General features: G+C 38.9%; 4 protein-coding genes across 13 annotated transcripts; all 4 read right to left on the bottom strand.

Moving 5' to 3' along the window:
- Positions 1 to 17,087: 17,087 nt before the first annotated feature.
- Positions 17,088 to 27,752, bottom strand: pde9ac (phosphodiesterase 9ac). Of its 3 annotated transcripts, none has more exons than XM_058413059.1 (19): positions 27,471 to 27,752; positions 24,747 to 24,817; positions 23,486 to 23,563; positions 23,344 to 23,387; positions 23,129 to 23,183; positions 22,945 to 23,015; positions 22,757 to 22,844; positions 22,602 to 22,683; positions 22,444 to 22,518; positions 22,240 to 22,326; positions 22,045 to 22,149; positions 21,849 to 21,931; positions 21,606 to 21,762; positions 21,387 to 21,500; positions 20,528 to 20,632; positions 20,309 to 20,437; positions 19,443 to 19,538; positions 18,350 to 18,421; positions 17,088 to 17,902 (listed from the first exon to the last, which is right to left on the bottom strand). In XM_058413059.1, exons 1-18 carry the CDS (start codon positions 27,537 to 27,539, stop codon positions 18,377 to 18,379), a joined length of 1,554 nt encoding a protein of 517 aa, XP_058269042.1. In that variant the 5' UTR covers positions 27,540 to 27,752; the 3' UTR covers positions 17,088 to 17,902; positions 18,350 to 18,376. The 3 variants fall into 3 exon arrangements, with proteins under 3 accessions (XP_058269042.1, XP_058269041.1, XP_058269043.1); XM_058413058.1 differs by having other exon boundaries at positions 18,350 to 18,427; XM_058413060.1 differs by lacking the exon at positions 18,350 to 18,421.
- A 4,114-nt stretch (positions 27,753 to 31,866) lies between these two features.
- Positions 31,867 to 43,811, bottom strand: hepacama (hepatic and glial cell adhesion molecule a). The gene is made up of 7 exons (XM_058412992.1): positions 43,542 to 43,811; positions 40,244 to 40,582; positions 39,146 to 39,427; positions 37,196 to 37,289; positions 36,145 to 36,209; positions 34,378 to 34,454; positions 31,867 to 34,272 (listed from the first exon to the last, which is right to left on the bottom strand). The coding sequence occupies exons 1-7, from the start codon at positions 43,627 to 43,629 to the stop codon at positions 33,970 to 33,972; spliced, it is 1,248 nt and encodes a 415-aa protein (XP_058268975.1). The 5' UTR covers positions 43,630 to 43,811; the 3' UTR covers positions 31,867 to 33,969.
- A 6,349-nt stretch (positions 43,812 to 50,160) lies between these two features.
- spa17 (sperm autoantigenic protein 17) lies at positions 50,161 to 64,979 on the bottom strand. 8 transcript variants are annotated; one of them, XM_058414610.1, is made up of 8 exons: positions 64,948 to 64,979; positions 64,380 to 64,545; positions 62,846 to 62,916; positions 62,695 to 62,753; positions 60,314 to 61,757; positions 54,993 to 55,145; positions 54,625 to 54,688; positions 50,161 to 51,067 (listed from the first exon to the last, which is right to left on the bottom strand). In XM_058414610.1, exons 2-7 carry the CDS (start codon positions 64,531 to 64,533, stop codon positions 54,632 to 54,634), a joined length of 1,938 nt encoding a protein of 645 aa, XP_058270593.1. In that variant the 5' UTR covers positions 64,534 to 64,545; positions 64,948 to 64,979; the 3' UTR covers positions 50,161 to 51,067; positions 54,625 to 54,631. The 8 variants fall into 8 exon arrangements, with proteins under 8 accessions (XP_058270593.1, XP_058270592.1, XP_058270591.1 ...); XM_058414609.1 differs by having other exon boundaries at positions 50,161 to 51,070; XM_058414608.1 differs by having other exon boundaries at positions 54,947 to 55,145.
- Positions 64,980 to 65,903: 924 nt separating this feature from the next.
- LOC131367678 (uncharacterized) lies at positions 65,904 to 70,734 on the bottom strand. Its single transcript, XM_058413112.1, has 8 exons — positions 70,606 to 70,734; positions 70,202 to 70,522; positions 69,606 to 69,635; positions 69,233 to 69,514; positions 69,012 to 69,156; positions 67,077 to 67,123; positions 66,877 to 66,989; positions 65,904 to 66,769 (listed from the first exon to the last, which is right to left on the bottom strand). Exons 1-8 carry the CDS (start codon positions 70,658 to 70,660, stop codon positions 66,620 to 66,622), a joined length of 1,143 nt encoding a protein of 380 aa, XP_058269095.1. The 5' UTR covers positions 70,661 to 70,734; the 3' UTR covers positions 65,904 to 66,619.
- Positions 70,735 to 113,259: the final 42,525 nt, after the last annotated feature.

The following is a 113,259-nucleotide window of genomic DNA, read 5'->3' on the forward strand; positions in this document are numbered from 1 at the left end:
TGCTTTATTTACAAATGTAAAAAAAAAAGAAAAAAATGAAAAAGAGAAGAATAAAAAGCTTGTTTACTTTTTAAATAATAGCTGTTTAAAAAAAAAAAAGTTTGCATCATGGGGAAGTCCAGCCACAACGGGAAAATCTATCAAATATTCATATCCATGTCGGGAAGTTTGGTGCCCATCAAGATATAAAAAACATGCCTTCAAACACACACATACACACACACACACACGTTAGTCTACAGCCTCAAGCCATCTTTCTTATATAGCAGCAGAGTGTTTAAACCACTAAAACACTTCCATAGCCATAAAAGAGTCAAGTTATTGGTCTGTGGTGGAACTAAAATAGTGGCCTACTGACACCATCTGTGTGCCAGAGCTGTCTCTCTCTGTTGCAGTTGCTAGGCAAATAAACGTAAGCTTTTCTACTTCATGGTCCATTCTTTTACTTTTATATCGTTACATCTCGTAAGTCGTTTCAGATAGTGTCACTCACACTGCGTACCATTTGTTTTGCATTTTCTCCTGATATCCAACATGCTTGTTCTTGACACTGTTATGAAGCTATTAACTCATTCCTGAGGTTATTTTATATTTATACAGGTTAACTCTGACTTCAATTTTTTCTATTGCTTCAACTGAAAGCTACACTATATTGCCAAAAGTTTTGGGACGTCTGCCTTTACATGCACATGAATGTAATATGGAGTTGTCCCGCCCTTTCCAGCTATAACAACTTCAACTCTTCTGGGAAGGCTTTCCACAAGGTTTAGGAGTGTGTTTATGGGAATTTTTGACCATTCCTCTAGAAGCACATTTGTGAGGTCAGGCACTGATGTTGGACGAGAAGGCCTGGCTCACAGTCTCCGCTCTAATTGATCCCAAAGGTGTTCTATCAGGTTGAGGTCAAGACTCTGTGCAGGCCAGTCAAGTTCCTCCACACCAAACTCACTCATCCATGTCTTTATGGACCTTGCTTTGTGCACTGGTGTGCAGTCATGTTGGAACAGGAAGGGGTCATCCCCAAACTGTTCCCACAAAGTTGGGAGCGTGAAATCATCCAAAATGTCTTGGTATGCTGAAGCATTAAGAGTTCCTTTCACTGGAACCCTTTCAAGGGGCCGAGCCCAACCCCTGAAAAACAACACATGAATTCAATGATTTGGAGGGGTGTCCCAAAACTTTTGGCAATATAGTGTAGATAAAACTAGACAGATGAGGTTTTCCATACTGCTGCACATTACAAAACAAATAAATAATAAAATAAAATAAAATGTTCTGGTAATATCAGACGTTCCAGTATGTAATACTGCAAAAAGTGGGGTGAATACGTATAAAAGACATAAGCCATATTCTTTTACTGATGTTTCCAGATGTAATAAAATGTTCAGTATTTCTTCAAGTCATTTTGAATGATTTTTGAAGAGATCATTTTCCTGAGGAAGTAACACAGTCCAAAGTGCTCATCATTTCCAGAAAGACTAACAGCTGCATGCTGTTCTTTTTTCATGCCATTATTTTCATGTAGCCTGGTAAAGTAAGTCATGAATGTTTGTTGTAAGCAAATTGCGAGTTTGAAGTATAATGTTGTCAATATTTTAAGTGGGACATGCGCTGACAAGTCCTGTCCCCATTCCCTCGCTGTTTCCGTTCTATAATAATCATCAGGAAATCGTAAGTGCTTGTGGGGCTTCAGTTTCATTGAAAAAGGTGGCAGTGTAACAGCTTTATAAAAGCTCTTTTCTATAACTCTGGCAGCTCAACATGTTTGGCAGTGCTTCCAAAAAGGGCTGAGTCTCTTTTCAAAAGCAGCAGAGAATATCGATTTGATGTGATGAATATGACTTTAAGAATTTTTGCTCATCTTTTGGGAGAAGCTCTGCTAACATAGCTAACAAAAGAATCTTCAGCCCTTATCATGGTGAAGTACTTGACCAAACTGTGAAGGGAGTGAGAGGCTTAACATGTGACAGAGACCATCCTGGGAGGGTGAAGTTATCACATGCTTCCTCCAAGACATGTGAAGCCATTCATAGCATCTTCTCAGACTTCTACTTGTGCTCTTACTGCAACTAAAGGTGAGTATTTCCAAGTAAGAAAAAAAGGAAATACCTCCTCAATGTGGTACTCACTGATGAACCCCAAACTCAACAAGTGACATCAACTCAACATGGTTCCTCATTGCATCAGCAGGAACTTCGCTTGTTCAATATATAACATTTATATCATAACAAACAGTTTGTTGATACGCTATATTGCCAAAAGTTTTGGGACATCTGCCTTTACATGCACATGACGGTAACATGGAGCTGTCCCGCCCTTTGCAGCTACAGTATAACAGCTTCAACTCTTCTGGGAAGGCTTTCCACAAGGTTTAGGAGTGTGTTTATGGGAAAAATAGCAGGAAGGAGTTAATCCCCAAACTGTTCCCACAGAGCATGAAATTGTCCAAAATGTCTTGGTATACTAAAGCATTAAGAGTTCCTTTCATTGGAACTAAGGGGCCGAGCCCAACCCCTGATAAACAACACCTGAATTCAGTGATTTGGAAGGTGCCCGAATACTTCTGGCAACATAGTGTATGACGAGCAAAATATACACCACTTATCCCAGTTAGCTGGACATTTTATTTATTTTTTCTCTCTATGTTTCTATACTTCTGTAAAGCTGCTTAAATATACTCCTAAACCTTGTGGAAAGCCTTCCCAGAAGATACGAAGTTGTTATAGCTGCAAAGGGCGGGCCAAATCCATATTACATTCATGTGCATGTAAAGGCAGACGTCCCAAAACTTTTGGCAATATAGTGTACATCTTACAGTAACAACAGGGCTCTAAACAGATCCTTGAGCTTAAAGAAATTAATAGCAACATTTCAGCAGGCGGTTGTAATTTACTGCTAGATTAAGGGCTGATTTAAAGTTCTCTAAACATGTCAGGACATAATGCTTGTACATTTACATAGGATGAAGTTTTTGTACTTGAACCGTAATGTAGTTCAGTAAAGGCACAGTGTCAAATGAACTGCATCAGAGGAGACAAGAAGAAAGCCTGGGAAGCCAAAAACAAATCAGAGTTCTGTGTGTTTCTCTGTAGGAATAGTTATTAGAACACAACCTGGCTATGGCTTTGTTTTGTAAAGTGCAGAGCGAGAAAAAGACAACTTGTGTGATCAACCAAGTTCTCACTAAAAACATTTCTGAACTGTTTCACTCATTAAACAGGATCAAGCTGTTCTCACACTGAACTTCTCGATTTAATTTGTGTTCAAATCCACAGATCTGGCACAATGATGGATGATTTAAACTTGCATTTTTTTTTTATCTATCTTCTGTCTTTTTTAGGAAAGTTAGATTAAAAGTAAAGTCCTGCAGGACTAGACTGACCATTATAATGAGTTACAGCTGGTATAAAGCTTTGCAGTCTCTTATAACACAATACCACCATTGCAGTTGTCGGTAAATAAATCCATTATGAAACATTGCGATCATATCACCATGTGTGATGCAACAGGAAACATTAGGGGGAAATAACCTGAGTTACTTGTCCCTGCAGATGATTTATATCTGTCCATGGAGTTTTATCACAGAGGAGAGATTTGATTTAAGACACCAGCTTGGGAAAGTAAGAGTTAATCCATCTGAACCTTTTCCATCAGTTTCACTGTTTTATGAGATTTGTAATGGTTTATAGATTCAAAAAGTGCTATGTGGCACATACAGTGGCCGAGAAGTGCCACCTACCAGTATATCCAAAATCACACCATATGAACGTCCTTCCTCAAAGTAGTGCTAAAAGAATTCCAGTTTCTTATAAATACTGTATATATGTTTGTTATTTCCTTTAAAAGATTTAAAGTTTCGAGGAAAACATGTTTAAAGTGAAGGCAGAACGTGACGCATATACAAGAAATAATTTAGATACACAATTTCCTACTTCCTGTATATCCTGAGTGACAGATGTCTCGTCCAGTCAGAGGTAAGAAGTCTATTCGCAAACTATACCTACATTTCCCGCTTTGTCCGAATCGCCAAATCTTGTGTTTTCGGATTCGTTATTTTGTTTTCTGATTTGTTCTTTTGTTTTCTGATTTGTTCTTTTGTTTTAGACTTCTTGGCCACTGTAGGCGCAGTAGCACAGACAAGAATGCGAAGAAAATGTGTGATACAAAAAGGGACAATTTTGTTTTTAAACTTTATTGTTCGCTTCAGAAGAACATTACTTGGAAATCTTTCAATGTTTCACAATGTTTCCTGGTACACAACCAAACACTAATCACCATTTGCCTGGAATCCTGCTGACAACACCAATACCACCACCGTAGATATGCATGAAAAGCATCTGTCGCAACAAAAATATGCAAATACACATTAATGCAGAAGTATAAACCACGCCTAAATGCTGACCCATAGGCTCTTTAAATTTAATAAAAGCTCATGAAGGCAAATTTGATCACTGAAATGAAAAATTAGTTTAATGACACAGAAGATTGGAGGAGATGTAGCCCTGGGAATATCATTGTAGTGTCAGTGGGAAGACTTTTATTAGGCACTTCTTAACAACAGGCCTGTGTGCCTCTCCCAGGACAGAGTAAACTAACCAGATGTACAGAAGAAGCGTTTACACAGTACACAATTCCACATGTCCTTTATCAGTGAGAAGGAGACACATGGCTCATGCTTCTAAATCAACACCGTGACGGCATGTTGACGAATCGGGTTTTGTCTTAAGCAACTTCCCATTGAAGAGCTGACTGGAAAAATCATTCCTCTACACCATGTGCCGGAAGAATGATTTAGCTTAAACGTCATGAGGCTTATTTCTTACTTCAAACAATGTGCTCTGTAGGCAAGAGCTTTAATCACTCTTCCAGAAAGAAGAGGGAAAGAGAAAACAATGTGAGAGTAGGAGTGCAATATTTAGATAAAAAACCGGATCCAAGCTTGTGCTGTATAAGTAATGGAAATATCTGTAGCGTGAGTGCAGAGAGGCTGCCCAAGTCTGCGGTATCCAGCGAGGCAGGAAGAACATCATCTTACACGTGTGTTTGAGCACTTCAGACCACTTCACCCAGTTGGAGCACAGGCACAAATGGAGGACAGGATTCAGAGATGACTACACAATGAAGCATTAAAACCACATCCTGATATTTCCTCTATTACAACTTCACACATACGTAAATAGACACACATTTAACTATTTAAAATGATCTTTGACAACTATCTCACAACATATTCTTAGTTAACAGTGTGTGTACTTTGCTCTTAAATGAGTGTTAAAAATAATAAATAGAATTAACAAATACACAAAATGCAGTTAATTAATATAATGGCATGAGGATATTAAAACATCCAACTTGCTCTGAACATACACTATATTGCTAAAACTAAAAAACTAAAGTTTTGGGACACCCCTTCAAATCAATGAATTCAGGTGTTGTTTTTCAGGGGTTGGGCTTGGCCCCTTAGTTCCAGTGAAAGGAACTCTTAATGCTTCAGCTTCATACCAAGACATTTTGGACAATTTCATGCTCCCAACTTTGTAGGAACAGTTTGGGGATGACCCCTTCCTGTTCCAACATGACTGTACACCAGTGCACAAAGCAAGGTCCATAAAGACATGGATGAGTGAGTTTGGTGTGGAGGAACTTGACTGTCCTACACAGAGTCCTGACCTCAACCTGATAGAGCTCCTTTGGGATGAATTAGAGCGGAGACTGTGAGCCAGGCCATCTTGTCCAACTTCAGTGCCTGACCTCTCAAATGCGCTTCTAGAGGAATGGTCCAAAATTCCCAAAAAACACTCCTAAACCTTGTGGAAAGTCTTCCCAGAAGAGTTGAAGCTGTTATAGTCACAAAGGGCGGGACAACTCCATATTACATTCATGTGCATATAAAGGCAGATGTCCCAAAACATTTGGCAATATAGTGTATTGTTCTTATATGGTTTTGACTCCAGAGTCTTTTTTCCTGAATAACTTGTCCGAGCTGGCAAGGTCTATACAGCAGAACACTTTAAGCTGTTTTCACAGCTGCAAAAAAAAAAAAAAAGTTAGTTAGCCGCTGAAATTCTCCACACATAATGAGTAGACATGTATGGGCCTTATCTATACTGGATATCATTTCTTTGGAGCTATCATCAGCTCATATACACAGGGCAAGATCAAAGGCATTAGAGACTTAGTGTGGCTTGTCAAAATTGTCAAATCATTTGTTTCTTTATTTTTCTGAAATTCTCAAAATATAATGTCTTACAGCTCCTCATTACTGTAATAGTCTAAGTGTGTGTGTGTGTGTGTTCAGTATCACATTTGTACTAAACTAATTATGAAATAAAAACAGTTCACAAATTTCTTTTTACTATAATATGAGTAACAATATTCCATGTTGAAAGTGGCCTAGCCTCAATATCATCAATGTCTCAATATCATAAAAATAATGAAAAAAGAACAAGCTTTTCTTTTCCCCATGTTGAATGGGTTCGAGTGAATGGTTCGAATGCGTTTTTCGTAAACATGGACAAGGATGATTCAAGTGCATGATGTTAAATGAATGCGAAAATGGATTTTAATTCAAAGTATTTTTAATGAATTTATGGTATTTCAAGGTAAAGTGGAGTTCTAAAGGGCAAAAGAAAATGCTGTTTTCTTGGAGTGTAGATATTTCCCTGAAATATGCACACAAGTTTATTGCGAAGGGCATTTTCCCAATGTTTAAAGTGTCTTTTTTAAACTATTGCTTTTATTTATTTTATTAATATGGAAAGGTAACATCAATGGAGCACAAATGACTCTCATTGTACTTAAAAAAAATGTAGACTGGCTCCACACTAACTGTTATTATAACCTTGATTGAAAAAATTCTACTTAAACCCAGGCAAGTCCGGTGTCGCTTCATTTTCTGTCTCAACCACACAAGAACATCTGCACTGCACATGTACAGTACATTCCTTGTTGCAGTTAACCATAACGACTACATTAGACCTCACATTCGTTTTCAGCGCTTATTGTTCTTAGGGGGAATTTTTTATGAAACAAAGAAGGAAGAAAGATCAAGAATGGATCAACAGCTCTCATTTACTGTATGGCAAAAAAGAAAGGTTGTTGAAACCATCACTGTATTAGCTTTGCAGCTTTCGCTCTGCTTCTTATTTACCCACCGACTTCTTCAAGCGACTTCCAGATGGGACTGCTCCAGCTCTAAAGGCTGTGTTTAAAGAGGAGCCATATGAAATAGCGCTAATTTAACTCATCTGTTACCACGGGATGCCTACGAGATATCCAGTCGAGCTCCTGAACCTTTTCCCTGTGGAAATTCCCATTGTCGGGAGTGGGGAACGAAAAAAAACAAAAAGAAACCCAGGTATTTTAGATTACAAAAATAAACAAACATGTTTGGGCATATCCTGGGAAAGTGCTTAGCCCCTCACAAGCAGCTCTAATGTCATACCTTAAATGTAAGATGAAAGAAAATCCGCGTTTACCCACTACTGGCAGACGTATCATTTATCACACTATTATGCAAGGTCAAAGCACTTAGAACATAATGGCTGTTGCTCCCTTTTTAGTCTGTCTTTAAGGTGCCATGCGCAAGACGGCATCTTTTCATAATTATAGTACTGGAGCCAAGCTTTCATAAGCCTTGCACGTACGTATATCTTGAGGCTGCTTGATCCGATCTCCTGACAGGACAGTCTGGAGCAAATGAAGCTAAATGAGCACTAGCATGGTTTTTCATGTGAAGCCCTAGCTGCAGGCATGAATTTGCAGTTTTGTGACACGTTTGTAGATAGATAGATAGATAGATAGATAGATAGATAGATAGATAGATAGATAGATAGATAGATAGATAGATAGATAGATAGATAAATAGATAGACTAGGTGTAATCTATGAATTAACAATATGTACATTATAATGATATTATACTGAGAAGATGTAGCAGAATGTACAGAGTGGAGCAAAACTGAAAGTGTAGTGAGACATGAGTGTCCTAGCAGTGTAGTGTAGAGGTCAGCAGATTTATGGCAGTGTGGTTGGGATGGCAGAGGGTTGCTAGAAACTACAAACAGTCAGCTGATAAAGTCAGATAGTCTTTGAGACATAATTAGTGGCCATGTGCTGTTAATGGGATCAGGAACCACCGCTTTTGGTCAACGTCCATGGAAAAAGTTACAAAGACTGGTTCTCCTCCTCTGCTCCTCTAAGTAGCAATAATCCTAGCAAATCCACCCATGGAGACATAAACAGTGCCGAATGATTTGACAATTTTCACAAACAAACACACAGAGTTCTCTTTCCGTGCTCATATTATTTCAATGTGCACATAATTACACCTTCCAGCCCTCTTTGTGTCCCCTATTTTATGAGGGCGCTATAAAGAACAGACTCCAGTAGAAATAAACTCCTGCAGACTTTTCTGTGCAGCAGTGTCTGGCAGGAAGCGGAGGATCTCTGGTGCACTCACTCAGATAACCTGCAGGCAGTGGGAGTTACCCAGACCAGATTTGGAGTTTCGAGAGCGAGATTTTTTTCTCATTTCTCATAAACCCCTGTTCTCAAAGACAAATGCCATCTCAGAGGTTGACAAGGCTGACAGAGACAATGCTGATCTTCTGCCAAAGCACAATAAAAATGCTCAGAGGACATCAGCATCAATCAAACACATCTATCTGACTTTCACTGGAAAATTTTATCAAACTGCGAGAGGTTTTATAGCAGATCAGATACTCAGACTTCCATCCATTCATTTTATGAACCATTAGTTCAGAAGCCTGGAGCTTATCCCAGAGAACCTAGGATACAAGGACACCATCACAGGACACAATCACACACTACAGACAATTTGGAGATGCCAATCAGCCTACGGTACATCTTTGCACTGGAGGAGGAAACCAGGGTACCTGGAGGAAACCCCGAATCAAGGGTGGGGCAGAGGCGGGAACCGAGTTATAAAAAAGATTGATAAAAATACATGTGCAATTAAATGTGTGAGCTTCTCTTATAATGCTGTAGAATTGTATATTTTTGTCTTGCAAAATAGACTAATATTTTGCAATATTTTAGTTAATGACAATAAGTAATTTTTGGTACAGTGTATGTAACACCAAGGACAATTAGCTTCATGCAATATGCAACACACAAGTAAGCACTACAACATAGTAAGGCATGCTGTTATAGGAAAATAATCAACAATGGGGGCGCAGTTATTGCCATATTTAAGCATATTTAAATGAACTTTATGTAAAAAAATGAAACATCATACTGTATATTTAACTACTTTAAAGTTACAACTGCAACACAATTTTCGATCTGTTTATCATTTACTTTATAGCTTTATAGTTCCTCTCTTTATTCTCTCTTTTGGAAAAAGAAAACAAAAACACACACAAAGCTTTTCATATCACATACAAACGTTGTCCTGAAGATTGGGAAAACGTCCTGACACTGGAGACTCCTTCCATAGCAGCTTATTACAGAAAACATTACCATTTCAGTGATTACAATTAGCCTTTGTTGTTTATTTTTACATTAGCCTTTGTTGACTGTTAGCCTTTGATTATTGTAGAGCGTCCATCATACAGGTGATTATTATAGAAACGACAACATTATTACTACATGTAACCAATACCTTCAGACCAATCAGATTTGAGAATTCATCAACTCCAGGGTGTAACATGCAACATGATACACTCTTTCATCACAAGTTTCATCTAACCTTCTAAAAGGTTTTTTTTTTGTTTTGCCCCACTGGGGAAAACATTTAAAGGTTCCATGTAGAACAGAGGGATTCTCTTTCAAAGAGTTTTCTCTAAGGATTCTTCAGATGGTTATGGGCTAGCATTAAAAAAGAAAAAGAAAAAAACACTGGGATCAGTTTTTATTAGGAACCTCCCAGTAAGATCTCTTAGGAAGGAAGGGACTTACTTAACAACACAATACAGTCTAATGAGGAGCAAAAAAAAATGTACGAGTAAACTGCAAGCAGAGGAAATAAGCTAAATATCTGAGGTTATTTACGAGGAAGATATAAGCTTTCCTCTCATAAATCAGGTCTGAGAGATGTTTGGCTAGCATGCGGGATGTTATGACAAGTTGCAGACTACAGGGTCATACTCTGTCTACATGAGAAGACACAGTGGGACAAGGTCTTCTGAGGTCAGACGTGGAACTTTTGGCCCCCTCAGTGGAGTGCTTAGACATTTGTTCCAAATTTCAACAGACTGTCTAGATTTTCTGGATCTTTGCCGTTAGAGTTTTGATCAGGACGGGTTCACTTACTTGTGCAAATGCTCAGAAGGAAGTCTGTCACAGGTGTTCCTCTGTTCAGGATGTGAGACAAACCTATCTTATAAAAAGTCTCATTTTACTTTCTCATGAAAAGAAAAAAAAACCCCACTCTGTGTGAGTATTTATTTGCTCCTTAAGATGAGCAGGCCGTGCATGTGAGCGCAAAGTTCCCGCTATTAGCAAGCTTTTGTTCCCAGATCTCTAAATAAAGAGGAACTCTTTCAAGGCAATCCCACCCCAGATGATGCCACTGACACTGACACGCAAAGAACCTTTTGTGTTTAATGAAAAAGTACTAAAGGGAAGGTCAGGGTCATTACCGTTAAAGCAGAAATCGTTTGCCATGTCCCTGCTGGAAATAATAAATAAGAACATGCAAAATGAAAACGTTTTAGAGATTAGTTGTCATTCATGAAGGGAAATTAAAGAGGGATGTTAAGTTTGAAGAGATGAGTCATCCAGCCGGGGAGGGCCGAGAATCTAGGGAGAAGTGAAGCAGGGTTCGTCCCACGCAATGACCCAAAGTTTTGACCTGCTCTTAGAAAACACTTTGTCAAGAAGAAGATTGGGGAAGTTCTGGCAACATTATTAGGGTGAAGAATATCATTCAAACCACATTTTATTGTGGAGGAAAAAGTTCAATAAATACATTTTTAGGACTTTGTTTTTTTCTCTACAAACAAACTAAATCATTGGGAAAGTTCCTAATTAAAGAAGGAAAAAACATCCCAGGGTGTGGTGTTAAAGGAAAATAGTCTATGAGGGCATGGTGTAACATGGCCCAAGACGAAATAAAGGATTTTTTCCTATTGCCAATGATAACATGTTATTCAGAAATGACATGTCATGCTTTTTAACTATTTATAGTTATATTTAAATGGCGTGGAACTTCCATGAGACACGGCCTGTCATCACTCAACAGTCATATCTTCACCGCTCTCTTGTTTGTCCCTTTTTTTCTCAAAGTTAATAAGACAAAAAATGAAAATCATCATGTTACCAGAGAGTCTTGAAGGACTTTCATGATGGAAATCCTACTTCCTGTTACAAAGCACTGACAGTGAAGACTCCTTCCATCAAATAAGTCATAAATTAAAGAAAAAAGAATTCTCTTTAGAGAATGCTTCATCTTTTTGTTTTGTTGTTACTAAGTTTTTACTATTGTTAAGTAACAATGCATATTTCTACTTCACTTTATGTATTATCGTCCAACATGCAAGTCTCTGTGAGTTAGCTGTTCGACACCATGTTAGATCTAGAGTGTAAATAAAAGGAAAATAAGAGTAAAATCATTTGAATTGAACGCGTCGAAGCTATGTTTGAATTGAAGCAGTCAGTGCTCTGGTAGACGTGGTAGACATTTTGCTGCTAAAAATAATGCAAAGCAAATCCTCATGGTTTTTTTTTTTTTTGTTAGGCAGTTCCACTTCTGCTTTGCACTACAGTGAGATTCTACAGATTTCGACTTATATTCCAGTGAACTTTCACAGGCAAGACATAGGTCTGATAAGCAGTGATAAGAAACTAGGGAAAGGTTTAAGCAGGATCAGATTACCAAGCGGCCCATATGTCCCACATGCTGTGGTTAGGACCTGCTACTATTATAAGACACACGTTAATTGATACCTTCGGTGAGTCAAATTCAAACAAGATCTCAATTGATCTGTGGTTTTCTGCATTGTCCTAAATGATTTTCAAAACAAATATGATGGTTCTTAATGTGGCAAAGCTATCGAATGGGGGTGGGGGGTGGGGGGTGTATTGGGATATAACAGACACTATGAGTAGGTGATCAAAACTTGTTAATAAGAACAATAACTCTGATTAATATAAATCTTTGTCATATTGGCCATGTGTGGTGGCTGTAGAGAAATGTTGCCACCCTGTGGAACATAACAATACAGTGCAAGCCTTAACTCTACTTGTAATTCTGTTCATCTGTTAAACTTGTTTAATGAACTTATTTACTCCTGTCACTCTTCATTGTGTTCCCATTACGTAGTGGTAATATTCCTTCTGTCCCAGCTGTAAGGTTTTCTATTCTCATCACCTCATATCTCATATACAACCACTATGTTACACAGTGCAAGCTATTTGTCAGCTGAACATGCCTTCAGGTTCTGGCAGTGCATCTTGGCACACAGCTAAAGACTGTGGTGGTTGGGCTGATCAAAATAACAGCTTAGCCAAAATAGAATCACAACTACCTCATTCCTCATTCCTCTGACATTTTTCCTTATAATACGTGATGCAATGGGTTGCGGTGGTTTATGTGATTATAAATGGACTCATAAGCAGTTTATCATAAATTATAGACAAATTGATCTTTCTCTCTCTCTCTCTCTCTCTCTCTCTCTCTCGCTCTCTCTCTCTCGCTCTCTCTGTAGAGCTTCCCATGCTCCCCCTGAGATACCAGTGAACCTGACCTCTTCTGCTCTTCAGACCTGCTTGATCTATCCTACTTCTGACTGGAGTTCTCTTCCCCTTGAAACCACTCACTGCTGCTGAGGATGGTCCACACGGACAGTAGATGGCTTTGGACTGCATTTGATACTAACACTTTTGCGACTTTGCCTAAGGATTACGATTGCTATGATACACTATATTGCCAAAAGTTTTGGGACACCCCTCCAAATCATTTTATTCACATGATGTTTATCAGGGGTTGGGCTCGGCACCTTACTTCCAGTGAAAGTAACTCTTAATGCTTTAGCATACCAAGACATTTTGGACGACTTCAGGCTCCCAACTTTGTGGGAACAGTTTGGGGATGACCCCTTCCTGTTCCAACATGACTGCACACCAGTGCACAAAGCAAGGTCCATCAAGACATGGATGAGTGAGTTTGGTGGGGAGGAACTTGACTGGCCTGTACAGAGTCCTGACCTCAACCCCATAGAACACCTTTGGGATGACGTTATAGCTGCAAAGAGCAGGCCAAATCCATATTACATTCATGTGCATGTAACGGCAGACATCCCAAAATGCTTAGCAATATAGTGTAGATTGAGGGTAAGTTGCCATGAAGACTCACATCTCAATCAGTGAAGTGTTGATAACTTCAACAAAAAACACTTTGTTTTTAAAAACTAGAAAAATTTTCCTGGTTACATAATCACAATTTCTGATCATATAGTACACAGATATAGGATAAGGAAAGTATTTATAAACAAGCTATCCAGTATCCAGTCTATCTTTTGAGCCTGGTTCCTCTCAAGATTTCCTCCTCATAACTTCTAATGAGTTTTTCCTTGCCATAATCACATCTGGCTTGCTCATTAGGGATAAATGTATCAATTTAAAATTTATGTCCTGAATTTATATATTTCTTTAAAGCTGCTTTGTGACAATGTCCATATACAAAAACAAGAGGATTTTATTTAATTGAATAGTTCACTTTGTAGCCATCATGGCATTCCTGTGTAGTTATTACAAGCGTATATGTTTATAAGAACCCACTTGTTTACCGTTTTTGGTGCTATTCGACCCTATATTTTGTATTTTGTGTATGTGTCCTGTACTGTTTTGTTTTGTATTGTCTGTTTGCACAAGGTTGCACACGTTGCACTTTATGTAGCTAGGACAACTACTTTCAGCCATAACATTGTGAGCAGTGAGAGGTGAAGTGAATAAGATAATGATCTCCTCATCATGGCACCTGTTAGTGGGTGGGATATATCAGGCAGCAAGTCAACATTTTGTCCTCAATGTTGATGTGTTGACAGTGGTGAACCAGCAACAGGGTCATGGGCGGCCAAGGCTCACTAATGCACATTGTTGAGCGATAGCTGGCCCGTGTGATCCGATCCAACAGACAAGCTACTGTTGGTTCTGATAGAAAGGTGTCAGAATACACAGTGCTTGATGGGTCAGAGGTGCAGCAAAAGGGGGACCAACACAATATTAGGCAGGTGGTCATAATGTTATGCCTGGTAAGTGTGTGCTTGAAATGACAGCTTCTTGATTTCAAAGTCCCTCATATTTTGAATCAGCCATATTTAGTGTAAATCTGCTTCCCTGACAATGAATTCTACTTTTTGTGTCTAGACAAGTGTGTACAATTGTATATAGATAATACTGGAACTAGATTTAATAGCAGCGGTTCCCACTTTTGAAGCTACATAGAGCAGTATGTGAGATGTAAGATTGCAAAACATCTACAGAGGCTTTTTTCTATCAAATAGCAACATTTATTTTTACAATCAAATGAGGTAATAGATATTTCAATGAATTTAATAAGTATGCGGCAGTGAATTATTTTCAAATGCTATGATGATGATCTGATATATATGAGGCACCTTTGGATGAGTCACAACAGATTGAACCTCAATTCCTTATACATGTAAAACCCACAGTACTTGGCAATAAAGCTGATTCTGATTCTCCTGCACATGCACTTTTCTCCATAACAAACAGGGCAAAGGCTTCACAATGCTGGGTTTATTCATGGCTGTTTCTGTGGTAATGGTTGCTGCTTTTAGAATAAGGAGAAAACTTAAGAAGTGTGTGTGATGAAAAGTGTCAGAGCCACAGCAGTGTACACATGTCTGATCTTTTTTCTCATCACACCTTTAATCAAGGTAACCTTTTAACCGTTTTATTTTGTATAAAAGAGCAGGAAGTACATTGTTGTACAGGTTAAGCATTACACTCTGCCCCATTCGTGCTTCAAGCAGTGGCCTGTCCTTACTTTTTAAAGTCTCTAGTAATAACACAGAAAGATCCACATGATGCCAATAAAACATCTTTCACTGCAACGCTAATTCACTCCAGTAATTGCTACCCTCCGTATGGCACCATGTTGGCTAAGATGCACTTTTCATCAGGTAAGATGCACATTTCACCAGTTCACACAGCCTAAAGCTACAGGAATACTTTGAAAAATGGAAAGGAAACGAAAAACTGCCTTATGCCCCCTTAGACGGTATGAGGAAGAAACCTTGAGAGGAACCAGACTCAAAAGGGAACCCATTCTTATTTGGGTGACACCAGAGAGTGTGATTATTAATGATTATAAACACCAAAGAGTGTGATTATGAACAATGTCCTTTCTACAGTTATGTACAGTTAGTTATGTACAGTCAGTCAGTATATGCAGATACAGCATATGTAGAATCTTATTGTGTGTATTAATTAGGAGGTTGTTGTCATCCTCAAAGTCCACACAGGGTTGGCATCGTTGCTTTGAATACCCAAATCCTGACAGCGGGGAAAACATAAAACTCCCAAAGATCTGTGTTATATGCTAGGCTTTGTGCTAGCATTGCTGACAGGTGTATATTAAGTAGAACAGTCAGTTCTCAAAGTTGATGTGATGGAAGCAGAAAAAATGGGCAAGCAGAAGGATCTGAGCAGTGGAAGGTTCGTGGTGCTGTCCAGATGTGGTCCAAAGAACCAACGTCAGGGTCATGGGCACCCAAGGCTCACTGATATGCTTGGAGAGTGAAAGATAGAACATATGGATCCATTCCATGGAAGAGCTACACATTGCTGAAAATGTTAATGTTGGCTATGATAGTCCGGGGTCAGAACACACATTGCACACAGCTTCGTAACTGCATATGAGGATGCAGAGCTACAAACCAGCCTGAGTGACTATGCTGAGCCTTGTCCAGTGCCAAAAAATTGATGTTTTGATGTGGTTAAGGCTCTGGGTTGTTGATTGGAAGATCGGGGTTCACTGCCAAGCTGCCACTATTGAGCAAGGCCCTTAACCCTTCACACTCCAGGGCCGTTGTATGTCCAGGGACGCTGAAACTCCAGGGGCACTGTATGTAATGTCTGTGCTGTAATGTCTATGTGGCAATAATAAAGGCCTCTTCTTCTTCTTCTTCTTGATGGCACATGGAGGACCTACACAATATTAAGCATGTGGTTTTAATGTTATGGCCAATTGGTGTGTATATGCACTTATATTTTTCAGGCATAACATTATTAACCTTCCTAATATTGTGTTGGTCCCCCCTTTGCTGCCAAAACAGCCCTGACCCATCAAGGCATGGACTCCACTAGATCCCTGAAGGTGTGCTGTGGTATCTGGCACCAAGATGTTAGCAGCAGATCCTTTAATCCCTGTAAGTTGTGATGTGGGGCCTCCATACTTACAGGACTTAAAGGATACGTTTGATAGATACTGACCACTGCAGACCGGGAACACCCCACAAGAGCTGCAATTTTGGAGATGCTCTGATCCAGTCGTCTAGCGATCACAATTTGGCCCTTGCCATATCCTTATGCTTGTCCATTTTTCCTGCTTCTAACACATCAACTTTGAGGACAAAATGTTCACTTGCTGCCTAATATATCCCACCCACTAACAGGTGCCATGATGAGGAGATCATCAGTCTTATTCACTTCACCTCTCACTGCTCAGAATGTTATACCTGATCGGTATAATGGAAATGGAATGAATATGTTAATTTTGTCTGAAAAGTCTGGAATTATTTTCAGTTGTATTTAATATTTGTTGTGCATTACTGTGAAGTTTTGTAGTAACTGCATTTAATTTAATGGGGTATTTGGGCGGGTAGGATGAATAGAGACAGGAGAAAGTGGCTGAGATCAACCTTGGTGAATGATAGACTGAATAAATGCAGCCTGCATAAAGTTTGTGCACCTCATAGATTATCAGCAGGAACTCTATAGGGAGTTAGATCTAAGGAGTTAGGGTGAACACTGTAGAGGCTGAGCGTGTTAGTGAATAAGTGAACAGTCGAAAATCATTGCAGGGCCTTCTCCTGGAACGTCATATACTCATAAGTGTTTATTTGAACAAAAAAATCCACAGCCTTACTCAAGCAGAACTGAAGGAAGGACTCATTTTGGAGATTTTATTGTGCTATCAGGTAGGAGTCATTTTTAAAAAAAACAATCAATATGACATCAGTAAGAAAAAAATATGTATGTGTTGAATACAGATTACTATTTTGGACACAAAATATGTGCAATACAATCTAAACGTAAATCTCACATTTCAAACCCATATAATCATAACGAGTGCATCACTCAATGCCTTTTTGTTGATTTTTTTTTATTCTCACGCTCACTGATCATTTATACTTAACACCGTTATGGATTCTATTCTGCAATCACTGTTCAAACTAAGTCAAAATACGGAAGAAATCCAGACATCTTGTTAGGTGTTATTACACTGCTCCATGGTTTCAGTACATGAAACATTATATTGTTCTCAATTTTGCAGCTATTAAGAAGCACTTTTCATTATGTGTACATCATGTTTGTGCCTTCAGTCTGGCCTCGTTTGTAACATTAATCTGCAACGACATCATACAATATGAGAAACGCTATTCGTAACCTCTAACAGATGTCCCAGTGTAACACTGCAATACTAAAAAGCTTACTAATACTAATACTAAAAATGGAAGAAGAGGAAAAAAACCTAGCAGACCAACAGGCTACCGGTCTATCTGTTTGCAGCTATGTTGAGAGAACCCTTGTCCCGGTTCCGCAGGCCTGAGTAGGTCAGATGTCTCTTTGGATTCAGCACAGGGAGAACCCATCTTGAACACCACTTCAGCTTCAGGGAAGACCGATGAATGGAGCATCTTATCAAAGCGTTAGACCGGCGCTCTGTGGAAGCGGGCCAGAAAATGAGATCCCTGGCAGGAAAAAAAAGAAAAATATTTATATGTATATACAGTACAACAACCTGACATGAATTTCAGCTCTGCAAAGTGCTCTGACAGTCCTCAGGAAAAAAGAGGCAAGCTTGGTAGAGTGTTAGTGAAGCTGAAGCAGAGAAGTGGAACCGGCTAGTTCAGAGTATGTGGAGAAAAAAAGTAATTCAGGAACATAAACAGAGTAGACCAGCTTGCTCACTTTGTCACAGCAGGAAGTTGCTTAATATTAAATGTATTTAAAGTATACATACTTTATCCTGCTAGCATTACAAATATATATATATATATTGCATCCAAAAGCAGTATGCTGTCACAAGGTGAAGCTTGATGTAGTAGAATACAGAATGCCGAGCGTCTTGTTTGCTGCTTGTCTGAGAGCTTGGCTAGAGAGGAAGTGGAAAGCACTCAGCACACAAAGCTACTTACACAGTGTCACTAAGCTCGCCCCAATGCTTATTTCTTCTTTCCTCCTAATGACATATTTTCTGTTTTTTTCTTCTGTGCCTCATTGAACAAAAAACACACTTTTATATTAACACTTGCTGACCAACATGGCACCAGGCAGCTAACCAGCACTTTCTAGAGAGGACCAGCTACAAACTCAAGGCAATGTTAGCAAACATTAGATATAACATATGTTTTCAGAGCAACCCTATCTTCACACTAGCAAACAGCAAGCTGCATATGACGCTATAATTAGCTATAAAGTCGCTTGTTGGCACTCTTTTTTTTAGTTAGGTGGTTCCTATAAGGATGAGTAGTAGCCGCTAAAGACAATTTAAATAATGTGACGATTTAAATATTGTGCTAATTAGTGTTAAAGTTGGTTGTTTGATTTGCATGTTGCATGTAGGCTCTGTATTAGCATTGTTAGCAGATTAGCAAAGCAAGCTAACTTTGCAACATATGTACATATACCAGATTTAAGCAGTAGTAGCTTCTAACGCTAAATTGTTAAACACAACTTAAATAATCTGCTAATTAGTGTTAAAGTTGGTTGTTTGCATGCTGCATACTAGGCTTTGTATTAGTATTACTGGCAGATTAGCAAAACTGTACAAGCTATGTACACGCAATAGAGGTATCAACAATGTCGGCTACTTCCTTCCAAGCTTTATTTATATGTTTTTTTTGCAACGTCTCAATATACATTTAATGAGAGGTTGAGAGCAATGTGGAACTAATTGAAGGAACGTTGGGAGGTCTGGTCCGAGAAAATGATTTGTAGTTGGTGTTTTAGCATGTCTTAATTAAAAAATAACATAAAATTGAGAAAATGGATGATCACTTGATGCTTTCTTGCTTGCTAGTGGGAACACAAGGTCAATGCTGTATGTGAACTATTCAAACGTAATAACATTTTCTTGGTTATCTTGTGAGATTAGATAGAAGGTTATTATTCAAAACAGAATTATTTTTAAAATGAAGACTGTAAATCATTATGTGTGTGCAGGTTAATAATAAACATACAAACTGAATGGATGTCATATATAAGTGGAGAGAGCAGTGGAGAGTCTACCTCAGTCATGGCGTCATCGATCTGCTTCAGCTCCTCGTAATGATCTCGGGAGTCTCTTAAAGGTTGGACCATGATCTCCTCGATCTGTGGGAAGAGCTGAACACACACGAGACTCAGAGTTAGTAGAGCTGCAGTGGTCATCATGAATGAGCTCAAATATCTTAAATATAGTCAAAATGATCAAGTAGATCCTATTAAAAGATTTCAAGAAATCAAGTCTAAGATTATTATATATATATATATTTATATATATATATATATATATATATATATATATATATATATATATATATATATATATATTTTATATATAAATATATATATATATATATATATATATATATATATATATATATATTTTATATATAAATATATATATATATATATATATATATATATATTTTTTTTTTTTTTTCTTTCTTTTTTTTATTTTACTATTTGTAAACTTCTTAGATTGTATGCAAAACATTTTGCTTTTTTTATTTTACTTATTTTTAATTGATTTTAATTATAATTTAATTGATTAAAATGATTTTTAAAAGATTTAAATATTCTAAATTTATTTAATATTTATTTAATTTTAAAATATTATTCATTTCTAAAAAAAAAAGGCCAATAATCCACCAATAGAATAAGAAAATGGAAAAAGTAAAATTTGCCCAAAAAAATAGGATTAAGAATTTTGTATTTGTTTTATTGTAACCTTGTAATAAAATTGACTAAAATAAAGATATTATTACTTGTTAGGATGTTTTTTTTTTTTGCAGATAAAGATAAAATCTTTTTATTTGTGCCATAATTATTGACTGTCACTTGAGTTCAACATACATCAGTTTAACATACACCTATAAGACACTAGTCCATACCTTCATGACTGTTTCAAACATGGGGATGAGGACAAACTTAATGAAGCCAATCTGAGCTGTGGGCTTGGTCACTTTGTCTCTGTCCATAAACGGAGCGACGGGTAAACCCTCAGACTTCTCTCTGTCACTCTGAACAGAAATATGCATATGTGTGACTCTGTGTGGAGCAACACAACTCTTAAAAGCCGTATAGAGTGCAGGAGAACACATTGTGCTGACCTGCATGAAGTACTCCTCCAGCAGACAGTCCACCCACGGCTCGGCGACTTCTGTGGGCCTGACTTCATTGGAAATGTCACAGCATTTGATGAGGACCATCTTCAGCTACACATACACACACACACACACACACACAAGCACACACACACACACACACAGATGAGAGAAACAAAGAGGACTTTTGTGGACTGGGTCATCAGATCTCTACCTTTCATCAGGTTCCGTGCAAGAAAGACAAAAAAGCCACTCATCACACTGGGCCATATTTGGAGTTGAGTGAAGCGTGAGAAACTTACTGAGATTATCTGCTCAGTTTTCAGCTTATTCAAAATGGTCTATTATCTAAACGCTTGCTTTTACAGTTGGAGAGAATTGGCGTGTCTCAGTCATTCTGTATTCAAACTTGAAGCACAAAATGTACTGAGGGTCTGATACTGGTCTTGAAGAGTTTGTATTTCTATCTACTTGGTGCAAAAAAAAAAGGGCTTTCTTACTTTACCTGCTTTTCCATTATTATTATTGTTGTTATTGTTATTAGGTTATTCTGCATACTACTGTAGTGCCTAGTTTTTCCATATGCTGGTGAACTGCAAGATTTCTAAATAAACATGACTATCATTAACTAGCCATGATCATCTACTATAACTTCAGTATGTTTTCTTTACATGGAACAGTACAATTAGAGTCACATTTATTTGAGTGTGTACTGTATCATACTGAATTACTCAAAACACCCTTTTTCTAGTCTCCTGCTTTAATGTTAAAGTCTTTTGTACCTAAGAGATGAATCTTTCGGGCCGACTTAAATCACTAACTCTGAATGTGGCCCGTCGCTCATGGCATGGAATTGAGTACCTACACAGGTTACATGTTCCTCATTGGTGAAGTCGAAATTGTCCACTTTGTGCTTGAAAGAGTCCAGGATCTCTCCATGCCTGGCCATATCAGTAGCTAAAATCAGTGTGATGATTGCCTATAGGTGAAAGGTTAAAGAGTTATACACCTTCTTATATGAAATCAATCACTCTCTTATAGAGTTTTAGATCGAGAGTTAGAAACTGCGCCTGCATGAACCAACCTGACGGATCTGTTTAAAAGCTTCAGAGTCCACGTTGGCAAAGATGTTACACTCGGGCAAAGCCAGGATCTGAAAGGCCACGGCGCAATGGTGGTTCTCCAGAGGAGAGATGTCATTGTAACGTACGGCTAGTTCGGTGCGTGCATTTATCTGATACCTGAAAGAAAATCAGATGGTTTAGACTCTATTCATATACACTATTATAGCAATTGTGAGGTTTCAATGACTTTTAGAGCTAAATACGTGTTATTGTAGCCAGGATGGTCCAAGTCGTGACATACTGCAGCAGTCATTAAAATGCCCAAATCTGTCAGGGTGAGCTTTTCCTGTCGACCAAAAACACCCATGCATACACACACACACACACACACAAAAACATGTTTATGTGCTTCTATCACAGTGCAGATGTCACGCCTTTAGTAAGCAACTCAGTTCTCACCTGAAGGTTGCAGAGGTGAATCATGCCATACATCATCTGGCTCACACAGAAGCAATGACGGAAGTTATGGAAAGGGTTGCTACGGTAATTTTCTTGAATAGCAAGCTGTGAAAATATGAACATAAACACAAACGTTTTTTCTCAACCCAACTCAATAACCAGAATTTTGAAACTGGTTAAAAATCTTCCTCTTACCAGCCAGCGTTTAAGAGTAATGGGGTTCATGTTGAACTCCTTTACCAAGCCTAAATCATGGTACATGTATTCCAAGCAACTGAGCATCTGAAGCACAAAACAAAAAAAATCACACCGGCTATCAAATCGCTAAACACAAAGATGCGTAGTCACAAAGAAATCTTGTCATATCTAAATACTTACGTTCCTCCGAAGCATACTTACTTCGTTATGCTCCCAGTGCCAGACATCAAAGGTTGGCTTCTTCAGAGCTTCGATGGTCTCCTGAGAGAGCGTGTACTGAGGAGAAAGAAAATAAATGGTGTGACGATGGATCGTTCCTTTTTCTTAAAAACCCATTTGACACATTTTGTTCAAAGCACCTTTGGATAGCTGGGCACATCACGCCGAGGAGTTAATTTCTTTCCATCGTCCGAGAAGTTGTACTTACACGGGCAATTTACTCTAATGAAGAAAAAGGTAGCGTTATGCAACATGTGGAATATTTTAGGTTGACTGAATGATTGCAAATCCTTACCTTCCTCCCCCTCTGGAAGTCATCTCATCTCTCAGCTTCTTCAGGTCGTTCTTGCACTTTTCAATCTCCACAACCTTCAGGCCCTCCACTAAATATGTTAAAAAGAAGCAAAATTAGATCATGAATATTACAATTGAACTACATCATTCTCTTAATTGCTCATACACAGAGAAAGATGGATCACATACGCTCCACTCGCTTCTCCAACATAGCCAGCCTATTGGTCACTTCAGTTTTCAGTTCATTGATCTTGAAAGCCCTAAAGACGAGAAACTCTTTTCAGACAAGCCGTCCAAGAATCTCTCAGCTCACTGCATTTGAAATGTAAAAGAATGCCTCTTCGGTCTCTGGGAAAACAAACACTGGCATTACCTGCTGAACTGCTCTGCCACCTGCGATAACACGTTCTGAAACATGTCTTCTTTCTCTGCGCGGGGAAGCATACAGACTGTAAATCACATGCTTACCTAAATTACCTGCAAAATATAGACTGAGGAAACAGTCATCCGTCATCATAAATGTCAGCGTTAAAGATGGAAAGAGTCATAACAGTGTTGGAAAGTACAATGTGTTTTATTGTTTGTTACCTCCCAGCTGACCGGTTGAGAGGGGAACGACTTTATAAAGGGAACTGGACGGGAAGAAATTATGCAAAATGATTAGTTATAAGAAGGAATTAGATGGTTTACAGTATATGGCGATGTATTAATGTGATAAATAATTGATTACTTGGGCGAGTTGGTGGGCATGGTGGGGTCAATAGATACCAGAGCTCCCTCAGGGTCCACCAGCATTATAGCTGTAGTCCTGTGGAAAGATATTCTGTTTCTAGTTATAAGTGGAGAAGTAGCCACTCAGCTACTATCCATTCTATCCATCCATCTATTTTCTATACCACCTGGAGTCTCTTAGTGCAGAAGGTGGGGGACACCCTGGACACGGACGGTCCTAACCCACCACAGGACACAATCACACACTCATACACCACAGACAATGCCAATCAACCCTACAACATATTTCTTTGGACTGGAGAGCCCAGAGGAAACCCCTAAAGCATGTGGAAAATGTAGAGGTACAACTCTGGAGGTGCATGCTGGAACATGAGAAGATTACACTACACCACCATGCCACCTCCATACAAATTCAGCTTTTAAAAGTAAATGTATAGGATTTCACTTACTTTACTCAACCATTAAGGCTCATTTTTTTCAGTTAAACCCCTACCGTTCTAGTATGCCTTAAACTTTTTTGTTTACAATAGTATACTAATACCTACATCGTAATTCATGGACAATATTCTGTAATATCTGTAATTTGTGCAGTCTAGTGTCTTACAAAATATATCTGTAACTAACCTTATAAACAATAATGAGGTCATTAGAATTCTTTTGCCTGCTTCCTGTTTTGGGGTCAGATCATTTAGTCCACATGTTTCGATTTGGCACAGGTTTTTACACCGGATGCCCTTCCTTCCAAGTTTATCTGGCCTTCGGGCCGGTACTGAGAGTTAACTCAATAGTTAAGCCTGAGAATTAAACCTGGGCCACGGCAAAGAGAGCGTGGGATCCTGCCGCTGGACCGCCAGGAGGCTAATAAGTTAATTATAATTAATGATCTAGAAAACATAAAAAAAAACTTCATTCAGTATATTATTTATGGTCAGTGAAGTTTGGCACCCACTGTGTTCCACAGGATGAGTTCTGGGTACCCTGTGACCCTTTGTAGGAAAAACGGTACAGATGGATGGAAGTGATTTTGACAATTTTAGTCTATCGTTAATGTTAATAATAATAAATCACTTTATGACCAATTTATGCAGATGAATTAGCGTTAGATAAAAGTTAAATACCTTATAAAGTAGATAAATATGAGGTATAAAGATACACACAGGCATGAATTTAAAGCTTAAACCATGAGATTCTGCTGTCGCTTAGACTTAAAACAGGTGTCTAAGTGTGATGTCAACTTGATAGTAACTCAATTGACTGACCTAGAGATGTTTGAAGAGGAGCACAAAAGCTCTTTAATGTCACATGGACTGCAGTGACGACTGAACAACACCTAGAGAAAAAAACAAGTCTGTGATGCAGCATTTACAGTGCTAAAACCTCCATCATACATATGAGCTTACATTATGTAGACGAAATAATTTAACAATTAAAATGCGCTCGATTAAGCTGATGCAATTGTGTGCAAGCATGTTGATAAATATATATCAGGGAAGATAAACAGGCTATTTCGTTTCGATTATTGTAGTCTTGGAGTAATGGCCTACAGGTGTACCAGACAGCTCACTCAGCTCCAGTCTCCAGCACTTCCTCATCTAGAGTGGACACATGTCATGTCCAGCTCCCACTTGGCCCTTGCATGCATTTCACCCAGTGAGCACATGATCATTTATATCAATTATATGAACAAGCGCTTCAGAGTGAGCAGAATGTGAACACAATTACACATGGCCATGTTTTAGTACCATGCGACACCTCTGCAGTACGCAATGCTGAGAGTGAGAAGTCCCCTTGGAATAGTAGTGTAAATTGTCCCCTCTCTTCATTATAATCATTTACTTCTCATAAGGTCATTCCTGAGGGAAATGTACCTGAGAAGTGCTGACAGCGGCGATGCAGGTTGAGCGTGTTAGTAGCAGGTGTCGCTGCAGCCTATTATGCCACTGACACCTGTGGATCAACTTTATTTTTAACCTCAACTCACTACTATTCCTGCACATGCTCTTGACTACTACTCCCTCCTCTCCTGGTACCTGATGATAAATCAGCTGCTTGCTGACCTATTTATTATAAACCATCATATCTGGGACACGCTGTTTAAACTGCACGTGATTCGATATCTAAACAGGACAAGCTGTTTTTGTATGTCACAAAATGTTATGAAAGATGCAAAGCATTTGATGACCAGCAATTATGTGGGGTAGATGAGGGTGAGATGCACCCAGGAAGTGGTGGGATATGAACTAACAACCCTTTTATCACTTGCACAATCAAAAAGTTCAACTCAATCGAATATTTTTTAACTTTTACCTATTGTGTGGACTAAAAAAGGTGTTTATTGCAGTTCTGACTATGTAGGACTAATAATCTCTTGCATCTATCATGGTGAATATTTTTAATAAAACAATTTTTAAATAAATAAATAAATAAAATATTTTTTATGATTTTATTTGTAAGGTCTATATTGATCATACCCTTTTCAAAGCTTTGTTTTTATTTATTTATTTTTATTTTTTTTGTTTTGTTCCAATTTTGCTATCCTATTTTGATTTTATTATACAACACTTCTGCTATGTGAATAAATGTGACTTGACCTAATGTTATTTATAGAGCGCTTTTTAACAATAGACATTGCCAGAAAGCAGCGTTCCACAGATCCGGATGTAGATGAATATCTCTAACGAGCAATCCAGATGTGATGGTTGTAAGAAAAAATCCTCTCTAAGACGGCATGAGGAAGAAATCTTCAGAGGAATGTCTGATTAAATAGAGAACTCATCCTCTCCTGGGGGACACCATGTACCTGGATACATCACCCAAATACTAAAGCATTAAAATGTCCAGTCTACACTTGAATAGAGTAATCCTTTATAACTGTCCATATAATAATCATGATAACAGTGGATACTTTGACTGGAAATATGTGAAATGTTGTAAATGCTTCATATGTCTCCTTTTTTTTGCTTGTCATGCCAAAGACCCATTTTCCATTAAAGAACTAAAAAGGGTGTGATAGTAAAAGTGAGTGAAACTTTGGAAGATCATACTGAAACTTTCTGATTCATCTTCAGTTTTATCAGCTGCTCTCAAATATGAATCAGCAACAAATTGCTGCAAAGTAAAAACAGTATAAGTTAAATATTTGTTTTAACATAAATAAAATATATATATATATATATATATATATATATAAAAAATGATAGTTATAAAATATATATATAAAATGATATAAAATGATAGTATAAAATACTGTTCTATCTATATATTTTATATATATATATATATATATATATATATATATATATATATATATATATATATATATATATATATATAAGTATATATATAATTTTGTACTCATTTATACATCTTAAAATTGCCTTATTCTATTTGCAAATAATTTTACATATGTTAATATCTACAAAGAATAAAAAGGAAACTGCCAACAGAATAAATAGGCTTAATGGACTTATATTTGCTGTATAATATAATCTTATAATAAAAAAAACATTCAATAATTTTCTTTTATGCATAAAATAAAAATTATGAATTAAATTATAAGTTAAATTTAATTTAATTTAATTTAATTTAACGTTTAATTATTATTGTTAATTTTTTTTCAGTGTCGGTATCTATAATAAATAGACTGGGTTTGTTCACTAACTAGTGTTAATCATACTATATCCTGATGTTTTAGTCTATATTTATTTTATAAGTCCCAGAGAGAAATATAAAAAATAATTAAAAGTCATGATAGTCCAATCAAATGACCTTGAGCTTATGCAAGACTGACACTTATAACATTTATATTGTAATATTTTTTTTTTCCTTTTGTACTTCAGTAGTAGTAAATTTAGTTTTATTTCAATTCTGTGCTGTCACTGGACACTTGTACTGTGTTTGTGTCCAGTAAAATGTGAATCTGAACACGCATGTCAGCATCAGTGGTCTCTGAGCTATAACATACACAGGAATGCACTACTGACCTTCTGTACTTTGCCGTCCACGTCCAGGTAGATGGTTTTGGGGGCGTAGGATGAAGAGCCTGATCCCATGCTGGCAGCGCAGGGTGCGTTCAAGCTGAGGCGTTCTCCCGAGGTGTATGCAGCCCCTCACTCTTCCAGGTGCTATGCATGGAGGGGAAAGTGAAACAGGGAGACGAAGAGGGATCGTAGGATTTTTAATGTAATTGCAGCTCTTCACCGTTGCCAGGGGACTGTTACTACACAGAGAAAGTGGGCTGCTCTTGTCTCGCTCTGATATCTTCAGCTGCTATTGTATTGGCTTTTTATACACATAACTGCGGATGATGTCAGCCAATTTGACAGTTTATCCTGGGCGGGTGTATTTTGGCTTGGGTGACAAAGCATTGACAGCTTTATGTATGAGTCAGGGCTGTGATAAACTGATGATGAAATCATTAAAATTAGGCAGTATGTCTATGGGATGACTTGAAAGCAATCTTAAGGATATTTTTGTGGTCTGCTATAAACTATTCTTCATCGTAATTTTTGATGTGTACACACAATTTTGCCTGATTCTTCTCATTCTACCCAGCATTAATCATATAAACACTATGTAATGCACTGAGCTGAGTCTCCAAGTTGGCTGAGAGTTTCTCAGAACCAGAACGGCAGATGTTTTTGTCAGATCTGAATAAGCAAGACAAGACCCTGTTACACCATTTCAGCTTCTTTAAAGCATCTTCTGTAATCGGAAATGCCTCTAAAAACAACAAATATAGGAAAATAAAGCTGTAAGTGCATGTGGCTGAATCATTAACACCCTTGTGAGAAGAGAATCAAACTGTCAGCATTGGAGGCAAGAGTGTGCCTGCTCAACAGCCCTGCTCTAATTAACCTCCTCCCCGGGGGTTACACACATCCTTCTCACCTCTCCATTCACCAAATCTACTTTGCTCCTCCCTAAACCATGCATGTATAGATCAGTCCGCTGTTCCAGAGCACAATGGGAGAGGAAAACAATAAGGTTACGCAGAGGGGACACCAGAAACCAACTTGGAGCCAAGCTTTATTAATCTTTCAATATAATATATCTCTTTTTGTAGCTCAACAGGGTTGCCAGTCTTTGCAGGATTACACAGAGGATGCAGGGTATTATAAAGAAGCAGGAAAAGCTTATGCAATCCTCCACATTAAACATTCACACTTTAGTTAATCAAGGATGCGAGATGCTGCAATTAATCAGGAGACAAAGGCGAGGCGTCCAGGCACATTTGAATGATAAGAGGTGTTCAGGTGGAGATCTGAGAGAAAGACATTGTCCTATTAATGGAGACTCAGCTACACTGACTGTGTGTGAATCAGATGAAGCCAGTAATATGGAAAACTCCTCTCATGGTCTCCTTTTATCTTCTCCTATCTCTGATCTATATCCCTATCCTTTTTCTTTTTTTAAATCTTCTACAAGTGTAGAGCTTGAAAGGCTTGCCTGAAGATTTACTGACTAAACCGTGGATCGTCAACAGACACGTCTTTGTGCTGTGAATGTTCGAGTGGTCTTATGATCACATTAGAAGAGGAAATTGCTTCTTAATTTACGTTGAAGTCAAGTTTAAAATAAACCTATAGATGCCTCACAAAAACAAAATCCTACAGACGTCACAGTCATAAATCATTCATTATTAGCACTTTAATAATAATAATAATAATAAAAAAGCCCACTTAATTAAGGCTATTTAAAAATAATCAGAAATCTATTCAGTAACATGAGTCACACGAACAGGCTGCATAACTGATAGGACTTGATTTGGCTCTATATTTATGCTGGAATACTCTGAGAAACACTGGATTTGACTAAATGATCTCATTTCCTTCCAGGGAGCCTGATTAGAGCTATTATCAACACTCTACAGCAGCATTTAGGGCTATGGAAAAACACTCAGTAAGCTTAACTACGCTCCTATGAAGAGTTCTTAACCCATAAATAACAACTTTTGGGACCCATCATTGTTAAATACAATCAAAGATGGCTGTAGTCCCAAAGTACACTGAAGAAAAGTATCGTTTCTCAGAACGAAGCATGTGCTTGATATATGTGAATGTTGTGGTCAAACGAATGAACAGGAGGATAAGTGAAGTAAATGGAACTGGATTAATTTATATGGACTACTAACCAATAAACCACACCACTATTGTAAATATCATTTCATGGTGCATGTATTATGATTATTTGAGATTAAATATTCACAGATTTGGGAAAAAACAAATCTTTTCCCAGTTTTACTAGAACATGTTAGATTTAATAATCACTCAAACCATGACAATACACCACTTTCCGGGATGAAAAGATTCCTGTGATTCCTTCACATCCTCAATGGTACAATCTATGTATGAGATTGATGGGTTTGATAAGATTAGTCTTTGCTTTAAAAGAAAGCCTTTGCTGGTTTAGATCGTCTCCCAGAATGGTCTAGTTTGAGTTAGACTGATCTGCTGGCCAGTTTGGTTCCCAGCATTGTTTAGCTGGATGGTTAATAGGATGGTTTCCCAGCCTGAGAAACTGGACTGGTCAACCCGAATAGCTGCAACAGACCTGACCACTTGGTACCAGTAAATGTTTTTTTTTAAAACGTCACTGAAACCAACGAATCTAATCAATTAGAGCGAGCTTTGGCGCCCTCTAGTGTTTAACATGAAAAAACACATAGCGTTCAGCTTGTATTCACTTCTGGTGAATCTATTTTGAGAGCAGTTGCTGTCTTTTTATATGAATTTTAAATGATATTCTTGAAATACATGAAAGTTCAACACAGATCTGTTTTTCAGTAATTTTTGCAAAGATTGACCATTTTAAAGAAAATGAGACAACTGAGTCTAGAAATATATAGTCTGATAAAAGTCTTTCATTTGTGTTTACTGTGATATGTGAACTAAGCCTTTAACATTAATAAACAATTTTAAGGTTTGTTTTAACTGTGTTTCCTCCAGAAAAAACATTTTCAATGTCATACACTATACTAGCAAAAGTTTTGGGACATCTGCCCATGCACATAAATGTAATATGGAGTTGTCCCGCCCTTTGCAGCTATAACAGCTTCAACTCTTCTGGGAAGGCTTTAGGGAATTTTTGACCATTCCACTAGAAGCACATTTCTGAGGTCAGGCACTGATGTTGGATGAGAAGGTCTGGCTCACAGTCTCCGCTTTAATTCATCCCAAAGGTGTTCTGTCAGGTTGAGGTCAGGACTCTGTGCAGGCCAGTCAAGTTCCTTCACATCAAACCCGCTCAATCATGTGTTTATGGACCTTGTTTTGTGCACTGGTGCGCAATCAGGTTGGAACAGGAAGGGGTCATCCCCAAACTGTTCCCACAAAGCATGAAATTATCCAAATGAAGCATTAAGAGTTCCTTTCACTGGAACTAAGGGGCCGAGCCCAACCCCTGAAAAACAACACTTGAATTCAATGATCTGGAGGGGTGTCCCAAAACCTTTGGCAAAATAGTTTATATGTCAAACACATTATTTTTATTGACTAAATATGCCACCAGTTATATTTACTACATCCAGTTATATTAGAGTCTCGTGATGTATCATCCATGCACCTTATTAAAAAAGTTTGGGAGACACTTAAAATAAATGCTAAGTCTACTGCTGTGAATAACATTTCCATTCATAACACTCTGTCGCCACCTACTGGTCAAAGTGTAATATTGTAGATAAGTTGTATATAATATAATACGAAGTAATGAACAGAAATAAACGTTGTAAATTAAATTAAATTAGTATATTTGTGAATTATTAGTTAGTACTGAAATGAAATTGAAATTAAACAAAATTCCATTGCATTTGTAGTTCCTATATTCCAAATAATACATCACACAAGCCTGCCTTCACTTAAAGATATCATATTGCGCTTAAAAATATCTTATTATTTAATCTGATAAGTTTATTGTGGTAATTTTCTCCGTAAGTCTGGCAGGAATTTACTTGCTAGTTCTACGAACACATTTACACAACTGTGCTCAGTGACTGATAAATGAGGCCCAGTATCGGATGTCGGTTCGGAAACAACATGATGATGATAAGTGAGAATTTGGCTGCCTTTTGTTTTCAGAGCAGCTATACAAACACTTTCTAGTGTGAAAATACACCACACTTCAGGAACATACTGTCAATGTGGAATTGCTGAGGGCAGAAACTGTGAAAAGTGAAACCCATCCAGATTCACGATGACTCACCAGACAATATTACTTTCCTTTACCAAGTTTGCAGCCATTATATAAGACTGGTTTTTACTTAAAGTATACTTTTAAAGCATGGAAAAGAAATATCAGTTAAAGCTCGTGGCTCGTTCAGGGATGGTCATCATTTCAATTGAGCGGTTAATACTGAATATTAAAGCAGAACACTTTATAAAATATCATAGACATAACATGTTTTATTTATTGAAAGACTGTCCAGTCCACTATTCAATGTTTATTGCTATGTTAGGTGTCTGATATTGCTTTAAGAATTGAAAAGTGCTCCATTTAACATTCTCTCAAGTAGAAACATAGCAATAAATGGACATGAAGTACAGGTATGTTGATTTTTGAACTTACATAAAGCCACTTCACAACATGACCCCCACATATATCTGGTACTTCTATATGTAATCTGACATGTTTGACTTCTGTCAGACATTTAATTTTATTACCAACGACAGTATACAGTATGTGTAGCAGCCTGGGAAATCCTGGGGCTGAATTTTGGACAAAAAATGTGCTTTACATTTTTTCACTACATTGGGTAAGAAGCTGATTTTTACAAACACAGCTATATAAACAGTCAGTCTGCATAACCATACTTGCTGGTATGATACACTCATTCATGTGACAAAAGTCCAAAGGTTATGAGGTGAACGTTATGCTTTCTTTTCTATATGTTGCATTAAGATTATACACTGATCAGGCACAACATTATGAGCACCTGCCTAATATTGTGTTGGTCCCCCTTTTGCTGCCAAAACAGCCACTGATATGAACGGACACACCGACTGCACCCCAGACCCTCCTCACCTGACATCAGTTCCTGACCTCTCTAATGCACAAATCCTCACAGTTAGACTCCAAAATCTAGTGGAGAGCCATCCGTGAAGAGTGGAGGTTATTATAACAGCAAAATTGGGACTAAATCTGTACGAAAAGCACATGAGTGTGATAGATTCATAGAGTGATAGGTTCATAGGGTTTATTTCACACTTTCAAGGTTGCCAGATTTATCTTGAGTAGAAGTGTCCAGGACTGGGTTTTTCAATAGTGTATTTTTTTAAAATGAAAGATGCAAAATAAAACATTTTGTGGATTTTAAAGAGATGACAGAATTATTTATGCACTTAATATTGGTCAACATTCTATAGTTTATTTACAGCCCAAGACATATGCTCCAGCATGACATATAGCGGTTTACATAAAAAAATCAGACAGTTATGTTGAATTTATTTCTCTCTTTATTACTATATGTCATGGAAGAAAAATGGGCTGAAGTCTGCATTAGTCAAACTCCACCCTTTATGCATAACTTATATTTGATTTCTTATATTTGAATGCTGGTTATTAGTACTAAAAATTAAAATCTTTGTCCTGTTGTGAACGTCCTAATTTTATCAAGTTGTTTGATAATTACATACTCTAGTGAAATAAGCATAAGCCTAATAAATTCAGATACACTATATTGCCAAAAGTTTTGGGACACCCCTCCAAATCACTGAATTCAGGTGTTGTTTTTCAGGAGTTGGGCTCAGCCACTTAGTTCCTGTGAAAGGAACTCTTAATGCTTCAGCATACCAAGACATTTTGGACAATTTCATGCTTTGGGGGAACAGTTTGGGGATGACCATTTCCTGTTCCAACATGACTGCACACCAGTGCACAAAGCAAGGTCCATGAGAGAGTTTGGTGTGGAGGAATTTGACTGGTCTGACCAGAGTCCTGACCTCAACCTGATAGAACACCTTTGGGATGAATTAGAGCGGAGACTGTAAGCCAGGCCTTCTCGTCCAACTAAAGTGCCTGACCTCACAAATGCTCTTCTAGAGGAATGGTCAAAAATTCCCATAAACACACTCCTATACCTTGTGGAAATTCTTCCCAGAAGAGTTGAAGCTATTATAGCTGCAAAGGGTGGACCAACTCCATATTACATTCATGTTCATGTAAAGGCAGATGTCCCAAAACTTTTGGCAATGTAGTGTATTTAACAGTAATCATTCTGAGAACTTATTTCAGCTTCCATAACAAGTTTTCAGCTTCCATAACAAGAATGTCTGCAGTGGAGTCAGAGTAGAATCATGAAATGAAATGTTCTCTTTTTCACTTCAGGGGATAAAAATGGTTTAAAATGCTAAAATTTTACTTTTAATAGAGATTCATATAAAAGAGAAATTCAGTGTAAGAACAGTTTTCCCAGACCTCTACACGTTAACATGTACACTCAAACATTTCCCTTTTCTTTGTCTCTAACAGTGTGCTTTGATTTGCTGGTTAAATGCGACTGTGAATGCTAGTCTCGTGTCCAGTCGACTGATCCTCTGTGTGTGAGGGAGCGGGGCTTGCAGCTGATGGGTGGGACTTTCGCGGTAAGCTTCGCAAGTGTGGTGAGGATGGCGCAGCCATGGCGGAGGTCGGGGTCAGGGGAGGAGAGGGGACAGGGGTGCGAGGGTATCTTCTTCCTGAGTAGGTATATGCTTCTGGAGAGGAGAATGTGCTAGGATAGCAAGGTGGACTGTGTGGATCTAAAGGGTGGATGTAGTTACATGTCTCCTCGTCCTGTTCTTCTCCAAAGTCCTGCAGTTATATAAGAAGAACACAAATCAACCAACCTAAAGGGAATCATACATTTACAATGTAAAGCAATTCTGCTTAATGATTCAGGAAGCCTTTTTTACTTACCGTCTCCTTCAGGACGTATAATCCACCCGGGCCTTTCCGATTATGGTAGCTTCTTCCTGGCACAATATCAACTGCAACTACAAAGTATGGATTTGTTTGTTAGTGCTTATTTACTAATAATGTCAGGATGACATAAAACCTGATTTAAGTAATACTGATTTACACAACCAGGCTGCCTTGCACTCACATGTCAGTGTTTTGGAGAGTTTTTACTCATTCAGTTAAAAAAGGGAGGAAAGGCATTAAAGTCTTTACTTAAGTAAAAAAAAATTTCTACAAAATGAATACTCGGGTACAGCTTCAAAATCGAGCAAAAGTAGAAAATTACAATCTCTGAAATTTCACAATGAAAGCAAAAGTACAAGAAAGTTTGGAAAAAGATCAAGAAGTCTGCTCTGAACCTGACATTTTAGTTGCTGATGGTAAATTAGTGCCTCTTTTAACAAGCAACCCAGTAACTTTATACTTAACATCTCAAACTGTAGCTAGCATGCTAGGAAATCTTTCCATACAAAGTAGTTAAATGCTAATAGCAAACTGTCACAAAGTGTAAACAGTAATATATTAGAGATATGGACACGAGTTCTCTTTCTCATTGGAACAGTTAGTGTTAGGAATTTAGATGGAAATGAAACTCAACTTGTCTAAAATAAAGCAGTAGACTACTCTGTTTACATTATACTTCTGGGTGTAGCTCGCTTCTAAGCTAACAGAGGTAATATTATGTAAACCTGAAATACTGTAAAGTGACAGTATCAGTAATAATAATACTGAATTATAATAAGGTCCTAAGACCTGAGCCTGCAGACTGAGTGCTGTAGCTATATTCAACCATGCTATTATTTATAATAACCATGTGCTTTTATGCATTTCTATGAATAAATAAATATGTTGTAAGTGATATTTCAGACACAGTATGGCTAAATGTTTATTGTTGCTCTCTTAGCAGAAATTGAACCCGAAGAAGCACACGTCGGCTAGCTAGCTAACACTGAATTGTATATTCTCGTTAAAGCTGCTTCCAGTAAAATTAGCATCCCTTTTTGAGTAACCAGTTCAAACTGGGAAGTGGAGTTTGATGTAGCGAAGACAGATGAGTGGATCTGTGATTTTAACAGTGAAATGTCTCCATGCGGTTATAGCAAATATTAGCACTCTAGGAGCACCGCTCGACCAATCAAATTAGCGGGCCATAACTAATCATTTTTGTAATAAGTTGTACTATTTAATTAATATTTATTACAGTGTAATGAATGAATGAATTATATTTTCATTGATGCTTTCAGTAAAATGTAATTTTATATATTTTAAAAGTGTAAATTTTATATTTTCTGTTATATAGGTGAGACATCAACAACAATGTCATTAAAAACGTAGTCATTTATCATGTAAATATGGAATCTCCAGGTTAAAATAAAAAATAAAATAAACCAGCTTATGACAGCACTTCATGATGAAATGCAAAATTTAGCAGCGCTCAAGCCTGTCAGAATGAGCCTTTATAATAGTTCTGGTTAACTATAGTAATAGTTATATAGCCTTTATAATAGGATTAGGGCAGCTGCCATGAAGGACCTATGTAGGGTACATGTAACTCTATAAACACTATTATTATAAAGTGTTCATTCTTCAAATGGATGAATATACAAATAAATGCATTGCTCTTGAAATTCTGTATTGTACCCTGCCATCGTAGGTGTAATATTTAGAATGTAAATTGTCTATGACATTAAATTCTTTAAAAAGATTGAAATCTTGAGATGTTACCTTCATGATTGCCATTGCTCTGCTCTATGTTCTGCCTGCTCTGCAGGACAGGCTGCTGCCTTTTTCTACAAAATCAGATCAACAGATGAGCTTTGTGAATAGCAAATAAACAAATGAATCACATGTCTGCTGCAGTGGTGAAATAAATAACAGTTTCAGCAGGTTTGCTGGCAAGATTTTACTAAAAGGTCCACACAAATAAGCCTCTATTAATACGCTAACACTTATGTTTTGGGGAATGCATATATAAAGGTTTAATTAAGGTCATGTTATTTGTGTAATAGAAATGTATTCAATGTATCTTAAAGTAGATATTTAAAAAAGTGATGGTCTGTTATCACTAACTCCATTATTATTTATGATAATGATGGAAAAATAATGTAAATTCATTATTATTAGACTTAAGTCTTTATATTAGATACACTGTGTTGCCAAAAGTTTTGGAACATCCCTCCAAATCATTGAATTCAGGTGTTGTTTTTCAGGGGTTGGGCTCGGCCCCTTAGTTCCAGTGAAAGGAACTCTTAATGCACCAGCTTCATACCAAGACATTTTGGACAATTTCATGCTCCCAACTTTGTTTGGGGTACCTAAACTGCCTTTCGGCAATATAGTGTATTTTGCAATATAGTGTATACTACGACTTTCAGTAAAAAAAAATATTGGCACAGGGTGTGTTTGAGGATAGTTTAAAAAAAGTATGTGGGGAGAATCTTGCAGGAGGTCGATCCATTTAAGCATAAAATCCTGTGAAATTTATAACAATATGTATTTTTTTAATGTGTACTTGTAATATACCCTTTATTTTGTTTTAGATTTCGAATTGGAGGGGTAGGAAAAAATATAAATGTCTCAAAGTGACTTAACACACATTTACATTCATTAACATTTCTTGTAATTAATTCCACACATAATGTCAATAATCTTTAATAATCCTGCGTAAGGATTTGTCGACCTACTGAAATGTATCTAAAGCTGTTCTTTTGCATATTGCTTATCTACACAACACACAAACGCCTCATTATTACATTATATATTTAACGTGAATTACTTTTTAGAAGGCTTCCAGCAGGCACACACCGTCACCAAGGTTATGAGCAAGAAAATTCCACCAGTGGAAAGGATGATATAGAGAGAGCTTCGTCCTGCAGAAAAAAATAAACCACCAGAAAGGGCAGTGTTGTCATGGTGCTGTTCTGTCATGCTGGAAAACATGTGCCACTGTTCGTCCATCTCTCTCTACCTACATGCATGCAGCACTACTTTCTTAGCTCTCAAATGAAACAAAGTGTGAACTCTTTAAATTCTGCTCCTAAGCAACAAGAGTGTAGCTTAGTCTCAGGCCTCAAACTGGGATGACAGACTGGGTTTTTTTTTTTACAGGTTTTGTTAGAGTGGGAATGAATAGTGATGCTAGTGGTTTTTTAAAGGGCAGTGGATAAGAGGGAATGCAGAACCCCCATTGGGTTGATGCTGTGTCTTAACTGTGTGGTTGTGTATAAAGAGGAGGAGGAGGGGGGGGAGGTGAAGGAGGGGAAAGTGGAGGAAAAGGAGGAGGAGGAAGAAGTGGAGAAGGAGAAGGAAGAGGAGGATGAAGAGGGGGAAGAGAAGGAGAAAAAGGAGGAGGAGGTAGAGAAAGAGGAGGAGGAGGAAAGGAGGGGGAGGAGGAAGAGGAGGAGGAAGAGGAGAAGGAAGGGGAGCAAAAGGAGGAAGAAGAGGAGTAGGAGGAGGAAGAGAAGGAAAAAGAGGAGGAGGAAGAGGAGGATTAAGAAGAGGAGGTAGAGGAGGAGGAGGACGAGGAAGAGGCACTAATAAGTAAACCACGCTTCACCTGCAAGGTGAGGATTGGGTTTTGAGGTTAAAAACACATGTTCTAGTGATAGTGATAGTCACAACTGTGAACATGTACAGTAATATATATGAATTTGATTTACTTTAAACTAAACTTTATCCATTCCATCATTAGTGTATGGACAATTATAGATAAATCTTCTGCTACAAGGTCTATCACTTGAACTATTACCTGACTTGTTACTTCATGCTCAGTTCTTGGACTTTTTATTATACAGGTTTAACTCACTGCTTCACTACACACCTTAAAATTCTGCTCATCATTAGTCACATCACTGAGTCTTTATGTTTCTGTTCACACCATTATGGTTTTGATTGAGTTTTGAATTTTTTTGTTGCTTTGTGTAGAGTAGTTTGTTGATCGCCTGAATACTGGCATGATTTTGATTTTTCTGGACTGTTAGAATTGTCTGCTTTCCATAAACATTTATTCAAAACAAATTTTCTCCCCATTTCCTTCCTAGTTCAGTCTTGGCCAATCCCAAACACTTTCCATTATTATAAAAGAAGCTAACAACTAGGGTTCATTACAGCTAACACCAGCCACTTAGGTTGCAATGTGCATTTTAAAGAAAATCTCATTATTTGCACCATGTTAAGCTCTGTATTTGTATAATTCTTGCTTTCAGGCTTCAAATTACCCTTTCAGAGCTGATCTTTTTGGTCATTCATAGTCACAGATCAAAACCAGAAGCACATGATATATAATATATATCATGTTATAAGTGAAATCATCATCATCATCATCATCATCTACAGTTGTGTTTAGATGCTCACTGTACAGATTTAAAAGCTAAGAAACTGTAAAACAAAACTGGCTAACCAGGCTAACTTGAACAAGAACAAGGCCAGCATACAGCTAATATTCTTGCCTCAAAATAATAATAGATGTTTTTTTAGACGTGTCCAAATAACCCGAAGAACTACAGCGTTATAAAGAACAGGGTTGATCAAGACATCTTAGAATCTTTATTTCAAAAGTTCAACAGCTCAACTTCCATTAAAGGTGAGTTTTAAGTTAGTATGTTTTCTTTCATTTGTTTGGTACATGGAAATGTGTCAGAGATATTCTCCTTGGCAAAAGAAACGAATTAGATAGAGATTAAATTGGGGAAAAATGATTAAGATGGTACAAGAAACCTGCACTTACTGTAGACTGTGAGTCTGACAGGTATGCTCTTCATACTGCTGATGGGATTCTCCACAGTGCAGGTGTAGATATCATCATCTGACATCACCACCCTGGAGATGGTCAGAACTTTCTGGTCATGTGACAGGAGCAGACGTGAGTCATTGGTCAGAGGCTTCCCACCCTTCAGCCATCCGTAAATAGGCTTTGTGCCTCTTTCATGAGTGCAGTTCAGTGTGAAGTGCTCAGTAAGCTCCAGCACAGAGGAAGCCACCAGATGGACAAATGGCCTGGACACAGGAACTAAAAAGGAAAGACATAAAAATAGCCAGAATGAATTTTTTTTGCTGTGGCTGTGTTACATAATGTTATACACTATTTTGCCAAAAGTTTTGGGACACACCTCTAAATCATTGAATTCAGATGTTGTTTTTCAGGGGTTGGGCTCGGACACTTAGTTCCAGTGAAAGGAACTCTTAATGCTTCAGCATACCAAGACATTTTGGACAATTTCATGCTTGGTGGGAACAGTTTGGGGATGACCCCTTCCTGTTCCAACATGACTGCACACCAGTGCACAAAGCAAGGTCCATGAAGACATGGATGAGTGAGTTTGGTTTGGAGGAACTGGTTTGGAGGCCTGCACAGAGTCCTGACCTCAACCTGATAGAACACCTTTGGGATGAACTAGAGAGGAGACTGCGAGCCAAGCCTTCTCATCCAAAATCAATGCCTGACCTCACGAATGCGCTTCTAGAGGAATGGTCAGAAATTTTTTACATAGTGTACACATGGGCAAGCTTTTGTTTTCTTTGTTTCTATATTTCAAAATTCTAAAACCTTGGGTTTATTTTAAAGTTTAAAAAAGATCCCAAATTTTGTGGTCTCAGACTTTTGTTTGCATCAAAACCACATTGGGTTTCTATTGTATTAGCCAAGAACAGGTATCTGAGACTAGAGTGGATGCAAACTCAATGAAATTTCCAATCTTCAGCTTCAAATTTCAATCTGTTAGACTGGAAATGGAATAAATCTCCAGAACTAGGCTCCAGGGTGTTTGTACTGGAGCTGTAAGTGGAAATCTACATGCTGAAAGGAAACCTTTCTTCCCATGCTTACCATCTACAGTGAGGTTCATATGTTTCTCCCCGGTAAAGGTGTCATCAGTGATGGAGATCTCTACTTCATAAGCACCCTCATCTGACAGCTGCAGGTAGTTGAGCAGCAGTGAGCCGTTTTCGAAGAGCATGATGCGGCCACGGTATTCGCTCCGCAAGTTCCCAATGATATCAGTGCCGATAGACTGAACCACAGTGACAGGTTTGTCCCTCTTCAGCTGCCACTTGATGACGGGTTTGTCAGAGCTGGTGCTGGTGTAGCTGACGGAGAGCAGGGCCGAGCCACCTAAGGTACCTCTTATGATAGAGGATGGGCAGGTGATGTTCACTCCACTGACCACTTAATGCAAACACAAAACAAGACACAAGGGTGACCTTAATGAATTTCCAGAAATGTATTTTGTCAAACAACTTCACCGATAGCTACTTAATTGTTTGTAGGACTTTTTGGTCTTGAAGTAAATTGAGCATGCTCTAAAATTGTCTTGCCAAGTCAATGCAAAGTTTTAACTCTCTAGCAAAACATTTTTATGATGCACACTTGAACAGCGTAAATAAAAAGAATGAAAGTAAAAAAAGGAAAATGATCAGAATAGGGGGAAAAATTGTTAATATTCACAGAGGTGTTGTCTAAAGGGTAAAAGGTACAGGTCCTGCTTCCTTTTTTTTGCCCATGATTGCAGCTATCAACAAACTAATGCAATGAAATGCATTAAAAAATTCAGCATTTAATTCTTTTGGAAAACAATACAACAAAGCTTTTAATCTCAGAATGGTACTTTGTGGTACTTTCTTTTCTTTTGGAAAACAATACAACAAAGCTTTTAATCTCAGTGTGGTACTTTGTGGTACTTTGTGCCTATGTTGTCATCCATACCCCAATCATCAATGATTTTGACCAAACTAAAAACTGACATGAGATAATGGACCATTTAGGTTTTACCTTTGCTTTTTTTTCACAAAGTCCCTGCCAAGTGACCACAGTGTCTAATCTATGGCAAAAACTCCACAGAACTTTACAGAGCTGCACGGTGCTCTCATAAAATGGTGCCCTAAACTTGAATAGTGCAGAAGTGCTAATGTTTTTGGTTTGGTGCAATACCTACAGCACAAGATGTTGGATCATCGTGGAAAATCATCGAACAAAACAAGCAAACAGATCAGAGACTCGAAAACAATTAACTGTAGGCGATGTAAAATGAGTAAATGAGTGATAGTTGCTATAGTGTTTTTGGATGGAAAGCTCTGATAAAGAATAGCTGAAGTTGTTTTCATCTGGATTGGTATCATATCTTATTAAATTGATCATTTCTGTTCTTTACTATGTCTATTGGCTCAAGAATAGTCTGCTTGTACTTTGACTATATCCTATATGTATTTATATCGAAGGTCTGTCAAATAATAAACCAACTCAATAAATCTTCAATCAGCAGTGATGCAATGTAGGTTTGTAAAAAAATTCTAAATTACAACATATCATTGTGATGTAAAGCTGTACAAGAAAGAACATTGATCTCCTTCAGTATTATGCAAAATTCACCACATTGCTTTCACAGAGAGATTAAATGTAACTGATTTAATAGTAATTCATATAGTGTAAATTAGCTATAGCAACAGTCAGGTCAGTTACAGTCTATCAAAACATGTCACTTGTATCTCAATAACACAGGAGGTGAAAGAGAAGCTCCAGTAAACTCAAGCAGCTAGGTGTCAGTATAGAGCTCCAACAACACTGTAATATACTGTTTCGTAATGTGAATAAGATAATCCGTACAGGAGAAGGTGTGGAGATAATCAGTCTTATTCACTTCATATATATGTATATATATATATATATATATATATATATATATATATATATATATACACATTTATATATATACACCATTAGCCCTATTACCTTAAGTGTATGTTCCACCAAATCATACTTATGCATGAGGTTTCCATGACATTAAATATATGGCTTCAGATACATAAATTGTGCCTGCAACTTTGGTGTCTAATGGCCACAACATAATAAGTCATGTCCAAAATATATGTACACCTAAATATTGTGTAGATCCCCCTTATGCCTCCAAAACACAAGATCTATCACGGTGTGATGTGGTGTCGGGTACCAAGTCCTGTAAGTTCCTCCATGGTTTGTCCAGCACATCCTATAGATGCTTGACTGGATTGAGATCTGTGGAATTTGGAGTCCAAGTCAACACCTTGAACTCTTTGTCATGGTCTTAAATCATTCCTGAGGAATTTTTTTTATCAATTTCTGTGCAACTTTCTCAGCCTGATGTTGCACAGCATTGCACTTTATTCCAAAAATATTCCAAGCTCCATCACAGCATCCACCTTTCATATTCTTTATGTCTGAACAAACAACCCTTGTCACCTTACTGGCTTTGTACAAATTGGACTGAATAAACAGAAAGAATTCTGGAGCAAATCTTAGGTCTGCCATGCTGGATAAATGCTCTCCAGGCTTCCAGAGCTGCTGAAACATTATTATTTCGTAGCAAAGCCATCTAAATGTTCCAGCAGGTTCAAAGGCTGTTCCGTTACTCCGTCATAGCAGGACTATGTAGCGCGAGTCAGCATGGCATGTCTTCATCGCCTTGGTAACAGGCCTCAACGTTCACGGCTTGCCAAGACGAGCTAACAAAGGCCAGGATTGTAGGCCTGTCCTCGTCCAGTGAGGGCCAGCTGGGTGAGAGCCATGCTCTTGTGTGATTGGTGGCTAGCAGACAGTGGCAGCTCAGTGATTTTGCTAATCAACACACAGCACAATGACACAAAAGTAGTGCTTGGAGCCAGGCTTCGACAGCTACATGTTCTCCTGCATGAAACAGCCTCCTTTTTCCTTAGTGTCTTTCTCCATCAGATCTTCAATACGCACCATCACCTACAGACTCATAGCATGAAACCAACCCTTACTTATAAGCATTTATTGTCTATAAATAAAGCTTCTGCAGCTTTAGATTTAATTATTTAGGAAATTATATAAATAGTTACATAACATTGTTTTGAAGCTAAGTGTTTTGGCTGAAGCACAAACTTCACAAACGTTTGTCCTGAAATGAGAAATTATTCAGCTAAGCCAAGGAAGCATATCAAATTCAGGACCGAAACGTTTTTATCTGTTAAGATGTTAAATTATCTGCATGTAAATAATTAAAAAAAAAAAAAAAACACAGCAACTACTGTACTACTACTGTAAAGGAACTTTTGATTTACTTTTTTTGTCTTTTCTCTGCTGACGTTTTGACCCTGGTCAGACAAGACACAGCAGGTTTTTCTGTACTTACCTGACAGGAAACAGGTGAGGATGCACAGTTTCTGGAAAAGTAAAAAAACTCCTGTCTCTCTGGAAGAAGCCTGCATCTCCGCCTTCATCTTGGGAGTAGCGCTGGGTTTCTCTCCCCCACACTCAGCATGGTTTGGCCACTCCAGGCACGTCTCCGAGAACACACAACACTTCCTGCCAGACTGGACGCTGCCTGCTCTGAACCCCACTCCAAGGACCCCTCACTGAACAGCTCTCTCTCTCTCTCTCTCTCTCTCTGTTTGCCTGAGTTTCTGCCCAGTGCACATCTATTTTCAGGGGGTGCCTCTCTGTGTGTCTTTATCCAGTGGTGTCTATTGTGTGTGGTGGTGTTTGTCTTTTCCCCGGTAGTCACTGTTCTGTCACAGGTTGAACTTTCACCACTCTCTAAATATCATTCCTGTTTTACTTTTCTTTCTTATTTTCTATTACAGACAATACAACTCATAGTCCTACTGATATAACTGATATAGTTTTTAATGTCTTGCAATAAATGACACAGAACTGATTTACAGTCTTTCTTGTAAATAAGGTCCTTAATGAGATTCTGCAGGGCAGGAACTTAGCTGCTCTTGCAGAACATAAAAGCCACATAAAAAAAAGCACTTGGGTTAACATGTGAGCTCGTCAGAACAAGAGCACAGAATGAATAGACCTGCTGTTGCTGAAAAACACTAGCCCTCCAACCGAGCCTCAGCCTCGCCAGTCTCCTGAAACACTGCATAAATCCTTTAAGGTTTCTTTTCCTTAATGAAAATTAAATGTCCAGCCCCTTGGATGTAAAGCTTGGGTAGATAAGATAAAGAATTCAATGAGACTGAATCATTTTAAAAGATTTCTTTTAGTGTTGTGGATAAAGCATAATGCTCTAATGTTGAAATGACAGAATGGTGTGCTTCTTTCCCCCTCCAACATGACATATGACTAACACTCCTAGTCTTAACAGAAAGATGATGTCATAGTGTTGAAATCATGGTCTCTGGAAATGCCTGAGTCTAAGAAATATTGTTTATTTAGAGTAGAATCGTTTGTATAACACCTCTGGATATTCGCAGCGTGTCATGTAATGAAATTTAGGCTCCTCTGCGAATACAAGGAGGTGTATATTAGAAAGAATGAGAGTTAGACAGACAAAGAGCAAAGCCAGAAAATCCCCCTTTTTCTGTTGCATGACTCCTCTGTTTGAGCTAATCAAAGCGTTTATGGGGATCTGAGAGCGCCCTTTAATACCCATACAGACAGGCTTTGGCTTTTGGAGCCTTTTCAGAAGGATAAAAGCCCCACTGGGATGCTCATCTTCTGAAGATCTCAATCAAGTACAATCATAAAAATGCATAAGGAAGAAGGTCAACAGAGCATGAGAAGAGTGTAGAGACTTCCTGGAGTTTATTTGTGGACAAATGACTTGTGGAAGTCATTTCATCTAACTTCTTTATTTTAACCAAAAGTCATATTGGACAGATTAATATATTTAACAGAAAATAAAAATCTTTCCTTTTGTAGTTTCTCCTTGAGATGAGTTTAAAAAAATAGAAAGAAAAATGAAGACACTCTAAAAGAGTCTTTGCAGCAGAGATAATAGGAACATTCAGGTGTACATGTCTTTTCACCACTTTGTTTATACACTTTTTTGTTGTTGTTGTTTTTTGCATGGTACTGGTAAGGTATGTTTAGGTAACATATTTTTTTTGTCACTGAATACAATACGACCAAATTTTGTCATAACATTCTGAGCAGTGAGAGGTGAAGTGAATAACATTCATTATCTCCTCATCATGGCACCTGTTAGTGGGTGGGATATATTAGGCAGCAAGTGAACATTTTGTCCTCAAAGTTGATGTGTTAGAAGCAGGAAAAATGGGCAAGCGTAAGGATTTGAGCGAGTTTGATGAAGGGCCAAATTGTGATGGCTAGACCGCTGGATCAGAGCATCTCCAAAACTGCAGCTCTTGTGGGGTGTTTCTGTTCTGCAGTGGTCAGTATCTATCAAAAGTGGTCCAAGGAAGGAACAGTGGTGAAACGGCCAAGGCTCATTGATGCACGTGGGGAGAGAAGGTAGTTCGACAGACGAGCTGCTGTTTCTCAAATTGAAGATCTTAATGCTGGTTCTGATAGAAAGGTGTCAGAATACACAGTACATCACAGTTTCTTGTGTATGGGGCTGCATAGCTGACCCCTGTGGACCATCAAAAGCGGCAACAATGGGCACGTTATCATCAGAACTGGACCACGGAGCAATGGAAGAAGGTGACCTGGTCTGATGAATCACATTTTCTCTTACATCATGTAGATGGCCGGGTACGTGTGCGTCTCTTACCTGGGGAAGACATGGCACCAGGATGCACTGTGGGAAGCCGGCAGAGACAAGGCCGAGTAAAATATTAGCTTACTTTAAATGTGGTAATGATCCATTTATGGTATAAAAAGCTTTAGATTATGCAGAAACGCTCAGGTCTACTTATTAATGGTCTGCACTAAATTATTCATTGTTGTTTTTTGTGGGAAGTTTAATAATTGAGTATAGAAAATGATCAGAATGACTGAGACTTGTAAATTGTACTTGTTGTCACTTTATTTTACTTTGCAGCACTTTAGCCATCACGTAAAGCGAAACTTGTATCAGTTAGCTAACTAAAAACTAAGAAATTCCTCCTCTGAACTTCAATCTAATAACTTTTAGGAGAAACATGTGATAAAGTTAATGCCTAAATTAAATGTAAGTGAAAACTGCAGTTCAAATCATCCGAGAACTTTAGAGTACTCTTAACTATAATGTCCACAAATAAACATAGATTTATACCTAAGAACCTCTCAGTCATATATAAATATAAATATATGTGTATATATATACACTATATTGCCAAAAGTATTTGCCCACCTGCCTTGACTCGCATATGAACTTAAGTGACATCCCATTCCTAATCCATAGGGTTCAATATGACGTCGGTCCACCCTTTGCAGCTATAACAGCTTCAACTCTTCTGGGAAGGCTGTCCACAAAGTTTAGGAGTGTGTTTATGGGAATTTTTGACCATTCTTCCAGAAGCGCATTTGTGAGGTCACACACTGATGTTGGACGAGAAGGCCTGGCTTTCAGTCTCTGCTCTAATTCATCCCAAAGGTGTTCTATCGGGTTGAGGTCAGGACTCTGTGCAGGCCAGTCAAGTTCATCCACACCAGACTCTGTCATCCATGTCTTTATGGACCTTGCTTTGTGCACTGGTGCACAGTCATGTTGGAAGAGGAAGGGGCCAGCTCCAAACTGTTCCCACAAAGTTGGGAGCATGGAATTGTCCAAAATGTCTTGGTATGCTGAAGCATTCAGAGTTCCTTTCACTGGAACTAAGGGGCCAAGCCCAGCTCCTGAAAAACAACCCCACACCATAATCCCCCCTCTACCAAACTTTACACTTGGCACAATGCAGTCAGACAAGTACCGTTCTCCTGGCAACCACCAAACCCAGACTCGTCCATCAGATTGCCAGATGGAGAAGCGCGATTCGTCACTCCAGAGAACGCGTCTCCACTGCTCTAGAGTCCAGTGGCAGCGTGTTTTACACCACTGCATCCGACGCTTTGCATTGCACTTGGTGATGTATGGCTTGGATGCAGCTGCTCGGCCATGGAAACCCATTCCATGAAGCTCTCTGCGCACTGTTCTTGAGCTAATCTGAAGGCCACATGAAGTTTGGAGGTCTGTAGCGATTGACTCTGCAGAAAGTTGGCGACCTCTTCGCACTATGTGCCTCAGCATCCGCTGACCCCGCTCCATCAGTTTACGTGGCCTACCACTTCGTGGCTGAGTTGCTGTCGTTCCCAAACACTTCCACGTTCTTATAATACAGCTGACAGTTGACTGTGGAATATTTAGGAGCGAGGAAATTTCACGACTGGATTTGTTGCACAGGTGGCATCAGGTGGCACAGGTGGCACCACGCTGGAATTCACTCAGCTCCTGAGAGCGACCCATTCTTTCACAAATGTTTGTAAAAACAGTCTGCATGCCTAGGTGCTTGAATTTATACACCTGTGGCCATGGAAGTGATTGGAACACCTGATTCTGATTATTTGGATGGGTGAGCGAATACTTTTGGCAATATAGTATATATATATATATATATATATATATATATATATATATATATATATATATATATATATATATATATATATATATATATATATATATATATATATATATATATATATATATATGTATATATATATATATATATATGTGTGATGATGATAATAATGATAAGTACATAATCATATCTTGCTATCTCAATCTGTTAATTAATATTCTGTGCGCTCTTGACTCATTTATCATTAAAGCATTACCTAAAGATCTTTATATGATTATACTTTATGTGGACCTTATAGTAAAGTGTTACCAAAGGTTATGGTAACACTTTACTATAAGGTCCAGAAAATTCTTTCAGTTTTCACATTTGAGCTGACGTTTTTTGTAAAAATCTTCAAAATCTAGACCACTTTGTGTAGAGTTTGCTAGTCCCACATAATGTCCACTAGATGGTGAAACACTAAATTAAAAGAAAAGGCCATGTTCTGAAATGACTCATGCAACACAGGCAAAGCTGAGCCAATACAATACATTTCAGTTAAAGTGTGATTGACTCTTCATTGCATTGCAGCCCATGATTGCTGTTCATCATGAATATTTTCTCTGCAGGGATTACATGTGATCTCAGCATCTATAAATACAATGTGTTGCTGAGCTGAACAGGTTCGGTGTCAGACAGAGGTGTCAACAGCAGTCTTGGGAGGCAGCGCAGTCCCCATAACAGCTTCAGAAGGAGTGTAAGAACAAGAGAAGAAAGAGCTGTCTTGCAGGCTTTGGGTTGCCATTGGCAACCTGCGATAATGCTGATGGCAGGCTCTAACTCCTGTAGCCGGTGACAGGATTCATTGTGAGGAGACGCTGCTATCTGCCTGGGCCCCATGAGTGTGGGAGGCAGTGTGGGCGGCCGGCTAGCTCCACTGCTCATTTCTGCACCTTGGGAAGAAGCCAGCTTTAGCCATAAACATGACAAACATGACAATTACTGTTAGGGTCTCTCATGGGCTGTCTTGAAAGAGAAATCTCGGGTTATTTGCTACCAGATGCTTTAAACTAGGGCATGATGTGAAAAATCTGCCACAGGATATAATTCAATAGCGCTATTGTGATATAAATAATTCAATTTATCACAGCGTCCTACTACACTGACGTACTTTTACACCCATACTGTAGGCTAGTTTGTACTATGAAGTTAAAACTGCACTCCAGAGTCAGACTGGATTCAGAAACAGCTCAGAATACCACACAGCAAGATTCATCGGTTCTGGAAGTGTGATTCAGATGAGCCTGGTGCAATGTGACAGGACTGCTGTTTACAGGTACACCCGCAGATCCATATTAGTCATTCGGAAATAATGAAATGGTAGCAGAAGAGGTTGCTGCTTTACTACCCAGGTTGCTGTCTGTGTTGAGTTTCTGAATATCTTCTCCATATGTCCATTCGGGTTTCCTGTCCAGTTTCCTCCCACCTTCCAAAAACATGCAGGTGGTCTGGTTGCTCTAAATCGCCTCAAGCAGTAAATCTTGTCCCCAGATGCACAGTTGGTTCCTGAGTTCATGGATACAGTGTCCTTTAGGTCTATAGTAGCAGCTCCAGGATAAAGCATCAGGTTGGAAGAAGTGAATCAATGCAGTTTATACCTTGATTTTATCTTGATACACTTAAGAGGTGTGAAAGCTTAATGATTCTCTTTGACTCTCAGTGACTTTCACCATGCCAAATGGGCCGAGTTAAATAGAAATCTCCTGGGATTTTTCATGCAGAACCGTCTCTGGGGAAAAAAGTTTACCATGTTTATGACATAGATTAGGAAAGAATTAGCATTGTAGTTTGGCCTAACAGGAAGGCTAGGTATCTCAAATAACCACTCTTTACACCTGTGGTGAGCAGAAATGCATCACAGAATGAACACCATGCTAAATTTTGAGGTTGAACTTCAATAATAGATCTACTCCTGTCAGACAAGAATAGGATTCTGAGGCTACAGAGGGCACAGGACCATGGAAATTGGAGAACAGAATATGCAAAAAAAACAAGATTGTTTTTTACAATCTTGAAATGTTCAGTGCCACATATAGCAACGCTGTACATTTCAAATAAATCATGATTGAATATTAAATATCCATAGCCACAGATTCCACTACACAAATGAAACTGTAAGTTCTTCAGGTCCCCCAAATGCCCAAAATGAGGAACCCGGTTTACATTGGCTGTATATACTTTGATGGAAGTAACACTCTCACGTTAGGAGGAAGGTTAATGAAATTACCTACTATTTCCTTCTGGGTAATGTTACATAAGAAGAAAAATTGAAGCCAGATGTTAAGGATCCATTTGGTAATAATAAATAATTAGCCAAGCTTATTGGATTAGATTCCTGAGAACCCGATGAGAGATCACGATGAGAGAGCAGTGTAGCTTAATATTTTACGCCTTATATACTGCCTTTTCATTCAGACAAAGCCATCAAAAGTCTAATGATCTTCTGCAAACAGCACAAAAATCATTTACACAGAAATCTACACTTCAGAGCTTTTTATTCGGTTTACTGTTGATGCTTCAATCCATTGTGTACATGCAATGATCTTTATAACCATTAATAAAACATACATTCCTAATAAAATCAAAATTCTTGAACTCCTTGAAATACAGCAATTTGATTATTAAAAAAAGAAAAAAGAAAAGGAGAAGAATGAACAGAAGGCCAGCCATGCTAACTGCTGTTTTGGAAGCTCTGATTTCTTTTCTTTTTTCATCCGATTCTACAGAGAAGTTAAATATATTAAAGGGAGCAAAGCAAACATTTAACAGATTATCATAAGTTAAAGCAGATTTGTAAGAGCAATAAATATAGATTAGCATTCAATAAATTATAGACACACGCACACACACAAAATCCTAAAGTATTTAAACATAATGACATAATGCATACTACATAATAATAACCACCATTGGCAAACCTTCAAGCATATAGCAAATACAAAAGACAGCTGTGATACATCATTTCAAGTCTAAAATATATCTCGAGTCGAGCAGTACGTGTTAAACTCTTACGGGCATTCCTTTTCGCTTTCACACCAACATTTGGACTAGCACACAATTAGGAAGAATAACAAATGCACCAAGTTCATGCCCAGTGAGATGCAAATGCATGCTGGTTTGGGACGGTTATTTCTCCTTAGACTGGATTAGAAGCAGGAAATTAAGAAAAAGAGGAGAAAACAGAGAAATAGGTAGAGAGAGAGAAAGAGAGAGAGAGAGAGAGAGAGAGAGAGGAGCGATCATATTTTAGATGAGAGATCCGACCTACAACTAATGCTTGTCTCTACATAAAAAGGTATGTCTCCAGGAACTGCTGTCCCCAGAGTGAAGAATCCTCACTGCTCTGGCACGGACGTCTCATCTGTCTCTACTCCTTCTGATCCCCCTGCTGTCCAAAACATAACACATAACAGATTTAACTGGATTAGCATGCTCTGTTGACAATATTGCAAACAGTTAGCTGTAAAAAGTGTGATATATTGTTTTCACACTTAATAATAATCAGTTCAAACATGGAACAGATTTAATAGTGTATTTTTCAATGTGTTTATTACTAGACATTCTTAATATCTCTGATATGCAAAATGCTTGTTATTAATGAAGTGGATGGATGTATAAATAATTAGTGCTAGAAATGGTATATTCTCTCTCTCTCTCTCTCTCTCTCTCATGTATATACTCACTATATAGTCATTAGTGATGTCTAAAGTGTGACGTATCCATAATTGCATTGATCTGATTCTGTCTCTGTTATGTATTAAAAAGACACACACAATATTTTCTCACTACAAACAAGTTCTCTGTATTGGATTATAGATACTGTACACAGTATAGTTTCAAAATATTACTACTTATATGTATTGATCATTGTAATTTCTTAATATCCACATATATCATTTTTAGGGCATAACTCCCACACCTAGCCAGATGTCGGTCTTTTTTTGGCTCACACCACAGTTAAGGCAGAACCCAGTTTCTCAGCTTGATCGCAGTGGTGCAGATGCACCTGAGTATAAAAATAACAGCTCCATTTATAAAATGCTTAGCAACCAAGAACTGGGTTGATGTTGCTTGACAGAAAAAGGCCTAAATTCCCCCAGTCCTCTTCAGAGGTGGGGTACAGAGGACCAGCACAGCTGAAGGAGAGAAATCTAGGCCTGGTGATGTGAGAAGGACGCACTTACACTCGTTGCCTGCCCCACTTTCCACCTCGAATGACCAGCGTTTCTTCTTAGTTTGAAAAAAGCACACCAGTAAGTTCAGGGACTTCATAAATGCAGCAGTATATGCAGTTTTGGTCCTTTTATCTGTGTTGGTTTTAATGCTGAATTAAAGTTGTCATTTTGTTCAAGGCACATGGGTTCGAGTCAGGGAGAATGTTGAAGTATGTGAAGATGTGGTAGCGATGATGTTAGGACCCTGTAGGGAGAGTGGGTATAATAGAGGGATAGTTTGGGTACAATTGTGTTTTTCATTAATATTCTGTGGCATTGTTTAAAATCTTTTAATTCTCTATGGAGAATAAAATCATCCCAAATGCAACAAAATAAGGGAACAATTGTTTGAGATATTTTCATACACAGTTATGGAAAAACAGCAGAGGTTTCAGCCACCCACAATCGCGATTAGATTTGTGTCTCTAAAACTGAGACAAAATTACCATACTGCAGGTGTAAGGTTTCTCTCTGTTGATCCATTACATTTAATGTTCTTTTTTACCCCAGTTTCTCCTTAATTCCCACCCACCATCTGTCCCCTATCACATGACAGCTACAAAGCAGGAAGAATGAAAGCAAGCGTTTTTCGAGTAATTCGCCATCTGCCCTCTTCCGCATACTCACAGACAGGGAGTTCACAGACACCTGTGATTGGCGTCACTTTGACTGACAGGAGAAAAAAAGAGTAACAGCATCTCCCAATGATATGATGAACAATTTTCTGTTGTTCCACTCAGAAGCATTTAACTTTCTCAAAGTGACAGTGATCATCATTTGCAAATGCAACTATTTTTTAATAATCACAAAATCTGTCCATGTTTATAATCTCCACAAACTTCAAGAACTTGTTGGTGAGTCCAGAATTTGAGTCCTTGCTCTTCCACCTACATAACTGTGTCACTTTACTTAATAGATTTTACTAGTTACTGTATAATATGCTTTAAAATGTATAAGATAGCTGCTTGCACAGACAGTTATGTAACTTGGGTACTATGGAACCCTGTGTAACTGCTAAGGCATATGTGCGTTCATGCCAAGACCTTCCAACAAAGCCACATTGTAATATGTGCCACAGTATTTGCAATAAAAACCCTATCCTACAACCATCTTTTCCTGTCTTCTTGAACCAGTGCCATTTTCAAATACCAAGGATCCTTGCTGGGTATCTGGATTTAATAAAACTACAGTTACATTTTACAACTTGTTCTATTTCGAGTTCTATTTCATCCGTCATATGGTAACTGCCAGGAGCAGTGAGAAACACCTGGATAATGTATGCCAAGAATTTAATGTGGAACAGAAATAATTTATCCTTGAAAGATGTCCTGACATAACCACTGCACTCATATTACCTGGAGGAGTGATGTTAACCTTCTAGAATTTAACGAAACAGATGTGACATCCAAGTAGCAGCAATTTCCATGAGCATTATTCTTTTAGGTAATGTCCGTGATGAGGAGACATTCCTCGTACACTACAGACTTGGCACCTTGTACATCTAGTAAACCTAGTAGTAGTCTTTCCTACATGGAAAATGAACATTTGGTATGAGGATTGAATGGCTGCCATCTGGTATAAATAATACCAGACCCAGCAAGGAATACTCTACAGGAACAGCTTTAGTGAATGCTGTAAGGTCAACTGACTGATTCACAAAGTTGGCTGAGATAAAATTGGAAAACCAGATTCAACCACTAGGTTACCTCACAGTCATCTGGCATGCAAGGTGCTTTCTCTGAAAAGTCAAGTCAAAATACTGGGAATCAGCAGCGCACTGGGTCTACTGGATTAAATTAACATCATTCTAAAAACAGATTCCAGTTTAGATTCCATAAAAGACCTCTACAATAGGATAGGGGTTCTTGCTTTCAGAAGTGTCTCCAGGACTACTGGGTCACAGTCCTTGATTGGCAATTCAGTATGAGGGGCTAAACTACATAACTGACTGATCTATGTTGCCATATCTCACTGTCCAGACCTCAACAAACAAACAAACAAACAAGGTATTTTCTGCCATCTCAAGGCCACTAGCAGAGCACTGTAGCCTAGTTACTGAAATCTGCAAATTGTGGGAAGACTCTGTATTTGTGGAAAAAATGTGTATAAAAGTGAGGCCAGGGCATCCCATCCCACAAAGCTGTCTGGCAGTAGAGACCTTTACAGTGCATGTGTCAACTGGCAACGACTAATGGTTATATTCCTTGTATCCATAAAGTACCATACATTCGCCAGCTTATAAAGAAAGCATCTGTAACGATTGTCCATATCTGATCTGTATCTTCATCGAGCTAGTGCTTGGGCTACGTTCTCTGAAAGAAGTACAAGGTTCTGTCTAGGATAATTGACGCCCAATCATACTAGTAGCAAAGGCCCACTGGTTGACTAGATGGCAGAGAACATTTTGAGAGGGAGAATATTTTGAGGGGAAAAAAGTGACCTGGAGTGGTAAGTGCCACATACAGAAAACTGAGCAGAACTAAAGAGTTAATGCTCAGAGAAACAATGAGGCAGACAGTGTGGCACAAGATTAGCTAATGTAGACAATGATTGGAGAAACAGATGCTAATGAGCTCTAAATGTGTTCTAAATGTACAAGAATGGACACTAACTGAGGTGGAAGTGAATGAAAAGAGGCTAGCCACAGCTAGGTTACCCGCAATTGGTGCAAGCTACTAAGTAGTATGTACTACGTCCAATATGAACCCGAATGATAGATGGTACTCACATGGTATTCATTGCAGATACTGTGTTATACTCCACCATTTAACTTTTTCTGAGGTAATTTGTGTCTGTGAATGCACACATAAGGAGGTGTACAGATGTTTCACACCAGTTAAGGCAGGCGAATCAGAACTGTATATATTTCACAAGTCAATATAATTCATCACTTGGCTTCTAATTTCACTTCAGATGTGGAGGACCATCTTATTTGAAGTGCTGGATGGAATGTGTCTTTGGGGAAAGAAGAAAACTTTGAAGTGCGTGAACTACAGAACTTATCCTGGTCCTCAGTCTATAGGCTACAGAAACTGGGGACAGTCACTGACCTGCGTCCCCCTGGCTTCCGTTGAGCGTCTCACCAGTGCTGCTCACCTCCTCCCCGGGTTTATCACCGGGTTTCAACTTCTTCCGGGTCATATGGCCACGGAACCCAGCCTGGATCTTGGCAGCTGCCTTGTTGGCCTCTGGGTCATCCAGGGGGATGTCCATGATGTCCTCTTCCTCCTGTGGCTGGCTGCTCTCCTCCTGTTACCATAATAACCAAGCAGAACAAGTTCAGTAACCGAGACGCCATTTCCATTGATAGTTTCTTGCTTTGCCTCACCTTTAAAAGATCTTTGTTGAATTCAGCTTAGTTTAATAGGGCTTAGTCTGATCTTAATTCTCATCAAAATGACTCCTAGCCCTACCCAGTGCGTACTGGACCCAATATGGAACAATTTCATAACAGTCTTACTTTCTACTTGCAGAAATAGATATCAATACACAGCAAAAGGAAGCTCTAATTTTGGAGCTATAAAAAGAACTCAGAAAAGTAATTAAGGCCCCAAACATTTCATCATTTACAGAAAGATGATTATAATTACTTAACCTTTCCAGAGCTAAACACATGTCACACATGATATAATTCCTCCTGCGAAGGAGGACATGCAGCTGTCCTTGTTTTCCGGGGTTTTTTTTTGTGTTTGAGGGATTTGGCAATACAGTAATAAATGCTTATGAGGCTTGAATTTGTGAGCCCTTGCCTTCTCCCACTATGCATCTGTAAAAGACGGTAAGCAGAGGATGAGTGACAGGGCTGAAACAGCCTCTGGGTGGGTGAAGTATGGAGCCACCCACTGAACTAAAAAATAATCAGCTCCTTTTCATTTAGCTGAACATTTTTGACATTTTTATCCCACCTCATGGACAAAGGCAGGGGTGTTATGCATCCTTGAATTCTTAAATAAGCATTTGTGTTGTCTGCCAGTGATCATGTAATCTTCCTTATCCTCTCCCAATGGTTTATTTACGTTAAATATAGTGTAGACTAGAGTTACTAGAGAGACTAGAGGTAAAACATGGACGCGGAGCTGATAAAAGAGGCAGCTTGACTGTATATTACAATATCACAATCCATGTAAATATAATTCTTTGTGCTGTGTTCATGAACTAGTGTCGTTAAAATTAAAATATTTAACTTTATTTTATCGTTTGAAAAGACAAAATCAACAGACCTTCCAGATTGCATCATTCTTAAGTCATACACTCGGTGTACAATGATCTGGTGATTTGAATTCGGAACATTTTTACCCAAATTCACAGTCAGAAACTCTTGCATTTTAGTCTATGTAAATTTGTAACCTAAATTTGAAACCACAGGCCATTGTTGTAAAATATTCAAACAAAACAACATGTTACATTTACATGTTACAAACTCTGTGCATTCCTAATAGGGACAATCACATTGTATTAATTGTCACTTAACTTTAAATGAAAAAAAAAAAGGTCTGAATACCTGGAATTGCACGATTATCTGGTGATCTGGGCACTGAATATTTTACCTTGAAGTCCTACGTCAACTTCAAAAGTTTAGGGCAAGGGCTAGGGCTGGACACGATGGACAAAAATAGCACCTTAAACCTCTGAACCTATACACTGTTAGTGATTGTGTTTTGAGTTTTTTTTTTTTTTTTTTGGCATCCATCCATCCATTCATTATGCTAATTCCATGATTTATTAAAAACACCCACGGCAAGAAAATAAAAATGATTTTAAATGACCTATAGCCCCTCATTTGCAGATTGAGGAATATCTGATATTGCAAAGACCTGAGTTAATAAAAATCCAACACAACTTCAGTGATATATTGTACTTTACGTCTATTTTTCATAACAGCTTCTGAATCTGTGGAATGATATCACTGATCTGCACTATCCGACCACCAGAGGTCACTATAACGCAACATTTCGAATCATTAAACCTTGTGTAAATCCTCCAAGACGTTATATCTCTAATTCTTTTGTTCAATCGCCACAGATCCAGTTTACACTGAGTGCAAAAAGAGTGCATTTCAAACTAAAAAGCCTATGTGCGACAATAGAGTTTTTGCAGCGCCCTCTAGAGGGCGAATGTGTAAGTAAATTCAGGAAAATCAGATTAAAGTGGGAAAAAATATAAAATTGTTTTTAAAATATGCGATCGCAGCAGGTTACATCGAGACATTTCTTACGAAAACAACATCCTGTAGTATGATGTGCATGCCATGACCAGCGAGATGGCAATGCATTGTCCGTTTTAAAGCTCGGCGTGTTCGATAAGTTGCACGAAATTATGTGCAAGTGCATGCGATCACGGTTCTCTTCACTCACGCTTTTCGTAGAAAACTTAAATAAGTTATAGTTATATGGTGTTACAGATCACCTCTGAATAGTTTTCTATAAAAGGCAGACATGTACTTACGCAGTGGCAGTCCATGCTGACAAAATGTGTCCTTTACTGGACTAATAGACGAGAAAGGTGATGACAGAGAGATTGGAGCGCGCGCGCCTCTCACCAAGCTCTGCTTATTATTCTCCAGCTGAGGTGGGTGGAAAGAAGGAGCGGGGGAGAGAGAGAGAGGGAGGGAGGGAGGGAATAAAGGAGAGAGAGAGAGAGAGAGAGAGAGAGAGAGAGAGAGAGAGAGAGAGAGAGAGAGAGAGAGAGAGAGCACATCCAAGAGATGTCTCACTATCACTATATTATCCCTCCTATAATGACTGACTCAACTGACAAGACTTTTCAGTGTAAAATGGGGAATGTAATATGGAAGAAAGGCACAGACAAACCTAAAATAGAAATAACTATGCATAAAAATGTCTCATGTGAAAAAAATATGTGTAAAAAAAAAAGTGAAAAAAAGGTGTACTTTGGTGAACCTCGGGGTTATCTCATGTCATCGGGAAGTTAATGCTCCACCATTGATCAGATCTAAATGGCCTTCAATTGTAATGACCAACAAAAAAGGTACAACAGAGACTAAGCATACCCAGCCTAGACTAGTGTTACCGGGATCCACCCTGGTACTAATTCAATTCAATTCGATTTATTTGTTTAGTGCCTTTCACAACGGACATTGTCTCAAAGCAGCTTTACAGAAGTAGAGAAACAGAGAATATATATATATATATATAAATCTTGGTGAGCCATCTTATGGGCCAAACAACCAAGGTGAAGGTTTGGATTCATGTGCAATGCCAGTCTGGTGGCGAGGTTGTGATAGACAGTCTTGGATGGATTAGACCATTAGAATGGAAAGGAATGAATGAAAAGCATAGAGTGACGCAAAGCAGTAAATAACACTCTACATCACACCCCTGGAGTGTTTTTCTTTTCTTTTCTCACAAATTGCAAAAACCCCGCTGTGAAGTCTGCAGGTCTGGGATGAATATTTCTAGAATGGGGTGTTTCCATAAGATGAAACAGATGCCTGTAGTTCACAATGCCAACTTTTCACATGAATGAAAATGAAGCATTTACTACAAAAGAAAACTCTGTTTATTACCTTAAATAGTTCTGACATAAGAAATTGTCCTTTTGCGTAGCTAGCAATTTGGTCATTGAAAGCAGCAAACCTTTCATCTCTTTGAAAATAAATATCTGCTATATATTTACGCACAGCTAGTCGTGATATTAGATGGGAAGGATCTATTGGAATATCTATAAATAACAGTAAAACCATTAGAGCTGAGCAGAGTGTGGGCTTAGTCCTTCTCCTTCGATTTGTATGTAATCCAAAATCGATTTTTGAACTGCGAAGACATTTTACATGCACCATCTCAATCATTTCTAATGATGTGTTACAGACGTGTAAGTGAAGCAAGAAATATCAGTCCAAAAGGAGATGACTGGTGCCAGGATTAGATGTATCCTGCATTTCCATATGGTGAGTTTCTCAGATCCTGCTGGTGTGGGTTTATGCCAGAAAAAGCTCTTTCTGGACCCTCAATAAAATCTCTTCCACATTTGTTCTATGGCGCAGATCTTTCTCATGTTAGTTATAATCTTTTGATAGTAAATAGCGTATAGTAAAGAACTCATTGCTGTCACATGCCCAGGATGGTTTTGTGCTGCAGGTTGGGCGTGGTTTAAAATCAGGAGTCAGGCCTTGATGCGAAAATCTGACATGTGTGTCATGAAATGGTCATGCTCGAAGGAGGCATTGGTAACATCTGTACATCGTAGTTTCCCTGCTGCAAAATAAGATGGGAAAGAATTGCTATAGGTCTTATGTCAGGATAAGTGTAGCTTCATCCATTAACAAAGCCTACGCGAATGAACTTAATTCCCAGACAACGTTCTCGGCTTGCATTCCATTGCCTAGAGGCGAATAAAAAAATTGCTTATCATCCAGCTTTGCTTTGCCAGGACCAGGCAGTACTTCACATTTTGTTTAAAAAAAAAAAGCTCCTACCGTGTGCTAAAAAAAATGCTGAATGCCTGGCCTGCATGTCTAGACACTCGAAAGATATTCCTCCTCTGACCTGTATGCATTCTGCCAAGATGCAGCACCAAATCCATCCATCCATCCCTAACACACTGGAGCATTTCCCTTACCACCATCCTCTAACCAGATTAGCTTGTTAGGGAGGTAAGAAAGCAAAAAAATAAATAAATCCTAATATTTGTTAAACATTGAAATTCCTCAAGATTTTTCCTGCTGTGTACAAGAAAAGTAAAAGTTGCTGGATGATATATGACCTACATTGTAAAGGAGACAGAGTGAGCACACTGAACAGATCTAATTACCCCCTGTGGACATTCTAGTTGGCATTCAATATCAGATATCTGCTTTTCTTAAAAAAAAAAAAAAAAAAAAGAGGTATTAATGAGGTATTTCTGGTAAAAGAAAAAAATATATTAAAAAAAAAATATATATATATATATATATATATATATATATATTTTTTTTTTTTTTTTTTTTTTATATAAAAGCATCTATCTTGAGTTAGAGGAGAAAAGGCTGGTACCATGTTTCCATGGCAACACTTATAAATCCTTCTCTTCCAAACTTCCTTTTTAGAAGAATCATATAGAAAAGTACCTTAAGTTTTTTAAAACGTTTTTTAATGTTGAAATCCCTGAGACGAGGCTCTCTGTTGTGATGACAGCATTGTGGCACTGAGTGATTGGAAGCCTGTGTCTCTGAATGATGCAGTCTGTTACCCAGAAACTAAACTATTTCAGGGGCATATTCAATCACCTATCTCTCGAGACCAGAACAGAGGCACCTCGCTGTTGATCAGACGTGTCCTTGAGGTTTTTATTTTTAAAATATCAGCTTGGGACAAAAATTGGAACAGCCTAAATCCAGGATAAGGTCATCACTTATCCTGGATTCTCTGTTTGCCAAAACACACTCCAAATTCAGATAAAACACTATTTCTACATCTTACCTGTTGTTCCACCTCCTTGGTCCCACTTTCAAGCATGGATTCATGGACCTTGTCCTCTTGTTGTTCAGACTCTTCGTAATCTGTAGCTGGCTCGGGTTTTTCTGTGTGCTCTTGTGAAGCTTGAGCAGATTGTTTATAGTTGACCTCCATGTCCTGCTCAGTTTCCTCGGATGTAAGAACTGGAAGAGTTCCTTTAGATTCATGAGTGACCGTAGTATAAAACAAATTGTCCTCCTGTGTCTCAGGTGCATTCACACTATTATTTACTTCACTGGTATCCTCAACCTCATTTACATCCTGCTGAGATGATCTAGTGTTCATGTCCTCAGCTGAAATGTTAAGGTTACTGTCCACTAGGCCTTCCATATCCCCCACAGGGATCATTTCAGGTATATCTTGGGGGTCAGTCTGTTTATCATCATATGTCTGATCTTCTTGCATATCGCTCTGAGAATCTTTTTCATCAGTGGCCACAGTGACACTTTCACAATTGTTATTTTCTTCCTGGACGTCAGAAGCTACATCCACCAAATCCTCCAGTCCTGCTCTATCTTTGTTGCTCCTGTCTGCTAGACTGGCTTTTTCCAGAATGAACGATGATTCACTCATAGCTTCAGCTGCCAAAATGTCATTTGCTTGCTGGTTTTCATCAAAAGTTTTCACTTCTTCTGACAGACTGAGACTTTCAGCTCCTTCATTTAGATGATGCTGATCAACATCATGAATCTCTGGCCCTGCATCATCAAACAAAGTGTTAGTCATTTCGCTGACACCCGCAGAAAGATGACCAGGCTCTTCTATTTCATCCTCTTTAACAGGGGAAGCAACAGTTTTTTCATAATAGGAAATGTCATTTATTTCTTTATCAACATCCTGTTCAGCATATAATGTAGCCTCAGTACCAGGAGGAGTGAATTCATCATGGATATCTAGGACACCTTGCTCGACTAGGACAGGATCTGGACTTTCTGAAGGTGGAATAAGAGCTGCATCACTCACAGTATTGTCTCCGCTGCCCTCTGTGTGCTCTTCTTCATGCAAAGTAGATTGCAGTTCTTCAGCACACACATCTATATCTGTGAGGCCACGATATGATGACAGGGTTACAGGCTCGAGATCTTTTTCTGCTGTTTCATTTGCTTCACTGGCAGCCTCCTGTATATTTTCAATCATTTGCTCCTCAGCCGTTTCCATAGTTTTAAGCTCTTCAGCACATATGTCAACATCTGCAGTTCTCCGATATAAAAACTCCAGACTGAGCTCAGAATCAGTTTCTCCTGATTTGTCCTCAGACTCATTTAGCTCATTGTTTGCCTGTGGATCCGGTAGATCTACAATGTCTTTAGAGGCATCAAGGGCCTCAGGTGAAGGGGAGGAGATCTGTGCAGTCTGGGTAATTTTGTCTTCAGTATTTTCAAATGAATCAGCTTGAAAAACTCTGTCTCTGAAAAGTGACATTTAAATATAAAGGCAATTAAGTAGTAGCAATTAAGATTCATAATGCAGGCTTTAGTTAAAGCAGGCAAGCATCATAATGATAATTCATTACTGATCCTGAAGAGTGGGTGTGGAGGTTTGTTTTGGTGCTGTAATTAATCTTTTGAACCAGTGAATGAAAATCTGTCTTGATTAAGGTGAAAAAGAGCTGCTGTGTTTCAAAATGCTGAATGAGATAAATATACTACACTTCAGGTAAAGCCATGAAATCCATCCACCCACCCATCCATCCAATCCGTCCATCCAATCCATCCATCCATCCATCCATCCATCCATTCACCCACCCACCCATTCATCCAATCCACCAACCCATCCAACAATCCTTCTGTCCACCCATCCATCCATCCATCCATCCATCCATCCACCTATCATCCATCCATCCATCCATCCATCCATCCATCCATCCACCTATCATCCATCCATCCATCCATCCATCCATCCATTTTCTTATCCTGGAGCATATCTTAGTACACCCAGGGCACAAGCTGGGGGATAACCTGGATAGCTCGCAACCAAACACACACACACTAACTCACCCATTCACAAACTACTGACAATTTAGATATACCAATCAGCCTACAATGCATGTTTTTGGACTGGAGGGAGGAAACTGAAGCACACAGAGGAAACCCCCAAACCAGAAGAACATGCAAACTGGACAAAAGCAGGAACTGAACTCCCTGCTCTACTAATGTAGGGGTAAACATGCTAACGTCTAAGCCACAGTTTGTATGTGAAACACAGAAACACTCAGTAAAAGTAAAACCTGGATTCATCTTCAGTTTTATTTCTTACATTCTGCCCATTCTTTTTATTCAAGAGAAACTGGATCTGAACTAACTGATGCTGCGTTTCTTGTCAAGTCATGAAGAAATCAGACTCACTCATATACAGAGTTTCCGGTTTCTTCAGCTGAGCTGCACTTTTCCTGGTTTACTGCATCCTGTTCCAAGATAAAAAGACAAACTGAGAACAGTGCTAAATAATGATAAATAAATTTTTACTCAAGGATAATGCAAAATCTATTCAACCCACATTGGATGTGTCATTGTTGGAGAACCTGTGCTCCATCAGCGCACCCCATTTTGCTGGATCAAGGCCACTTTCTGGAGAAAAGAAATTACACAAAAAAGGTAAAATATATATATATATATATATATATATATATATATATATATATATATATATATATATATATATATATATAAAGAATTAGAGATTATCAGGGAAGGCAATTCCAAAAAGTGAATAATGAAATTATAGTGCAAATGACTTGTGAAACAACTTCCCCCAAACAGGATTAAACATTTAAAAAGATGGAATGCTTGCCACCTTACAGCTCCAGAGTCTCTGATGGAGTTTAACATCTTGTGTGAGTTTTCTCTGGGTTCTCTAAATGGAAGGCAGGACCCAAAGTTTCCCAGCAGAACATTGCCCAAAGCATGACACTGCCTCCGCCAGCTTGCCTTCTTCCCATAGAGCATTCTGGTGCCATGTGTTCTCCAGGTAAGTGACGCACACACACCTGGCCATCCACATGATGTAAAAGAAAATGTGATTTATCAGACCAGGCCATTGCTCCATGGTCCAGTTCTGATGCTCACATGCCCATTGTTGGTGCTTTTGGTGGTGTACAGGGGTCAGAATGGGCACCCTGACTGGTCTGCAGCTATGCAGCCGCATTTGCAACAAACTGCGATGCACTGTGTATTCTGACACCTTTCTATCAGAACCAGCATTAACTTCTTCAGCAATTTCAGAAACAGTAACTCATCTGTTGGATCAAACCACACGGGCCAGCCTTCACTCCCCACGTGCATCAATAACCCATGACCCTGTCGCCAGTTCACCACTGTTCCTTCCTTGGACCACTTTTGATAGATACTGACCACTGCAGACCGGGAACACCCCACAAGAGCTGCAGTTTTGGAGATGCTCTGATCTAGTCGCCTAGCCATTACAATTTGGCACTTCGTCAAACTCGCTCAAATCCTTACACTTGCCCATTTTTCCTGCTTCTAACACATCTTTGAGGACAAAATGTTCACTTGCTGCCTAGTGGTCATAATGTTGTGCCTGATCGGATTATACTGCAGCATCAATAACCTTCAAATCATTAAGGAGAATATGCTATACCCCAAAACATGGACCATTTTAATGGTCCACTTTATTAGGAACGCCTGCACATTCATGCAGCTATCTAATCAGCCAATCACATGGCAGCATCACAATGCAGATCCAGGTCAAGTTAATGTCTTCAGTTAATATTCAACTCTCCAGGTTTTAGTGAGTCCAGTGTGTCTTCAGATTCCTTTTTCCTTGAGATGCTTTTCTGCTCACCGTGGTTGTAAAGTACTATATACCTCCTGTTATCATAAATCAGCTTGGTCATTCAAACCTAAACAGAAATGTGGAGAACATGCGAAACCCAAGCTCAGAATCAAACTGGGTGATCTGGGGCTATGAGGTGGCCTTGTAACATAGCTATTAAATAGTTGGTTTAGAATTGACGATGCAGAATGCCACCATGAAGTTTACGAAGCTCAGACACACTACTGGAGGACATTACCCTCTCTTTTCTGAAGAAGTGCTGTAAAGTATTGTGCAGCGAAGGTAGGGATGTCTTCAGGCTGATCTCTCAGTACCTCTTTGGTCAGTCCCTCTAGGATGTTGGCAAACCCATGAGGAACTCTCAGGGTGGTGTTCGAGAAAGAAACAGACATTTCTCCAATGATCTGCTTCCCCAAAACATGAGAGGAAGAATATAAAAACACCTTTAGAGCTTTTTAAACATAGGGCAAAGTTTTACTATAACTTGATAAAAAAGTGCATATGATCATAATATGGTCAATCAGTCCCTATATGCAGTAAATAAGTTGCGACTCGTAATGATGTAGAAGTATTTGAATAGAAATATTATGTAGAAATATTTCGACACAGCTGAACCTTCTTTAAAGGTTCGAGCGCTCGAGAGCTAGCTATGTTTCAATTTTAGTTTGACTTTCAATCCAGACACGATCTCATTAACATAGATTGCAAACGTACAATTACATTGAACTTATTATATATTTAAAACAACAACAACAAACAAACAAAAATTTGTTTATATCTGCTAATAACATACACATACGCATTACCGTTCCGTTTCCAAAACTTGTTGTCAGGCGTTGCTACGTAACCGACTGTGACTACGGAAAGCAAAGAGGGTCTAAAGAGCGTGTGCGCGTTCACGCAGACGAGACAAAAACCCTGCGGATGTTTACAGTTTTGGATGTCTGTATAAAGACCATTTTAGATTTATTATTTTCAGTGGCAGGGATTCACAAGTCTGTATTGCGGAGGTCTGTGACAGTTATACAGTTAAGGAGTCACAAAATTATGTAAAATAAATAAATAATTTCATAACCAGAGAGACTTGCATTTATCTCATCTTTTATACATCTGAGGGTTAAGAGTCTTGCTCAAGTGACCAGCAGCTGAAGCTCAGTGGACCTGGGTTTCAAACTTCCGTGCATTAGGACGCTGCCTTAAACACTGAGCTGCCACTTCCTCCACTAGAACACAAGCTTGTAGCACCAGAGCATCACACCTTAGCCACAAAGTTAAAAACAACATAACGTATATCTGTACATAGTGAAGAATTACATTTTTTCTTTATTGGAACTCAGCTGTTCCAGCATGACAATGCCCCTGTGCACAAAGCATAGTTCACTATGTGTCTGCCTGTATAAGGTTGGAGTGGAAGAGCATGACTGTCCTGCACAGAGCCTTGACCTCAACCCTACTGAACACCTTTAGGGATAAACTGGAACTCTAACTGCACCCCAGACCTCAGCGGCGCCTGACCTCACTCTTGCTCTTCCTCACATTTACACTCCAAAATCTAGTGGAAAACCTTCCCATGAGAGTGGAGGTTATTATAACAGCAAGGAAAAAAGATTTTCAGTAAGGACATACAGGTGTGATGGTCAGTTGTCCAAAAACGTTTGGCCATATAGTGCTTAATATAATAAAAAGTAAATAGCATTAATGAAATAATAACAAGAAATTGCAATAAGTACTAAATATCTTTTATTGAATGCATTAGGATTATGCATGAAAATGTAAAGTTTGCAGTTTAAATTGTGGGTAAAAAGAAAGCGAGCTGCATATAATGTTACAAATGTTAAAAAAATATATATCATGCATTTTTATTAACATGCAAAAGCTAAAAAATACAATATAGATATAATATAAGTTACACTCCGATCAGGCATAACATTATGACCACCTGCGCAGTATTGTGTTGGTCCCCTTTTTGCCGCCAAAACAGCCCTGACCCATCATGCACTGTGTATTCTGACACATTTCTATCAGAACCAGCTTTAACTTCTTCAGAAATTTGAGCAACAGTAGTTCGTCTGTTGGATCGGGTCACACGGGCCAGCCTTCACTCCCCACGTGCATCAGTGAGCCTTGACCGCCCATGACCCTGTCGCCGGTTCACCACCGTTCCTTCCTTGGACCACTTTTGATAGATAGTGACCACTGCAGACCGGGAACACCCCACAAGAGCTTCAGTTTTGGAGAGCTAAGTCGTCTAGCCATCACATTTTGGCCCTTCTCAAACTCGCTCAAATCCTTACGCTTGTCCATTTTTCCTGCTTCTAACACATCAACTTTGATGACAAAATGTTGCCTAATATATCCCACCCACTAACAGGTGCCATGATGAGGAGATCATCAGTCTTCTTCACTTCACCTCTCACTGCTCAGTGTTATGGTTGATCGGTGTATATCCATTATTTAAATGTATTTAAACAAATTAGACTAATTAAGTGCATCTGTGGAGTATGTGATGACAGCATATTCAGAGGTTGTGCTTAGTTTCCTGCTGACCTCTCGGGGGTGAAGGTGTAGCCTGTCAGCTGAGCGACAAGCTTGTAAATGAGATGCACCGGTGCCGTCGTCCCTCCATCTCTGCACACACAAAAAGTTTGTTACTTCACATATCCTAAAGCTGGCAAGAAGTCATATTTTCATATTTGCTATTCAGTTCATATTATAAATAATGAATCCGTTCTTACAAGTCTGTGATCTCGTGAAGTTTGGCCATGGAGTCCTGTGAGCTCTGGAATGCTGGAGCCTCTCACGGAGATCACAATGTCAGCGTAAGGAACTTCATGATCGCTCTGGCAGTCTAAAAGGAGACAAGTACAGCTTTAGTTAGGTGTATTGTTGAAGATTTGTTTCCAAGGTTAACTTCTTACTTTTAAATGAAACTTACCTTGTACTGTGGGTTTGTGGATGGTTCCTTCTTTTTTGGTTCTTGTGCTATTGAAAAGTTAAGAAATATATAGTTAGTAGGTAAGTGTGTGGTGGTCTGGGAAAACCTTTTGAATTTTCTTGCTATATATAATTTTGAGAAGTGTAGAACATCTTAACATGAGCTTCTTTTCATGTATCTCAAACTGAAATAAAATAAAATGATGTAATATGAAAACCTCCAAGAGTGTAAAGGGAGAATTATACATGTAAAAATTTTACTTTTAATTTCACTGGAAAACACCACAGAGATTATTTCTACTCTAATCAAAGCAAGTGGGTTTTCACGGCTGTTCCTCTATATGCTGTAGCCTTTATACTTTAGATAAAAACACCTGTTAGTGGGTGGGATATATTAGGCGCCAAGTGCATTTTGTCCTTAAAGTTGGTGTGTTAGAAGCAGGAAAAATGGACAAGCGTAAGGATTTTGACAAGGGCCAAACTATGATGGCTAGATGACTGGATCAGAGCATCTCCAAAACTGCAGTGGTCAGTATCTATCAAAAGTATCCTTTAAATCCTGTAAGTGTACTTTAAATGGTGTAAGGGCTTACAGGATTTAAAGGACTTGCTGCTAACATCTTGGTGCCAGATACCACAGCAAACAGATTCAGAGATCTAGTGGAGTCCATGCCTCAATGGGTCAGGGCTGTTTTGGCAGCAAAAAGGGGGACCAACACAGTATTAGCCAGGTGGTCATAATGTTGTTCTTGATCGGTGTGCATCATGTGCAATACACACAAGTTTGAGAATAGTGAAGGACAATAAATACACAGAACAGAACAATAAATACAAAGAACATGGGCTATACAGTGGAAACCAATGCAGTGTATAGCAGGAGTAATTAGAGCAGCAATATTAGAAGCAAAACAATTTCCATAATAAAAATCTATTTATAAAAACAAGAAAAGCAAAATCACTGCCCACTTTGAGTTCTCAGTTTAATTATCAGCACTAACCCTAGTTTCTGTTTCACCACCTGAGGTAAAAGTCTCTCGCATTTAGAATGTAGAATGCAGAAATAATCGCTGATTCATTCTGTTTAATTCTGACAATTCTGTCAGTTCTGTTTCTATCTATCTATCTATCTATCTATCTATCTATCTATCTATCTATCTATCTATCTATCTATCTATCTATCTATCTATCTATCTATCTATCTATCTATCTATCTATCTATCTCTTTTTATTAGCTCAATAAAAAAGATTTCAAACTTTGTCCACTGTCATATGTACAGAGTGTGTAAGTTCTCAGTTTTGATGATGATGATGATGATGATGATATGATGGTGCAGTAGCATTGCAGACATTTTAAAAGTAATGATCTGATTACCAACTATGGCTGTTCTTAAAAAGCCACGTGGGCTTTTTAAGAACAGCTAAAGCCTGACATTCACTGTCTGACAAAATTAAAGGTACCTTAGCAAGGTTTTTTTTTTTGGTAAAATTTAGACATGTTTAAATTGATTTGTTTTTCCAGAACAAAAAAAAAAGACTCCTGATCCAACCTGACACCAAGGTAAGGTTAGAAAGAAGAGTAAATAAAACTAATTATGTGTTGCCTTTTGTATATCGTGGTTTGTTTACATTTTCTGTAGAGATATAATGTCATTATAATATCAGATTATTAGCAGGAAACTAATTTTAATTATATTTCTCTTCATTTCATTTAAACCAGATTTTTCTTCCTTTTTTTTTCTGAGAACTTGGCTAGAGAAACTCATGTCTTTTTTTTCCCCTGACTGCCTTGTACATAGGTGATGGGTAGTGAGTGGGCAGTAAAATTAATCACATTTTCACTTTCAGAGAAACAAGCCTTTTGAGAGAAAATGAAAGAGATAGAGGGAGAGAGAGAGAGAGAGAGAGAGAGAGAGAGAAGCAGAAATATTCATTTTACTTTTCATAGATTACAGCTGTTGAATCTTCTGCATCCAGCGGATTCTTCCCTCTCTTTTTGTAGCGTAGATATATGAGCAGAAACAGTAGCATGACTGCTACAGACAGTGCAGCTGCAGCCAAGGGCCTGATCCATCCAAATTCATCTGTTTAAAAATTCTGTTAGTTTTATAGAGTCTTTCTATACATGTTTTTCTGTTAGTCAGAATGATAACAACTCACTTGTTTTAACGACATCAATCACTACACTAATCCTCTGGCTGGTACAAAGCTGGTTTGTGTAGCATGTGTACGTTCCTCCATCTTCTTCTGTAATTTCGTTCCATTCTAACAGTGAGCCAGAGATGTCTTCTGTGAGATTTGCATCATCTCTCATCCACTGGCCTTCACAAAGTTGGTTGGTTGAAATACATTCCAGTTTTAGTTTGTCTCCGACTGGCACTTGGATGGAATACGATGATAGGTTTATCTTCTTCTGATTTTGGTAAATCTCTACTTCTATGTCTGAATCGGCAAACAGAAGAAAGCAGACTTGAGAAGTTTGGACAATGATGCAAGTCTACATGACATGAGGAAGTCATTTTTCTGGACTTACCTAGAGCTATTTCACGAGGGATGACTGGTCCTGTGGTGGAATAAATCATGAACATGATCGTGAATCATGAATAAACACCAAATACACACAAACAGCGCAGGTACACTACGTTGTCAAAAGTTTTGGGACACCCCTCTAAATGATTGAATTCAGGTGTTGTTTTTCAGGGGTTGGGCTCGGCCCCTTAGTTCCAGTGAAAGGAACTCTTAATGCTTCAACATACCATGACATTTTGGACAATTTCATGCTCCCAACTTTGTGGGAACAGTTTGGTGATGACCGCTTCCTGTTCCAACATGACTGCACACCAGTGCAAAAAGCAAGGTCCATAGAGACATGGATGAGTGAGTTTGGTGTGGAGGCTCGCAGTCTCCACTCTAATTCATCCCAGAGATGTTGGGGTTCTCACTGTTCAAAACTGTACCCACAAAGTTAGGAGCATGAAATTGTCCAAAATGTCTTGGTATGAAGCAGAAGCATTAACAGTTCCTTTCACTGAAACTAAGGGGCCGCGCCCAACCCCTGAAAAACAACACCTGAATTCAATGATTTAGAGGGGTGTCCCAAAACTTTTGCCTAAGCTTACAATTTCTTACCTTGGATTTGAAGTGAAATGAGTCGCTCAAGGTTATGAGGGAGATCTTGATGATCGGTCTTCACAGAGAAACACGAGTAGTTATACGAGGTCTGTTCCACGGTCAGATTAAGTGTTTCCAAGCTCACTATACACAAGTCTTCACTTATGTTTTTTTCTTGTACAGACCACAAAAAGGTGGTACACGCAGGCATATTTCCACACCGCCATTCACCGCGAACAAACCCAGAGGAACAGTTGTAGGTGCAGTCTAAAGTAAGCTGTCCTCCTAATCGAACTTTAATAACATCAGGGATTTTGTCAGTCTTTCTGCACACAGCATCTGAGAAAGAAAGTTAAATATATTAGCAGGCAATTAATTAACACACTCAATTATATCCTGATTGATTAGCCACTAGAAAATACCTTTGATTCCAAAATGCAGAAGCAGAAAAGCCACATGAGGCAGAAACATAAACATGGTACAAATGCAAGGATTTGATATGTTCCGTTTGGGTGAAAGCTCAGAAGTCTTTGTGATAAAGGAAATAATGGTAGATGCGAATGCTTTGTTGTGCTCCTCCTTTTTTTTTTTTTTTTTTTTGCTTGAGGTTTTGCAATTTCGTTAAAAAACTTTTGCCTCCAGGAAATGCAATGTAAAAGCCTTCAGCTGTTCAACTGTGGTTTACAGGGTTTGGAAGAAAACACAATACAATCATTTTGGTGCTATATTTAAGTCTGGTGTGTAAAAATTTCTACTTGAGGTTTTTTCACGTATTTCTTTTGACGTTTACACTCAGCGCAAAAAATAAAAAATCTTTAATACATTTTACTTCTACTTTCGCTTCAATTTTCATTTTTTTATCATTTTCTCACACCCAGCCCCATTACATTTTCCTGTAATCATATATTTATTGGAAGCATCAGACATTTTCCATCAGTTCATCTAAACAACTGCCATAAAAAACATAACCAGTATACTGCATCACTCTCAGAGTTTTATCACGCTAGCTAGAGTAACATTTGAGAGATCAAAAATAGACCTGTTATAAGTTAGCTTTAGCTACATTTTCAGAAACGAAAGTTCCTGATGCTTTTAGTTAAATCAGTGTATGATTTGGGGCAGATGTCTTTTCTGAAGCATTCTTGTACTTTTACTTTCATGCTTTAATAAAATGAAAGACTTGACATTTAACATGAGGGAAGAATGTGAAGCTTTACTTCAAAACCTACAAGATTATGTATGTATTATTTATTTAATTTACCTGAGTGAAGAATTAGGTGTATTTATCATTTCTTGTGCTTCATTATAAGATGTAAATTGTGCCAGAACTTAAAATATATGTGTTATAAAATAGTGCAGTATTTTACTTAATAAAAAAAGTATTAAATTAAATAATTTAAAATAATCACATTATTATTATTATTAAAATTATTATTATTATTATTAATATTATTATTATTTCTAGCTCCATACTTAATCTTCTAGTTAATAATCCAATTATTTCTAAATAATACAGTAGTTTTTTTATATCTTCGTATTATTTCAGTTTTTTAGCCGTGTGATTCTTTAGATCCTTAGATTCCTTATACGGTAGGAGAACAAAGAAGCAAACAAATAATAGTAAAGATTATAGAACAAGCCACAAAACATGTCATTTCCCTGACATAAGCATATTCAGCCGTCCTCTTCATAATTCATCAACATGTCTTTCTTTGCCTTTTGCTAATTATTTTACTGACTGTTTGTGGTCAGTGGAGTAGAAACTTGGGTTGTTGCAGTTTGCAGAAGCACAGACGAGCCAAGTTGCACCACGATACCTTGCTTTGCCATCTGTTAGCGGGTGTGAAAAAAAAATGAAAGAAAACAGGAAACATCCTAACTATACTGTACCACAAAACAAGCTCCAAGTGTAACTTATATTTCTTATCAGTGTTTCTTTTCATTTCCGTGTTTTTTTTTGTGTGCATTAACAGAAAAATTAAATCATTTAAATCAATTAAAATCATTTCCAGTATTTACAGTTGTTGTTGTGTTTTTTTCACTATAATTGCAATATTATGTTGTAGCACATATTTGCGACATATCTGCTAGCCATGTAGCATCTAATGCAATCTGTACGAACATAAAACCTGTTTATTATTGTTGGAAACAAAATAGATTTAAATCCTGTAGCATCCAGCTTCTGAGACCGAAACTGCAGTCATTCTAGACGTGCCCTCGTCCACCTCCATGGCCAGCGAGTGCCTGAATGCCTGCCCGAGGAATCGAGTTACGTGGTATGTATTTCACTTTCAATTATTGAGGCCTCTGTGTTTTCTGATAAACCCAGTGGGTCTACTGGTTCATGCAGTAGAAAATGTCCAGATGGTACAAGTGGTGAACAAGGTGTTTGGATGCTGTTCATCATGTACCGATGCTTTGCTCTCCTTCTCTTCTGCCAAGTGGGGAATAAACACCAGAGGATACACAATATCCTCGTGTCAGGTAAGCACTAACAACCAGTATTGAACAATTCATTAATAAAGATGTTTAATATTTAGTAAGCATTGTAGATGTTTCAACAATGTATGATTATTTTAATGCTACAGGAGCAGACATAAGGGCTGATATTCTTGACTGTATAAACGACTGTAATCTAACTAATACAACACTGTGTCCTGAGGGATCCTACTTTTCATCAGGGGTTTGCTTTGAATGCCCTGCAGGGCAATAGTAAGTAGGAAATGTATTTGAATCATATTGTTTATGATGTTGAATGCTTGATGATTTGTGTTAAGACTGTCGTTTGTTTTGTATTAGCTGCTTTGGAAATGTATCTGCACCTAGAAAATGCCCACCAGGTACACATAATCTCCATCCTGGCAGAAGCAGCGTTCAGGATTGTCAGGTATCAATCAAATCTACAAAATCTGTGCAGAATAAATTAAAATGTGTCCAGTTTGGATAGGGTCAAAGCATACAGTATATTTATAAATTATACTTTATATCTTGAGAGGATGACAAATCATAAATTCATTAGCTATGAATGCAACACTGTACAGCCCACTCCTATGTTTTCATAATGTAAAGTAATAATGTATGGAGTGCTACTTAGCTTGTTAAGTGCATTAATATAGATACAACAAACAAGGCTATGATTATTATCCTCTATGAAGCCCACTCTCTTTGCATACATAAAAATTCTCGCATACATAGGACACCAAAATCTACAGACAATAAACATCCCAGACATGACATCAGCTTATCCTGAACCCCCAGGCAAATATGTATCTGTACTGATGCTGTAATGTTCTGAAATCTAAATTATCCATCCAATACAGCCCTGTGCTCCAGGTTTAATCAGTACAGAGGATGGTGTTGATTGCAGGCTCTGCCCTGCTGGATACTCCTGTGACAGAGCAACGGGAGGTCTTACAGCATGTCAGAATGGACAGTTTTCACCTGAAGGCCACACCCAGTGCCTCTCCTGTCCCTTTGGTTTTGTTTGCAAGGATGGATTTCAAAGGAAGGTATGTTTAAATCATGAAACCTTCACAAGGCAGCAACAGTGTTTCTTACCTCTGGCATTCGACATTGGATCAATAAGCAATAACTGTATGAATGTGTCTGTGGGTGTACTGTTTTAGTGTGGGCCTGGAGAGGAGCCTGACCGAAACCGAACTGAGTGCACCAAATGTCTTAAAGGCTACTACTCCACTCTGTGCAGTGTCCAGTGTGAGCTGTGCCCAGCTGGTAAAACTGGAAGATCTTTGCTTTATCATTAATTTAGGTCCATTCGATCACCTTCACCCGGTTTCACCTAATAGAAAAACCTGTGCATTTGATCACTTTAGTACATTTGATCACCTACTTTCACCTGGTTTCACCCAACCCAGAACTGTCGTTCTCTACAAAATGTTTTATTCATTTCTCTCACATAGGCAGTTATTGCCCTCTTGGCGGGATGTCTCAGCCGCTGCCATGTCCGATGGGGCAGTACACAGATGCAGCAGGCCAGAGCTCGTGTAAAATCTGTAATAGTAGTGCAGCCTGCGCATCCACGGCCAGGACCGAACTGCAGCTTAGCCAGAGGAACAGAATGTCTGTCTCCTGTCCACCTGGCACACACAGAGATGGAGAGGGACCTGGCTGTGATGTCTGTCCTCTTGGTGGGTTCCTAAAATTAAAAAATATATCAATATACTCAATCAACTGTTACTAGCTCTTATTATTAATAAATAATTGTTCAAATTTCCAAACGTCCATGGTCCAAACTGGCTATTGTGCTTTATTTTAGGACATTATTGTGTAGGAGGTGTGGCTATACAATGTCCAGCCGGAACATATGGACCAAAAGAGGGACTGCAGAGAGAGAAAGACTGCACTATTTGCCCTGCAGGTAGATTCCTTGTTAAGATAGAATATTATAAGAATATTTAGAAAAGAATGACAGGTTCTGCTGTAACATTATGAAATAATAATGTCATTACTTTCACAATATTATTAGAACACAGTGATCCCAGTTAGACAAAAATGTGACTAACAATATTTAGGAATGTTTCCAAATGCTCCATAAAATACTCAAAGAACAGAATGAGGGTGTTTGGTTAAAATATTCCTAGAAAAGAGAAACATTAAATTGTCTTGCAAAGGTATTCTCCCCTTTGAACCTTTCCACATTTTGTGGTGTTACAACCTGGAACTGAAAAAGTGTTAATTAGGACTATTTGTCATGAACTCACACAAAATAATTTCATAATATTAATATTAGTTATTAATAGGTAATGTGTCATCTGATGCGCCAACCCTGTTCCTGGAAAGCCTCAGATTTTGTTGAAGAACATAATGAAACAAACAAATCATGAAGACCGAGTAGCAAAATAAGTCTAGTACAAGGTTCTGGAAATGTATCAATCATGGTTCAGTACTAAAAAAACAGCCCAAACATCCAGTGAAGCAGCATTAAATCCATTTCCTAATCCAAACTGTGGATTAGGAAATGGATTTAATCTGCCCAAAGGAGGCTGTATACCACCAGGGATGTGGTAGCTTAGTGGTTAAAGTGTTCAGAAGGTTGTGAGTTGTGAGGTTGCGGCCAAGGCTCATTGATGCACGTGGGGTGTGAAGGCTGGCCCTTGTGGTCTGATCCAACAGACGAGCTACTGTTGCTCAATTTGCTGAAGAAGTTAATGACGGTTCTAATAGAAAGGTGTCAGAATACATTGCGCTGTTTTGACAGCAAAAACTGGACCATCACAATAGTAGGCAGGGGGTAATAATGTTATGCCTGGTCAGTGTAAATGTACACCAAAAATCAGTTAGCTGGTAAGGAGAGTATTTGGTCAGATAATCAATCAAAAGGCAAGGGTAACCATGAAGGAGCTAAAGGGCACCATAGATCCAGAGTTGCCAGAAGAAAGACGTTATTGAAAAGAAAAACCAGATGAAACTCCACTTGGAGACTCAACAATCAAGTAGGAAAAAGACCAAAATGTTTCACTTGGTACAAAGTGCTCCATTTGGTAAAAAAAACACACAGCTGATCATCCTAAGCACACATCATCCTCATATTGAAGCATAGTGGTGGTAGCATCATGTAATTGCAAAGCTTTTTAACATCAACAGGGACTGGAAAACTGGCCAGGACGATGGAAAGATGTTGTTGTTCAGCTTACAAGACAATGACCCTAACCCTAAGCATATTCTCAAAGTTACTCTGAACTGGTTAGAAGAATCTCATTGAGAAAAACTCTAAAATATCAGGGTTCAAATGCAAAACCCCTAAAACCCAGCTGTAATTGCAGAACCTTTGTGACACAATATAAAAAAAGAAATCTATGTAAATATTGTATGTTGTGTAAATGAAATGGTGATAATCTCAGTCCATGTCATTTACAGTTTCTAAGACAACCTTATAAAATGGGAAAAAGTTCAATACGAGTACATATGGTATTTATATTGTCAGTATTTAACTGGAAATATTCGGTGCACTGGATTATAAAATCAGAAAGAGATACACGATTATACAGAAATGCTGTAAATGTGATTGCACTGCTGAAATTAGTCTGATTGTCTCCAGGGTTTTACTGCTTGGAGGGCACATCCCGGAGGCCCAGTTCTCAGTTTCTATGCCCCCAAGGTTATTACTGTGAGGAGGGCACTGCTGTGCCACATGGGTCACCTTGCCCGGCTGGTACCGCAGGAGGACAACTGGGTCAGACAAGTAGGGCAGCCTGCAAAAGGTGTTCAGAGGGTCGTTACTGTCCCACAGGTAAAGCCACTCACTTATGTATACATTTATTATACATACATCCACATACATGAACAATGTTTAATAACCATTGTTTTTCTGTTGAAGTACAAAATTGTCATGCCACCCACAATCAAAAACGACTTACTTTTAAACCCACATGAACTATATTTTTAGGAGCTTATATTTCCTGCCCTCAACTGTTTCCTTGCCTCTTATCTGTAGTACAATGTGTGTGATGTGGGTCAGGCTGCTGAGGCGATGGAAAACTTCCCTGTTCTACCTTCCTATGTTACTCTTCCTGTTTCAACTGTCACTTTCCTTTCTTTTAGTTTACTTTTAGTGCATGCAGATTTATTATTTTGAACCAACTGATTTAAATTGATATGGTGTTCTTGTAATTACTACCTACCTTTTAGACCTACCTTTTCCTGAAACACTTAAACTAGCTCTTATCTTTCCCTGTCTATATATTGTTATATGTTAAAAAAAAAAAAACATCCAATTGTAGGCTAATGGTCTGTAACCTATTGAACCAGTGTTAATGTTTTCAGTGATAGAGACTTAAAGCACTTTTGTATGTCACTCTGGATAAGAGCATCTGCCAAATACCAGAAATGTAAATGTAATATAAAATGTAATTAGTTATATTTGTATTACACTATATGTTAAAGTTCATTGTCTGATTTGAACTGTGTCTCTGGATGAATAAGGCTCTGCAGGTCCAGGTTTGCTCTGTGCCCGAGGGAGATACTGTCCAGCAGGCACTGTTGTAGAAGTGTTATGTCCACGAGGCACCTTTACCCCACATCAAGGCGCTCTAAGTAAGAGCTTTTGCAATTCCCACCATTTGACATCTTAATATTATAGAAAGCGATTCTGTTTTGTATGTTTTTATTATTTTTTATAAATTTTGTAGGTGTGAAAGACTGTCTGAAGTGTCCGGCAGGTTTCTACTGCCCAGAGGGCACAAGTGACCCTTTGCCTTGTCAGCCTGGCACCTTTAACCCATTGGACGGACAGGACACGTTGACAGACTGTAGGTTATGTTACCCAGGCAAGGCCTGTACACAGGTGGCCCTGAAGGCTCCTGATGTTGAGTGTATGCCAGGGTAAGTCCTATAATGAGATCTTTTCAATTATAATTTGTGTCAGGCATGAGCAGAAATTTCAGTTATAAAATGCAGATGATGAAAAAGCTAAGTTTTCTTAATTTCAGCTTTGTATGCCCACCTGGCTCAGCACGGCCCAATAACCCTGCCAACGCTTGTCCACCTGGAACTATGAGCAACCGAACAGATCTAACTGACCGCGCTCAGTGCCAACTGTGTCCGGCACGCTACGCCTGTCTCCGAGGTGCCAGTATATCCTCTGTGCTAATGCATTTTATCTATAATGTGTCTATAATGTATTCTCACCCCTATTTACTCTCACTCTCCTACATAGGCACTGGTGGCATCCAGAGACCTCCGCTCTCCTGCTTTGCTGGCCATTACTGCCCAGTTGGCACTATGTTCCCCACCCAGCACAAGTGTCCAGCAGGGACATGGAATGAGCGCAGTGGACTGGAGTCTGAGAGCGAGTGTCGGCCATGCCCACGAGGCTGGTACTGTCTGGCTGGTGTAGGCGTTCCTTCTGGAAGGTGCAGCTCGGGATACTACTGCCCTGAAGGTAGCACATGACTCAAAATCCTTATTATAGAGTTATTTTTTTCATTCCTCACATCAGAATGAAACTGAAACTGCAGCAAACATACATCAGTACAAGCATTTCCACTTATTTCTTTGTTAACCTGAAACCTGAAACTGTACTATACATTATTTATTAAACTCTTCTCGTCAGGAACGATGTATGGCACCCAGTTTCCTTGCCCTAGAGGCACTTACAGCATAAAAATGGGCAATGGTGGAAAGGAAGACTGTGTGGTATGTCCTGAGGGGTATTACTGCCAGGAGGGCTCATCCAAACCTGTACCCTGCCCTCCGTAAGTAAAAGCCCTAGTAAGATTGCTGTAGGTAGAAGCAAGATGAGACAAGTTGAATTTTGTCATCTCTGTGTCTAGAACAACATTTCGCCAGTTTAAAGGAGGCCAAAGGCCAGAGGATTGTGCTGTGTGTCCAGCTGGCTACTATTGTCCCCACTCAGCTACAGTCCACCCCAGAGTGTGTGGAACTGGCAGTTACTCTGTAAGCACAGTTTACACTACAAATATTGTAAATACATTTACTTCTGCCTTACATGTTACCACTAATTACTTTACACACCTCATTTTAACCTTCTTCACTCTCAGGATGAGGGTTCAGAGGAGTGTCTGCCATGCCTACCTGGTCATTACTGCAGTGATGAGACCACTAGTGAGGAGGCCATGCTGAGAGTGATGGTGTGTCCACCTGGTTTCCTCTGCTCTAAAGGCTTGGACCGGGATCCTCAGCGCTCAGCTGTTCTTTGCCCTATAGGCTTCTACTGCCCTGGGGGTGGTGTTGTAAGTGATCAAACAAGTGGAATGCAAGGTTACAAAAGCAACAATAACCCTCCAGTAGTATTGGCACCCTTCACAAAATGTGCAAAAGTAGCTATACAAACACACAATCATTGATATTTTGGCATTTTGTCATTATTAAAAAAAAACAAACATTATTTTTTATTTACTCTCAATCCCCTGAGCTATATTCTTGTCCTGTCTCCTATATCCTGTGTATCCCTGTGGTATAAATCTGATGCACACATGTTAAATATGTAAATTGCCTATTATCTAGTATAACTATGGGACAAAAACCAAAAGAAGACACATATGATATTTATTAAACTACACAGCAGTCTAAATCTTTGTTTGATTTCAAAATAGAACAAATAGTTTTTTTTGCCCATTTGCATGAAGGGTGCCAATAATTCTGGAGGTTTCATCAGTCATTGCATTCTCTACATTTTTGCTGTATGCAGAATCCAAATCCTATACCATGTCCCAATGGTACCTACAGTGGGAAACCAGGACTGCGAGACCCTTCAGATTGCACTATGTGTCCGGTGGGAATGTACTGCTTCACTCAGCAACCCCATGAACATCCAATTACTGAACCAGTGAGTCTTTTTTCCCCTCCTTTTTCTCCCTCTTGTAACAAGATTTACTTTTAAAGAAGCAGCACTAATCCTTTTTTGATCCTTCTTCAATTGCAATTACAATGCAACATTGACAAGCCTCCCCTTTTCCCACCATCTTGAAACTCAGTATGCAATTTGAGTTGCCTTTTAAAACAACCTTTTTTCATCATCATGCCCTTGTGTTCAAAAACCTCCTTTGTCACTAGCCACTAAACAAGCTTATGTAATCACTGAGAAAGGCATTGAATCATAGAAAGATGTTCCATATTATTTATGATGTTGATTGATGTTATTTTGGTTATTTTCACAGCTCAAAGACTCAACAGAAATATATGTTGATTAATTCCCAAGAACTCGGCTCGACTTTATAAAGAATATTGTCTTTCTGTCTCTCGACACAGCCTAAGAGCAACATATCTTTTGTAGTTATCTGTTATTATTTTTAATTGAATGGATTAATGCCTTTTTGTAAAGCTAATAAATAATTATATAGTGAGAAACAGCTCAGGGGAATGACACTGGCAGGCAGAGTAAAATGAATCCAGTTCAATTTTTTGATGGTAATGTGAATTGAATTGAATTTATTTTTTGTATGGTGCAGAACTTGCGTATTTCATTTAGGGAATTAAATAAATGTACAGCAAACAAATAAAAAAATTTAAAAAAAAACAGTGAAATTGAGAGTGTGGGATTGATGAGTGTGTTCGTGTCATATGCATTTTAACAGCATGGGACTAATAAATGAGGATATGAAGTTAGTGGGTGCAAGTGTTGAGAACGCAGAAGATAGGGATAGGTGGAGAGAGATGGACAGAGCTGTGGCCACCCCTGAAGGGAAAATCCGAAAGAAGAATAAGAAGGACTTAAATAAACCCCGCCCACTGGTACAAGTGTACAAGTGTACTATTTGTGTTTAAGGCCAGCCCTCTGCTTATATTTTCATTTTTTTCACGGCCTTGGAGATGCTCTTTAAGTAAGAAGAGACGATCTGCTCCTTTTATTGATCCAGAAAAATGTAAATAGAATCATGAAATAAAGATGCCTTATTATAATTTCATAGCCTTTTATGTAACATAACTTTAAAATCTTACAAAATAATTAAAAAAAAAACTAAAACTAGAAAAAATGGAAAAAAAGATGTAAGATTTACTAACTGTATATTTAAATGTATTTTCAGTACTCTATATAGATTGCCTTTAGTGTTATGTAATGTTTCTGCATCATGTTACTGTAAAATCGTTTTGCTTTCAGACTGGAGGCTGTCCTGATGGATATTACTGCCCTTTGGGCACTGGACACCCTCTTTCATTCCCATGTGAATCAGGATTCTACAGAAATGAGTCTCATGGACATGGTGGAGGTGCCTGTATGAAATGCCCAGCAAGATATTACTGTGAGAGTGTTGCAACGCACACACCGTCGATCTGTCCAGAGGTAAAACATTAAAAGTACTGTTGGTTTCATGGCTTAAAAGTATGAAATGCATCAGGATGAAAAAACCCGTGAGTTTGCTTTATGGCAGGGATTTTTCTGTCCTGAGGGGAGTTCTGCTCCAGAGCCATGTGAGGAGGGCACTTATAGCTCTCGGCCAGGTTTACGTGAGGTGTCAGAGTGCACGTTTTGCAATGGGGGCAGATACTGCACCGGTGTTGGCAAGACGAAACCTTCCGGAAACTGTGAGGGAGGATTCTTCTGTAAACAAAGATCTATTAGCGCCGTAAGAGCTTTTGAATAATTCTGGACATTTATTCAGAGTACTTCTCAAGGTCAGGTGCACAGATGTTTTTTTTTTTTTCTAACACAGACTCCTTTTGATGGAACTACTGGAGGCCTGTGTCCAGCTGGCAGTTTCTGTTCTCCAGGCTCAGCGTACCCACAGCCCTGTCCCTCAGGCACATTCAGCAACAGCACTGGCCTAAAACATGTCCAGCAGTGTGTAAAGTGTCCTGCAGGGTACAACATACTGTGATCCCTTTCACAAAACATGACCTTAGGATTATAAGGTTTTAGTATTCTGTAGTATTTCAGTTGAAAATAAGACCAAACTATCACATCTATCATCACTGGTCAATAATTGGTATTCTTGTGGTATTTTCTTTTTTGGTCTTTTCTTAATCTACTTTTAGCTGTAGATTTGCTCCATATATTTGATTAGAGTAAAAGTAATTGCTCGATAGAATGTTGGGCTTTATTTATTGCACTTCTTGATCTTATGGCTTGTAAACACACAGCACTGCAGCAGAAAGCTAATACTGTAGCTTACACCAGATTAGCTAACGTCAACATGAAGAATGAAATAGACGCTAGCTATATGCAAAATGCGAGACATTTCTTCTTGTTTTGTTAGTTACTACTGTTTAGGTTTAGGCTCCACCTCTCCAACTGGCCTATGTTCTGCGGGATATTACTGCAGCGGTGGTTCTGCATCTCCAGTTCAGCATCAAGTCGAAGAAGGTCACTATTCTGTAGAGGGAGCTGTGAAGCCTGAGCCTTGCTCTTTGGGCACTTTTCAACCGGTAAGTAAAATCCTTAGCAGAATACTAATTAGTAACCAAATACTTTGTTTTTGACACTCGTTTCCCGTTATCTCCATCAGGAACGAGGACAAAGTGTATGCATTCAGTGCAAACCAGGTAGACTGTGTAACCTGACAGGTCTGGCTCATCAGCCTCGTTGCCCTCCTGGACACTACTGTACAGCTGGAACCTCAACTGCACATCCATGTCCTCCAGTTAGTACCAAGGAAACCTTTTTTACAATGATTGTATAACTGATTTAAAATGGGTTCTTTCCCTTATACTGTTATGTATGTGTTCCTGTTTCTTCAAAGGGAACCTACATGGCTAATCCAGGGGGGGAAAAAGTGCAGGACTGTGGTTCATGTGATGCTGGTCAGTACTGCCATGCTCCTGGTCTATCAGCACCTCAGGGTCCATGTGAACCTGGATTCTACTGCAGCGGAGGAGCCAACACTGCCACTCCAGTAACTATACCATATATTACATAATATAATAAGTGGAATATTTTAATTGCTTACATATGTTTAGGCTTTTGAAGTAGCTTATGATAGTAAGAAAAGAATTAAAAACTAAAAGTAATAATGTTTAATTCTTTACATTATAGATTTATAATGATTTAGAGTCTGGATACTTTTATGAGATCCTCTCAGGGAGTTTTTGTAGCTTGACAACAATACTATTATGGTTAAGCAATTTTGTTTTGCTAAGCCAAACCACCTACTGGCATTTAACTGGGAGGTGTTAGGAAACCACAGAACTCACAGGAAACCCACATGGACACAAGGAAAATGATAAAAATATGCACAACTCCTGAGACTCAGGATAGATGTAATCTTTTAATTCAGGAAAAACACTCAAAAGTTATTTCATTTTTGCTTCTATTATTGCTTTACTTTTTTCAGATCATTCTGGATATATTTATTTATTTTATTTTATTATTTTTTTTATTTTTTATTTTTTTTTACAGCCGTTATGGTGGCTTGGTCTCATTTCTATCCACCACATCTGTAGAGTAACTCTGAAAACTCCAAAATAATTCTTCTTAACAATAAATAATCTGATGTTGATGCCAAAGCCAAACTTTATGTTGATATCTGCCCTGGTATTTTTAAGAACAGTAATAATAATAATAATAATAATAATAATAATAATAATAATAATAATAATAAAATAATGTATTTCAAATGTTTATTATTAGAGTTCAACAACTTTATTTAGACATCCATTATTAGTAACTGTAGAGTAAAATGTTTTCTGTTGATTCCTTTGTATTGGGTTATGTGTTTAAATCCTTCTCTGTTGTGACTCTACATACACTGATCAGCCATAACATTGTGAGCAGTGAGAGGTGAGGTGAATAAGACTGATGAGCTCCTCATCATGGCACCTGTTAGTGGGTGGGATATATTAGACAGCAAGTGAACATTTTGTCCTCAAAGTTGATGTGTTAGAAGCAGGAAAAATGGGCGAGCGTAAGGATTTGAGTGAGTTTGACGAAGGGACAAATTGTGATGGCTAGACCACTGGATCAGAGAATCTCCAAAATTGCAGCTCTTGTGGGGTGTTCCTGGTCTGCAGTGGTCAGTATCTATCAAAAGTATCCTTTAAGTCCTGTAAGTATCCTTTAAGTGGTGTAAGTCCTCAGCTTACAGGTCATGTACACTCCAGATGTGGTGGTTACAAATGAGGTTTTATCAATACATCAGATGCCTTTAACCTTTAAATGCCACATAAAGCCTTGTTGAGTCAGTGCTAACTACCTTCATTAAAGTTCCACCTTTAAAATGCCATTACTGAGAAAACCCTATCCAAATCCTGGCGTGCTCTTTCATTGCAGATCTGTAATTTAACATTTGTTTTAAAAGACACACATTAATGTGGTTGGATAAGTTTATTGACCTACTTTCCGAACCTCCCTGTTCTCCCCCTCACATATATGTGTTGATTGACTGTGCATAAAATGTGTGATTGCGTAAATCAGGGGCAGATAAAGGGCCTTTGGCAATGACACATACAGTATGAATGATTACACCCACCATGCACAGATAAACAAACAAAATCTGTTTGGGTATCACTTTGTTTTCACAGACAGAGGCAGGATGCGAGGAAGAAAGCAATCAGAAATATGCACAGATAAATAAGACTAAATGCTAAAGACTTAAGCCATGTTTATTCATTGCAAATGAGCTTATACATTTCATCAGGTGAACTTCAGGTCTGGAGATGTTTGCCCTGCGGGTTATTACTGCCCTGAAGGCACCAGACACCCACATCAGTACCCGTGTCCCGTTGGAACATGGAGCAGTATGGTGGGAGCTCAGAACCTGTCCTTCTGCTCACCTTGCCCTGCAGGGTTTTTCTGCAACAAGACTGGACTCACTCAGCCTACAGGAGTGTGTGCTGCAGGTACAGCTTTGAATAAAGCAAATACAGCTGTGGGCAAATGATAAATTTATTAGCCAACCTACCAGGCAATAAAAAGATCCAGGGTGCTGCCCATTTCTCATATTTTGGCTAGGCTAAAAAGTTTTATTATTATATAGTTAGCACTTTTATAATAGTTAGCACTCATCACCTAAACTCCCTAATGTGCTGGTGGCTAAATGAACACAAATCCCCACAACCAACCACACTCCAAAATCTATTTGGAAAGCCTTTCCTGGAGAGTGGAGGTTATTATAACAGCAAAATAACAGGGGATTAAATCTGGAATTGGATGTTCGATAAGCACATATACATGTGATGGTCAGGTGTCCTGAAATGTGCCTATATAGTGATAGTATATATCAAATCTGCTTGTCGCAGGTTTTTAGGCTAGTGATTTGTCCACTGTATTTCCCCAAACAGGTTTTTTTTGTATTAGTGGTGCTAAGACTTCGTCACCTGAAGACGGTGTAACTGGAAACAGATGTCCAGCAGGATATTACTGCCCACAAGGATGCACCTCACCTCGACACTGCCCTGATGGCACATACTCCAACACTACAGGTATGCAGTTTTTAATTTAAACACATATGTGCATATTAGGTGTTGAATTGTGGCTGTTTTGCTCATGTAGAGCTTTGGTATTTCAGAAATGAATGAAACCATTAGAATGATGACAGTATCTGGATGTTTTGTATATTTGTAATGTAATGTATTGTAAGCTCACACATGAAAAATTTCAATATGTGAAAATAACTGCGAATAATAAGAGATATTATGACTCACAATGGAATAATAAATGAATTCATCCTAATGATTGTCTTGGAATTTTATTGCACTCATTTTTTCATGCCCTCCAGCTCTACCACTGTACATCTCCATTAGGTGCAAATATTACATGTTTTTTTTCCCACAATTTTATGGTCTCTCCAATTTATTCTGTGGCTGTTTTATTATTTATTTATTTATTTATTTATTTTTATTATTATTATTATTATTATTATTATTATTATTATTATTATTATTACGATGTGTGCTGTACGTACAGGTGCTGCCGAGTGCAGTGACTGTCCTCCTGGATGGCTCTGCCTGGAAGGCGAGGAAGCCCAGCTGTGTCCAGAAGGACACTACTGCCTGGGGGGCACAGTGGAGGATGTCCTCCCATGCCCTCCAGGCACATACAACCCCAAAGCAGGACAGAGACAAGTAGAGCAGTGTTCACTGTGCTCAGCTGGTGAGAACAGTGCCCCTGCTATGCTTACTTCTTTGGCAGTGTTAATTGCTTTCATCGGGTATTGTATTTATCACACCCACCTATCATTTTAAGGAATGTACTGTGAGGAATGGGGACTAGTGGAACCAACTGGTCCCTGCCAGTCAGGGTATTTTTGTCTAGCAGGTATGCCAAGTTAGTTTCATCTGTCTCTTTTTAAAAGCTTGTATTTCCCCACATCCTTCTATTAGAGTCTATTCCTTGATTGTGTTATCAGAAGGAGGTGATACACTAGTAAAGACTACATATATTACCTTCATTCTTCCAGGCATCAATTTTAGAAACCCTGATGGGAACTTTAGCACAGGGGTAGGGGGAGCATGTCCTCCAGGCCATTACTGTCCTGAAGGCACCAGCCAACCTCTTCCCTGCCCACTTGGGACCTTTTCAAACAGGTAACACTCACAACCCTCAATAGGTTTAATCAAAATAACAAGATCAGTCAATAACTGTCTTTCTTCTCTCAGCCTTTATATCACAGAGATCTCAGGCTGCAGTTCGTGCCCACCGGGTCAGTTCTGTGGCTCTGTTGGTCTAATCAGGCCATCTGGACCATGCCAGGAGGGATTCTATTGTCCTGGTGGTGCTACTTCTTCCACAGGTATTAACCTATAAATCACATGTAATAATATATCCTTCAGCAAGCATAATGGTCTTGTTAGTGTTACTAATGAGGCAAGACTTGCTAATGTGGCTAATTAACATGTGTGCAGGTGCTGGCACAGAGGGTGGGCTATGTCCTCAAGCACACTACTGCCCACTAGGTAGTGTCCTGCCTCTTCCTTGTCCAGCTGGTACCTACAATAATCTTACTGGTCAAATTAAATGTAGCCTCTGCCATGCTGGATACTACTGTCCAGAGAGCACCAGAAACTACACAAAGTTTCCATGCCCTCCTGGATTCTACTGCCCTGATGGTATAGCTTACAATACAGTGAACTTGCTTTTCACTTGTTGATCATGTGAAAGTACTCTTTTAATGAAAGTAATTTTTATACAGGCACAAGGCATGGCACCCAATTCCCATGCCCAAGAGGCTATTATAACCCTGAACCTATGACCCAGAGCCTGGACAGCTGCCTGCCCTGTCTACCAGGCCACTACTGTGAGAAGGAAAGACTAACAGCTGTCTCTGGGAAATGCAAAGCTGGTTAGTTGCTCATTTGAAATATACAATATAAAGTATTTATAACAGTTTCATGAATCAAACAGATTTGTCTTGCTTTTCTTTCTTTCTTCCAGGCTGGTTTTGTGTCTCTGCAGCATGGAACCCTCAACCCTTCGATCTGGACAACTACACCAGTGCTAACTGTCTGTGTCCAGCTTCCTCCACTGGGGGACGATGTCAGGCAGGGTACTTCTGCCCAGCAGGCAGCTCTGAACCTGTACCATGTCCTCCTGGAGCCTTCTGCAATGCCACAGGTATATCAGATTTTTAGCTTCTATACAAATACTGAAGAGATATTTAGAGATATTTATATTTAGATATTAATTATTAGATCCTTTGTAAGTGCTATGTTACATATGTGGTGTTTTTAGCGTATGGGAAAGATTGATATAGTCCTGTCCTTTAATTTGGATAGGAAGAGTTCTTGCAGGACACATTGGCAAAAACAATCCTTGATTCTGCATACACAGCAGATGGTAGTTGGTAATCATTAACATTTAGTTAAAAGTAGTCAAAAATATTGGTTTTATCTAACAGGTCTGGCTTTGCCAAGTGGTCCCTGTGCTGCAGGTTATTATTGCACTGGGGAAGCAACTCAGTCTAAACCAACAGATGGCATCACTGGTGATATTTGCCCTCCTGGCTCCTATTGTGGTAACTACTGCCTACTGGTCAACCTAATGTATCTTTGGTGACACAATATCATTTTAGTCATTATTCTCTTTCTTTTCATAAGCTGAAGGCTCTAGAGAGCCGGAACAGTGTCCAGTGGGAACATTCTCTGCATTGTCTGGTCTGAAGCATCGGTCTCAGTGTCAGTCATGCACAGCCGGTCACTACTGCAGCACAAGAGGCCAGAGAGCTCCTACTGCCCCTTGCAGTCAGGGTAAATATATCAGAGTTTATTGCCCTGTATCTCACAGGACTACGAGTAAAGTCTTGTTCATGTGGGATTAAATCACTGGTTTTTCCTGTAATTACTTTAGACATCAGTAATTATTATAATCATTGATGTTTCATTTGGAAGGGATTACGATCTTTTGGGAACATGTATTGGATTTTAATAATGCTAATGCCTGTGCAGCTAATTAGTCAAGCTGATTAACGTGTGAGCACAAACTGAATCCGGAAAGATTTGTATATTTTCCCAGAACTCTAAGAACGTCTCTTAAACTAAGCTCAAGACATGATGCTTCTATTTCACACACACAGTCTATAAATCTCACAAAAATAGAACAAGTTAAAACTTCTGTATATTTATAGGACCTCACAATCCTTATAGTCATGTTTCGAGGCTACATCTATCTGACCTTGTCCTCTGTATGACAGGTTATTGGTGTCCCCCTGGTCAAACTGATGACCTAGCTCTGCCTTGTCCGCTCGGTCATCAATGTCCCCCAGGAAGCCCTGCCCCAGTTCTCTGCCCCTCTGGGACTTACCAGGACAAGCAGAAGCAGGCCAACTGCACAGTCTGTGAAGAGGGCAAGATATATAGTCACAAACATCTTGTTATGAACCAATTAACTATGTGCTGAACATGCTTTGCAATTTCATAAAATTTCTTAATTTATTCTCACTATATTCTTTTATTGTTTCTCTCAGGATTTTACTGTGATGAGAGCTTTGGAGTTAATAACGTATCCGTCCTGCAGTCATGTCCTAAAGGATATTACTGCCCCAAAGGAACTCGCTATGCCACTCAGTTTCCTTGTCCTGCTGGAAGCTACAACCCAAAAGAGGGCATGGACAGCTTAATCAGCTGTCTCCTTTGTCCAGCAGGACACTTTTGCCCATTTGTAGGCTTAGCAGAACCGGCAGGTAAAACTATAAGAGTGTATGCATAGTGTGTGCATTTCTGTTCATGCATTATAATAATAGACAGTTCATGGATTTATGTGATTAGTACACTTTTTAATGTTCTGAATTATAGGATTGTGCATGTCTGGGTACTGGTGCAGAGAGGGCTCCCATTCAGCCAGTCCTTCTGCTGGATCCTCAGGATCACTTTGTCCAGTTGGACACTACTGCCCTAAAGGTGATACAACAGTTTCATTGGTTATATTTGTACATGTAGTCATAATTAACATGAATTAGAGAAAAACAACATTAATGCACTCAAAGTGATTAGCAAACAATAAAACATTATGGAAAATACTTATTGAGCTGACTTTTATATATTAACAAATAACAAATTTAATATTAAACAGTTATATTTATTTTATATCCATAAGACAAGTTATTTCCTGATATTGCTTACATTATACTGTTCCTGCCTTGTGTCCAGTGTTCCCAGGATAGGCTTTGGTTGCCTTTATATATATATATATATATATATATATATATATATATATATATATATATATATATATATATAGCAACACATTTCTAACAGTTTATTGTTAGGCTTATATTATATGGAGAGTCTGTCATACGAGTCCATGTGAGCTGTTACTATAGAAACAATAATGTATTAGGACCAGAGAATTAATATAAACCTGTGACTTGCAGCCAGAACTAATGTCAAAGCCATGCTGTTATAGAAAAATGATCAACCTTTTGAACAATCCGATTAGAGAATTTAACAACACTGTATAAATGGAAATAAATTTGTTTTTAAGCATAAACCAAATATTATATGATGTCTTATTATATGATATAATAAAAGAATCTAAAGTAGGTCTATAACATTTATGCAATGTACTGTACTGCTGTGGATAGTGACTTTATAGAAAAGAATAATCTAGTAATTTTTTTAGATAAACTTTTTTATCCATTATCTCAATCTTCAGGGAACCTGGAGTTCATCCCAGTGGACTCTGGGCATAAGTTTGGGGATGGGATGCCAGCCCATCACAGGGCACAATCACACACACATTCACACACAGGGTGGAGTTGGGAATTGAAGCCCCGATCTCAGAGGTAGTTAATTATTTTGCAAATGTATAGCATCTATATACTTAGAATTAGAAGGAAGGGCCATTATCTGGCAAAAGAAAAAGCGTTCATCCATCGTCCAGATATTGTGAGTTTGAATCCCGAGGATGCCACAAAAAGTCCAAAAGAGATAAATCACACTGACACTAGGCAAACATGGATGTCTGTGAGCTCACACATGCAGAAGTGGGCGGATAGCGCTTCATCACATCTATAGGACTAAAGGCTTTAGGCTTTATTATGCTGCCTCCTATGCTGCCTTGAATGAGCAGCAGTTTGAAAAGTGCCTTGGAGGAAGAATGTGATAGCTTTCACCCTCCCGGTTGGTAGGTGATGTGTTATAGGCAAGCGATAACTGAAGGATGGGAATTGGCTATAATGAAACTAGAGAGAAAATCATGGGAAAAAAACCCCCAAAAATCTAGAAATAGGCTTTATATTTCTTGCATAATATCCTCATAGTGAGAAGTCTTGCCATTAACCTGCTTAGAATTTATTTTTTACAGTGTTCTTCCCTTTATGAAAAGGACCTTTAAGACTTAATTCTTCTATGAAAAGCCATTTATAGTGTGTTTCTGTACCTGAATAGGGTTCCAAATATTGCTCCATTGGGAAGCTATAAACCCATAACTATCCAGAGAACAAAGTTTGTATAGCAAAACCTATGATTCTGGTTTATATGGTAGTCATACCATATTTTAATGCAGTTATACCTCTATGAATTTCTGTTTACAATGTAGGTACAATCAGCCCTGTGCCATGTCCATTAGGCACCTTGTCCAACAGCACAGGTCAGAGGAGTGAAGATGAGTGCCATCCATGCCCTGGAGGATTCTACTGTGCTAGCACTGCCCTATCCATGCCCACTGGACTCTGCTCTGAAGGGTGTGTGCAAAATCAATCCTGTAAAACCATTCTACTTCTCTTAATAATATATTATATAATTATATCATTTCTTTTTTTTTTTCTAAAAGATTTTATTGCACTGAGAAAGCAACAACCTCCATGCCTACTGATGGGAGCTCAGGAAACACTTGCCCACAGGGTCATTACTGTCCGACTGGCGCCACTCGACCTGTGCCATGTGATCTTGGGACATTTATGACTGCCACACAGGCCTCTCAGTGCTGGCCCTGCACTGCCGGCTGGTACTGTGTGGATGGGACTCGCTCACCATGTCCACAAGGTTGGATTGATTTGTTCATTTCTCAAACACCTCATAGACATCTATGAACGGTTTTGGGCTTAAAGAAGACCTAGGTGATGTGATGTGATGAAGAAAGGCATTAGAGATATGACAAGACAAAGGAAACCCATTTAGACCATCTAAACACAACACAACTGATACAAAATTTAGTGTGACTTAGAGATGATATGGATAGTTGTTATTTCTACCTGAGAATAAATTACTAAGTACCTTTTGTACAGGACAAAGAACTGGGCCAAAAAATACAGTAAGAAAGGAAACAGCGCCACACTGTGTAGACAAAATTTATTTGACTTGCTTCCAAACTGGTGTCTAAGACCTGCTGATTTACTGGTAGGCTTTTACTGTCCGGAGGGGACAGCTTACGAGTGGAAAGCCTGTCCACCTGGCACCTACAGCCCGGACTCTGGCCTGAGTGAGCTTTCCCAGTGCAGGGAGTGTGATGGAGGACACTATTGCTCTCACCACAATGCTACCTCTGTCTCTGGACAGTGCTTTGCAGGTTATTACTGCACACGAGGAAACACCTCACCCCAGCCACTCACCGTGACCACAGGTACAATTAAAATCACAGTGAAAATGAATGGGATAAGTGGGATAACTTAATTACCTATCTCAGTTAAACATAACTGCTTTTGCTAATTAAGTTCAGTTATTTATGAATTGTTGATAGTCTTTGATTAATTTGGACATTATCTAAGCAAAGTTGCATTTCTCAGTATGCTGTAAATAATCTTCAAGAGTAAAACATAATTTGATTTACTTTACACAACTGGCTCAAGGCAAGTCTTGACGGTGTAGTATTTGTAGCATGTGATGTTAGATATTAAAAACACAGCACACAGAATTTTTTTTTATTAAAATCTTAAGAAGAAATACCCCAAAAGCACTGCTGTCATCAAAGTATTAACCTAAGAAGTATTACTAGAGAGAAAATAATTACCATTTATGTGCCATATAATGTGATATGTAACATGTAATCTCTTCTTTCAGTTCCTAGCATGTTTTCAAAAGTTTCTCAGAAACTCGTAACTGATTTTAGTTCTGCTTTATAACCAGAATTTAAGAGCTTTTGTTTTCTTAGGTGATGGCGGACCCTGTCCTGTAGGTTATTTCTGTCAAGAAGGCACCACTGACCCCCAGCCTTGTCCAGTGGGGACTTTTAGTAATAGTACCAAATTAACTTCAGAGGTATGACAGTACACTGTGGTTCTCTTCTTATTGCAAGATCACATGTCTGAGAGCGTCCACTTGTAGCTATCTTACAAATTAGGGAGTTGTGTTGTAAAGTTCTTACTTCTCTCCTGCAGGACGAATGTGTTCCCTGCTCTCCTGGTCATTACTGTGACACACCTGGACTTACGGCTCCCAAAGGGGAATGTTGGGAGGGTTTCTACTGCAGCCAAGGAGCTTTGCTGCCCAATTCTTTAATCCGAGACCACAGAGGAGGGCCATGTCCTGCAGGTCACTCAGTCTTACCTTATTCAGGTTGCATTAAATCTAACTTTCTCCCCTCTGCCTTCTAATTTCCATGGTTTGTGTGTCATACCACAGGATATTTTTGTCCGAGAGGGTCCAGTGTGCCTCAGTCCTGTCCACAAGGATCCATCAGCAACAGTGAGGGCCAAGCCAGCTGCAGCCTCTGTCCCCGCGGGTAAACATGAGAGAAATAGCCTTTGAATTACTTTCAGAAAGATAATAAATATATTAAAACAGATGCAATATTCTGTGACTTCACCAAGGTATTTAACAGGCAGTTTAATTAGAGACAGAACTCTGGTGATAGTGACCTCTGGTGGTCAGCAATAGATGTTTGAGTAGTGAATATTACAGCACCAAATATCTGAGGCTCAGCTCTATACATGCATAATGAGCACAGAGGTCAACATGCAGGGCTGACATTTTGACTATTAGTTTAAGAGACAGTATATCTTAGGTGGGTTAAGGTTCCATTGTATTAGGATCTGGTTTATAAACTCAGGGATACAAGTAACATTACCTTATTATCTCTTATACCTTTAAGTTTCTAGTATTTAGTATTTTTTGTTATATTTTATTTTATTATATTTTATTTGTTATATTTTTTGTTATATTTGTACCCTTAAATTCTAGTATTTAGTATTTTTGTTATATTTATTTATTTATTTATTTATTTATTTAATTATCTCATTACCTATGCTTGTGGATACTGCTGGAAGTTGTAAATTTCCCATTAGGATGAATAAAGTATCTATCTATCTATCTATCTATCTATCTATCTATCTATCTATCTATCTATCTATCTATCTATCTATCTATCTATCTATCTATCTATCTATCTATCTATCTATCTATCTAAAATTCTTTCAGCAGGCTGTCTAGAGAAGAATTATAAAGAATATTTCCATTGACCTCTACAAGATAAAGACCCAGATTTTAAAAGATGGGGCTATTGTAAATCTCACTTTCAGTGAGTTGACAGCTTTATCTTCCTCTGGGGTGTAGAACAGTCATTTGGGAAATCTTTATTTACAGAGGTAAAGGGCTGCTATTAAGAAGAATGAAACAATTAATTGGGCATTGATGGAACCCATACAGCATCAATACACTCTCACAATGACTTCTAGTCAATCTAAACCCATTTCTTTTCATTACTTACCTGTATGATTATTACATTGTAGACACAATGGAGTTTCTAGCATTTTTAAGTGTTCTGATCTTCTGAAGCTCTAGATGAACTTACACAGATGCACTTCAGAACAGAATATTCAGTGCGGTCCTGATACTGCTTCTCATTTCAGGGTGTCTGAATCATGTAGACATTCAATAGACTTCATTTTATGACCAAGAGATTGTGGAATTGTGAAAGTTTAATCAGGGCAGTCCTAACCTGACTTGAGTTGATGAAATATAATGAATATTTTAATATAAACTTCTGCTTGTAATCTTGTATTGTTTGCATTGTGTTTGGTCCTAATATTTGCACAATTCTCTGGATAACTGAATTTTAGTGTTTGTTTTCTCTTTCTCTTTTATTAGATACTACTGCCTGGCCTATGGATCTGTTACTGAAAGCAGAGACTGCCCAGAGGGTCATTACTGTCCCACAGGCACATCCCTGAAAAATCAGTATCCCTGTCCTGCAGGGACCTTTAATCCTTATACAAGAATGAGCAGAGAAGACGACTGTTTAAAATGCACACCAGGTACAATACTGTTTTTTCTCTAGTTCCTATAATATAACCTCTGTCTACTGCATATCTTTTGTATGGTTGAGGTCAGGCCAGTCAAGTTCCTCCACACCAAACTCGCTCATCCATGTCCATTATGAGTACAAACTCACCTGTACTGGACATAAATAAAAAACAATTACCTTTTTCCTGTCTTCTGTCCAGTAGAATATAATGCTAGTAGTTTTGTCAGAGAAGTATGTCAGAGTGGTGCAGGACATGTATGAGAGGAGCAGGACAGTGGTGAGGTGTGCTGTAGGTCAGACAGAGGAGTTCAAAGTGGAGGTGGGACTGCATCAGGGATCGGCTCTGAGCCCCTTCCTGTTTGCTATGGTGATGGACCAGTTGTCAGAGGAGGTCAAACAGGAGTTTCCTTGGACAATGATGTTTGCAGATGACATTGTGATCTGTAGTGAGAGCAGGGAGCAGGTGGAGGAAAACCTGGAGAGGTGGAGGTTTGCGCTGGAGAGAAGAGGAATGAAAGTCAGTCGTGGTAAGACTGAGTACATGTGTGTGAATGAAAGGGAGGGAAGTGGAACAGTAAGATTACAGGGTGAAGAGGTGAAGAAGGTACAGGATTTTAAGTACTTGGGGTCAACAGTCCAGAGTAATGGAGAGTGTGGGAAAGAGGTAAAGAAGCGAGTGCAGGCAGGTTGGAATGGGCGGAGAAAGGTGTCGGGAGTTCTGTGTGATAGAAAAATATTGGCGAGAATCAAGGGGAAGGTGTACAGGACAGTGGTGAGACTGTCTGTGGTGTATGGTTTTGAGAAAGTGTCACTGAGGAAGAGACAGGAGTCAGAGCTGGAGGTAGCAGAGCTGAAGATGTTGAGGATCTCTTTGGGATTGACAAGGTTGGACAGGATTAGGAACGAGTACATCAGAGGGACGGCTTATGTTGAACGTTTGGGGGACAAAGTTAGGGAGGACAGATTAAGATGGTTTGGACATATTCAGAGGAGGGAGAGTGAGTATATTGGTAGGAGAATGTTAGATATTGAGCTGCCAGGCAGGAGACAAAGAGGAAGGCCAAAGAGGAGTTATATGGATGTAATAAATGAGGATATGAAGCTAGTGTTGAGGATGCAGAAAATAAGGATAGGTGGAGAGAGATGATTCGCTGTGGCGACCCCTGAAGGGAAAAGCTGAAAGAAGAAGAAGAAGATAATGTTAATAGTTTTGTATTTGTGTTACAGGTGGCTAGAGATTAGTATGAAACAGAAATCATTAAAATGGACCAAATAAGTGTAATAAAACTGAATTGTTCTCCAAACACTCTCTTTTGCAGGTTTTTTTTGCAAGGCTCCTGGTCAGAGTGCCCCATTTGGGCCATGTGCAGCAGGACACTTCTGCCTCTCTGGGGCTGTGTCCCCAACACCTGAGGATGGAGTGACAGGGGACCGATGTCCTCCTGGTCATTACTGTCCTGCAGGTTCCTCATTTCCACTGCCCTGTCCACCTGGACACTACAGCAACAGCAGCAAGAACACAGAGCTCTCTGCCTGTCTGTCCTGCCCTGCTGGTGAGAGCGCAGATCTGCCCAAGATGTCGAACAAACTAAATAGCAGTGAAGTGATCTGTGACATTTTTATAGACCTTGCCTTGCTCTGCTGGATATTTTCTCTCTTGTAGGATTTGCTTGTTCCAGCAGGGGGCTGTCTGCTCCTTCTCATGTCTGCCATGCTGGCTATTATTGCCCACAAGGCCAGAACTCCAGTCAGCCTGCTCAATATTTATGTTCACCTGGCCATATGTGCCCCCCAGGGAGTGCTACTCAGATTTCCTGTGATCCTGGGAGCTATCAAAGCCTATACACACAGGTTAGCAAAGAGAATTGTGTTATCTCTACAGCTGGAATTCTCAAGTTTCCCTTGATCAAGCTCACTTGATCCAGTCTAATGGTTGTTCACAATCAATACTGATTATATAAATGACAAAATATTGTTAATATTGATTATGTCATACCGTATAAAGATATTTGAGGGTGTTCTCTGTGTGTTCTCAGCACTATTGATTTCTGGAAGATTTTTATTTGTAGCAATTTTCATGAAATACATGAAAATACATACTACAACTTTTAGGCCCTATAATTCTACTTAGGACAGTAATGATATGTCTGGTTGAACTGATTCAGTGATAGATTTGTTCTACAGGCAGAATGTTTGCTCTGCCAGCCCGGGTTTTTCTGTCCAGGCTCAGTTGATCCTGAAACAGAGATTATGACAGGGACCACCACACCTGTACCATGTCCTGTGGGACATTACTGTCCAGCAGGTAAGCACATTCCTTGGAATATGTAACCGGAATAAAAGATAAAAACCTAAAATTTCTTTTTCTATTAGGGACAAAATCTGGACATGAGTTCCCTTGTCTAGTTGGTACTTACAGCAATGAGTTAGGTGTTTCCAGTGTGGAACAGTGTATTCCCTGCCCCAGTGGAAAGTACTGTGGCTTCTCTGGCCTGTCCAGACCTACTGGAGACTGCTCTCCAGGGTGAGTGACCACCTCCACAGTCTATAACACACATTATATATAACTGGCATATAAATGACTGTCTATTAACCTTTTTTGGAGTAGGTATGTGTGTATCCAGGGTGCCTCTCAGTCACAGCCACCTGGAGATGCCACAGGAGGGATATGTCCAGCAGGCTTCTACTGCCCAACAGGCACCAGTCACATGCTTTCCTGCCCTCCAGGAACATTCAGTTCATTAAAAGGTCTAATCCTTATTTCCATATGTTCTCTTCACTATATAGCAATTGAACAAATAATAATTCATAGTGCAAAATATGCAACTGAAATACACGATCCAATAGGGGCAGCATCTATTTTGGAGTGCCAGCCATGTCCACCTGGTCAGTACTGTGCAGACTATGGGCTGAGTTCACCGTCTGGCCCCTGCAACCCAGGATACTACTGCAGTCTGAGATCAGTGTCCCCTACACCACATTATAATAGAAGTCATGGTAAATAACTGTGCTCACAAATATAATGAAGGGTTAACAGAACACTCTAGTGTTTCCTTCACATGTCATATGCTAATAACCCACCCACCACCAAGCTCTCCTTTAACATACAACAAGCACCAAACAGTGATGCTGTATCAGAGGACAGCATAACACACTTGGGTTTCTTCTGCCTAAATAAGCTAACGATTGGCTGGTTTCAATGTTATTGACAGGGCATTGAGAGTATACAGTCCCTCCCATTCAGATGGGAGCCCCTTTTGCTCTCGGCTCACAATCTCATTAGCATTTTTTAAAAATCCGAAACACTTTTTATTGCATCTGTAGCATATATACAGCTGGGTGTTATACAACAGTTAAACACCACAAGTATACAACAGCTACACTCCGATTAAAGCTGTTCTTGTGTTTTATATTGTTTTAATCAATTTCCCTGAAGTTTTTTGGCACACTCAGGCTGAAACAGCGGTACCACATGAGCACACGTTCTTCTCTATATCATAGTTCCACCTATGAAAGGCTGAAAGCTTTTTCTAAAAATAAATAAATAAATATAGCAAAAATATATTTTGAAGTAAGTTTGCATTATGTTGTATTATATTATTATATTATATTATGCTATATTATGTAGTATGCATTAAGTTTGCTTTTTGTTGTATAATGATAGTCAATAATACATGCCTTAATGCAATAGATAAATAAATGAAAAAAGGCTGGAGTATTCATTTTACAATAATAAAGGAACGAATAAGTAGCATTGGAATTTCTTCCTTTCAGAGAATAAGGTGCATGAGTCAAATGCAGAAGCTGAGCTCTTTGATTTGGATCAGATCACTGGGAATGTCTGTCCTCAGGGACACTACTGCCCCATTGGGAGTGTCCAGCCATTAAAATGCCCACCAGGTAAAGATGCATCCACACAACCAAGATAAGAAATGAACAATTAGTGCTGGACACACTTAACTTACACCATGGAAGTAAATTAATCTGAATGGGGTTTTAAAATAGACACGTTTAAAATCACACACTAGTGTTAGATTAAAGTGAGGAGACACAAGTATTCAGACACTGTTGTTAAACATATGTAAAGGTAACATAAAAATAAATTCTAAATATAAATTCTACAAAAATGTTCACAAGCCATTTGCAACAACCGATGTTTTTTTTATCGGATAGGAAGATTTCTAGCAAATCACTGTAAAGGTGAAGAAGCTTACTATTTTTCTTAGGCACAGCAATATTAAACAACATCTGAATGGAAAGCTACAGACCTATAACAAAGACCTTTAACATTAACACTAGGCCAAAAACAGTTGACGCTCTCATGTTTGGAGAAAGGAGGATTGTACATATGGTCTCAAGAACACCAAACACACAGTAACGTATGAAGGTGGGAATATATATAATGACACGGACCTGCTTCTCTGAAAGTGGTACTGGACATTACATGTCATCGAAGGAAATATGAATGTTCTGGGAGAATTTAATCTCAAGGGCAAAAAAAAATAATGTGTGTAAATCTGGAGTGGATATGCACTGAAAGCAAATTAAATAACAAAAACAAAAGTGTTCAAATACCTATCACCTCTCACTGTAGTTGTTTGTTTCATCATTTGCTTTGGACCAGTTTCAAATGGCCTAAAGATCTTAAAGAGGCTATTTGCAGTTGAGCATTAACTGAGCCTAATGTGCCTAACCTTATTGGACCCAGGACCATCAGCTCTACAGGGAGTATATTAGATGCATTAATGTTACTGTCGGATGAAACATAAAAGCAAAGCATGATTAAATAAAATGGACAGGAAATAATATGTGGTCAAGCAGTTATATACACTCACTAAGCACTTTATTAGGAACACTATACTAATACTGGGTAGCGCCTCACTTTCCTTTCGATTTTTCATGGAATTCAGAAGATGTTGACTGTGTGATCCTGGTTAAAGTTAACATGATTGCATCATGCAGTTTCTACAGATTTTTCATTTGCACATTCATGCTGTGAATCTTCAGTCCTACGATATCCCGAAGGTGTTTGAATAGATTCAAATCCTGTGACTGGGAGGGTCACTGAAGGACCCTGAATTCAAGGAAGTGGTGGCTCAAGTGGTTAAGGCTCTGAGTTGTTGAGCCCTTGAACAAGGCCCTAACTGCTCCAGGGGCACTGTGTCATGGTGTACCTGTGCTCTGACCCCAACCTCCAACATTGGGAAATACGAAGAAAGAATTTCACTGTGCTGTAATGTATGTGACAAATAAAGGCTTCTAAATCTAAATGATTTTACAATAATGAACCAGTGACACCAGTTTGAGATTACTTTTGCTTTGTGACATGCTGCATTAGCATGCCTGAAGACATTAAAAGATGGTAAATTTTGGTTATGAAGGGATGCACATGTCAGCAGCAATATTCAAATAGGCTGTGGCGTGATTGGTATTAACAGGCCCAAACTGTGCCAAGGAAACATTCCCTACACCATTACACCACCTCCACCAGCCTGGACTGTTTACACAAGGCAGGTTGGGTCCATGGATTCATGCTGTTGGTGCCAAATTTTGTCCCTACCATTTGTGTGTCTCAGCAGAAATCGAGATTCATCAAACCAGGCTACATTTTCCAGTCTTCAAATTTATACTTTTGGTGAGCCTGTGCCCTCTGCGACCTCAGTTTTCTGTTCTTGACTGACAAAACATCAAACCAACACAAACTTGCTGTTGTAGCTCATCCACCTCAAGGGTCAAGGTTTCATACTGTGCATTCTGACATGCTTTTCTGATCACCACAATTGTACAGAGTTACTGTATCCTAGCTGTCAGATTGAACCAGTCTAGCCATTTTCTGTTGACCTCATCAACAACTAATGTGTTTCAGTTTCAGTTAAAGTTCCTTTATGGCACCATTCTGCATAAACTGTTTGAAAATCCCTGGAAATCAGCAGCTTTGGATATATTCAAAATATCCAAATATATCCAAATATGGCACAGACAATCATACCAAGGTCAAAATCACAGAGATCACCATTCTTACAGTTGATGTGAACATTACCCGAAGTTAAGTAGCCTTTATTTGTCGCATATATGTTACTGCACAGTGAAACTCTCTCTTTGCATATCAGATCCTTGGGGGTTGGGATCAGGGCACAGGGTCAGCCATGATGCAGCACCCCTGGAGCATGGAGAGTGGGTTGGGGGCCTTGCTCAGGGGCCCAACGGTGGCAGATTGGAGGTGCTGGGGCTTGAATCCCGATCTTCCGGTCAACAACCCAGAGCCTTAACCACTTAAACTACCACCACCCCTACTGACCTGTATGTGAATCATTTTATCCATTACACTGCTGCCAAAGGTTTGGCTAATTAGATAATACCATGAATGTATAAGTGTACAAAAGTTCCTTATAAAGTGCTTTGTGAGTATACACAGTTTCATGCAGTTGCATGTGTCTGAATGTTGCTTATACAGCATGATGCTTAAATACAGAGTTGTCTTTTCATTTTTTCACTGTGATGGGATTAACTGTGTGCTTGCTGCTTTACAGGAACTTTCCTGGGCCAATATGGTGCTTTATCTGAGTCAGACTGTAGTCCATGTGTGCCTGGATTTTTCTGCCCTCATTGGGGCCAGATCTCTGTGGAGCTTCTCTGCCCAGAAGGCTGGTTCTGTCCTGCAGGATCTGCAACTGGACACGAGCCTGGTAGGCTGTAAAGTCAATGCTGAATATTGGCCTCGAATAGTTATAGAAATGTGTACAAAAAGTTAACAGCAAGAAATTGTGGAAGTCTAAACTGACCCCTAATTAAATGTATTTCTTCCTAAATGAGCTTAGCCCTGCTATTTTCAATGTGATGTGGTCAGGTAAACAGTGCCCGCGTGGTCATTCTTGTCCATATGGTAGTACTGAGCCTGCCGTCTGTCCCCCTGGTACATATCAGTCTCAACCAGCTCAGCCGTCCTGCCAGACATGTCCAACAGGTGAAGGCATCAGTGTTACACTATATCAGAAACATATATGCATGCAGAGTGTGTCCTAAACATCTGTCTTTTCCTGTTACAGGTTTTTACTGTCTGGAAGGTGCATCTTCTCCTACACCCTGTCCAGCAGGAACAGTGAGTCAAGTTGAAGGGTTGCAGTCTCTGCTAGACTGCTCCCCCTGCCCTCCAGGATTTTACTGCAATATTAGTGCACTGACCTCTCCCTCAGGACCGTGTTCTGCTGGTCAGTGTCTCTTGTTGTTAATTTTATTGCTTTTTCTCAGTCAGAGCTTGTTGCCACAAATTGCTTTCTGATCCATTTTCCCAAAGGCCACTTGTGTTCATCTGGAGCCACAGAACCTAGGCCAGTCTCACAAACATATGGAGATATCTGTCCAGCAGGGTATTACTGCCCTAAACAGAGCAGTGCGCCTTTACCCTGTCCTGTTGGCCACTTCCTGCAAGATAAGGGAGCCTCTTCTTATACTTTATGCTCTCCCTGCCCTCCAAGCAGGTACTGCTCTGAATTGGGCTCCTCTCATCCAACAGGTAGGCAGACTTTAACCAACTCTACACCTCTGTATCTACTGAAACTACAAATGCTCTTTGATTTAGCTTGTAAGTAAAAAAAGCATCTCTATTAGAGCTGGGGTGGAGCTCATTACAGGGATGGAAAAAAGGAGACACAAGGCTAAATGAAGCAAATGCATTTGCAAATGTGTATTAAATAATCAATGCATACAATAATTTAAATCAATCCAAACTATTTGAAAAACTAATAAACATTACTCGGAAATCTGACACTTGATCAAATCAATCCCCTGGCCTTTTTCCAGTCTTCAGCTGTCCAGTTTGGGTGAGTCTGTGCCCATGATAGCTTTAGATTCCTATTTTTGGCTGACAGGAGTGGATCTCAATGTGGCCTTCTGCAGCTCATCCACCCCAGGGTTTGATTTAGTGTGCATTCTTTGATGCTTTTCTGCTCACCACCCTTGTACTGATTATTTGAGTATTATTTAATATAGGCCTCCTATCAGCTCAAACCAGTCTGGTCATTCTCCTTTGATCGCTCTCATCAACAATGTTGGATGTTTTTTGTTTTAAACTCTACGGACTGTCGTGTGTGAAAATCCCAAAAGATCTGCAGTTTCTGGAAAACTCAAACCAGCCCATCTGGCACCACCAGCCATGCCCCAGTTAAAGTCACAGAGACTTTTTATTCATTCTTGTGTTTAATATCAAAATTAACTGAATCTCTTGACCTCTACTTGCAGGATTTTATGCATTGTGATGCTGCCATATGATTGACTGATTAGTTAACTGCATGAATATGCAGGTGGATAGGTTCCTAATAAAGTGGAATAAAACGTATAATGAAAATTAGAACAGTTTTGTTAAATTACATCCTTACAGTCTATAACTGAGATACTTATCTTACTTATTATTAATTAACTATTAACTCAGTATTACTCAGTAACTGCAGTGGAACTAACCAGCAAGACGGAATGCTTTCTGGGTCTTATTTCTAGAAACATTTGAACATTACAAAAGCAACCTGGTTTATTAAGAAATATTTCTCTTTGGTAAGAATCAAATTATTGTTTTATTGTTTCCAGGTTTTTGCTCTCCTGGACACTACTGCACAGGCGGTGCAGATAGTTCAGCACCAAAGGCCAAAGCCCTTCAGCTGGCCTGCTTCTGTGACCTCTTGCCAGAGTCCAGCCAGTCTGAGTATTATTTCTGTGCTCAGAGATACAACACCACCTGCACAGGTCATAGAACAGGTATAATGTTGTGCCTGAAACAAATGCATTTTTGTTAGTTAAAGGTAAAATGGAACCTCGGCATATCAATGTCCTCCCTTACGAATTTTTGGCTTAAGAATTGAAATTTTGAAACAAATTTGCATTAGTATACAAACCATTTTCAGCATACAAACGAACCGAATCGAACCGAACTTCGGCTAAGTTATGTGTACATCTGGGAGCCATTCAAAACTTGTTTGCGTCAGTGGAAAGCCAAGTGAAGCCAACCAAATTTTCGAATTATAGGATTTTTTTTTTAGTTAGTGAAACCTTTTTGGAAAGAGCCTTGACATAGAATGCTTGGCTTGGGTCAGTTCTTTGTAAGCAGCCATACAGTTTACATATGCTTCTTATTGGGAATATTGGTCATATTTTTGGGCGGCTGGAACGGATTATCTGCATTTACATTATTTCTTATGGGGAAATTCGTTTCGCAATACAAATTTTCGCCTTAAGAACTCGCCTAGAGAATGAATTAAATTCCTATGCCGAGGTTCCACTGTACAACCAATTTATGTGGTTTTTTTTCTACAGAAAGTGGAATAGGAAACTGCATGAATGTGATCTCCAGGCTTTCCTCAGATTTAGCACTGACTGAACATAATTCAGAAACAGCCATGGAAGTCATGCAAGCTCTGTGCAGTGACTTCAAAGGAGATATTTGCCCTATAGGTAAAGACACTGCCTTTTTATCTGCATTCATGTAGTGTGCTGTATATCCTTTATATAACTGGTGGTCATAAATTATTTAAACTGAAGTCTATAAGTAATTGGAAAGTGAGTGGAGAGTGTGTGTGGTCTGTTTTCCACTGCACTAGATTTGCAATGACTGAAGAGAATTCCTGTATATAACATCACAGCTTTATTACATCTGGTAAAATGGTATAAATGTCCTGCACAGGTTTTTACTGCCCTGTAGGGTCATCTTTGCCTCAGCTCTGTAATGCAGGCTCTCACTGTAATCAAACTGGCCTTCAAGCACCTGCTGGCATTTGTCCTGCTGGTTTCTACTGCCCTAAAGGCTCCTCAGATCCTTATGCTACACCCTGTCCTCCTGGACATTACTGTCCCAGAGGCACAGCTTTACCCCTCCCCTGCCTGCCAGGCACATTGAGAAGTAAGATAATGCATTTTTCTTGCTGCAGTCTTTAGGGATGTTTCAAATCAATATTCTAAACACTCAAGTTATATAGTAAGTGTACTTACTAAAATCTAATCAAATAATTTAAAGAAGGCTTAATGTTATTAAATTGCTAAACTGTAGGTCAATATGATACTTGTATTATGCTGGTGGCCAGTTAACACTTTAATATCCCCCAAAGCTTTGTGTTTTTTAACAACTCTCTATGTAGTTTGTGCTCTGAAAAGTCTGTTTCTCTGTACATCTTAGGCTCTGCAGGAGCAGTTAGCATAGAGGACTGTTTGTTCTGTCCTTATGGATATTTTTGTGACCAGAAAGGTCTAACAGAGCCCAGTGGATTGTGCTCTGAGGGATATTACTGCCCTGTAGGACAGAACTCGTCTCAGCCTCCAGAGCATAAATGTAGAGCAGGTCATTACTGTGAACAGGTGAAAACATTACACAGTCTGAATAGGTACAGCAGGCTTTTCAAATTGTATTTATTACCATTAGTAACTTTTTGTTTTAGGGAAGTATGATCGGTAAAGCATGTCCTATGGGCAGCTACCAGCCCAGGCAGGGCCAACAGAGATGTGAGATGTGTCCTGCTGGTTTCTCCTGCCCTCAAGAAGGTAAGTGGAGTTCCTTCAGAAGAAAATGTTTAGGCAGTGTTACACAAAAAGCAGTGGATAGTCATAAATAACATCAAATAACATTTCACCAAAATGAACTGTTACTAAGCAAAAAATTCGATTTGCTAACCCTGAAAACTAGCAGCTGTTCCAGAAACTCCACTGGCTCTTCATTGCAACAGCTAATATTATTTCTGAAAGATAATGTAGCAAAGATGATATTCTTTGCTCTATATTCTTTGCACTGTTTATTAATATAAAAGAAAATATACACTAGATGGCCAAAAGTTTTGGGACATCTGCCTTTACATGCACATGAATGTAATATGGAGTAGGCCCAACCTTTGCAGCTATAACAGCTTCAATTCTTCAGGGAAGGCTTTCCACAAGGTTTAGGAGTGTGTTTATGGGAATTTTTGAACATTCCTCTAGAAGTGCATTTGTGAGGTCAGGCACTGATGTTGGACGAGAAGGTCTCCTCTCTAATTCATCCCAAAGGTGTTGTATTGGGTCCTCCACACCAAACTCGCTTATCCATGTCTTTATGGACCTTGATTTGTGCACTGGTGTACAGTCATGTTGGAACAGGAAGGGGTCATCCCCAAACCGTTCCCACAAAGCTGGGAGCATGAAATTGTCCAAAATGTCTTGGTATGAAGCTGAAGCATTAAGAGTTCCTTTCACTGGAACTAAGGGGCCGAGCCCAACCCCTGAAAAACAACACCTGAATTCAATGATTTGGAGGGGTGTCCCAAAACTTTGACAATATAGTGTAGCTGTTGTTCCAGCATCTGTGGAAAAAAAAATATTGCAAAAAAATCTTTCACACTACCTTTAGTATAAACTGGACCAATGTTTGTCCTCTATCTGATCAAAATAGTAAAACATTTAAATGATTAGTTAAAAAAAAACTGCTAAATAATCAATATTTTTTGTTTAGACAGTGTGGTCAGCAGAATGATAAAGATTATGTGTGGAAAAGTGTTGTTATCAGATATAACAGAAAAAAATTAGTGATTGTAATTAGTGTGTGGTTAAACTGTTCTGCATTCCATTTCTAGTCCATTTGCTCAAATATTATTTTTACCCTAGGTATGACACACCCAGTCCCATGCAAGCCTGGGTTTTATTGTCCTGCGTGGTCTGTAACTGAGCAGCCATGTCCAGCAGGGACTTATGGAAATCAGTCTGGATTAATTGATTTATCTGAGTGCACTTTGTGTGACCCGGGCACATACTGTGCAGGAACAGGTAGAGAATAATGTATGTAAAGTATGTAAAGGTCATCAGGCTCCATTGTTAGAGGGTTTCACACATTTGTGTCTGCTTAGGTAACATTTCACCCACTGGTCTGTGTATGGCCGGCTTCTTATGTTCTGGAGGAGCTTCTGTACCATCTCCTGTAGACAATGTGACAGGAATGCAATGCCCACTTGGATTCTACTGTCTCACTGGGAGCTTTACTGCAAAACCCTGCCCTAAAGGCACATTCAGGTACACATGGCTTTGTATTAAATGACCGAAATGATATACATAGTTGTGTGTAAATATTCTTTTTTCCTAGGAATGGGAATTTCTTGAAATCCCAAAAGAAGTGTGTGTGTAAATCTCAATATAAAGTATACAGAGTGAAGCCTAAGCCAAATTAATTGATGTTTTGTTTAAAAAGAATTAAAAGAAGGATTTTAAAGACTTGAAGAAGATTTGAGGAAGGAAATGTATGACATCTGGCAGCCAGAACAGATATATCCAAAGAAATGGAAAACCTATGGGAACAATTAGACAGATGAACATGAGAAAGAAAAATATAGCAAATGAGATGATCTTTAACAGATATACAAAATGACACAGAAAGTTATAAAGGTAAATTCACACATTAGTAAAGTACACCAATATGCTGTTTGGCTATTTCTTATACTTAAACTAAATGTGTGGTTAGTATGAATATTCAAAACTTTCGGCTATAGCGACATCAACTTTTTAGAAGAGATGTCTACGATGGCATGCTATCTGTATCTGTTTAATGCTTCAAATATCTGTATCTGTGTGGCCTAACCTTTTTATTATTTTTGTTTCTACTACTGTTTGCATTATTTATCTCTGATTTTATTTCATGAATTATAAATACACTTGTAGCCTAATATAAAGCCACATGACCCTGATGAGGCAGTATTTAATGATGAATCAGCAAATGCTCATAAATGCATTGTGCTATTCCACACCTTCTTTTTAATGAACACAGTCTCATGTGATTTTAATCTGACCACACACTCACGTCAACACAATTGCAGAAACCTCCTGCTTTATATTCAATTACGTCAAGTGAAGGATCTGCCTCTGTAACCTTGATTATCTGATTTTGTCTGTAGTACGCAAAGTGGATTGACAGATCTAGGGCAGTGCCAGAGTTGCTCCCCAGGCTTCTACTGTTCAAAAGCAGGCCTGTCTGCAGTTAGCGGACCTTGCCTCCCAGGTTAGATTTGTGAAATGTACCCCCCTTTTTTTTTAGCTTTTATTAAGATGCAGAATTTAAATATGGCTGTGTTGACTTTTCCAGGTTTTTACTGCAGTGAGGGATCACCTAGCGCAGCCCCTGTGTCTGCTGTGTTTGGTGATATTTGTCCTCCAGGTCACTACTGTGAGAGTGGCAGTGCCGTGCCCACACCCTGCCCAGTGGGCACTCACTTTTCTCAGAGTGGTGGAAAGGGTACAGAGGACTGCCTGCCTTGTCCTGATGGTAATGCTTCATTATAACTTTGCAGGCTAACCTCAAGTCCCCGCTGCTATAAAATCATCCGATGGAGTTGTAAAAGGGGTCACAGGCACTAATTAGCTTCACACTTCAACTATTTTTGTGCAAAGTTTCTTCATCTCTGCATGTAATTCATCTACAGGGCTGTTCCAGGATCAGAAAGGCCAAATAGAGTGTAAACCCTGTCCTCCTGGATTCCACTGCCCTTCTTCCACGCATAAATCAAACGTCAGCAGCACTCCATTGATCTGTCCAGAGGGCTATTACTGTCCTAATAAAACTCTGATGGGCAGGCCTGTCCCTTGCCCTAAAGGCACATACAGTAACTCTCAAGGCCTTACATCAGCAGGTAATACATTATTTAAAATAACATATCTTTTGATTAGGGGTTATTTTTAGGTCCTTATTTGTGTGCTTATGACACAAGTATATATATAAGGGATATAACAATTGGTAGTATATTCCATAATATTCTTAAACAACAAGAGCAATACCTCAGACTCTGATTTATTTAATAAAGGTTTGCAGTTTGGAGCATTTTTACCTAAAAGTGAATTGTAGATACTTCTTCTTCTTCTTCTTCTTCTTCTTCTTATTATTATTATTATTATTATTATTATTATTATTATTATTATTATTATTATTATTGTTATTGTTGTTGTTATTATTATTATTATTATTATTATTATTATTTTTTTTTTACAATTATTTTATTGTAGCCTCAAAGTGACCTTAATTTGTAATTTGTTCTAGACTCTTCTTTCTAATCAGACTGTTTTATATCTCAGACTTAGTCAAGTATAAATCTTTTTTCTAACTGAAAAAACAAAAAATGCAAAATGCACTGCTTTATGAGTAGATTATGTTGGGAAGAAAATGGATCCTTTATGTGGACCAGTCATGATATGCAGGTTTGGCATTGACCTTGCCTGTTTTTGTGTTTAGATGAGTGCCTAGTCTGTCCATTGGGCTATTTCTGTGGTGCACTTGGACTTGTCCAGCCCTCTGGTCCTTGTGCCCCTGGATTCCTCTGCTTTTTGCGATCCACAGTTCCCAACCCCACTGACAACAACACAGGAGCTCTTTGTCCACCAGGAGCATACTGCCAACTGGGAGTCAGATTTGGTACTGGTCAGAGTGTCCAAAACATTCTGCATAACAATGATAGCATTGTACTGAAACATTCTAAAGAGACATTCAACATTCTAAAGAGATTTCGTAATGCCAGAATGACTAGAAAACAAACCAATTTCATTTCTGTGTCTTCCAGGTGACTGTTCTCCAGGTTACTACTGTGACTGGGGATCTAGTAGCCCAGAGCAGAGATTATGCCCAGCAGGCTTTTATTGCCTCGCTGGCACAAACAATCCCATCGCCTGTGGCCCAGGGACATTCAGCTCAATCATGGGGAACAGTGACAGAGACAATTGTGAACCATGCCCAGCAGGCTACTTCTGTCAGGGTGGGTTCTCCATATTTCTATGTAATATTAATGTTGCAGTACTATTTTTATAGCATCATTAAAGATGTATTCACAATGTAGGAGATGGAGTGGTGGTCCCGGTTGCTTGTCCCCAGGGTTTTTATTGCCCCCTTGGAACTGTGATTGGCACAGAGTTCCCCTGCCCTCAAGGAACAGTGCAACCTCTAACTGGAGCCTCTGCCAAAGGGGATTGCTTAACATGCCCTTCAGGTTACATGTCTATTCGGATATTATGGATTTTAGAGATAAGTGGGTCAATAAGGCTTCTTCTTATATTTATATCTTATTATATTTTTTTATAGGTATGTTCTGTGCCCTACCTGGGCTGTCTGAGCCTACAGGGCAATGCCAGGAAGGTTATTATTGTCCTTCAGGAGCCATCAGCCCTAATGCTACAGGATACATGGTAGATTTAATATAATGTTCATGAACATTAGAATTAAGCTTGTGGTGGTTTGTGTCTTTTATTTTTTCATTTCAGAGAAAATGAGTAATAGTGAGAGAGGGAAAAAAATACATGGCCAATTTTAATTAGTTTTCTTACTCACCCCATGTTTCTCTCTTTGCCAGATGAACTCTACTGGTAACAGCATGTGCCCTCCTGGTCACTACTGCCCTGCTGGCACTGGCTACCCTCTTCCATGCCCTCCTGGCACATTCTCAAGCTCACCAGGGTTAAGCATGGTAGAAAAGTGCCAATCCTGCCCACCAGGCTACTTTTGTGATCATCCTGCGATGGCCAATGCCTTTGATGCTTTACTCTGTGATGCTGGGTAATAGTCCATACTATGAGCTGTGAATGGATGTCTGACCAAAATACACCCACATCCATTTGAGTTTGACATTCTCTATGCACTTTTCTGCGACTAATGGATGGGGGTTACGCTTTACCGCTTCAGACATTATTTAGCTCCCTTACCACGCTTTCAAATGGAAGCTGTCTATACAGTTTATACCATAAAGAATGCAGCTGAACAGCAATGCATTTCATCACAAGAGGCATACATATGCCAATGATAAATCTTTCATAATGCAAAACAAGCTCAGCATTTTTGCGAAATGAAAATATTACGAGAATTCCCCCTGCGAGCTAGACCAAAAGTGTAAAGGAGAGCAAAGGGCACTGCATTTTCCCTGTGTATTGTTTTAATATTTTTTTCCTTATTTATAATCGAACAAATTGCATTTTGTACACTATGTTTTTTCTTGCTCAGGTATGTATGCCTTGGAGGCAGTCGCAGTGCTCGTCCAGTCGATGGACTAGAGGGTTATATCTGTCCCAAAGGCTATAGTTGTCCCACTGGTACCCCAGTGGAAATCCCATGTGAGCCTGGCACTTATAGCAGTGTCCCTGGAGCTGCACATTGTCTTTCCTGTCCATCTGGTACCATGTGCCCTTCATCAGCTACTCAAGAGCTAACCCCATGCCCTAAAGGTATCTTGAGTTCTCTACTGAAATATGAATTTGGCTATTGCTATTATTTTACTATCTTCTTCACATTCCAACCAGAAAAAATTTGATCATTTAAGTAAAACATTATTTGTGTTATTGTGCATGCTCATATTGTTTCTTACCTTTTTTTAATACACCAGGTCATTTCTGTCCTTCTGGCACTGCTTTGGCACTTCCATGCCCTATAGGCACTCTGGGCCAGGTTAATAGAGCTCAATCTGAGTCTGAATGTGTGCCCTGTCCACCTGGCTTCTACTGCAGTATACCTGGAGCTTCTCAGCCACAAGGTCTCCTTGCACTCATACACTTTTCTCACCACATTTCTCACCACTTGTTGCAATGAATGAAAATACCCAAATGTTATTTCATAAATGTGTTTCTGTAGGCCAATGCCAAGCAGGATATTTTTGCCAGAGTGGTTCTGCAGACCCTGCTCCCCTTAATACCTCTAGCATCATGAGGAATGGTCCCTGCCCACAAGGCCATTTTTGCCCGTTGGGAACCCTCACACCTCTGCCCTGCCCTGCAGGCAGCATTCGCAGTCTCACTGGTGTGTAAATGCTCATGAGTAGCAGTTCAGCAAGTCATTAGTGAAATTTTCACCTTTCTCCATTGACCAACATCTCATCTTTTTCTACAGTCTATTTATAACTTGGTTATCATCAAAATGAACAATATGCAGACAAATAAAGGCTAGAGTGATGAACTAAGATCAATTCTTTTGCCATATACACAGGTTACTATCATGGGGGTGTGTTTCCCTCAAGCATAAAACTCATTTTTAAATGAAACAGTGAGCATCACATTGAACGCTCCCTCTATTATGTTTATCCCAATTCTAGGTTTATTTTTCAGCTTTTTTAGAGAACCTGTCTTTTAGTACTCCTGGTAGCACTATCCTGATAGCACCATTCATCTTATTGATCATTTTGACCTTAATATACAGCTTAAAGTCCATCACTGAGGATCTGCATTGATTAACAAACCTGGCTACTAGCAGTAAGTTTATTTAGGTTTCTAAATAACAGCATATAAAGGTGTAATTGTGCCATCCGGGTCACGGCATTAAGTCGAAATTTGTCAATGATGAGTAGAAGGTACATTTACATTTACATCTACATTCATTACATTTGGCTGATGATCTTATCCAGAGTGACGTACAAAAGGGATTTGAAGTCGCTATCAGTGAATGCATCAACAGTGATTCATTCACTAGGTTACAGACTTAGGTAAACAAGACATAGGTGTTAATCTTCAGACTCATATTTATTTACATGATATAAAGTAAGTCACCTTTAACATAAAGTTAGAAAGTCCATGACAAGCACTGATGAAAATGAACAAATAATTGAAAAGGTAAATAGTCAAAAACAAAATAATGAGAGTAAATATTTTGTTTCACAGGAGGCTATTCCATAGATAGTTGTCTACCCTGTCCAGCAGGGCACTACTGCGCCAGTGAGGGTCTTAACACACCCAGCGGCCCCTGTTCTGGTGGCTTCTACTGCCCTGCTGATTTCTCCTCTACAACTCCACATGCCTTCCTCTGTCCCAAGGTTATACCTGTTTTTTCATCTTGTTCCTCTCTCACATCAATCAGAGCTTAATAAATACACTGACAAGCTGCATCCTTTCAGGGTCACTACTGTCCCTTGGGCTCTCCTGTGGCCTTGCCATGTCCCACAGGACAATATCAGCCCAACCCAGGCTCAGAGCTCTGTATTCCATGCCGCCCAGGCTACTATTGCGAGGAAACCATTGCAGGAGACCCCTCCCCATGTCCCTCTCACTCCTACTGCCCAGCAGGTATGCAGCAGAGACACAGACAACATAAATAATACTAAGGCTTTCTATACCTGGTGTTCAGGATGATTTCTACATAATTTAACTATACTTAATATAAACTGCATAGTAAAATAGAATAGTTGGGCATGTCCAGGAACAACCCCTTTAGAGTTTAATTTTAAGCTGAGCTACTTATATTACTTACTATTTAGATACTTATTATTTCAAGTAACCAAAATGAAATGTTAATGAACAGTTTTAAGTCTTACATATCTGATCAAATGTTAACATTTACCATTCTGAATGTGATTTAAGTATTGTGTTTTATTTTGCCTTACCCTCCTTTGCGAATTCTTACTTAATCTCTCTCTCTCTCTCTCTCTCTCTCTCTCTAAAATGTCATGTGTTAGTTCCTTAAAATCAAATCTGGAGACTGAGAGGGTCATTACAGTCTCGTGTTTTTTTTTTTGGTTGTTGTTGTTTTGTTTTGTTTTTTGTTGTTTTCATAGTTTTATGTTTCGGATTGCTGCCTTGTTTCAGATTATGTCCAAATTTAATTTCATCTGGAGTTCTGTTTTTTAGACTTATAATTAAATAGAATTATATTTTTCAGAGATTGTCTACTGGAAACACAAAATTTAGATTTTCATTAGAGGTGAACTGTTCACTATCCACTGAAACTACTTTTGAGAATAAAAACAGAAAGCAGCCTTGCTTTTATATCGCATTATATTGCACAATGGTCAAGTCTTACACTAGACTAATTTGATTGATTTGGCTCATATCCATTATGGATTTCTGAAATGTATACGATTTGATTATAAAATTAGATGTGGTGTTGTAATGGCTAAATCTAGGCACAGTTTTGGTTTAATGTGATGTATATCTGCAGGCACTATGGTTCCTCAGCCATGCCCCAATGGCACATACACTCCTCCTGATGTCAGAGGGCTGCAGCATGAGAAAGAGTGCCTGGCCTGCCCTCCAGGAAAATTTTGCAGGTTATCTAATCCACCTATCAGCAGTCTGTTTACAGAATATAACGTGTCTTTTT

This window comes from Hemibagrus wyckioides, linkage group LG17, assembly GCF_019097595.1.
Source record: "Hemibagrus wyckioides isolate EC202008001 linkage group LG17, SWU_Hwy_1.0, whole genome shotgun sequence".
In the NCBI taxonomy this organism is placed as follows: domain Eukaryota; kingdom Metazoa; phylum Chordata; class Actinopteri; order Siluriformes; family Bagridae; genus Hemibagrus; species Hemibagrus wyckioides.

Excerpts from the sequence above, each read along its gene's own strand:
- spa17 (XM_058414604.1), bottom strand. The coding sequence starts at position 64,533 with ATGTCTGTTTCTTTCTCGAACACCACCCTGAGAGTTCCTCATGGGTTT. Across the intron at positions 62,917-64,379 it reads ACTTCTTCAGAAAAGAGAGG|AAAGTGGCCTTGATCCAGCA; the intron begins GTAATGTCCTCC and ends TCTTTTCTCCAG. Across the intron at positions 51,071-54,946 it reads CGGAAGCCAGGGGGACGCAG|CAGGGGGATCAGAAGGAGTA; the intron begins GTCAGTGACTGT and ends TGTTTTGGACAG.
- pde9ac (XM_058413058.1), bottom strand. The coding sequence starts at position 27,539 with ATGGGATCAGGCTCTTCATCCTACGCCCCCAAAACCATCTACCTGGAC. Across the intron at positions 24,818-27,470 it reads TGGACGGCAAAGTACAGAAG|GTGTTGTTCAGTCGTCACTG; the intron begins GTCAGTAGTGCA and ends TTTTTTCTCTAG. Across the intron at positions 19,539-20,308 it reads TGTTTGAAACAGTCATGAAG|CTCTTCCCACAGATCGAGGA; the intron begins GTATGGACTAGT and ends GTGTGTGTTCAG.
- LOC131367678 (XM_058413112.1), bottom strand. The coding sequence starts at position 70,660 with ATGTTTATGTTTCTGCCTCATGTGGCTTTTCTGCTTCTGCATTTTGGA. Across the intron at positions 70,523-70,605 it reads TCTGCATTTTGGAATCAAAG|ATGCTGTGTGCAGAAAGACT; the intron begins GTATTTTCTAGT and ends TTTCTTTCTCAG. Across the intron at positions 67,124-69,011 it reads ACAGCTGTAATCTATGAAAA|CACAAGAACCAAAAAAGAAG; the intron begins GTAAAATGAATA and ends ACTTTTCAATAG.
- hepacama (XM_058412992.1), bottom strand. The coding sequence starts at position 43,629 with ATGAAGGCGGAGATGCAGGCTTCTTCCAGAGAGACAGGAGTTTTTTTA. Across the intron at positions 40,583-43,541 it reads CCTCACCTGTTTCCTGTCAG|TGGTCAGTGGAGTGAACATC; the intron begins GTAAGTACAGAA and ends GTTTGCATTAAG. Across the intron at positions 34,273-34,377 it reads TATACGTCCTGAAGGAGACG|GACTTTGGAGAAGAACAGGA; the intron begins GTAAGTAAAAAA and ends ATATAACTGCAG.